The 144,179-nt window shown below is 44.1% G+C and overlaps 2 protein-coding genes across 7 annotated transcripts in view; both read right to left on the bottom strand.

Annotated features, from left to right (window-relative positions):
* Positions 1–41,785, bottom strand: part of LOC129327057 (cytochrome P450 2K6-like) — a 44,783-nt gene extending 2,998 nt beyond the window's left edge. Inside the window, exons 1-6 of the mRNA XM_054975480.1 lie at positions 41,366–41,785; positions 37,934–38,096; positions 35,150–35,299; positions 34,059–34,219; positions 31,364–31,537; positions 28,987–29,134 (exon numbers count right to left, since the gene is read on the bottom strand). Of these exons, the coding sequence (XP_054831455.1) occupies positions 28,987–29,134; positions 31,364–31,537; positions 34,059–34,219; positions 35,150–35,299; positions 37,934–38,096; positions 41,366–41,548 (979 nt within the window). The 5' untranslated portion in view covers positions 41,549–41,785. The remainder of the gene's footprint in view (positions 1–28,986; positions 29,135–31,363; positions 31,538–34,058; positions 34,220–35,149; positions 35,300–37,933; positions 38,097–41,365) is intronic.
* Positions 41,786–67,721: 25,936 nt separating this feature from the next.
* Positions 67,722–136,726, bottom strand: LOC129325865 (cytochrome P450 2K1-like). 6 transcript variants are annotated; one of them, XM_054973824.1, is made up of 10 exons: positions 111,980–112,068; positions 94,486–94,736; positions 91,435–91,597; positions 89,139–89,288; positions 88,074–88,234; positions 86,813–86,986; positions 76,164–76,311; positions 71,218–71,402; positions 70,121–70,262; positions 67,722–69,536 (listed from the first exon to the last, which is right to left on the bottom strand). In XM_054973824.1, exons 2-10 carry the CDS (start codon positions 94,666–94,668, stop codon positions 69,349–69,351), a joined length of 1,494 nt encoding a protein of 497 aa, XP_054829799.1. In that variant the 5' UTR covers positions 94,669–94,736; positions 111,980–112,068; the 3' UTR covers positions 67,722–69,348. The 6 variants fall into 6 exon arrangements, with proteins under 6 accessions (XP_054829799.1, XP_054829830.1, XP_054829838.1 ...); XM_054973855.1 differs by lacking the exon at positions 94,486–94,736 and having other exon boundaries at positions 111,980–112,089; XM_054973863.1 differs by lacking the exons at positions 67,722–69,536; positions 70,121–70,262; positions 71,218–71,402; ... (3 more) ...; positions 89,139–89,288; positions 94,486–94,736 and adding exons at positions 114,850–115,034; positions 116,875–117,022; positions 120,831–121,004; ... (2 more) ...; positions 129,169–129,331; positions 136,312–136,726 and having other exon boundaries at positions 91,520–91,597; positions 111,980–112,121.
* Between the last annotated feature and the right edge of the window lie 7,453 nt (positions 136,727–144,179).

The raw sequence follows: 144,179 nt of genomic DNA, 5'->3' as shown, positions 1-144,179 counted from the left end.
TTGCTTGTCATTGGTAACAATGCATATGTACCATCCTGAATATTGCATTCAGGCTAGTGGACTATAATGAACTATTTTTCCAGTAAAAGCCTTTTGGAAACAATGGACTGTTGTCTGATTGCAGGAGGTAGTCTGGAATAAGGACGTTATCTAGCTACAGTTCTGACATTTTGTTACTAATCACCTTCTCCAATGCCTAAGCCGGATCAGACGGACTCCAAAGCTGTCCCAGTCAGGGATCCTTTGTTTGACCCGTATGCCTCTCCCGGCTCTCAAGTTTTGGAATCCCAAGCACCTGTACCGCGAGGACACGGCTCCTCAGTTACAACGATTTATACCCTCGCTCCCAGCAGTGCAGATACTCGGCCTAGAGCCACAGCCGCGCCACTTTTCTCCGTACCCACCCCGATGCAGTGGGGTGCGAGACCAAGAGAAACGAGGGACCGGAGGGCCAGCGTGATGTCCACGCAACTACAGCTGGATAGTCGGTGCAGTTTGGAATCCATACCCGAGCAAACCAGTAGCCGACCGTGGCTGTTCTGGAACAGGGAGACCGAGCAAACGGAATGGGAAACGTCCCGCCGGGGCGCCCTGAGTTGGGACTATGCGGAAGTCACCCCGTGGTCGGGGCAGCAAGATGTAAGTGAGCACCAATGGGTGCAGCTCCAGAGCAGAACGATTGCCATTGATTCAGGAATATCAGCAATCACTGGTCTGACGAAAGGAGTTTTAGCTGCGAGATCTCAAGAGGAGCAAGGAGTAGAGGCACCCTTGCCGTGGCAACAGACGCTAACCACGGGGCCGCAGACCGAAACTATGCAGACCTCACAGACTGCCGAAGCTGTGGGATACACGGAACAGAAGGAAGAAACCACGGATAGAGTGAAACTGTTGGAGAATAGACTCATAAATATGGAAGAAAGTTTGGCAAATGCCGTCCACCTGCTTTCAGTGCTAGTGGCGGGGGATAAAGGTCGCGATCCGCCAGCTGGTCTACCAGACATCAGCCAAAGTTTGTCCAACCTGCAAAATCTTTTACCTCGGCCGGGGGGTCCTATCCAACCATGGCCACAACAGCCACCAGAAACGGGAGACGAGGATTCTGTCACCGGGGAACGACCCGGCCCAAAAGACCCATGTCCAGATGAACCCTGTCCTGAGCAACCAGTTACACCAGATGACGACGGGGCCGCTGGGGGAGGTGGAGAACCGTGTCCGGAAGACCCTCGTCCTGATCGCCCCATTACTCCCACTGGAGCAGGAGGAGGAGAACAACCGCTGGAACCGGCTTTCCCGCTAGTCCCTCCACCCACGACACAAGCGAACCAGCCTCCAAGCCTACCGGTAGGGACCACACCGCAAGGAGTGGGCAGGACTCTCCCAACGCTGTGAGGGGATACGGTCCCTCTTCAACCCATCTCTCCTCACCCATCTCCGTTGCGGCCAGCTCCCACTCCCCGTCAGCCAGTGCCCAGAGGCCCACCGCAGGGGGGGCCGGCACCTTTGCGGCCAATGCAACCAGCACCGAGAGGGACTCCCCAGCTGATTCCGAGAGCGCCTCCACCGCACCAACCTCAACCCTACCCTCAGCAACCTCCACCACAGCTACCGCCAACTCCGCAACAGCCTCCGTTGCAACTCGACCCGCTCGATGTCTACCCGATGCCAGCACCGGCTCCCAGACAAGATCTTCCCATGGGATGGGTCAAGCTGGACGCTACGTTCGATGGAGACCCCTCCAAATTGGGATTCTTTCTGGTGCAAGTAGTACAATTTTTCAATCGGTGGGGGCATCTTTTCGGGAGTGAAGCCAGTCAAATCGAGCATCTGGGATCACGTCTCCAAGGTAAAGCAGCCGACTGGTATGTGGGACTGTATAACGTGGGGGCCCTGGAGTTAGATTCACTCCAAGGGCTAGTTGATGCAATTCGAGCCCAATATGAAGACCCCCTAGAAGAAACTAGAGCCCGAACTGAATTGCAGGCTATTAGGCAAGGCAGCATGTCGGCTAGAGACTATGCCACAAAATTCCGACAACTGGCTGCCAAATGCCCAAGGTGTAAAGAGTCCACCAAAATCATTTTATTCAAACAGGGCTTAAACCCTAAATTGTTGGATAGAGCCCTCATGCAGGATAACCTTCCTACGCTGTTAGGCTGGATACAATTAACCTGCGAAGTAGAAAACCGCCTACTAGAAGTTCGTCTAGTGGAACAACACCAACAACCTCCGGGCCAAAGACGCCTCTCCACTCCGGTCCGAGGGAGCCGGGGGACTGGATATGCTACTCGTGGAGCAAGAGATGCTAGATGGCAACAAGGGCTATGTTTGCAGTGTGGCCAAGGTGGTCATTTTGCGGCGCAATGCCCATATCGGCCTGTGCAAAGACCTCTGCTCCAACTACGACGCCCAGCCCCCGCAGCCTACCCGGCGCCACCGCGCCCTACTCCAGCTCCAAGGACCGCTCCGAGAGGTAGGGGAGCGTCGAGAAGGAACCCCCCCGAAAGAGGACTAGAATTGGAAGAAGTTATGGAATACGATCCAACAGCCCTAACGGGGGGGGGGGGGGAGAATCCGGAGAGCCCAGCCTCGGGAAACGAAATGGATCTGTCGTAAAAGGACCCAAACGGCAGATCAAACCTCCGTCAGTTCCAGTTCCGAACCGACCCCATGGGTCCATACTTTTCATACCGGTAACTTTGGTGAATCCTGACAAGAGAATGCACATCCGCATACAAGCCCTTATTGACTCGGGCTGCTCCAGGGACATTATCGCACCAGCTCTAGTAAACGGACTAGTACTTCCTGTGAAAGAGTTGGAAATACCTGTAATTTTCGAGCAAATGGATGGCACTAATATGAATCCAGTCACTACCGAAACCACTCCGATCATAACAGGCATGGGGCAACATTGGGAAGTAAGATCATTCGTCATTAGTGCCACGGCGAAATACCCCTTGATCCTGGGAAGCCGGTGGTTATGTGATCATAACCCTTATATCAACTGGGCAGAGGGAAGCATCACGTTCACCCATGAATCGTGCAAAAATCATCGTTGGAATCAAAACTGGGGTAATGACCCTACTGTAACTGAGCCTGCTCTCCTCACCCAGGAAGAAATTAACCAAATACCCAAGCCATACCGAGCGTACACTCAAGCCTTCTCAGAGGAAGAAGCTAATACCTTACCTCCTCACAGGAGGACAGACTGTGCCGTGGAAATTTTACCGGGCGCCTCGCTGCCTAAGGGCCGTCTATATCCCATGAGTCCTAACGAAAGAGAAGAGCTCCGCAAGTTCATAGACCTGAATCTTCAAAGAGGTTTCATTCGCCCGGCTAATAGCCCCCACGCAGCGCCAGTACTTTTCGTCAAAAAGAAGGACGGGGGCCTAAGACTGTGCACGGACTTTCGGGGACTCAACGCGGTCTCCTCCAGCAACGCCTATCCCATCCCGCTCATCAGAGATCTACTCAACGTTGTGGCGCAAGGTAAGGTCTTTACGAAATTGGACTTAAAAAACGCTTACTTCCATGTCCGTATCCGAGAGGGGGGTGAATGGAAAACCGCTTTTAACACGCCCCTCGGCCAATATGAATATTTGGTTATGCCATTTGGCTTGGCCGGGGCACCATTGGTTTTCATGTCCATGATCAATGAAGTGCTGCACGCATTTCTATACAAAGGCGTTGTCGTGTACCTAGATGATGTGTTAATCTATTCGGAGACTGAAGAGGAACACGTGGACCTTGTAAAAAGAGTCTTAACCACGCTCATGAATAACAAACTGCCCATTAAGCTCTCCAAGTGTGAGTTCCACAAAACAGAACTCACTTACTTAGGCTACTGTATTTCCCAAGAGGGCTTGAAAATGGATCCAAGCAAAATACAAGCAGTATTAAATTGGCAAACCCCCTCGACCCGCAAAGAATTACAATCCTTCTTGGGCTTTGCCAACTTTTATAGAGAGTTCATTGCGAATTTCGCTCAAATCACACTCCCCCTAACCGAACTGTTAAAAACCAAAGACAAGGGAGACCAAGCCAAAAAGCCGAGTGCAAAATTGTCTTGGACATCAGAATGCCAAACAGCTTTCAATCACCTTAAAACGCAGTTTGTTTCCGAGCCCGTTCTACAACACCCCGATGAAAACCGCCCCTTCATAGTGCAGGTCGACGCCAGCGACACGGCAATTGGGGGCGTGTTGCTACAGCGGGGGGCGGATGAGAAACTCAAGCCTTGCGCGTTCCTTTCCAGAAAGTTTTCAGAGGCGGAAAGGAATTGGAATGTTTGGGAAAAGGAGGCCTTTGCTGTAAAAGCGGCTCTCACTACCTGGAGACATTGGTTAGAGGGAGCCCGTCATCCGTTCGAGGTCTGGACGGACCACAAAAATTTAGAGGCCCTACGCAGCCCTCGCAGGTTGAATGCCAAGCAACTGAGATGGGCAGAATACTTCTCCAAGTTCAATTTCACCTTAAACTTTCTCCCAGGCAAAACCAATTTTCTGGCCGACGCTCTATCACGCATGCCCCAGCACAAGAGTAAAAGGGAGGAGACTATCGACACAGTCTTTTCGCCTACGCAATTAGGGGGCGTGGTAACCACACGCAGCCGCACAACCCTATCCCCTCAACCCGATCAGGGGTGGAGGCAGAAATTAAAAATTGAAGTGGAAAAGGAGGGGGGGGAAGTGCCCAAAGACAAACTGCAACGTTCCGATCAAGGGGAATGGCTTTCGGGAGATCGCTTCTATGTACCCAAGAGTTTAAGGAAAGAAGTTTTACAACGCTGTCATGATGCTCCCACGGCAGGGCACTATGGGTACTTAAAGACGCTTCACTTAGTGCAACGCCAATTTTGGTGGCCGGGCATGCGCAAAGACATCTCCCAATATGTGGCGTCTTGCCCCATTTGTCTCAGCGCCAAATCCCGAAAGGGCAAGCCTCCAGGACTATTGCAGCCTTTGGAAACGCCAAATAGACCGTGGGAAATAATCTCTATGGACTTTATCACTGACTTACCCCCCTCAAAGGGGCATAACTGTATTTTAGTCATGGTTGATTTGTTTTCTAAACAAGCTCATTTTATACCTTGTACCACAATTCCCTCGGCTAGAAAACTAGCCGACATTTTTATGAAAAACATTGTAAAAATACATTCTTTTCCGTCGAAGGTGATCTCGGATCGCGGCGGACAATTCATTGCCAACTTCTGGCGGGAGCTTTTACAGTTGCTGGGCATTGAACAAGGTTTAAGTTCAAGCCATCACCCGGAAACAGACGGACAGTCGGAGAAAACCAACCAGATATTAGAACAATTCCTCCGCTGTTATATTAATTTCCAACAGGATAATTGGTTGGACTTGCTCCCCTTGGCAGAGTTTTCGTATAATAACAGCGTACACGCTTCCACCGGAGAAACTCCCTTCAAAATCGTCTATGGCTTTCACTTCAAACCATTCCCGTTTGAAGCGCTTCCCCCTCCTGCTACCGCCTCCAAAGACGTCACCGAATGGTGGGGGGAAGCAGCCCAGCAATGGACTCAAATTAGAAAGCACCTCATCAAAGCCAAACAGGATTACAAAAAGTACGCCGACCGCCACCGTGCGGCGGAATGGGAATTACAACCTGGTGATCTAGTTTATCTGTCTACCAAGAATCTGAAAGTAACTCAAACCAGCCGCAAGCTAGCGCTAAAATACCTAGGACCTTTTCCTGTTCGCAAAGTAATCAACAAAGTGACTGTTGCCTTAGACTTACCAAAGAATTTACGCCACGTACATGATACCTTCCATGTTAGCTTATTGAAAAAAGCTCCCTCTGCAGACCAGTGGCACACCCGTGCCCCTCCAATCCCAACCTTAATAGATGATCAAACCCACTATGAAGTTCAACAAATATTGGACTCTAAGATAAAAAGAAATCAGTTGTTTTACCTCATTAGATGGAAGGACTTTGATTCTGGGTTTGATGAGTGGGTGAATTCTGTACATGTTCATGCTCCTAGATTGGTTAACGCCTTCCACTCTCGCTATCCACATAAACCTGGGGGGGGGGGCTTCTTAGGGGGGGCAGAATGTCAGGTCCACACTGCTATCTAGTATGCCGTTGCTTAACCGACTCCATTTTTAATCCTTTCAGTGTTTAAGTGCTCTCTTCACAGGTGCCAAGGTTCCCAAGCAGCTATCTCACAGAAAAGGATTGTTTTGGCTATCGATGTTCCACCAAGAACCAGCCTTGGGAAACTCTCGCCTTCCCTACTTCAAAGGCGTTGTTTTGAGAACTGTGGGGGGAGGATGGGCCTGCTGTGATCTGTTACTTTGTACCTCATGCTTTGCTTGTCATTGGTAACAATGCATATGTACCATCCTGAATATTGCATTCAGGCTAGTGGACTATAATGAACTATTTTTCCAGTAAAAGCCTTTTGGAAACAATGGACTGTTGTCTGATTGCAGGAGGTAGTCTGGAATAAGGACGTTATCTAGCCACAGTTCTGACAATTACATGCACAAAGGTACTGGCTGGATATTAGGAAGAACTTTTTCACGGTCAGAGTAGTTCAAAAGTGGAATCAGCTGCCTAGGGAGGTGGTGAGCTCCCCCTCACTGGCAGTTTTCAAGAAGAGGCTGGATGAATACTTGTCAGAGATGCTTTAGGCTGATCCTGCACTGGGCAGGGGGTTGGACTAGATGGTCTGTATGGCCCCTTCCAACTCTATGATTGTATGATTCTATGAACAACGATTTCCCTATGTTCTTCCTCCACCAGGGACATCATTTTTGGGGCCCCAAAAGATTGTTTTTCTAGTCATGGGAATCCATCAAGGAATAGTCACTTGGGTGGGGGAGCTTTGTAGCTTCATGGATTACAAACTATTGTTTAGACAAAACTTGAAAACACATACTATTACTGATCTTAATATCACCATTCTTCAGCAAGCAATACATTTAAAGGGAAATTCAAGTATGAATTCAAGTATGAATATGTAGTTACTTTCCACCACAGCTTTTTTTCTGGGAAAAGAGGTGGTGGAACTCAGTGGGTTGCCCTCAGAGAAAATCGTCACATGGCTGGTGGTCCCGCCCCCTGATCTCCAAACAGAGGGGAGTTGAGATTGCCCTATGTCCTAGGAAGTACTAACAGGAAGTACTAACAGAAAGGCTGAGGGCCTTGGGAATGTTTAGTTTGGAGAAGAGGAGGTTGAGGGGGGACATGATTGCTCTCTTTAAATATTTGAAAGGCTGTCATTTGGAGGAGGGCAAGGAGCTGTTCCAGTTGGCAGCAGAGGGTAGGACGCGAAGCAATGGGCTGAAATTACATGCGCAAAGGTACCGGCTGGATATTAGGAAGAACTTTTTCACGGTCAGAGTAGTTCAAAAGTTGAATCAGCTGCCTAGGGAGGTGGTGAGCTCCCCCTCACTGGCACAGGGGGTGGGGCCACCAGCTATGTGACCATTTTCAAGAGGTTCTGGAACTCCATTCCACCACATTCCAGCTGAAAAAAAGCCCTGCTTTGCACCCTGTGCTTCTTGCATTTCATAGCCCTTTGACCGTGTTGTTTACATTTTTAAATTTATGATCTTTTATCTATCTATTAACAAAAGTTTCTGCTGGAATAAAAGATTGCTACTTTTAAGGTTCCTCTAGGCTCCAGTTTATTTAAATATTGTCTCACTATCCCCACACTTTATTTAATGAATTTAATGTATTTATTTATTTAATTAATTGATTAATTCAATTATTTCATTTCTACCCTCCTTTCTCCCCAGCATGGACCCAAAGCAGCTGACATCGCTCTCCTCTCCTCCATTTTATCTTCACAACATCCTTTTTTAAATTTTTTTTATTGGATTAGAAATCAATATCATATTCATTACAATCAATTCCCTTTAAATATTCCAGTTCTAACCCCCTCCCTTCCCCCCCTTTTGTTGACTTCCAACAGTTTTCCAACCCCTTGTCCGTTTTTTCCCTTACTCATTTCAGACTTACTTTATTCTATTAAACATATACTTTCATTCTCTTCTAAGCTTATCTATTATAACACAGTTTAACACAGTACTGTCTCTATTCCCTTTCCCACTTAACTTATCAAACTAAGTATTACATTCCTGACATATATTCTTTAATAATATAACATTTTATCTAATTTTTGTACTCTATACTCTGTCTTACTCATTCTAGTCTCGTCAATATGGGACAATCAATTTGTCCCCTAATCTGCATGGCTCTAAGTACTTCTATAAACATTGTATACATTCAATATAAGTCAATCAATTTAACTTATACTCTATATGTTGCTATTTACTTCCCTCCACCTTTCTTATATTCATTCTATTTTAATTATATAGCTTACCTATTATACATTTATCTGCCAGAAACATACTTAGTTAACTTATCCCCTTATAATTCTTAAAATAACACCTCTATAGTTTAATACCGTATATAATAATCTAATAAAACAATTGCTTAGAACTTCTTCTTTAACTTCCCTCCCCGGTAAAGTCACTTCTCTCTTCTTTTATTATATTTCAGTAATTTTCAAACTGCCACAGTTCTCCTCCCACCTCCCATTTTTTCACCAAATATTGCTTCAGCTTCTCCCAATCCATATTAAACTGTCCTGGATCAAGGTCTCTCAGTTTCCTTGTCATTTTGTCCATTTCCGCCATGTACAGCAATTTGTAAATCCAGTCCTCCATAGTTGGCACTTCTTGTACTTTCCACTTTTGCGCATACAAAAGTCTAGCCCCTGCTGTCATATAAAATAACAACGTCCTGTATTGTGCTGGAATATCCTCCATTCCCAAGTTCAGTAGTAGGAGTTCTGGGTTCTTATTAATTTGAAATTGTAAAATCTCGCTTATTGCTTCTGTTATTTCCCCCCAGTACTGCCTAGCTACCTCACAAGTCCACCACATGTGATATAACGATCCTTCGTGCTTTTTACATTTCCAGCATTTATTAGACATATTAGAATCCCCTAGCACGATTTTCTTTGGTGTCAAATACCAACGATAAATCATTTTATAAACATTTTCCTTAATATTGGTGCATGTCGTAATCTTCATCGTATTTTTCCACAAGTGTTCCCACGCCCCCATTGTTATCTCTTTGTTAAAATTTATTGCCCACTTCACCATTTGAACTTTAACTATCTCATCTTCTGTCAACCATTTTAACAACACTTTATAAGTCTTAGAGATTTCCTTTTTATCCTCTCGCAAAATTACCTCCTCTAATTCCGAATTCTCCATTCTTATCCCTCCCTTCACGCAATCCGAGTTATAAAGATCTCTGATCTGCCTATATTGAAACCAATCATAACTTGGAGACAACTCATCCTGCGTTTTAATTCTTAATTTAGAAGATTCTATTCTTGTTATCTCCTTATACGTTAAACATTGTTGTTCACTATCGACAGTTCTCGGATCTATTACTTCATATGGGACCACCCAGGCAGGTATTCCGTCTGGTAGGTAATTTCTGTACTTCTTCCAAATTGTGAAGAGGCTTCTCCGAATATAATGGTGCAAAAACATAGAGTCTGCTTTTACTTTATCATACCACAGGTATGCGTGCCATCCGAATATTTTTTGGTATCCTTCTAAGGCCAATACTTTGCGGTTTTTCAACGTCATCCAATCTTTCAACCACACCAGGCAAATTGCATCATGGTAGAGTCTTAAGTTGGGCAGCTGCATTCCACCTCTCTCTTTTGAGTCCTGCAATACTTTCATTTTCACTCGAGGCTTCTTGCCTGCCCAAACAAAATCCGATATTTTCCTCTGCCATTTTTCAAATTGCTTAGAATCCCGGATAATTGGTATTGTTTGTAACAGAGACATCACTCTCGGCAACAAGTTCAATTCCCAGATATTTCACCTGATTTGTTACTTCACAGTCCGTTATTTCCGTTAATTGCTGTTGTTTTTGTTTAGTCATATTTTTACATAATATCTTTGACTTCTTTTTATTTACATAAAATCCCGCCAAATCACCAAATTCCTTAATTTTCTCTATTACCTTTGGCATGTTCTCAATTGGGTCCTCTACAATTAACATTATGTCATCCGCAAATGCTCTGACCTTATAGGAAAAGTCTTTTATTTTTATTCCACGGATTGCATCGTCTTCTCGGATCTGTATCATCAATATTTCCAGAACCAAAATAAACAACAGTGGGGACAACGGGCAACCTTGTCTTGTACCTTTACCTATACTCAATTTCTTAGTCACCTCGTCATTCACCATTATTGCTGCACTCTGGTCTTTGTAAATTTCTTTCACTGCTCTTATAAATCTTTCCCCCATTTGTAGCTGTTCCATGGTGGCAAACATAAAGTCCCAGTTCAAATTGTCAAATGCTTTTTCAGCGTCTACGAAGAAGAAACCAACCTCCTTATCGCATCGTTTATCATAATATTCAATAGCATTTATCACTGTCCTTAAATTGTCTTTAATTTGTCTATTTGGTAAAAAACCAGCTTGTTCCTCCGCAATAACTTCGGATAACCATCCCTTTACTCTTTCCGCTAAGATCTTCGCAAAGATCTTATAGTCATTGTTAAGTAAGGAAATAGGTCTGTAATTTTTGACGTTAGTCAAGTCCTGTCCCTCTTTAGGGATCAATGATATGTTGGCCTCACTCCAAGTATCTGGAGTCCTTTGATCCTTCAATACTCCATTGATCACTTCCCTTAGAAATGGCACCAGTTCGTTGGCCATTACCTTGTAAAATTTAGCTGTAAGTCCATCTGGGCCTGGCGCCTTTCCCAAATTTGTTGACTGTATTGCATTCCTTAGCTCTTCTTCCGTTACTTCACTGTTCAATTTATTCTTCCATCTTTCCGAAATTACTGGGAGCTTCATTTTACCCAAGTAACTCGCTATTGAGTCTTTGTTCACTTCTTTTTTATTGTATAACTTTGCATAAAATTTATAGAAGGTTCTGCTAATGGCGGTCTGTTCCAGGCAAACTTTGTTGTCATCACATATTTTATTTATTGTCCGCTTCTCCTTTCTCTTCTTTAATTGCCACGCCAAATATTTCCCAGGTTTATTTGCTCCTTCAAACGACTTTTGATTCATCCTCTTAAGATTCCATTCCAATTCCTTATTGTTCATTGCCATCAACTGCTCTTGAAGGATTTTAATGTCCTGGTATATCTTCTTTTTCCCTGGTCTTTTCTTTAATTGTATCTCCTTGGCTTTTATTTTTTCCATAATCTCCTGTCTCTTCTCCTCTCTTTTCTTCCTGGCTCTTCCGTTTAAATCCATTAGAGTGCCTCTAATTACTGCCTTGTAAGTGTCCCATACCTTGTTGGTTGGTACTTCTCTATTCATATTGTACTGTATGAAGAATTTATTCTCCCTTCTTAGTGTCTCCATGTTTTCTCCCTCTTGTAACAAGTCCTCATTTATTCTCCATCCTCTCCTTTTAGTTCTTTTCCCGAACTTCCACATAATTGGATTATGATCTGAGCCTACCATAGGCATTATTTCCACCTCCTTAGTCCAAAGCACTAAGTCCTTTGAGGCCCAGATCATATCAATTCGTGACAACGTTGAATGTCTCGCCGAGAAAAACGTGTATTGTCTGCTTTTAGGATTCTGTCTTCTCCAAACATCTTCTAAAGTTTCCTGTTGCATTAATGCAAAAAAAGTCTTTGGTAGTAGTCCCCTTTTCTTTTGTACAGTTACTGATTTCTTGTCCTGCTCCAAATTTGTAACTCCATTGAAATCTCCTGCAAGAATTATCTGGTCATAAGAAAGTTCGTCTAATTGCTTCCTCAAATCCTCAAAGAAGCTTTCTTTTGCTCCATTAGGTGCATAAATTCCAATCACCAAAACTCTCTTTAAATTCCATGTACATTCCACTGCTAAAAATCTGGCTTCCATATCTCTCATCAATAATTTCGGCTGTAGCTCCTCTTTTATATACAATGCCACTCCCCTTTTTTTCTTTTTTGAGGCCGCTACAAAGTCATTACCCAATTTATTCAATTTAAGATATTTTATATCCTGCTTTCTAATATGGGTCTCTTGTAAACACACAATATCACATTTTTGTTTTAATAGCCAGTGGAAAATGTTTTTTCTCTTATTAGGTGAATTAAGTCCATTTACATTGCAAGATAAAACTTTACACTCCATATTCATAGCCTTGTTGTTGGTAAGTCCTTTTCATTGTCCCTGATGAACGTTTCCATTTCTAATTCAGATCTGATGCGCTTTTTCCCTCCCCCAAATTCAAAGGACATTCCTTCAGGCAATTCCCATCTGTACCTTATTTTCATGTCCTTCAGAATCTGGGCTAGAGCTTTGTATTTTTTCCGGTCTAGCAACACCGATCTAGGTAACTCCTTCATAATAATAACCGTCTTGCCATCGACCTCCAATGGATCTTGAAATTGCTTACTCACAATCATTTCTCTTATATTTCTGGTCGTGAACTGCACAATCACGTCTCTTGGTAGTTTCCTCTGGGTCGTGAATCTTGAATTTATTCTGTACACCACATCTAGGATAGCCACAGTTTCCTCCTCCTCCTTCCCCAGGTATTCAGCTAACACCTCAGTGATCTGTTCTTGGGCCGTTTTTCCTTCCACTTCCGGCAAGCCACGAAACCTCAGCTGCTTCTCCATATGTTTACTCTCCGCAACTGCCATTCTTCCCCTCATCACCCTCATCTCCGTTCGTTGCGTGTCTGCTAAGGTCTCCACCGCATTTTCCACTACATTGACTCTTTGCTGTGTCGCTTGCAAGTCATTTTGTATCGTTTCCATACCCTTCTTCACTTCTGCCAGTTCATTCTTAAGTGTCTCTTTAAACTCTTTTGCCAGCTCAGGTATCATAGCCTTAAGCTCCTTAATCCCTTCTGAAAGTTTTTTATCCAAGTTCTCTATCGCCGCTTGCCACTCTTTTTTCGACATCGTGGGGCTTGCTTTACCTCGCTCCCACGAGCCCGCTCGCTTCCTTAGCTCCGTGGCGCTTGGCTTAGTGTCCTTTTAATTTAAATGTCCCGGTCTTTTTCCAAAAAAGTCATTTAAAGAGTCCAAAATGTCGGGCGTCTTTTCTCTATGGTTCCTCTATGGTTTTTGTAATCCAATATGGCTTACTTCCTCTTCCGCTGAAGCCGCAGCTCTTCCCCTTTCAAAAATGGCGATTCCCTTCTTCCTATCGTCCAGAAAGGGCTGCTTCTCTCCAGCAACTCTATCGCTATTACGTACTTCCTGTTTCCTGACTTCCCACAGCAGTTCTCGCGATGGTAAAACTTTCTCACAGCCTGATATCTCCTTATAACCACAGGTATGTAAAACAACAGTCCAATTTCTTTAATAACTCCGTTTAACTTAGTCCTTTTTCTAATATAGTTCTTGCCGGATCCTCCCCTCCTTGTAATCAATCTGTTGCAGTTTAAAAGTCTGCTTTAATACTTCGTTACTTTAAGTAATCTGTCCCGTTTCGAGAGATAGTGATCTTTACCTTCTCAAACACTTTTCGCGGGTTGTAATCGCTGTTTCAATCTCGGATTACCCTCAGTTCTTTTTGTCCCTGTTGAAGCTTGAGCATGTAGGTCTTATGCCAACCGCATTGGCTCCAGGACTGCCGCAGAGATTATAGCCGACCTGTCTTCGGGTGGGACCTCAAGGGACGGGAGGGAGTCCATTGCGCAGGACCCCCCCTCACCCGAGATCAACGCGCCCTGAGGTTCTTGAGCATTCTATGCCTGTTCTCCGCCTGAGAACAGTTGGCCGCGGGCTCTTTTTGCCCCTCCGGCCGTCAAAACAGCAGCCCGGATAGCTCAGCACTTAGAGCTGCGTTAGACCTTCATGGATCCCAAACCGGAAGTCTTATCTTTGCAACATCCTTGTGGGGTAGGTTAGGCTGAGAATGTGTGACTGGCCCAAGGTCACCCAGCAAGAGTCCATGGTAGAATGGGGATTCGAACTGGGATCTCTCTTATAATCACTATGCCACCATCATGGTACCGTAAAATTCTGGGCTAATATATTTTTTTTTTTTTTTTTATAAATTTTTTTATTTTTCATAACTACAAAACACTACACCAGACTATCACAAGGAAAGGGAAGAGGGAAGGGACAAAGGGGAGTGGAAAAAGAAAAAGGGGGGGGAATGAACTACAAACACTAAACACTACACTTCAATGTTTCCCTTCATACTGTCATAATACAAAAATAGCTCCATAGAATAATGATGGAGTGGTTAATCATACAGAGAATAAACATTTCAAATTCTGATTAAACTTTCCTCCCCCTTCTGGGTCCCGGACGCAATTCTCTCTGTGCAACTGCTGTTGCAATGCTCTCCTCCTCCCCCCCCCCTCCGGCTCCTCCTTTTCTTCGTTCTTGGTGCAGCAGAGTTCTGGGTTTTTATTCTCAAAATCCTTTAGTTGATCTTCTGATAAAATTCTGGGCTAATATATTGATACCAAGAGGCGTAGAGTAGTAAGCAGCAGTACTGCAGCCCAAGCTCTGCTCATGACCTGAGTTCAATCCTGGTGGAAGCCGGGTTCAGGTAGCTGGCTCAAAGTTGACTCAGCCTTCCATCCTGGGGGTAAAGTGTAGATGACTGGGGAAGGCAATGGCAAACCACCCCGTAAAAAGTCTGCCAAGAAAATGTGATGCGACGTCCCCCCGTGGGTCAGTAATGACTCGGTGCTTGCATAGGGGACTACCTTTTCCTTTACCTATCTTGATACCATAAGTCAGCTTCCACGTTCCCATGATTTCTTAAGAATACAGCATTGAATGGAACTCTCCCATTCACCTCTAAGTTCAGGGTAGAACTCCGTGTGCACAAGGGATGTCTGCAAAAAAGCTACCTCTTCCATTAAAGTAAAGCAGGAGCTGCTTTGTTTTTTTTTTTTGAAAATTTTTTTCTTGGGTTAGGATCAATTATTTTCACATTACAATCAATTCTCCCATTTCCCAATTTCTAACCCCCTCCCTTTCCCCCCTTTTTGTTGACTTCCAACAGTTTTCCAACCCTTTGTCCCTTTTCCCTTACTCCTTTTATATTCCTCTAACAAATATATATTCTCCCTATATTCTAAGCAATAATTCTTTAACTATTTTTGATAGTCTGTAATCTAACTTTGAGTCCCTTTTTCCATGTTGGATAAACAATTTATCCCATTTTTCATAATTTCAAATATTTCTATAGATCATAAACCATATAAACCATACATTCATATAAGTCAACCAATTTAACTTATGCTCTATGTGTTACTCATTCTACATATCTTCTTCTTTCTGCTTTAGTTATATTTAATTACATTACTGTTTTTGTTCCCCTTCAATTATAAATCTATATAACTATCATCATATAATATCAATCAATTTGACTCATATATATCTTCAGATAAACTTATTCAGTTTGGTACATTATACAAATTTTACCAAAAATAATGTTAATTAGTCAGTCCTTATAATTAATCCTTATGGTTAATTATTTTCTATCAATATTCTATATATTATTCTACATATAATAATCTAATGACATAACTGCTTAGAAATTTTCATTTACCTCTTCGCCCCCCCGGTAAAGTCACCCCCCTCTGCATTTTATTGTATTTCAATAGTTCTCAAACTGCCACAGTTCTCCTCCCACCTCCCATTTCTTCACCAAATATTGTTTCAGCTTCTCCCAGTCTGTGTTGAACTGTCCTGGGTCAAGGTTTCTCAATTTTCTTGTCATTTTGTCCATTTCCGCCATATACAGCAATTTGTAAATCCAGTCTTCGATAGTTGGCACTTCTTGTACTTTCCATTTTTGCGCATACAAAAGTCTAGCTGCTGCTGTCATGTAAAATAACAATGTCCTGTGTTGAGCTGGAATGCCCTCCATTCCCAAGTTCAGTAGCAGGAGTTCTGGGTTCTTATTAATTTGAAATTGTAAAATCTCACTTATTACTCTTATTATTTCCCCCCAGTACTGCCTAGCTACCTCACACGTCCACCACATATGATACAGGGAACCCTCATGTTTTTTACATTTCCAGCATTTGTTAGAGGTGTTCAAATTCCCTAGCGCAATCTTCTTTGGTGTCATGTACCAACGATAAATCATTTTGTAAATGTTCTCTTTGATATTAGTACACGTCGTAGTCTTCATTGTAGTCTTCCACAAGTATTCCCATGCCTCCATTGTTATTTCTTTATTGAAATTTATGGCCCACTTCACCATTTGTACTTTAACTGTTTCATCTTCAGTATACCATTTCAACAGTACTTGGTATACCTTAGAAATTTCCTTCTTGTCATCTTTTAAAAGTGTCTGCTCTAGTTCCGAATTCTCTGTTCTTATGCCTCCCTTTGCAGAGTCCGAATTGTAGAGATCTCTGATCTGTCTGTACTGAAACCAGTCATAATTTGGTGATAACTCGTCCTGTGTCTTTATTTTAAGTTTAGAAGATTCTATTCGGGTTATCTCCTTGTAAGTTAAACACTGTTGCTCAGTATCGACAGCTCTCGGATCTATTACCTCATATGGAACCACCCACAGGGGGGTTCCTTCTTGTAAATAGTCTCTGTACTTCTTCCAGGTTGCATATAGGCTTCTCCGTATATAATGATGTAAGAACATCGAATTCGCTTTTACTTTGTCATACCATAGATATGCATGCCATCCAAATATTTTTTTGTATCCCTCTAGGGCCAATAATTTCTTATTCTTCAGCGTCATCCAATCTTTCAACCACACTAGGCAGATTGCGTCGTAGTAAAGTCTTAGATTGGGCAGTTGCATTCCGCCTCTTTCTTTTGCATCTTGTAAAACTTTCATTTTCACTCGAGGCTTCTTGCCTGCCCAGACAAAATCTGATATTTTCCTCTGCCATTTTTCAAACTGCTTAGAGTCCTGAATAATTGGTATTGTCTGTAGCAAAAACATTACTCTTGGTAACACATTCATCTTAACTGCTGCAATCCTTCCCAACCATGACAAATTCAATCTATTCCATTTAATCAGATCTCGCTCTATCTGAGTCCATAATTTTTCATAGTTATTTTTGAATAGATCTCTGTTCTTAGCCGTCAGTTCAATTCCCAAATATTTCACCTTACTTGTTACTTCGCAATCTGTTATTTCCATTAGCAATTGTTGTTTTTGCTTAGTCATATTTTTACATAATATCTTTGACTTCTTTTTATTAATATAAAAACCTGCTAAATCTCCAAACTCCTTGATCTTGTCTATCACTTTTGGCATATTCTCCATTGGGTCCTCTACAATTAACATTATATCGTCCGCAAATGCTCTGACCTTGTAAGAAAAGTCCTTTATTTTTATTCCCCGAATTTCTTCGTCTTGTCGTATTTGTATCATCAGGATCTCCAATACCAAAATGAATAACAGCGGAGACAGCGGGCAACCTTGTCTTGTTCCTTTGCTTATAGTCAGTTTCTTAGTCATCTCGTCATTCACTACAATTGCTGCATTCTGGTCTCTGTAAATTTCCTTAATTGCTCTTATGAATCTTTCTCCCATTTGTAGCTTTTCCATAGTGGCAAACATAAAGTCCCAGTTTAAATTGTCAAACGCTTTTTCAGCATCAACAAAGAAGAAACCAACCTCTTTATCACAACGCTTGTCGTAGTATTCAATAGCGTTAATCACTGTCCTTAAATTGTCTCTAATTTGTCTATCTGGCAAAAAGCCTGCTTGTTCCTCCTCAATAACTTCCGAAAGCCATCCCTTCACTCTCTCCGCCAGTATCTTCGCAAAAATTTTATAGTCATTATTAAGTAACGATATAGGTCGGTAGTTTTTCACATTAGTCAGATCTTGACCCTCTTTAGGGATCAATGATATGTTAGCTTCGTTCCAAGTATCTGGAGTCCGTTGATCCTTTAAAACTCCATTGATCACCTCTTTTAGGAATGGTGCCAGTTCATTGGCCATTACCTTATAGAATTTAGCTGTAAGTCCATCTGGCCCTAGCGCCTTTCCCAAATTTGTTGACTGTATTGCCTTTCTTATTTCCTCATCCGTTACTTCATTATTCAATCTATCTCTCCAAGCTTACGAAATTACTGGGAGTTTCATTTTATCCAAGTATGTCGCTATTAATTCTTTGTTCACCTCTTTCTTGTTGTACAATTTGGCATAAAATTTGTAGAAGGCTCTACTAATGCCTGTCTGTTCCAAATATGTTTTATTATCTTCACATATTTTATTTATAGTTTTCTTTTCCTTTCTTTTTTTCAGTTGCCATGCCAGGTATTTCCCAGGTTTATTTGCCCCTTCAAACGCTTTTTGATTCAGTCTTTTAAAATTCCACTCCAATTCTTTGTTATTCATTGCTGTCAGCTGTTCTTGAAGTATTTTAATGTCCTGATAAATTTTCTTTTTCCCTGGTCTCTTCTTTAACTGTGTTTCTTTGACTTTTATTTTTTCCACAATCTCCTGTCTCTTCTCTTCTTTCTTTTTCCTGGCTCTACCATTTAAGTCCATTAGTATGCCCCTAATTACCGCCTTGTAGGTATCCCAAACCTTGTTGGTTGGTACTACTTTATTCATGTTATATTGTATGAAGAATTTTGTCTCTCTTCTCAACATTTCCAAGTTCTCTCCCTCTTGTAACAAATCCTCATTTATTCTCCATCCTTTCCTTTTTCTCCTTCTCCCCAATTTCCACATGATTGGATTATGATCTGAGCCTACCATCGGCATTATTTCCACCTCCTTAGTCCATAACGCTAAGTCTTTTGAGGCCCAGATCATGTCGATTCTCGATAGTGTAGAATGCCTTGCAGAAAAGAACGTAAATTGTCTACTTTTGGGGTTTTGTCTTCTCCATACATCTTCTAAAGTCTCCTGTTGTATCAATTCAAAAAAGAGCTTTGGTAACAGTCCTCTTTTCTTTTGTGCCGTTGATAATTTTTTGTCTAGTTCCAAATTTGTCACTCCATTGAAGTCTCCAGCAAGAATTATCTGGTCATATGAAAGTTCATCTAGTTGCCTCCTCAAATCCTCAAAGAAGCTTTCTTTTGCTCCGTTAGGTGCATAAACTCCGACTACCAGCACTCTCTTTAGATTCCATATACATTCCACTGCTATACTGGCTTCCACATCTTTCATTACAAATTTTGGCTGCAGCTCCTCTTTTATATACAACACCACTCCTCTTTTTTTCTTATTAGAGGCTGCTGCAAAATCATTACCCAATTTTTTCAGTTTCAAATATTTTACATCTTGTTTTCTAATATGGGTCTCTTGCAAACCTACAATATCACATTTTTGTTTTAATAGCCAGTGGAAAATACTTTTTCTCTTGTTTGGTGAATTTAGTCCATTTACATTCCAAGATAAAACTTTACATTCCATATTCATAGTCTTGTTGCTGGTAAGTCTTTTTCATTGTCCCTTAAGAATCGCTCCATCTCTCGCTCAGATCTGATACGCTTTTTGGCCCCTCCAAATTCAAAGGACACACCTTCTGGTAATTCCCATCTATACCTGATTTTCATGTCCTTCAGAATCTGAATTAGTGCTTTGTATTTTTTCCGATCTAGTAACACCGATCTGGGTAGTTCCTTCATGATGATAATCGTCTTGCCATCAATCTCCAATGGATCTTGAAACTGTTTAGTCACAATCTTCTCTTTCATATTTCGAGTCGTGAACTGCACAATCACGTCTCTTGGTAATTTCCTCTGGGTCGCGATTCTTGAATTTACACGATATACCACATCAAGGATAGCCACAACTTCCTCCTCCTCCTTTCCCAGGTATTCAGCTAACACCTCAGTCATCTGTTCTTGCGCTGTCTTTCCTTCCACTTCCGGCAAGCCGCGAAATCTCAGCTGCTTCTCCATGTGTTTACTTTCCGCAACCGCCATTCTTCCCCTCATCAGTCTCATCTCTGTTTGTTGCGTGTCAGCTAAGTTCTCCACCGCACCTTCCACTACTTTGACTCTCTGCTGTGTCCCTTGCAATTCGTTTTGTATTATTTCCATACCTTTCTTCACTTCTGACAGCTCAGTTTTCACTGTCTGTTTAACCTCTTTAATCAGCTCCAGTTTCGTGTCCTTAAGTTCTTTAATCACTTCTAAAAGTTTTTTATCCAGGTTTTCTATTGCCGATTGCCACTCTTTTTTCGACATCGTGGGGCTTGCTTTAGCTCGCTCCCACGAGTCCGCTCTCTTCCTTAACTCCGTGGCGTAAAATTTAATGTCTTTTTAAATTCAAATGTCCCGGTCTTCTTGCAAAAAAAAAGGCTTTTAAAAAGTCCAAAATGTCGGGCGTCTTTTCTCTATGGTTTTTCTATGATTTTTGTAATCCAAAATGGCTTACTTCCTCTTCCGCTGAAGCCGCGACCCTTCCCCTTTCAAAGATGGCGATTCCCTTCTTCCTGCCCTTCGGCAAGGGCCGCTTCTCTCCAGCAACTCTATTGTTATTACGTACTTCCTGTTTCCCGACTTCCCACAGTAGCTCTCGCGATGGTAAATTTTTCTCACAGCTCCGTAACCGCAAGTATTCAAAACAATAGTCCAATTTCTTTAATAACTCCTTAAACTTAGTCTCTTTTCTTATGCAACTCTTGCCGAGTCTTCCCCTCCTTTTTACTAGCCTGTTGCAGTTTGAAAATCTACTTTAATTCCTCTTTACTTTTTACAATCTGTCCCGTATCAGAAGATAGTGATCTTTACCTTCTCATTCACTTTCCTTGGGTTGTAATCGCTGTTTCAATCTTAATTTCTCCTCTCCACTTCTTTCCCCTTTTGAAGCTTGGGTACGTAGGTCTTATGCCAACCGCATTGGCCCCGAATCTGCCGCAGAGATCTTAGCCGACCTGTCGCAGGGTGGGACCTCAAGGGTCGGGAAGGGGCCCGTTGCGCAGAGCCCCCCCTCGCCCAAGATCAACGCGCCCTGAGGTCTTGAGCGTTCTTTGCCTGCTCTCCGCCTGAGAGCAGTCGGCCGCGGGCTAAATTTCCCCCGCCGGCCGCTTAAAACGGCAGTCCAGTCAGCTCCGCGAATGGAGCTGCTTCAGACCTCCATGAATCCCAAACCGGAAGTCTCAAGCAGGAGCTGCTTTGGTGTGAGTGTACATTAAGGCATTAATACTGCCCTTCACCACTGCACAGATTTGGAAAGCAGCAACTAATGGCTGAAACTTGGAACAAAGTCCAATGCAGGGAAGAGACTATGGTTATCCCAGTTTTCAAAGATGATGGTGGCCAGCTCAGAAATGGCTAATTTGCGTGAGAATGTTTGTCGTGTGCCTTTTGAGTGTCATGAATTGGAGTAAAAAAAGTGGAAGGCAGCAAACTTTAAACGAAATGGATGTTTGAATGCTGGTTTTCCCTTCCCCCCCAGTGCAGGAGATGCTTTAGGCTGATCCTGCACTGGGCAGGGGGTTGGACTAGATGGTCTGTATGGCCCCTTCCAACTCTATGATTCTATGATTCTATGATTCTATGAATATACAGAGACAAACATAAGTTTCCTGAAATGCACAACTTCTGTTTAGGATTACCAACTCTGGGATTGGGGTAGGTGGGGTTTGAAGAGGCGAGGGACCTGTGTAGAGCATAATGCCATATGGTCCACCCTCCAAAGCAGCCAGTTTCTCCAATGAACCTGGGCCGTTTCCAGACGGCTTACCTGCCTCCGGAACGTCACGCCATGTTGCGGGGAAAACGCGAAATATCACGTTTTCTCGCACGAGTTTTGCGTGACATTGCGCGACATCGCGCAAAACTCACACGAGAAAACGCGATATTTCGCGTTTTCCCCACAACATGGTGCGACGTTCCGGAGGCAGGTACGCCATCTGGAAACAGCCCTGATCTCATCACATAGGGCCAAGCTACAGGTGACAAATGACACTGGAACGACAAGTGAACAGACTCACATGCATTCCTCCCTATTCACTTGCACTCCACTCGATCTCTCGTGATCAAGTGGAGCGCAAGTGATTAGGGAAGAATGTATGTGAGTCTGGTCACTTGCCCTTCCAGTGTCATTTGTCACGTAGCTTGGCCCATAGAGATCAGTTGTAATTCCAGAAAATTTTCAGGCCCCACCTCAAGGTTGACAACCTGTGATTTGAAAAAATGGGCCTAGAAAGGGTCACACCAGAGTACAGATGACAGGTTAGGGAATCAAGTAATTCTTGCATTGAATCTTACGCTAAAAAAATACTCTTAATACTTGATTTATATTAATGTGAGCAGTCCTCAGTGACAGTGCTAAGAATTCTTTGTCAGAGACTGGTTTTGCTCAGTTATAAAACAACCATTTACTGGCCGATTCCACACCACCTTACCTCCCGCGTTTTTTCTGATATCATGGCGTCATGTTCGAGGGCGCAATAATCACCCGCGTGTTCACATACCCTTTCTACTTCCATCTTTTTCGCGCGATGCCACGATCACATCCCCTCAGTAAAACCCGCAATGAATGCGAGCAGGCGTGGTTTTGCTCAGAAAAGTTATGTCCTTTTTAAAAAAAAAAAAAACAATTAAGGCGGTCGGTATACCGACAGGATACTATCCTTTCCTGTCGAAACCACACCCCGTTAATTGGCTGATTGGCTCTTTTTCCTCCCACCATCGATAGTCTGCAGTGATTGGCCCCCTGTTTGGGCGAGCAATTTTGAAATGTTTTTTAATACTGGGTCTGTGGAGTTTTCATCTCTGTGGGTAGTAGGTGGATTTAGTGATTGCTCATCATGGCTCCTCGTGAAACCATCCTGTTCCTTATGGCGCAGGTAGTGTTGATTATGCTGCGGTGCACCACGTCCATGATGCTATTTTACAGGCGGTACATGTCCCATCGTAGACGTGCGGCAGCAATGCTTCTTTTCTTTCGCCACCGGCGTTCAACATACCATCGCCTGGCCCGCGTTCCTCCTAGGAACAAGATACGACGCTGGTATGCTTTGGCGGAGATGGAGGAGCCAAGGGAGCATTGGGTCTGCCCAAGGAGCCTCCATTGGTGGGACAGAATAGTGATGGAACTGTGGGATGACCATGCTTGGATGATGCAATTCAGGATGACACAGGTGACCTTTCTTGAACTGGTGGAGGTTCTTTGCCATCGTCTCCAGCGCCAGACCACCACCATGCGCGTTCCTCTCTCGGTTGAGAGAAGAGTTGCGGTAGCGGTTTGGTGTCTGGCCAATGGCTGCAGCTACCAGGTGGCAAGTGACATGTTCGAGATAGGACGTTCAACAGTGGCAGCCTCCATGATGGAATTCTGTTTTGCCGTGGAGGTGGAACTGTTATCCAAAACCGTCTGTCTCGGATCCAACATTGGCTTGGTGAGTGCTTTAAATCATTGTATTCTCTGTACTGTTCTGCCGGTATACTGGCCAACGCAACGTATCGCCCGACACTTGACACTTATAATCATGCTGTTCTTTATGATGGGTGAGATATGCATGCTACAGCAAAAGGTGGCCGATGCTATGTATGCGAGTCCATGGACATCTGTTGTTTTCTGAAGTCAGTTTTGACTTGCTTCCTTTTAAATTATGGGATCCTTTTAAAATGAATGGGCTCGCCAGAGAATCTCTCAGCGCACAAAGAAGGAAGCAATGGGTTTTGATTGTTTCTCATCTATTTCTATTTCCGCGTCTGTCTGAACTGAGATTTCAACTTCATATTCTCCACTTCAGCCCACTAATCCACCGGTGGCACTACGGGATCATGGTTTTTTTCATTTCCCTGAAAATTATTGATTAAAAATTAAAAGGAGTCTATGATCATCAAGCTGGCTGTGATGTTAGAATTACTGTGAAGCATTGTCATTTGCTTACCCGTGTGTCTTCTTTTCGTTCTTTTCACAGGTAATGGAAGGATTTAGGAAGTTGGGTTTTCCACACTGCATCGGCGCCATCGATGGATCTCACATCCCTATATGTGCCCCAGGAGGTCGTTCTGATCAATATGGAAATCGCAAAAACTTTTCCTCTATTCTTCTGCAGGGGACTGTAGATGCCAGTGGACGTTTCATTGATGCAGAGGTGGGATGGAGCAGCAAAAATCATGATGCCTTCGTCTTTACTCATTCTGCCTTTTGTCTGGCCATGGACGCCGGGTCACTTGTCCCAGGAAATCCATGCCTAGAATTGGATGGTGTTGTGGTCCCACCACTGGTTATTGCCGAGAGTGCATACCCCATGCGACCTTGGCTCATGAAGCCATACGGGAGGTCCGCGGATGCAGAACATCATAGAAATTTTGATCGGCGATTGTGTCAGGCCAGGAATACGGTGGAGAGATCTTTCGGTCATCTAAAATCAAGATGGTGGTGTCTTTCCAGACGACTGCAAGTGAGAGAGCAGAACATTGTTTCCGTGGTGACTGCTTGCGTTGTACTCCACAACATCTGCAAAGAGAAGGGACATCCTGTCGTCTTCACTCCAGTTGCTAGCCGAAGTCAGGATTGAGTGTGAAGAGGAGGAGGAGGATGCCTCTAATGCCGGGCAACTTGAGGCAGGAAAGCGGGTGCGTGAAGCCTTGGCGCGTTACATGGCTTCTGGCTGCACACCACTGTAGTTCTATTTTGATAACAATATCTTTTTTAAAAAATTGATTAACTGTGTTTTATCAATGCCTTTCTTTAGATGTTTTTCTCTGTTGCTGCTTGACTGTTGCAAAACTGTACAATAAAGCATGTTATCTGTTTGAGAAATCTAAAACTTGTCCGTGTGCATTTTGGTGCCAAAGAAAGAATTTTCTATGTCGCGACAGAGAAACTTGATGCCAGTCCAGAGAATGCCACCCTTTGCTGTGAACGAGAAGGATGCGTCAGCGTTGATAATTGCGGAGAAACAAGCCGAGGGGTGCTCACTTTTGCAACAACCCACGAACTGCAGGATGTTGTCCACTGTACACGCTTGAAATGGTTGAATGCTCCCCAAAAGAAGAATCAACCTCACAGCCACATAGTTCTTCTGGAGGAGTATGAGCGGGGGGGGGGGGGGGTTGTACACCTAGCAGGGCTTGTTGGGTGGAGGAAGCAGTTCTACTTTAGTCCAGTATATATGAGATTGCAATATGTGTGTTTGTTATGGGAGGGGGACAGTGTCACGGTAATTGGAAATGGGAATGGCTTAGAATCATGGAGAATCAATTCAATTTTTTAATATATTTCCACGGGTACTCTGAAGCCTCCATTTGTATTACTACGGTCCCCTAAAGACCCTTTTTTTCACAGACCTTTATTCAACTCACAGAACATAATATTTTTCCTATTCACCCCCCCAAATTTTTTTAAAGTGTTCAGCCCTGGCCGAGAGTAGAACTGAGCCATTCTCTGGAACCGCTGACATTTGAAAGTGTCCGTGATGTGCATGAATCTGTCAAAGTGTGCTGATAACCCACTTGAAACGCACGCTTCAATTTGCAGGGGAAAGAGCAAGGTTCCCCCCCCCAAAAAAACCGATTAAGCAAAAATGCGCTTCCAAGTATCCGTAGTCTTGATTCTCCCGCCAAAAAAAAGGCCGATTTTCGAATGTATCAAAATCGCCTGCGTGTGCCCAGCCACCTTACAATACAGTCGTCATACCGACCCACTGCTATAATGGCTTCAAGTGGCAAGGGAGTTTTCTGGACGGATTCGGAGGTGGACACGCTCCTGAGAATCATTCACTGATCAGGAAAAGCGGGACAGGCGATGAAGAGCACCCACCTCCCTAACCATCATCTCTTTGGCCGTGTCTCTTCCCGCATGCGAGAGATGGGGTATCAGCGTTCCACGGAGCAATGCCGCTCAAAATTTAAAAGAGTGAAGGCGTCCTTCTATGACTCCTTGGAGGCCTGGCAAGGTATTCCCAGGCAGAGAACGAGGCCACCCCACTTCGCGGAGATGATGAGGCTTTGGGAAGCGGCTAGAAAACCCAGTTGGAGCAAACGCCATCATGCTGGTGAGTGCAGCAGAACCCGTTTTTCAAAGGGCGGCGGGTTCAATCCAATGTTGAGTCAGTAGAAAACACCTTTGAACAATCACCATTATAATACCTGCAGTGGTAATGTTAGCACATCCCATTTTCTGATAGAATCTTAATTTGGAAGACTGAATAGGACCCCGTATTGTGACTCATGTTTCGAGTGCCACCCTCAAGAAAGAGAACCCTCCAAATTCCCCTCAGAAATACTTTCCCCTCTAGTGCTGCTTATATAATTCATATAAGTGTGCTCTGGCCACTATATCTCTCATTACTGAAAAAAGGCAAGCTATAGTCTTCCCTAGAAGCAGTGGAAACCCTGTCTTTATCAAAGCTGCTGTAATGAAGTGCACGAAAAATGATTCTCTCTCTGGGATGGACCCACTTCTATGCAGGAACAAAGATCATGTCTCATGTACCAAGTTAGACCTCCATAAATCTCTGCAAGAGCTCACCAAATAGGGTGACGTTCACTCACACATTTTATTTCATAAACCAAAAGAATCTTTGTTTCATCCACTCATTGGTTGACTCCTCAACACATCATTATTACTAAAACTGTCAGTGTAACTGTTGGTTTTGAGCATGTTCTTATAACTCGCTAACACTGGATTAAAGAATCACAATGCTCTATGGTGAAATAATGTTGTGCATGACCTCATTGTGACAGGTTTGCCTTTTTTTTTTTCTGTTGCCCTCACAGGGGAGACTGAGGAAGTGCAAGAGACATCACCCTCCCCACAACCCGGCCCCTCTACTGGCACGCAGCAAACGTCACAGCAGCCAGGGTCAACACACACAATTGATGATGTCCTTAGGACTTTGGACAGTATGGACTGGCGCTTCTCTGCCTCACGTAAGTGGATTGGTGTGGAATCCCACCCTCCTCCCTATTAAAAAAAATATTATTCAAATTCATTAGATTTCTTTTTTTAAAAAAATCAATAAACAGCATCCAGAGAAGAATGCCCACCACCAAGGGACGCATGATGCGTTTCGGTAGGCGTCTGGACAATATGGAGAGGCGCCTCCGAGAAGTTGAGGAGACAAGAGTGACTGCCAGGCTTCCAGACCCTCCTCCCCATGAAATCTAAAACCTTTTTCCTGAGTACAAAAAAAAAAAAATTTTTCTCAAAGAATAAAGTTGATTTTATTTTTCAATAAAATTTATTCTGTTGATTGATACACAAAACAAGGTGCTGTGTAGCGTTTTTACTTTTGATTTTCAGTGAACTCTTCTATAACATGTGAAGTTTGTTTTACACACAAAACACCAAAAACTGAGCAACCAGAAGATTGGAGCATGCAAAGGATAAGACAGAAGGCCAAAGAGAGCATGCTGTACTGGCATGTTTATTATACACTAGAGTCAATCTTGCTCTGGCACGTCCAACACAGGCACGTTTAGACCATTGTTTTGGTCTTGGATCTGCATTCTGTCGCCGATCTCTTATGGCCCCGGGAGGACATCTGAACGGCGATGTGCTCAAAGTAATCTATATTTCTATGACTTTTCTTCAGTGCCTCCAGGATTTTCTCCTCTCCCCAGAATGAGAGTAGGTCCAAGATTTCCCTCTCCCTCCATGCCACCCCTCTAGAAACCTGTGGCCGGAGATCAGTCATTTGGACGGTTGTTCACCAGAAGCTTCCGATTCTCTCAGTTTTCCCGCTTGAAAGCAATTTTCTGATAGCTGAGCATGCGCGCTCTAGTTTTGAAGTCTGAGTTCCTGCAGCGTGCATTGGATCACGGGAGACGATGGTTAAATTTCCACGGGAATAAACGGATCCGAAAGTGCACGGGGCATGCGCGAGAATGAGGTTCATTGAGTCGTGGTGTTGGCATACCGATGAATTGCCTTTTTCCCCCCCTTTGAGTGCGGGGGCAGGGCCGTGGAGATGAGGGGTGCGGATTGATTGGGTGATGCTTTAGGGGATGGATGATTTAATGACCTAATAGCGCAATGAAATCACACCACAGCGGCACCACAGTGTTTTTTTTTTTTTAAAAGTGTGAACAGAGGAATGTGTAGCATGGCGGCAGCGAAAAACTAGCGCTAAAACTTGGTAGTGTGGAATCGGCCACTGTGAGAAAATACAAATTTTAAACTCTCATTAATTTATGATGAAGATTTGGGGACATGCAACATGGCCGTACTAACATTTGCAGTTTTTGCCTCTTTGTGAATGTGCATATAATGATCAATTCCCTCCACAGAGGACAGGATTTCATGGCAAACTCACTTCTGATTTTAATGTTGCTGATCCAGGTGAAGAGATGTTTCCTTGTTGCATACTGAGAGCCAAACTAGACATTTTGGCAGCTAGGGGTCCAACCTGTGCACTCCCCCCATTTTGGAGAATATTTTGACCATATAAAAAGTGCTACACACTGCCCCATAGCTATTTCAGTATATGAAAAGGGATGGCAGAGGAAGCATGATCACATAGCGCCCCCTTGTGCCATGAGCCTGATCAAACATAGGTCCTCTTTGCATTTTTTTAAATGGAAAAAATGTCTCCATGGTTACTGTCAGGGCTTTTTTTCAGAGGGAACGCGGGGGAACGGAGTTCTGGAACCTCTTGAAAACGGTCACATGGCTGGTTGGCCCCGCCCCCTGATCTCCAAACAGAGGGGAGTTGAGATTGCCCTCCGCGCTGCTCAGCTGCTCTAAACTCCCCTCTGTCTGGAGATCAGGGGGCGGGGCCAACCAGCCATGTGACTATTTTCTCCAAGGGCAACCCACTGAGTTCCACCACCTCTTTTTCCAGAAAAAAAGCCTTGGTTACTGTAATGTCTAGTTTGGCCCTGAGGGAGAGGGAGAGTGAACGGTCACTCTCTAAACATGTTTGGGGGATTGGAGAAGGTCACAGCAGATGCAATCTGTAGGTAACTTTATACCACCTGGAGAAAAACAGGAACTATAACTTGCTAGTACTTCCTGCTCTCCCTCATTCAGATAACAATGGAAGCAACCTAAGTTTTCTTTCTGTTCTTATTGCTATGCATAACTGGAATCAAGCTCTCCAAGAATAATGGAAGCCAATGGATAGAAAGAACTCACTCTGGATTTCTGGGTACTTCATCATCAGCAACAGAGCCCAACGCAAAGTAGTTGAAGTGGTCTCTGTGCCTGCACCGAATAAATCGTCCACAACAGCCTTTAGGTTTCCATTATGGAAAAATCCATTAATCTTGTTCTTGTTCTGCTCCTAGAGTACAGAAAGAAAGAAAGAAAGAAAGAAAGAAAGAAAGAAAGAAAGAAAGAAAGAAAGAAAGAAAGAAAGAAAGAAAGAAAGAATTAAAAGTAAATACATACAGAATACACAGCTGCATAGGAAAATGGATACCAAGGGGGATTTCATGATACTGATGCACTGACCAATCATCTTAGCATTCCCTTTATACTAGATATGAAACAGCTACACATAGATAATATCTTAGTTATCCATCAAACCTTCAGAAGAAATAAAGGAACAAGAGCAAAAAAGATGTTCTTGTTCTTTTTGCATGAGTAAAAATATTCAGGTTTCCCTCACCCCTTCACCCCGCCCCCCCTTAGCCCCTGTCCCCTCCACCTCACTTACCTGGTCGGGCGGGAAAGGCAGAGCTGTCTCCTCGTCCTCCTCCTCCGTCGCCTCCGGGCCCACAGTGGCTCGCAGGGCGGCGGGGAAGGCCAGAGTTGCCTCCTCCAGCCCTTCCTGCTGCTCAAATGGCCGTCACGGGTCCGATTCAGGTATTTTATCTGAATCGGAAACCCAAAGTGCACACCCCTAAAATGAAATACTGGAATACTCTAACTCTGGTGTTCTCAACAGTTAAGGGAATTAAAGAGCAATGTATATCTTCCATTCTCCATGCATCTTCCTAGTTCACTGTGTAGGTTTTTCATAGAGCAGAAGGCAAAGTGACCATTCTAACAATAACAGAAAGTGAAAAATCTTATGATGGGTAGGACAGAGTTCAAAGAATAATGAGAGAAAACTGCAATCTGAGCTGTCATAAGGGTTGCACTATGGGGTAACCCATTGGGTCATACTTCAGCCCTTCAGGGCATCACGTTTGTACCAGCAGTAATACACCCTCCTTTCCTCACATACATTTATTATTATTAAAAGTATTAAGTGTATTTGCCTCCAAAAGAAAAATCACAATTAACAACGTCAATGGTAGAAATATGGTGCAAGCTCACATAAAAGCAAAAAATATTACACAGTTTGGACACCAAAAGAGGCAGTCAAATAGTAATAGTACCCAAATCAGTCCCCAGGAATTCATTCCTAGACCCAGGGATTTTTTTCTGGGAAAAGAGGTGGTGGAACTCTCAAGTGGCAAGCCGCTTCAGGATTCGAATATTTAAATGTTTTGGTACGCTCCTTAAAGATTCGGGAATCTTTACAGAACATGCCGAAGCTGAAAGCAGAACTTTTCTTGCCATTTGCGATCTGTTTTTCAGCTGATGGGAGGGGAAACCTCCTGTCAGCTGAAAAAAGTTGCCGGCTTTGAAAGCAGCAACACTTGGGCTGTGCAGGGAGGAAACAGGATCAGGGGGGCAAGGCCATCAGACATGTGATTACTTTCAAGAGGTGCCAGAACTCCGTTCCACTGCATTCCCCCTGAAAAAAACCCTGCCTAGACCAGACAAAGTGACTGCGAAAAGAAAAAGATATTTACTTCACTCATAAAAAAAAATGGAGAGGGTAGGACATTCCACGGCCTTTGAGCCATCTGCCCAAAAGATGCTTTCCTATCTCAGCAGTCTTTCCACATCATCAAATACACAGGAAGCAGAATTTCAGTCTGTGCTGCAGCTGATCCTTCAGATATCAAAAGCTGTTGCCATGATTTCTTATGTCAGTAAAGTGCCATCAAGTTGCAACCAACTTTTTGTGACCTGAGGTGGAGTTTTCAAGATAAGAGACTAAGAGAGAGAGTTTACTATTGTCTACCTTTGCATAGTGACCCTGGTTTTCCTTGGTGGTCTCCCATCCAAGTACTAACAGTGTCACCCCTACATAGCTTGTCAGAACTGACAACATCAGGTTAGCATAGGCCATCCAGGTCAGGACCAAAATCTCTTAACTCTTCCAAATTCTCAGCTTTCATTTTAAACAAAAAGTCTGTAGCCTTTTTTGTTGCAGAGATATAAGGGGAAAGGCAAGGTGGAACTGGACAAAGTGGAACTATGTTTCTGCTGTATATTCAACTTGCAGATTTTCTTGTCATGGTGAATTTGCAAAATTTCTTCCTGACCTGCAGCTAAACTCTGTAACTACAGAGACAGTTCCTGTAGTACATTAACAATGGTTAAAGGTTAGAAAATCCCAGCTAATCAATTAGATTTCTTGCCAGCTGCCTGATCGTTCACATGCAAACAGACTTCAAAACTGTAATAGAGAAAAGTTCACCTCTGATTATTGGCATGTTTTATAGACTGTTACCTCTTGCTGTCGGATTAGAAAAGCATCAATAAAGCTCCTCTGATCATTCACATCCAATTCTTTGAGGTGCTCAATGAAGGTTTCTTGTATAAAGTTGTACACCTCTGTCCTGTTATTAAGGACAGTCCTACGGCCACCAAAAAGAAAGCCCAGAGCAGGAAACATGTTGTACAGCTAAAAGAGAAACAGATGAGAAAAGAAAAGATTAAGAAAGCCCCAAATCCTACTGCTGAGGCAGAAATCTCAAAGCATTTTTGCTCACATCAAAAACAACAACACAACAAAAGTCCCATATTAAGCTTGGAGCTCTGTCTGGTAAATGCTGTGTGATCTATCCAGCAGAGGTGTTGCATTGTAGCAAGTAGGAATTCCTTGGTGTTAATTCTAGAAAAAAATATGACCTGGTCTCTCAGCCAGCAATGGAAACTAAATGCACATCCTCAGGGCTTTTTTTCTGGGGAAAGAGGTAGTGGAACTCAGTGGGTTGCCCTCAGAGAAAATGGTCACATGGCTGGTGGCCCCGCCCCCTAATCTCCAGACAGAGGGCGGGGCCACCAGCCATGTGACCATTTTCAAGAGGTTCCGGAACTCCATTCCCCTGCATTCCCCCTGAAAAAAAGCCCTGCACATCCTAATCAAGGTAGTGTTCTATTTTTTAATTTAATATATACATACACACAACACTTACTAGTAGGTTTCCCAGTTCCCTGCTGGTGGCGGAGGATGCCCCAATCCCACCCTCCAGCCCCTGCCCTCGCTTACCTGGCCTGTGTGGAAAAGGTGGGGGAACACGGCTCCCAGGGTATGCTCCTGGGACGTGTCGTGCACTCCTACATGCCACAGTGGGGCAATCTGGGCCCCAAATGAATCAACTTGGGCTTGTTTGGGGCCTAAATTGGCCCGCTGTGAAGAACAGGAGCACTTCAGGGCCATTGAAATGCCCTGGCAACATTCCCACACTCTACTACAGAGTGCAGGAGCACTCTCCGGGTGGCATGTGACCTGCATGATGACATCATTCCTGCAAGTGATGTCATTGTGAAGCCCTGGAAGCATGTGCATGCAAAGTGCATGCATGAAAACTTCTAAACAGATGAGTGCCAGGTTTCCCGACTCCTGCCCAGAGGGTAAGGGGACCGGGCAACCCCACTTACTATCGAACTACCTTTTCCCTCCTATAGATTTCCATTGACCCTAGGCCTAAACAGAGGGGAAGAAAGAAAGGGGAAGGGTAGAATAAGAACAAGAGTTCATTTGTCTTCCTCTCTTCTGGACAGATTATTGCCCACCCGGAGTGGTGAACAAGTATTGTTATTATGCCTACAATGCAGCTGGGAAGCTGAGGCTGAGAGGAGTGCCTTACTGCTGAGCTCATGGCAGGAGTGAGATTCAAACCAGCGAAGTGCAGCATCACAGCCCAATAACTTGGCCACTATACTACACCAACTCTCAGAAAGAAAGATATTCAAGAAAGAAATCAGAAAAAAAAAGAATGGGGAGGTGAATCTAATTAAAATAAAATAAGCTTTAGATCAATTTTCATAACATTTCAATACATGGTAGAATTATAGCTTTCTACTATTACAGGGAAAGTTGTTTGGCAATAAGAGCAGCCCTTAAAATCCAAAACTTTGAGCCTGAGGAAAATTCCCAAGTGTAAGGCACGTGGCCTAAGAAAATGAATCCATTTCTCTTCCTCTCATCTGAATGGTGTTCATGGAGCAAGATGATCTGGCAGAGCATGGAGTCACAGAGAGGAACTCATCCATTTATCAGTGTTTATTTTAGTTTTTACTTGTTTACTTTACAGTGCAGACTGCCAGTCTAACAAAGAAAGAACTAGGGGCTGGGATGGAATAAGCAGCAACTTATTCCTCCTACCCTTTGGCCACCTGACATTCTACTAAAAGCTAGTTTATAAACCTTCAGCATTTTCAGTCTCTTCCCCCCAGAATATAAAAGGTCTAGAATCGTAGACCTCTCTGCATACAGAGCAGTTCTGTGAAAGCCACGCCGAACTGAAGGGGAGTTGAATGATGGTACAATGCTTGTGGGGCTGTCATGAACAAAGCTGGCCTAGAACCCTCCTTCTTGATTGCTGTCTTCACACTGCATGGAGTTTTATATATGAGAAAGAACGCATGGAATTAGGTTGCTAAACTGTGCCTGGGAACCACCAGGAACTTGGGAGGCAGGGATATGTGGAGATGCAAGCATTATGTGCCCAACACATCACATCCAGGAAAAACAGGAAATGATGCTACATTGATCTAGGAACAGCTGGAAACTCTATAGTAAAAACATTACCTTTCCAGTGATTCCTAGAGTGACAAAACATCACTACCACGTTTCCCCTGGAAGTAGTGTCATGGCATGTGTGACTCCATCTTTTAAATTTGTTTCTCCTGCTATTGCTCAGAGCGACAGCAGGCAAGAAGAGTTCCCTGCAGGAGATCTCCCACCACAGAAAGAGATCTGGCAACTCTCAAAGTGGCATAGGTTTCCGAGTGCTGCCCCATAAATTTCCCCAAAAGTTTTAAATTAGTTGCAAGTTTCTCAGATCAAGTTTGACATCAGCCATGAAGTGTTGAGTTGAGGTGGCAAACCCTTAAATATATGAATATACACACAACCCTGCCTGTACTCCTTGTATTGGAATTTCAACCATTTTCAAAGCAAATTTAAAGTAGTTTACTGTGACTGAGGGACTGCCGAGAAGCCGGGTGCTTTCATTGAACAAGTGCAGTAGTTTCACAAATGAGAGATCTTCATATTCATATCGCTTGCCAAGCAATACAGACACAATAATATTGGCGGCAGCAGCGTTCATGATTGCAGTATTCTCAAATGGTTTTCCTGTACAGAAGATATTAAAATAATATTAGATAAAGGAATGAGCATTATTATCACTTCTGCCTCGTGCATTAGCGTGCATATGCTTGGTTAGTATTTGCTTGGGGGCTTGTGGTGAAGTGGCCAGTTTATTATAATGGATTTCTTTCTTGGTAACATGTTCTTTGTCCTGTAAAATGCTTGTCACATCATGTAGCACCAGATATTGCAAATCTCATGTTCTATCCCAAAACTAGATGAACTATTTATCTAACTGCAGTTAGATAAACAAGTGAACTTGTAGTTCTTATCTGAGCAAAACAGATAAAGAAAAAACATATAATTTCTCACTGCCCTTACATATGATTTCTTTTGTCTGTAAAGGTATTTAACGTGTAATGAAAAAGTGTATGGCAATGACAACTCGTTGGCTTCTTTGGCTGATAGAGTTGTAAGTCCACAGCTGTGAAATTTTGGTATATGTGTGTATCTCTGTGCATCATTCTGTGTAGCTCTGTCTCTTCATGAATTTAATAACAACAACAACAACAACAATAATTCATGTATATACTACCCTTTAGGACAACTTAATGCCCACTCAGAGTGGTTTACAAAGTATGTTATTAGTATCCCAACAACAAAACACCCTGTGAGGTGGGTGGGGCTGAGAGAGCTCCTAGAAGCTGTTACTGATCCAAGGTCACCCAGCTGGCTTCAAGTGGAGGAGTGAGAATCAGACCCGGTTCTCCAAATTAGAGTCCCCATGCTCTTAACCGCTACACCAAACTGGCTTTATTCTGAGATTGTTTCTGTTCTCAAATCAAAGGTCTTTCACAGATCACTATTTTCAGGTTCCTGGGTTAAAACTGCTACTACTGCGGACTGGGCTACATCGAAGTATGTCTCAGGTCTTTTCGATGCCTCCCAAATGCAAAGATAAAAACACCAATTCACCTTTAAAAGATTCAAACTTCTGTATTAGACAATGGCACTCTTCGACAATTCGGTCCTCTATGATCCTCTTGCCCATTCCGTAGTCCCTTAATGTGGTTAGCGCAAACCGCCGCATCACTTTCCAGTTCTCACCATGAGCAAAAACGACTCCTAAAGAGGGACATTAGCATGCACGACCATTGTAATCATATAAAGGAATACCATCCATTATGGAAAGCATGTTACATGAAAAGAGGTCCAAACATGTTAAGCAACATGACTGTCATGGAGTGGTGGCAATATGATTACAGTTGTAGTGCTCCTCAGGAAAACTATTTGCTTTTACAGAAGAAATTTAAGGATGATATGAGGAAGACTGTCAAAAGTTAAAGGAAGATTGTCAGAAGCTAAGATCTGAATAATTCTCTAGATTTCAAAAAAACAAACCAGGAAACTCAAAATAACAATCAAGCTATTCAAGAATCTAAGAAACAGGTGAGGGAATTCAGAGAGATCCATGAAAAATTGAATTAGTACAAGCATTACAAGCAAACCCATTGATAAGAGAAGACTCTAGAAAGGGAATTTTGAAAATGGAATTCAGAAGCAATAATCTAGAGTTTTGCGGAGCATGAGAAATTTTGGATCATATGGACTTAGAGAGTGCATACCGAGGGTCAGTACCAGACTGTGTGAGAGTTCAAGGTGACTGACCCGGGAGGCCCTTTCTAACAAGATGATCCAATGATCAAATGGCTTTTTGGAGGCTGACCAAATTATTGGAATCAATTTAAGGCACACAACCTAGAAGAAGGCATGAAGAAAAGGAATACAAATGGAGATTGATGGGGAGACATAAATAGACTAAAAGTTAAAAACTAATAGTTAAACAAGCTAAGATACTAAATATCAGGTTGAATAAAATGTTAAAAATGAAATGTTTAAAGTTTCACCTTGTTACAAACTCTAAAAATATGTGATTAGACATCCTATTCAGAAGTATTACAGTGGTGATGGAGTCAAAAATTTATTTTGAAGCTTATATATTTTGTTGATTATAATTATTGTTGATTTATATAACTATGTCATAGAAATTATTAATTTTCTCTTTTCATCAATATTATTCTTGTTATTATGTTTTTTTGTACTATTGGATGAATTTTCTATGTATGCAATAAGTCACTATATTAAATTTAGAATGTACAATTAATATCAAAATATCTAAGCCAAGTAGTTATACTAATATATCAAATACTGTGAGGTTGAATATAATGTTGAATACAAAATGTTTAAAGTCCCACTTTGTTCTGAACCCCCCTCCCCCCAAATCCTAAAAATATGTTATTGAATACTCCATGTAGAAGTATCACAGTTTATTTTTCCTTTTTTAAATAGTGAATTAACTGAGATAGAGGAATAATAGTACGATATTCAGTTATGTTATATATCTTGCTTGTACTTCTTTTGCAGCCTAAATCTATTATAATATATTCTATATATTCTATTTATTGTAGCTTAATCTATTTTGTATAAGGTTCTATGCACTTTCTATTGTTATTTCTATGTTTTTTCTCAAAGACAGTTTAAGCCAGTCTAGTTCTATGGACTACACATATAGAAAGCCAGATCAGGTACATTTAGGGTTACCAGTCCCCCTGCTTGGGGCAGAGGATCCCCCTCTCCCACCCTCCAGCCCTGCACCTGGCTACCTGGCCAGTGGGGGAAAAGGTGGGGAATGCATCTCCCAGGGCACGCTCCTAGGCGGCACGGTGCTCTCCTGCGCTTCACAATGGGCTGATTTGGGCCCCAAATCAGCCCACTGTGGAGTGTGGGAGCACTGCTGGGAGGGCTGTTGAAAGCTCCTGCTCTTCACAGCGGGCCAATTTTGGCCTGAAACTGGCCCAATTCAGCCCCAAATGGGCAAAATTCAGCCCACTACAGTGCATGAGAGCGCTCCCAGGAGTGGCATGAGGCACTGTGCAATGATGTCACTTCTTGGAAGTGACATCATTGTGCAACCTGGGAGCACGCATGCACTTTGTGCATGTGTGAACAACACATAAATGATTTATTTATTTATTTATATTTCAATGTATATACCGCCCATCCCCAGGGGCTCTGGGCTGTGAACAGTTTAAAATCAATAAAAACAAGAAATCAACAATACTAAAATCAATATACAAAACAATAATGAAATAAATTAGCCAAGTGAAATGGTGGGGATAACCCCCCCACCCCGAAGGTGGGAGGCTGACATGGCCCCGCCCCCTTCAACCACTGAACGCCTGGTGGAACAGCTCTGTCTTACAGGCCTGGTGGAACAATATGTCCCGCTGGGCCCGGGTCTCCATTGACAGAGCATTCCACCAGGCTGGGGCCAGGACTGAAAAGGCCCTGGCCCTGGTTGAAGCAAGGTGGGCTTCCTTAGGGCTGGGGATCACCAGTAAACATTTATCCGCTGATCGAAGCAGTCTCTGGGGAACGTACAGGGAGAGACAGTCCCGAAGATATGCTGGTCCCAACCCGCTTAGGGCTTTAAAGGTAAGAACCAATACCTTGAACCTGATTCAGAATTCAACCGGAAGCCAGTGCAGCTGGCGCAGGACAGGTGTGATATATGACTGGTAAGATATACCAGTCAGGACCCGCGCTGCCACATTCTGGACCAGTTGTAGTTTCCGGATCAGGCCCAGGGGTAGCCCAGAGTAGAGTGAGTTAAATGATGAGTGCCAGGTCGCCTGCCTCCCACCCAGAGGGTGAGGGGATCTGGCAACACTAGCTACATTTCAGAAGCAATGTCCTCACCATTGCCTTTTTGATAGTCTTCAAATATTGGGATCATGGGCCTCTCCGCAAATGCATCTGCCTGGTTCACCAAAGCCTCCTTTACAGTTTCGTAGCCCGTCAGAACTACCATTTTCTGGAATCCCGTTTGTAGGGTGAATACAGGGCCATACTGTTTAGAAAGCTGAAATGTAATCAAAGGACAATGAGAAACAGTTCCAATCATCCAACCCAAATCTTCACCCAAAGGATATGCTAAACATTGTAGAAAATGATATTGCCTATGTATAAAAACAAAGTAGCTAAAGCAAGATAAATACATATAGCAAACTGTAGTATAGTTTATGGCTACATTCACTTTATTGATAATATGTGATCTGCCTTTATTGTCATATAACAAAGAAAACAGGATGGTACAGAGAAAAAAGAACAAAATATAATATAAAACAATGGTTGTTGTGGATTTTCCGGGCTGTATAGCCGGCCAGCTACAGCTGCTGGTGAAATGTCAGGAACTACAATGCTAAGACCACGGCTATACAGCCCGGAAAATCCACAACAACCATTGTTCTCCAGCCGTGAAAGCCTTCGACAATATATTGAACACCTCTATGGGGAGGAAACATTTCAACACTGTGACACTGAGAGATCTCTGTCTTTTGGTGCTACACCTCTGAAGATGCCAGCCACAGCTGCTGGCGAAACGTCAGGAACTACAATGCCAAGACCACGGCTATACAGCCCAGAAAATCCACAACAACCATCGTTCTCTGGCCGTGAAAGCCTTCGACAATAATATAAAACAGTTGAGTGATATCAACAGTTATTTCTGAAACTTCTCCTGGTGCAGTTTTATAGCAAGTTGTAAAAAGTTTGCTACCTTCTTAGTTATATTGGAGGAGAAATCATTTAAAAGACAGTAAATCTTGTGATAATCTGAAGAATCGGTCATATTAGCTAAAATGGAGCTTAAATATTTAAAATGAATTATCGGCATAAAAAGGACAATAGAAAATAACGTGGAATTGTTTCGATACAGCTGGTTTTCTAAAGACGTTCCCTTTATTAAAGCACTCTCTTGAACCACTCTGATATAATATAGCCCTACTATCTTTATTAAAAATACCCTCCTGAACAAATCAGGTATACATAGTTCGCAGACTGATAGAAGCATAATATATCCAGATAAAACTTCATTATTTTTAACTGTCTTTTTAAGATTCTCCTGGACTCCAGACCCCTAAAAATCTTCTTTTAATAATAATTCTTCCTTTAATAATTATAATAATAAGGGGGAGCCATGTTAGTCTGTTGTAGCAAAGTTAGATGAGAGTCCACTAGCACCTTCAAGCCAAAATTTATTTCAGCATGAGCTTTTTACTTCCTCAGTTGCATAGAAATGTACATCCACCAAGCTGGGTCATATACTCAGAAGCGTGTATGTGTGTCCACATGTTTGTGAATATGCTATGGACTTCATAGGGACCTTGGATTCCTAACTCAATTTCACTGCTAACCAGTTGTATGCCCATCTCTTACAGTGTAACTTGTGTCTATTAAAAAATCGCTGCAGTCTTTCCCCTTGGAATTTCTTATGACCCTGCACTGGAAATCCATCAGATTGGGTGGTTTGCTTAAATCAGTATTTGCAATCACTCTCTGCACTTCCTCCATGCTAACAGGCCTATTAACTCTTCATATATCATGATAGTTGTGAAATACCCAGTTCACCAAAGAATTTCCTTATCAATTCTTCAGCAGTATATTCTCTGGGTTTTTTAAAATGATATATGAGTTGATTCACAGTTTTCTCAGAACTATGTGCTGGTTTCCCAGAATATTGATAGAATCAATTCCTTCTTATAATTTTGAGAAATTTTTGCTAATAATTTGCCAGGTTCATTATCCAATTCAAAGAACTTCTGCTTTGTACAATTAACTGCTTCTGCCAATGTTTTGCTCTCAACATTTCTATATCTTGCGATACTACTTCACATATACCCCTGAGCTCAATTTAACTTATATTGTGTTTCTACTTATCTTGTTAATATCTCCACTTCTGAGGCTCCCAGGTCCCTATATCCTCCTGACGGAAGGTGGAGGATCCGGGACTTACCTGTTGTACTCTCCTCACTGTGTCCCAGAGAGACATGATGATGTCACTTCTTGGAAGTGATGTCATCAAGCAAGCCATGGCTGTGCTTCTGCGTTTTGCATGGGCAAATCCAGTCCATTTGGGGCCAAAATTTGCCCAGTGAAGCATGGGAGAACGCCCATGGCTGGCATGATGACGTTACTTCAGGAAGTGTGTGCTTTCTTGGGTTGTCTGCTGGTGGCACGTGATCACCAGGGAGCAATGGGGCAAATGCCAGGGAGATCGCCTGGCACTTGTGGACAACTGGGAAGCCAACCTATTCCTTCTTCCTTTTTACTTGACTTGTAGAAATTTGTTGGCATAACAAACAAAACTTCTTTCCCTGGATCGCAAATTTACACCTCAAGGCATTTCTGGGGTGGTGTTAATGCAGATCTAATTTCAGTCATAACCAAAGCAATCCTAAGGACGCTGTCCTTGCAGTAAGCCCCACTGAATAAGATTCTGAGTCAACCTGCTTTGGATTGCACCCTAATTCTTCATGTTGTAGTAATAAAGAGTTAAATATTCAAGATCTTGGCTGATCCACTGGAGCATGAGCTACCTCAGACATAACTCTTATTCCAGCTGTCTACATTTTCATTATTATTAGTGCCTCCCCCAATTTGCTCTTCAATATGTTCCATGAGAACAGCCATTAAAGGTGAAGCCCTTTTCAACTAGATTACAGATTCTCCGGGAATCTCTCCGATTTTTAACTTCCAGGATCCGGGAGGAAAAAGATTTTTGAAGAATGTTTAATTTGGTTGGAGTTGATAGAGGTCTATAATTTTGTTGGCAGGTACAGCAATGGTTTAGTTAACTGAGTTAAGTTCTGGCATGTTTTTCACATCAAGAGATGAATAGAGATCATTGCCTACCTCTGCATAGTGACCCTGGATTAACTTAGTAACCTCCCAGCCAAGTGCTAACCAGAGCCAACCCTGCTTAGCATCCATCCATGACCTGGCAAGATCAGTCTAGCCTGGGGCATCAAGCTCAGGACAATACATCAAGTACATTTTATTAATGCATAGACAAATTATGCGACATATATTTGTCTGCACATTAATGCTTGCCTTTGTGATGGAGAAGCTGATAGTCTCTCTGCCTTGTAAGACCAGCACAAACGAATTCCAAATGTACTGTTTACATAAGTTTGTATAAGTCTCAATTCAATTTCAAATGTACTGTTTGTATAATATTTTACTATGCACTTCCTATTTTCATATTTTTTGTTTTTAAATAAAATTTGTCCAAAATACCCAAAACTAAACTAAAAACCAAAGGATCTGGAACAAAAAGCACAAGAAGCTCACCTTTAACATGGTTCTGTAAGGCCTCTTCAGATCCAATTGGTGGAGGTTTCCTATTAGTGGCAATGGCTTTGGTCCCGGTGGAAGATTTTGGCTGCTGCTGTTCCAGAAATTGCTCATTTTCCAAAGGAATGCCATTGCCAGGGGAAATAGGAACAACACAGAAAGAGGATCCATCCAAGCCATTTCCTATTAATGAAAAGTTGCCTGCGGTGGTTGCAGCAAACTTTGCAATAGATTTTGGTCAAGGACAGTGTCTGTCAACTGAGATGAACAGCACAAAAAGTTCATATAGATGCAGCCTCATATAAGTTCTCTATCCAGTTTATGAAAACTAGTTCCAATTTTGTGTGTATGTACTCCAGCTCTAAAAACCCTGTATTTGACTGGCTGGGCGGTATCTAATTCATCAAATGAACAGAACTAATCTAAACTCTCTTGACACCTGACTGATGGTTCAGCACAATATTATCTGGAAGGTTAGTCTAGTTAATTATATACCAAATCCAAAGAGTAGTATTGCCAAGAAGTAGCTGGATTGCCTTTTGAATTTGTACTTAGTGAGAATTTTTGAAAAGTTGAACATGCCTTTCTGAACTGTTGTCCCGTTGAACACAAGGCAAATATCTTAAAAGAAACGGAAGGGACTGCCCCCATTTCATCCTCTCTAGATACCAGGGATGCAGACGGAGGGAGATCTGCTTTGGTCTGTAGTGCAACTGGAGTCATCACTGGAGTTGTGTGATGTGCCCAAAAGGGGGAGAAACAAGAGCCACATCCACCTAGGGGGGCGGGGATGGGGTGGAGGTAAAACTACAGATGAAAGGGAGGAAGCACTTCTTATTAAAAACCATTGGGAGGCCCAAAGTTGCACAAGACTGGATGTGCTTCCTTTACCAAATCCCCCAAGCTGAAGTTCTCCTTTCTCCCCCTATGATCTTGATTCCTTGTGGAATCATTACAAATCATTCATTTCAGCTTGGATCCAGAATAGGGATGTGCGTTTCGGCATTCAGAATGCCGAAAGAATGCCGAAATAAAAGTGTTTCGGCTTCTTTCGGGGAATGCCGAAACGTTTCGGGGAATGCCGAAACGTTTCGGGTAGCCGAAAGAAAAAAGCCGAAACGTTTCGGGATTCTTTCGGCTTTCTTTCGGCTTTTCAATGGGAAAATGCCTCCGTCTTCCCGGACGTCTGGGGGAGGCATTTTCCCACCGAATAAGCCCAAAATTGGTGGGGACCTTCCTCTAACCCTTCTCTAACAACCACCCAAGTTTCAGACAGATTGGACTTTGGGGGGCCATGTTATGGCCCCCCAAAGCAGGTCCCCCCATCCTCCCATAAGAAAGCGAAGGAGCAGCATATTGTTAGCATGCTGCTGCTAATCTTCTTCATTATTTCCTATGGGGAAAAATGAAGAAGCAGGCTTCCTTTGCCAGGGGTGGCATTTTGCATGCAAAATGCCCCCAAGCCCTCAGGGGCCCTTCTCCCACCCCTCCTCCCACCCCCCACCAAGGCTCAGCCTGCTCCCACTTGGGGGGGCCATTTCATGGCCTCCCCAAGTAGGTGCTCTAATCTCTACCACTGACAGCTGGGGGAGGCTTGTGTTGCCAGGGGTGGCATTTTGCATGCAAAATGCCCCCAAGCCCTCAGGGGCCCTTCTCCCACCCTTCCCCCCACCCCCCACCCAGGCTCAGACTGCTCCCACTTGGGGGGGGGCATTTCATGGCCTCCCCAAGTAGGTGCTCTTTTCTCTACCACTGACAGCTGGGGAAGGCTTGTCTTGCCAGGGGTGGCATTTTGCATGCAAAATGCCCCCCAGCCCTCTGGGGCCCTTCTCTCACCCTTCCTCCCACCCCCCACCAAGGCTCAGACTGCTCCTACTTGGGGGGGGCATTTCATGGCCTCCCCAAGTAGGTCCTCTCAGCCCCTAAAGTCCACCCCTTACAGCCCCACACAAACCCAATTCCCCCCCAGCTGCCACACACAGACCCAAATCCCCACATTAGCCCCTCACAGACCCAAATCCACCCCCACCTGCCCCACACCCATAACCCCAGGAACAGGCTGGCAAAGGCCAGCCCTCTCCCTTTGTTCCCTATGCTGGGAACTTCTAAACTCTCTTTCCCTGGGCAATTCTGCACAGCCCAGGGGTGCCACAATGGTGGGCACACTTCTGAGTGCCAGCTGGTCCCTGTGAAAGAGCACCTGAACCACAGACACCCTCCCTCAAATTCCCCCACCACCTACAGAGATGGCTGGCCAGCCAGCCCCATTGTTCCCTATGATGGGAACCAACTGCACAACAAAGAATAAAACAAGAACAACACAAAATAAAGTTTTTAAAAAATTATTTTCTCCCTTCCAAAGTACAAGTAGGCAAAGCATTATGACACATTACACCAGCAGTCCCCCACACAGAAAAATAACACAACTCACTTAACATCAGAGAATCACAAAGTACGATTCCTGTCAAAAACACTTTATTTCTTGAACAGCTTTAGGTTACACAGCAGGGGGGAACACCAAAGGGCATGGCAGCACTATCTTACACAAAAATAACACAACTCACTTAACATCAGAGAATCACAAAAACACAATTCCTGGCAAAAACACTTTATTTCTTGAACAGCTTTAGGTTACACAGCAGGGGGGAACACCAAAGGGCATGGAAGCAGTATCTTACACAAAAATAACACAACTCACTTCACATTAAAGAATCACCCCAAAAAATTGCTGTCAAAAGAACTTTATTTCTGTAACTGCTTTAGGTCACACAGTAGGAAGGCACAACAGAGCAGGAAAGCAGTGTACTACACAAAAATAACACAACTCACTCCACATCAGAGAATCACACAAACACAATTGCTGCCAAAAACGGTGAAGTGGGTTGTATTATTTTTTGTAGTACGTTGCTATCATGCCCTGTTGTGCCCTCCTACTGTGTAACCTAAAGCTGTTCAAGAAATAAAGTGTTTTTGCCAGGAATTGTGTTTTTGTGATTCTCTGATGTTAAGTGAGTTGTGTTATTTTTGTGTAAGATAGTGCTGCCATGCCCTTTGGTGTTCCCCCCTGCTGTGTAACCTAAAGCTGTTCAAGAAATAAAGTGTTTTTGACAGGAATCGTGTTTTGTGATTCTCTGATGTTAAGTGAGTTGTGTTATTTTTGTGTAAGATACTGCTGCCATGCCCTTTGGTGTGCCCCCCTTCTGTGTAACCTAAAGCTGTTCAAGAAATAAAGTGTTTTTGACAGGAATCGTGTTTTGTGATTCTCTGATGTTAAGTGAGTTGTGTTAATTTTCTGTGTGGGGGACTGCTGGTGTAATGTGTCATAATGCTTTGCCTACTTGTACTTTGGAAGGGAGAAAATAATTTTTTAAAAACTTTATTTTGTGTTGTTCTTGTTTTATTCTTTGTTGTGCAGTTGGTTCCCATCATAGGGAACAATGGGGCTGGCTGGCCAGCCATCTCTGTAGGTGGTGGGGGAATTTGAGGGAGGGTGTCTGTGGTTCAGGTGCTCTTTCACAGGGACCAGCTGGCACTCAGAAGTGTGCCCACCATTGTGGCACCCCTGGGCTGTGCAGAATTGCCCAGGGAAAGAGAGTTTAGAAGTTCCCAGCATAGGGAACAAAGGGAGAGGGCTGGCCTTTGCCAGCCTGTTCCTGGGGTTATGGGTGTGGGGCAGGTGGGGGTGGATTTGGGTCTGTGAGGGGCTAATGTGGGGATTTGGGTCTGTGTGTGGCAGCTGGGGGGGAATTGGGTTTGTGTGGGGCTGTAAGGGGTGGACTTTAGGGGCTGAGAGGACCTACTTGGGGAGGCCATGAAATGCCCCCCCCAAGTGGGAGCAGTCTGAGCCTTGGTGGGGGGTGGGAGGAAGGGTGGGAGAAGGGCCCCAGAGGGCTGGGGGGCATTTTGCATGCAAAATGCCACCCCTGGCAAGACAAGCCTCTCCCAGCTGTCAGTGGTAGAGATGAGAGCAGAGCACCTACTTGGGAAGGCCATGAAATGCCCCCCCCAAGTGGGAGCAGGCTGAGCCTTGGTGGGGGGTGGGAGGAGGGGTGGGAGAAGGGCCCCAGAGGGTTGGGGGGCATTTTGCATGCAAAATGCCACCCCTGGCAACACAAGCCTCCCCCAGCTGTCAGTGGTAGAGATTAGAGCACCTACTTGGGGAGGCCATGAAATGGCCCCCCCAAGTGGGAGCAGGCTGAGCCTTGGTGGGGGGTGGGAGGAGGGGTGGGAGAAGGGCCCCTGAGGGCTTGGGGGCATTTTGCATGCAAAATGCCACCCCTGGCAAAGGAAGCCTGCCTCTTCATTTTTTCCCCATAGGAAATAATGAAGAAAGATTAGCAGCAGCATGCTAACAATATGCTGCTCCTTCGCTTTCTTATGGGAGGATGGGGGGACCTGCTTTGGGGGGCCATAACATGGCCCCCCAAAGTTCAATCTGTCTGAAACTTGGGTGGTTGTTAGAGAAGGGTTAGAGGAAGGTCCCCACCAATTTTGGGCTTATTCGGTGGGAAAATGCCTCCTCCAGGCGTCCTGGAAGACGGAGGCATTTTCCCTTAGAAAAAAGCCGAAAGAATGCCGAAATAATGCCGAAAGAATCCCGAAAGCCGAAAGCCGAAAGAGATTCTTGTTTCGGCTTTCGGCTTTAACGATAGAGAATCTTCTTTCGGCTTTCTACTTTCGGCTATAGCCGAAAATTTTTGGCTTGCACACCCCTAATCCAGAAGCACCTTGCAGAAGAGCTTGTATTAAGAGGCCCAGATTCATAAATTCGTGTGTAAGCCATGCTAAACAGACCATAAACAAAAGCCATGAGCCCCTTTTAGAGGCCCCCTAACCTCTCCTTCACTGATCGAAGACTGTAGGAAAACATATGGCTCAAGGTGAGCCACTCCAGTTTCCTTTCTATTAGTCCATGTGGAGAAACACCATCTTGTGTGTGTGTAACTTTCTGTGGGCTGGATGGGTGAAGACTATCAAAATTTAGGTAGGCTGTGGCCTAATCTCCTCCTCAACCCCCCTCCTGTTCCTAACCAGTAATCTGAGGGCAAGATAGTGACAGTGGTGGCAGCAATACCCTGAGGCAGTGGAGTGGACCACTGTAGTGGTCTTTTGGCGTGTCCTTAGTGTGCCTTTGCTTTGGAGTTTGGGACCGTTCCCCCTGTCCTTTGCCTTGTGGTGTTAAGGTTGCCAGCCTCCAGGTGGTACTACTAAAAGGAGGGATGCCGCAGAGTACCAACCAGGATGATAAGAACAGAAAACTCCTGCGGTAAAAATTAAGGAGCACCGTGCAAATAAGCTTACCAGGACTCAAGAGGTGAGAGACTCTTAGGGAGAACCCATCTCTCATTTCCACCATTTTCAAATTGAGTGGTAATTAATTGAGAGTCAGGCAGGGGTCATATAAGTAAATGCCTTTATTTAAAAAATGTATTTTTAATACATTAAAAAAATGTATTAGTGTCTCTTGAACACTCTCTCTCTCTCTCTCTCTCTCTCTCTCTCTCTCTCTCTCTCTCTGGTTCTCTGCTAAGTCACTTCCTGTAGCAGTTCCCTCACACTCTTATCTTCCTCTGTGTCTTGTCTGCTTTCCTAACTCACCCTCACGTACATTGATGCACCCATTCGATCACGTGCCATTCATATTCATGAATGGCCCTTACAGGGTAGGGGCAACACCAGGCACAACGACGGAGGTCTGCTTTCTCCTCACTGTCCCTGAGAAGATCTAGTTTGCTTTTTCTGTCTGCCACTGAAGTTGAGTGTCCTTCTGAGGTACCAAATGAAACTTCCTGGGTGAAGTAAAATAATGTTTGTGTGTTCATTACTTGGTTGTTTGTCATTGTGCTAGCAGTGTGTACGTGGTTTATCTTGATCTCATTGGAAGGCTGCAAAGAGCATGACGCTCAATAAATTACATGCTGGAAAGGAGAGCCAAACAGCATGGTGGAGGATCAGTGGGTCTCACTTATAATTCCCTGGTTGCTCAGAATTTGGCCTCACCCCTGATAACTAGGAGAGTGTAAGAGAGAGAGGGAGGGAGGGAGACACTTGGAATTGGTTCAGAATTCCAGTAATCATGGCAAATACTTGAGTTTAATATCAGAACAAAAGCTAATGTTGAGAAATCAGTTCAATGGTTGTTTCCATTGATTTCAGTGAGAAATACATTTCTGGATTAGAAACATGAGTTGGAAGATACACCAGTGGGGTCATCTAGTCCAACCCCCTGCACAATGCAGGAAATTCACAACTAACTCCCCCTCCCTGTTACCAGAACTGCTCTATTTGATTGGGGAATTAGCTCGCAGTCTGGATTTAATGCGGATCTTAACCAATTTATACCAGGGTCCCTCTCCAGACGCTCATGTAAAAAAGAGGCAGACTAGTTAACAACAAAACATGTATTTACTATATAGTGTTGTGTATGCCTAAGTTAGCATACACATACAAGAAACATACAAGATCTAGGAAATACAGAGTAGGAAAAGTAGAGACGGTTGCATTAGCAGGGTAGCCCACTTGAGAACGACGGAACTGGGTATACTCACCAAGTCACAGTGTGGAGCAAAGATGTAGCAGTGAGATGGGTTGGTCTAATGCCTGCACTAGATCCACAGAGAGAGTGACAGCAAGGAATCTGGATAGGAATGGGACGCGCACCACATGGCTGGGGAGGCTGGCTTAAATACCCCAAAACGTACCCTGGTGCTGGTGCTGTATCCTGTGGTTCTCATGGGTGAAACAAAGGTTTTAATGGCTCTATAACTACCCTAGATGGGCCACTTTAGAATCTGATTGTTATTGTGACACCTATGGGGAGAGGGGACAAAGGAAGGAGGGGGAATGCCAGGCGGGTTCAATGGATGTTCCAAGACACTGGGCTTGGTCGCGATGTCATCATCTCTGGAATGCGGAGGCTGCTTTGAGATGCATCCATTAAGTGCTTAGGATGGCCGGCACTCAGCTTCCATTCCGGGGTGGCTATCAAGATATGCAGAGCAGGGTGAGGTTGGCCGCTGTGGACATGGTCTGCTCGCTTCTCCAAAATGGCTTCTCTAAGCAGGCTGTTCAGGCTGATCTTCTGGCTGCCTGGGAACATGGCTGCCACCTGGGCATGACTGGGGCTGGCTAGCAGGCTGCCCAGTAGCGAGGGCAAGCTCAGTGATCGGCCCGCAGGAGGCTCCCGGAACTGACCAGGGGGTGCCTGGCCAGGCTCGCTGAGGGTCTCCTCGGCTGGCACCTGGCTGCCAACAGCATGGCTCTGGGTTCAGGTGAGGCAAACGTCCATGGAGGCAGTGAACAGTAGGCAACACAGTCCATAGGAGCAGCCCAGTGTAGGTAATCCATAGTAAAGAGTGTAGGCTGTCAGACTGTGGCTAAATAATGTCCTTCTCACAGGTTCCCCTTTGCACGCAAACAAGAGACCATTGTTTGAATAAGGAAACTTTACTGTAGAAATGGTTCATTATAGTCCACTGTCCTGAATAGGAGACTCAGGATGGTACAAGATCATTGTTACCAATGAAGGGCAAAGCATGAGGTACAAAGTAACAGTTCCCAGCTGCACCAGCCTCCCCCCATAGTTCTCAAAACAACATCTTTCAGTCTTGGGAAGTTGCTCCCTCTCAAGGCCAATCCTTGGTGGAACGGTGTTAGACAAAACAATCTCATCCGGTGAGGAATCTGCTTGGGAACTGGTGCACCTGTGGGGAAAGCACTTAAACACTAGAAGCATTAGAAAATGGAGTCAGTACAGTTTATATATACACTGGACCTGACATTCTGCCCCCCTTAAAACAAATTCCCCCCTGGTTTGTATGGGTAGCGAGTATGAAAAGCTTCAGTTAATCTAGGAGCATGAACATGTACAGAGTTCACCCACTCATCATAACCAGAATCAAAGTCTTTCCACCTAATGAGGTAAAAAAGTTGGTTACGTTTGAATTTAGAGTCCAGAATTTGTTGTACTTCATAGTGTATTTGGTCATCTATTAGAGTTGGAATGGGTGGAGCTTTGACGTGCCATTTGTCATCGGTTGGGGCTCTTTTTAAGAGACTGACATGGAATGTATCATGAACATGGCGCAAATTTTTTGGTAAATTTACGGCAACAGTCACTTTGTTGATTACTTTGCGCACAGGAAAAGGTCCGAGGAACTTTAATGCTAGTTTGCGGCTGGTTTGGGCCAGTTTTAAATTCTTGGTAGAAATGTAGACATGATCTCCAGGATGTAAATCCCAATCGGCCGCACGATGGTGATCTGCGTATTTTTTGTAATCCTGCTTGGCTTTCTCGAGGTGTTGTTTTATAAGAGTCCATTGGTGAGCGGCCTCCCCCCACCATGAGGATACATCCGGCGAACTAGGGGAATGAAGAGGTGGAGTGTCCAACGGGAAAGGGTTGAAGTGAACTCCATATACAACCTTGAACGGAGTCTCCCCAGTGGAAGCATGTACACTGTTGTTGTATGAGAACTCAGCTAGAGGGAGAAGGTCCACCCAATTATCTTGCTGGAAATTAATGTAGCAACGAAGGAACTGCTCTAAAATCTGATTAGTTTTTTCGGATTGTCCGTCGGTTTGTGGGTGGTGGCTTGAACTGATTCCTTGTTCAATATTCAACATTTGTAAAAGCTCCCGCCAGAAGTTGGCAACGAACTGTCCGCCGCGATCCGAAATCACCTTGGACGGAAAAGAATGTAATTTTACAATGTGTTTCAAGAATAAATCCGCCAATTTTCGAGCGGTGGGTACAGCCTTACATGGAATAAAATGTGCTTGTTTGGAGAACAGATCTACCACTACTAAAATGCAATTATGTCCTTTTGAATTGGGCAAATCAGTGATAAAGTCCATGGATATTATTTCCCAAGGTCGGTTAGGTGTTTCTAACGGTTGTAGGAGACCTGGAGGTTTCCCTTTCCTAGTTTTGGCGCTGAGGCAAATGGGGCAGGAACCAACATATTGAGAAATGTCCTTGCGCATGCCCGGCCACCAGAATTGCCGTTGTATTAAATGTAACGTTTTTAGGTATCCATAATGACCGGCCGTGGGGGCATCGTGACATCGCTGTAGGACCTCCCGTCGGAGGCTGTCCGGGACATAAAGTTTGGTTCCGGCTAGCCAATCCCCCTGTGGGGATTGAATCAGTTTGGTTTTGGGTGCTTTACCCCCCTCCTTCTCCACTTCAGCTTTAAGTTTCGTTTTCCACTCTTGGCTGTGCGGGAGGGGCTGGCTTGCTCGGCTGCGGGTAGTCACCACGCCTCCTAATTGCGTAGGTGAGAAGACTGTGTCTATAGTCTCCTCCCTTTTGCTTTTGTGTTGGGGCATGCGCGATAGGGCGTCGGCAAGAAAGTTAGTTTTGCCCGGGAGGTAATTTAAAGTGAAATTGAATTTGGAAAAGAATTCTGCCCATCGTAATTGTTTGGCGTTTAGTCTGCGAGGGCTTCGAAGGGCCTCCAGATTTTTATGATCAGTCCAAACCTCGAAAGGGTGCCTCGCCCCTTCTAGCCAATGCCGCCAGTTAGTGAGGGCCGCTTTGACAGTGAAGGCTTCCTTCTCCCATACATTCCAATTCCTCTCAGCCTCCGAGAATTTCCTTGAAAGGAATGCACAAGGCCGCAGCCTTTCATCCTCCCCCTTCTGCAATAATACCGCTCCAATGGCCGTATCGCTGGCGTCGACCTGCACTACGAAAGGACAGTTTTCGTTGGGGTGGGAGAGGACGGGTTCTGTAACGAACTGCCCTTTTAGGCATTCAAAGGCTGTTTGGCAATCGGATGTCCAATGTATTCTGGAGGAGGGTTTCTTTGCCTGGTCCCCTTTATCTTTGGTTTTTAATAGTTCTGTTAGGGGGAGTGTGATTTGCGCGAAATTTGCAATAAAGTCTCTGTAAAAGTTGGCAAAACCCAGGAAGGACTGTAGTTCTTTACGGGTGGTGGGAGTTTGCCATTCTTGGATCGCTTGTATTTTAGATGGATCCATCTTCAAACCCTCTGAAGAAATACAGTAACCAAGGTAAGTGAGCTCGGTTTTATGGAATTCACATTTGGATAACTTGATGGGCAGTTTATTTTTCATTAACGTAGCCAGAACTTTTTGGACTAGTTGAATGTGGTCCTCCTTGGTGTCTGAGTAAATTAACACATCATCAAGGTACACCACAACTCCTTTATAGAGGAATTCATGTAAGACTTCATTTATCATGGACATGAAAACGGACGGGGCTCCCGCCAAACCAAACGGCATAACTAAGTACTCAAACTGTCCGAGGGGCGTATTAAACGCTGTCTTCCATTCATCCCCTGCCTTAATACGAACGTGGAAGTAAGCATCTTTCAAATCTAATTTCGTGAAGATCTTACCTTGGGCCACGACGTTGAGGAGGTCTCGGATGAGTGGGATGGGATAGGCGTTGTTGGTTGACACCGCATTAAGTCCTCTAAAATCCGTGCATAGCCGGAGTCCCCCATCTTTTTTCTTTACGAAGAGGACCGGAGCCGCATGGGGACTATTGGCTGGGCGGATGAATCCCCTTTGGAGATTGGTGTCGATGAATTTTCTGAGCTCTTCCCGTTCACGGGGATTCATAGGGTAGAGTCGGCCTTTGGGCAGTGAGGCCCCGGGTAATATCTCTACTGCGCAGTCGGTTCTCCTGTGCGGGGGCAAAGTATTGGCTTCTTCTTCGGAGAAAGCGTTCAAGAAAGGCCAATAATATTCGGGTATTTGTTTTATGTCCTCCCGGGTGAGAAGAGCCTTTTCGGTGTGGGAGGGATCACTGCCCCAATTTTGGTCCCATCGATGGGTTTTACAGTTGGCGTGATTGAAGGTGACGCACCCTTCTGCCCAATTTATGTGGGGTTGTGATCACAAAGCCATTTGCTGCCTAGAATTAATGGGTATTTGGCAGTAGAGCTGATGACGAAAGATCTTTTCTCCCAGTGTTGGCCCATGCCTGTGACCACTGGAATTGTTTCTGTGGTAACAGGGTTCATGTTGGTGCCATCCATTTGTTCAAAAATCACCGGGTTTTGCAATTCGCGGACTGGTAGGACCAGTCCGTTGACCAGGGCTGGGGCGATGATGTCTCTTGAACAGCCCGAGTCGATGAGAGCTTGTACACGGATGTGCATCTTCCTCTCCGGGTTAAGCAAAGTCACAGGCATGAATAATATGGACCCAGGCGGCCGGTCCCGTGTAGGGACGGGCTTGGGGTGGATCTGTCGTTTGGGCCCTTTTACGACAGATCCATTTCGTTTCCCGACTGAGGGCTTTCTGGATTCCCCTCTACATTTGGGGAAGCGGGGTCGTATTCCATGATTTCTTCCGCCTCTAACCCCCTGTCTGAGGCAGGTCGCAGGGGAGCGCCGTGACCTCTGCCCGTTCTGGGAGCCGGTGTTGGGCGTTGGAATGGAGGAAATGGGGTAGGGGTTGGACGCCGTAGTTGGAGTGGAGGTCTTTGCACAGGCCGGTAGGGGCATTGTGCTGCAAAGTGACCGGCTTGTCCACATTGCAAACACAACCCTTGCTGCCATCTAGCATCTCTCGCTCCGCAAGTTGCGTATCCAGCACCCCGTCCTCCCTTCTGTAAAGTCAGAGGGCGTCTTTGTCCCGTTTGTTGTTGTTGTTCAACCAAGCGGACTTCCAAAATGCGATTTTCAACTTCGCACGCGAGTTGGATCCAGCCCAATAGAGTAGGTGGGTTGTCCTGCATAAGGGCTCTATCTAGAAGCCTCGGGTTCAGCCCTTGTTTGAACAGGATAATTTTGGTGGATTCCTCACACCTAGGGCATTTAGCAGCTAGTTGTCGGAATTTCGTAACATAGTCTCTTGCCGACATGCTGCCTTGTCTAATGGCTTGCAATTCTGTTCGGGCCCTAGTTTCCTCTAAGGGGTCTTCGTATTGTGCTCGAATAGCATCCACCAACCCCTGGAGAGTATTGAGTTCCGGGGCCCCAATATTGTATAGTCCTACATACCAGTCTGCTGCTTTGCCTTGTAAACGAGAACCGAGATGCTCGATTTGGCTGGCCTCGCTACCAAAGAGGTGTCCCCACCGGTTGAAGAATTGTACTACCTGCACTAGGAAAAATCCGAGTTTGGAGGGATCCCCGTCAAAAGTAGCTTCCAGTTTCACCCAGCCCATGGGAAGGTCTTGTCTCGGAGCTGGTGCTGGGTAAAAGTCCATCGGAACCATCAAGGGCCCTTGCGGCACGGGGAGGGGTTGTTGGGGCCATGGTTGTGGCAGCGGCGCTGGCTGTGTTGGCGGCGGTAGCCCCGGCTGGGCTGGTGGCGGCGGCACCGGCTGGGCTGGCGGCGGTAACACCGGCTGGGCTGGCGGTGGTGGTCTTGGTTGGGTTGGAGGCGGCAACCGCGGCCGGGCTGGCGGTGGCACCACCGGAGGCGTCGGCTGTAGCGGTTGAGGTGGAGGTGGCCGTAGCGGTTGGGCCATGATCGGCCGCTGTGGGGCGGGTCGGCGGGGTCGTAGTGGTATAGGCCCCACCGGTTGATTAGGAGGTGGTAATATTGGTTGGTCTGGAGGCAAACGTATCGGTTGTTGAAGAGGTATTAGTTGCGGTCGAAGCGGGAGGGGCCGCAGCGGCGAAGGCCTGATGGGTGCTGGGCTGCGCGGGCTTGCCCCTCCTGGCGTCGTTACTCTGGGAAGCAGAGGCTGTTCCCGTGGCACTGGTAGAACTTCCCTTGGGATTTGCTGAATGGGAATAACTTCTGGCGGTTGGTGTGGCGACCCCTCCCTTGGAGGAGCCGGAGGCTCTTCTGACTGAGCCGGTCGGACCGTTATTGGGGAAGCTGGAGGGGGTATCACCGGCGACGTGGTCGGACGGGTTGGCCCTTCTTCACCGTCTCTAGGCACCTCAGCTGGAGTATCTCCGGGAGGTGGATCCCCGTCCGGTCTAGGGGGTTCCGTCGGAGCTTCTCCAGGCACCTCAACTGGAGTATCCCCGGGAGGCGGAACTTCTTCCAGTCTAGGGAGTTCCGAGGGAGTTTTTCCCGGTTCCCCAGGACAGGTTTCCTCCTCTCCTTCCAATCTGGGAGGGTCGATAGGGCCCTCGCCCGTGAGGCGGGATCCTTCTTCCCCCTCAGCAGGGTAACTTGAGTGCGGCGGCTGCCACGGGACGATATCCCTCATATGGGGAATAACGCTTTGTAGTGTTGCTATTTGTACGGCCATCTCTTCAGGTGATGGTCTCTCGCCTGCTACCATCACCGAGAGCAGATGTATGGCATGAGCTAGGCTGTCCTCCATGTCGATCAATCTAGCTTCCAGCTGTTGGATTCGACTTGGACCTGGTTGTCCCATTGTAGAACCTCCTGCGGCGGCGGCTACCGGGGAAAACGGCCCCCAGGGTGGAGGGTCTCCCTGATCGTCTTGCGATCTCGCTGCTAGAATTCCTTTGGCTAGGCCCGTCACTGCCGAAATGCCGGAATCTACAGCAAGGGTGCGATTTTGCATCTGCGCCCAACTTGATTCGGGAACCTCCTGTGGCTCCTTCCACTGGGCCAGTTCCGAATAATCCAAACTTAGGACGCCGCGGCGGGACGTGTCCCATTCCGTGTGCTCGGTCGTCCTATTCCAAAACAGCCACGGTTGGCTGCTGTCAATTTCAGGGACTGTCTCTAGGCTCCGGCGCCCGTCCATGGATAATTGTCGGTGCACCCCACTGGCCCTGCGCTCCCTCGTTTCTCGGGGTCTGGGTCCCCACTCCGACGGGGTGGGTAACGAGAACAAGGGGAGGGCGGTGGCTGTCGGCCTTTCCCCTCCACTGCCGAGATCGATGAGAGGCGGGGTAGTATTCGAAGCTCCGTTCCCCGTTGGTACAGGCTCCTGGGGTTGCACTGGTTGTTCGTCGGGAGTCGCATACGGATCAAACAAAGGATCCCTGTCCGGGACTGCCTTGGATTCCGCTGGGCCCGACTCAGGCATGATTGGTAACAAAATGTCAGACTGTGGCTAAATAATGTCCTTCTCACAGGTTCCCCTTTGCACGCAAACAAGAGACCATTGTTTGAATAAGGAAACTTTACTGTAGAAATGGTTCATTATAGTCCACTGTCCTGAATAGGAGACTCAGGATGGTACAAGATCATTGTTACCAATGAAGGGCAAAGCATGAGGTACAAAGTAACAGTTCCCAGCTGCACCAGCCTCCCCCCATAGTTCTCAAAACAACATCTTTCAGTCTTGGGAAGTTGCTCCCTCTCAAGGCCAATCCTTGGTGGAACGGTGTTAGACAAAACAATCTCATCCGGTGAGGAATCTGCTTGGGAACTGGTGCACCTGTGGGGAAAGCACTTAAACACTAGAAGCATTAGAAAATGGAGTCAGTACAGTTTATATATACACTGGACCTGACATAGGCAAGAAACAGACATGTGTAATAGAGTCCAGACACGCAGGAAAGTCAGGATACAGGCATGGGCAATGCTGCCCAGAAAGAAAGTCTTTAGTGTAGCTTTAAACTGCAACGCAGGAAACAGACACAGTTCACAGCTAACTCCCCCCTCCACTTCACCAGCGACCCCTGCTCTATGCCCAGAGGAAGGCAAAAAACCTCTGAGATCCTTGGCCAATCTAGCCTGGGGGAAATTCCTTCATGACCCCAAAGTAGCAATTGGCATTACCCTTGGAATATAAGAAAGGGCCACAAGAGCCTTGCCCTGGCTCATCCTTCCCTGCCTTCCCTCTTACAATCTGCCTAAATTCATACTAAATCATAGAATCAGCATTGCAGTCAGATGGACATCTAGCTTTTAAAACCTCCAAAGAAGGAGGTTTTACCACCACCTCGGGAAGCCTGTTCCACTGAGGAACTGCTAACTTGTCTACACAGCTCTATTCTGGGTTCTATTTCTTGGTCGCACTGATCTGTGACAGAATGTTGGGAAAAGACTTCTAAGGCTTGAAACATGCTTGAGTGGAAAAGCAATTGGAACCAATGGTTTCTGCCTGTAGAGTATACCTTCCTTGACTCCCAGTGCTGCCCAAGTTGTGCCTTGTGGATTGTTATTTATTTATAGTCCACATTTCTTAATGAGATTTATTACGTTCTGGGGTAGGCCCCACAAGTGATCCAGCCAGACAGTGACTTCAGCTCATAGCATCGTTTATTGGTACAAGAGAAGAACAACAGGCCCCCGAGGGGGCTACAATATATACACTCCCAACTCCACCCCCTATCCGTAACTGCCCAATAAGAACACGGACCCTAGGATCCTTCATTTGCACGCACTAGACAAAAGGCAACATGTTTACTGGATTGCAATTGGCTGCCCTAGGATGCTTCATTTGCATGCACTAGACAAAGGGCAACATGTTTACTTGATTGAAATTGGCTCACATCCAAGGGATTGACAATTGGTTGCTGATATCCCAATTCCTAATAGGATTGGCTAACTGAGGAGCCTTGTTTCCCTTGAAGCTAGGCCAATACATAACAGATTCAAGATAGATTACATAAGCCGAGTGAATACAATAGAATCAATAGCTAGGACATTCACTGAAAAATACAACATGATCAGCAGTTGGGGACATTCAATGAAAACAGATACAGTAGGGAATGGTAGCTGCAAATTTGAAAACTAGCATAAAGCCAAACAAAGAGATGAGACCTTTCTGAATTAAAGTAATTGACATGACATCTTTAACAATGTCAAAGTATGCAGGAGGAGCATATCTACATCAGCAGACAATATCCAATAGCAGAGTTAACACCCTCTATCCCTTACCAGGGTATCTCTTTGAGCTATTTCTTATGATACAGCCCTATAATCTGAGTAGAAGGCTCTCCTGAATAATTCCGTGTTGTGTAGTTCGTGGAAAGCCAGAAGAATGCGAGCTTTCCTGACCTCAGGCAGGCTATTCATTCCACAAGGTGGGGCCACCACAAAGAAAGGCTGTGTATGGGCAGTTGCTGATTTAGCCCAACTGCAGGGTGGTATCTGCAGAAGGTCCTGTTCAGATGAACGAATTATAATTCATATCAGCAATGGCAGAATCTTTGATCTGTGAAATCCTTCTGCTTGGAGAAACAGCCCACTGGATCCAAGCCAGTACCTACAATTCTCAACATCTCTTTCTCTGCCAACAAAACAGTTTCACAAATAAGGCATCTCGTTTTGCTTACTCATTCAATGAACTGCAGTTGTTGTTTTCTAAATCCTTTTCAGACTTAAGGCAGCATAATTGCTCAAAATAGTTCCAGATTTAATGGGGTGGGTAAGCACATCCAGTGGCCTTATGTATTTGTAAAGCTAATCTGAGGTCCAAAACACAGCACTAATGAAATAAATTTGTTTTATCTACATAGCTAGTATTATTGGATGAATATCACTTGGGAGCAGATACAACGGTAGCTCAACTTCATTGTTTTGGTGATTCAAAGACATCTCTAAGGGGTGAATACAAGAAACCAGCAGACATAAAAACAATGGATACAGCAAATGACTCAAGAAGACAGACCCACGTTTTGAACTACGTTCTAGTCTACCTTGGTTGGGATTGACAGTCATATGAAGCACCAAGGTTTGTGACAAAGCACAGTCTAGTTCCATTGAGTCTGATACATCTTTGGAAGGCAAGAAGGTATAGAAAAGTAGGGCAGTGTGCACATGGGAGATAAACATGACTGGATGTTAAGAACGTGACAAAGCACATAGCCGGTAGGGCATTGGACATGCAGTAAACCCAACTGCAGGGGTCAGGTCCAGGTCTTCTTTAGACACTCCAGGTGCTGGCTGTAAAGTGAATCTCTGCAGGAGACGTGCAAAGAACAGGAAGAGCTCCGTTTTGGCAAGGGTCTCACCAGCACACATTCGCCGACCTGTAACAGTGCAGATGTGATAGGGAAGCCCTGTTTATTTAACTTCATTATAATACAGTGATATCATTTTCCCCATGGAATGATGCCTCGTAATAATTTATCATAAAACATCAAACACCAAATATGAAAGCAGAGTAAAATACATAATAACACAAAGCTTAAGTGTACTGAGGAATAATGCTAATCTTTCCTGAAAGAACAAGTGGAAAATCACCATCTAGGATATAATTCTTTCAAGTGAACGGACTTGTATACCCGATCTATTAATTAACTCCACAAAATAACCAGAAAAGAAGTTACCTGCAGAAAAAAGGCATGAAGGCATCTCTCTTTACGAACTTTCATATAGCACAGAATACACTAATAGAACAATATGAGTTCCCTGCAAAGTCAAAGCAACGTGTTATTAGGACAGTCATCAAGGACATAGTTATGGTCACATCAATCTTTCAATCAAATTTTTAAAAAATGCCTTCCCGCATAGTGAATTAGGTAAGAATTCAAGTGCAAGGGAGTCAAGTCAGAAATTTGACTTTAATGGAAAATGTTTAAAAGAATGAAAATTTAAAGATTCTGAAGAGAAACGGAACACGATCCAGCCAAGTCAGTTATGTTTCATCCCACTTTATTTCCATCTGAAAGTTAAGATAGAACTTAGGGTCTGATTGCGCATTACAAAAACCCCACGAGTTCTATTTTAACTTTGTATCTTTCCACAGGTGCGATTAGATAACATTTTGACAAACTTAAAGTGAAGCGTTTCCTTGTGTCAGTGAGAGACGCCTCATTGGTAAACCTTACTGTTGGGAGGAAAAAAAGAATATTTGAACACGTTTCTCCTTCTTTAAAACAATTTTCCAGTACACCTGATTTCTCTTTATCTGCTTCTTCATTAAAATGGAATACTGTGTTTTAAAAGAAAAACATATGACTGGAAAACAGAGAAATGTTTATTGAAGTGGAAATTAAAGGCAAACTTGTCTGCCTAGGAGATTGTGGCTCTTTGTTTACGAGGAGGTGTGAATTCTCTTCCCGTATCTTACAAGTAAACATGAGTTTGTGAAAAACACCCAGATGACACCTCGGGGGAAGCTGCTCGGGAAGGTGCCCAGCCCAGGGGCCATCATCCACTCCGAGGTGGCAGGGCAACTGCATACTTATATAATATCACTTGCCATCTCGTACTTTGCTCCCAGTGAGTGGGCTGGGAAGCAGTGCCATTGGACAGCAGACTGATGATTTGATCCATGCCCTATGCCGTGCCAGTGGATGTAATCAATAAAGGTGTGGCCATGTTTTCTCCAGCCTTGTTTGTTTTCCTTCACCTTCTGCCTCCACCCTTTGCCCTGGGACCACAACCCCTCCCAGCCTAAAGCATACTGCTCTCAGACTCCCAGGACATGTCACCTCTTGCCTTTTTATCACCACCCTCTCAAGGAGAGGTTTTAGTTACAAATGCGATGATCCTTGCAATGCAAATAAGTACAGACTTTAAGGCTAAATCCTGCACCAAGACTGGCTTCTCTTGATGTGTCCCATGCCAGCCTGCTGAATGAGACCTGGTCCCGTGGAGGCAGTGAAAAGTGCTGGAAGTACCTGGTCAACCAGGTTTGCTGCTTCCCTAGTGTCTATGACCTGGATGAAAATGGAAGTCCTGTTTCCTGGGGTCTGACAGATCAATTTGCTACTATGATCCATGTCTGGAAGACAATTTACTATCAATAAGACTGCTGAAAAGCATGAATGCTCAGTTCCTACTAGAGATGGGCACAAACCGCATTACGAACGTCAAAAACTGATGAAATTGGCGATTGTGTGATCGCGATCCGGCAGTTCGTTGTCCTCAGCAAATGAACCAGTGTTCGGAAGAAGCCTGGTTCGGTGCGTTCGGCTGCAGTTTGGGAAGCCAGACAGTCAGGCACCATCAATCAACTCCCCCAGAAACAGAGCCGGGGGAATGCCTGAACTCTGCGCTCCTTCTGCTGGCCTTGAAACCCAAATGGAAGTCCAGCTTACTTTGATCGGCAGGTCTTCCTTCCAACACAGAGCTGCAACGCGGTTACAAGTTGGGAAAAGACACCCAAGGGAGGGAGGGGAAAGGGGGTGTTCTGTAGCTATGGGCACTCCAATCTCATCCCTGCAAACCATGATAGGCAGCTCTGATGGCTTAACACAGATCTCCCGCGTTGCTCAATGGGACCCGTGCTTATAAATAGCCATGGGCTTCCCAGCAGGGTTTCACTTTAAGCGAGCAGTGGAGTGGGACAGAGCTGCTGCTTGCTACTTGCTAGCCTTTGGGGAGAGAGACAGAGTATAATTGAGCTTGGATTTGGGGGATAGGGATCTATCTCCTCTGGTTCCAGGGCTGCTGCCAGGCCCTGGGGCCAAGCTCAGTGGGCACCTTGGCTGAGGGCTCACATTAGTGCCTGATCTGTTCAGGTCTGTGTGAGTGGTGGGCTAGGGCTCTAGTCCCTCCCTCCCTCTGGTGCCAGGGTTGCTGCCAGGCCTTGGGGCCAAGCTCAGTGGGCCCCTGGGCTGAGGGCTCACCAAATGATGATGATGATAATCAAAATCATTATCATTTTAATTCTTATTCATATTCTTACTATTATTATTGAAAGTAATATTAGAGACTAATTATAAACATGGTAGATATAGATATGTTATACTATATATTATAATTAATTAGAAATTAATATTATAGGAGATAGTGATGTAATGTAGATGAAGGGAATGAAAAACTGTTGGAAGTCAACTGAAAAGGGGGGGAATGGGTGGGAGTGATATAATGTGATGGATATTGATATTGAATATTATGATTTGTGTATACTGACCCATCCAATAAAATTTTTTGATCATATTCTTACTATTATTAGTCCCTGTGCCTGTTTTGTCCAGGCATCTTGGTGTGCTGGGCTACAGCTGTAGCCCCAGCCTCTGGTTCCAGTGCTGCTGCCAGGCCCTGGGGCCAAGCTCAGTGGGCACCTCGGCTGAGGGCTCACGCAGTATTATTAGTGCCTGATCTGTTCAGGTCTGTGGGAGTGGTGGGCTAGGGCTCTAGTCCCTCCCTCCCTCTGGTGCTAGTGCTGCTGTCTGGCTCTGGGACCAAGCTCAGTGGGCACCTGGGCTGAGGGCTCACAGTATTATTTCCAGTGCCTGATCTGGTGGTCAGGCATATTGGTGTGCTGGACTAGGGCTCTAGCCTCAGCCTCTGGTTCCAGGGCTTCTGCCAGGCCCTGGGGCCAAGCTCAGTGGGCACTGCGGCGGAGGGCACACAGAGTCATCTGCTTTCCTGTCCTTCTTAATTCTAGTTTGGTGGCACAACGAGTCTTCCTCTTGTGTTTGCCGCCAAGGGTGGTTGTGGGGTGAAGTGCAATGGCAGTCCTCCTGGTTCAGTTGTGGAAAGCAGTATTGGGTGTGGCTTGGGGGCTGCAGAGAGTCCTCCCGCTCCCCCCAATTCATCTGTGTGGGCTGTGGAGGAGGCCAAAGAGGTCTTTCTGCTGGGGAGAGAAAATCTCTCTCAACATTTTGAGGAGGGGTGGGTGGGTGATGGATCCCTGGAGGAATGGTATGTGTGTTATGAAATATACCTCCTGTCCCCATCCCAAACTCTCAGTGTTGTCCCCGCCTGCAGTCCATCCCTTACCTCGTCGTCCGTGGCCAGCCCTGCAGCGCAGCCTGTAACCGTTCATCCTCCTTCCCCTGGGACAGTTGATGTTTCAACACCTCCATATGGAGGCAATTTTGGGCCCTTCCTGGTGACCCCCATGTGATGCCCCCCGGTGCCATGCCTATGATGTCCTGGTGTGCAGGGGCAAAACCCTGAAGCACCTGTCTTCGACGGCTCTGACTCGGCACCTGAAGAAGCATCACCCAAGCTTGTCTCCCTCCTCACCCAGTGAAATATCCATTGGGGGGGAGAAAGGGAGCGACCAGCGGTCAGTGGGAGGGTCACTTTGCCCTGAGGGTGACGCTGGTGGGAGCAGAGTGCTCTGGCAGGCCACGGTCACGGAGGTTGTCCCCTCGGGGTCTGGGACAGTGCTGCTTAGAACCTCGAGGCTGATGGCTCAGGAGGCGAGCCTTCATGTCTTAGCAGAGACGATTGCACTACATGGCTTGCGTGGGCTTCCGCAGGCTCCTAAAACATTTCACCCCTTGGTTCTCCATGCTGTTACCACGCACCCTTGCACGTCAAGTCCTGTGGGGATCTCGAATGAGGGCTGACACGTTTGGGTCAGGTTTAGCCAGGTCCGGTCCCACTGCTAACAGGCTTTTGAGACCTTGATAGGCCTTCCTGGCACAGCCAGATCCTCATGATACCTCTTTTCTGCAAAGGCAGGAAATTGCGTGATGCTGGAGGCAGCCTCCTTTGGGCACTTGCGCAACAGCTCAGGAGCTGTTGCACATACAGTTGAGCAGCACGGTGCCCCTATCCATCGCAAACGCTGAGCCTTCCGAGCAGGAAGGAATGGGTCCCTCGACTCATGTCCTTCCTGCAAAGGCAGGAAGGTGGCCGATGTCAGCTGCTGCTGCTGCTGTCCCGTTTCTGTCTCCCCCTTCAGGAACCACTCTGACCCATCCAAGCAATGTCTCCTGTCCTGCCCATCCCCTACTTTCCGCAAAGGCAGGATGGTGGGTCATGTCAGCCCCTGCTTCATGAGGGACTGTCCTGCTGCTGCTCCCTTCTTGGTCACGAGGGACAGCTTGGCTGCAATTGCGCAGCCAATTGTATCATATATGGATACAGTTGGTTGCACAGCGTGGCAGCTCCCCTGTCAACAGGACTGACGGGACCCCTTTCAGCTGGGTGGGAATGTGTCTTGCAATTTCCCGTCCTTTCCGTCAAGGCAGGAAGTTGGGTACTGTTGGCTGCCGCCGTATAACTCCTCAGTGGGACCCTTGGGTGAGGACCCATGACTGTTGGGGGATATTCCTCCCCCCCTCCTCATGTCAGACAGAACAAGACAGAGAGACAGATAGAAAGATGTATTGAAAAACAAAAACAAAATCATTGGAAAAAGATGGACACACGAGCCTACATATGGATGATAATAGAGAAAGGAATGTAGAAAACAATATAGTTATAGAAAGAGAAAAAAAGACAGCTAGAGATGGAAAGAAATAATAAAGGGCAGAAAAACATAGAAAGAGATAGATTCAGATAAATAGTGGTGGAATCACATAGGAAGAGACAGAGAGAGATAGAAAGTTGCAAATAGACAGTGAGAGGGATAAAAGAGAAACAGAGAGAATGGGGCACACAGATATCAACCATTCTAGAAGTAGAAATAGAATGTGAATGCATCAAGGATATATAGAATTGAACAGAACACACCACGTTCATGGAGAAAAGGATTGAAAATCAAAAACAGAGAAAGAGACACAGTACAGAATGTATCAGTATAATGAAAAAGACGCTAGAATGTATGCACAAACATTAGAGAATGTATGTTAACAGTTAGAGAATGGTATATGGTTGGAGAACTGTATGTAGAAACAGATAGAGATTGAAATAGAAAGAGAGGGGATATCACCTGCCCTTTGGCCCTCACTGGGAATAGCAGCGTGCTCCACTTTGGGCTGGTGGTTGCAGGGGGATCTTCCCAATCACCTCCTACATGACAGGTCCCTCCCATCCTTTCCAGCAAGGCAGGAAGGTGAGTAGTGTCATCTGCCACCACCACACTGTTCCTCAGTGGGACCCTCAGGTGAGGACCTGCGATCGCTTGGGGATCAGGCCCCCGCCCGAATGTCATATCTTCTCCCACCCACGCTGCGCACTCCACTTTGGCCTGGTGGGCAGGCACATGAGGGGTGCCGCCGGCAAGCAGCCAGACCCCCGCCCCTGAGAGGAGGTGGCTCATTGCCGTCTCCCTGTGCCCATCAGACCCGGCGGGCACCGGCATCAACCATGTTCCTCCCCTCGCTGGGAATACCAGCGCTCTCCTCTTTGGCCTGGTGGGCGGGCACATGGGGGATGCCACCAGTGAGTGGCCAGATCCCCCACCCCCTAAAGTGGAGGCGGCGCATCACTGCCTCACTGTGCCCGCCAGGCCCGGCGGCTGCTGGCATTACCCACCATTCCTACATTGGCAAATACCAGCACGCTCCTCTTTGGCCTGGTGGGCGGGCACATGGGGGGTGCTGGTGAGCAGCCAGACCCCCCTGCCAGGCTCGGTGGCCAACGGCAGCACCCACTGTTCCTACATTGGCAGGGAATACAAGCGCGCCCCTGTTTGGCATAGCGGGCGGGCACATGGGGGGTGCCGCCAGTGAGCGGCCAGATCCCTGCCCCCTGAGGGGAGGTGGCTTGCCACTGCCTCCCCGTGCCTGCCAGGCTCGGTTGCCACTGGCAGTACCCACTGTTCCTACATTGCTGGGAATACCAGTGCGCTCCTCTTTGGCCTGGAGGTCGGGCACATGGGGGTGCCGCTGGCAAGTGACCAGACCCCCCCGCTACTCCCTGAGGGGAGGTCGTTCACCACTGCCTCCCTGTGCCCGCTAGGCCTGGCGGCCACTGGCACTAACCCACTATTCCAACATTGCTGGGAATACCAGCGCTCTCCACTTTGGCCTGGTGGGCGGGCACATGGGGGGTGCCACCGGCGAGTGGCCAGACCCCCCACCCCCTGAGGGGAGGCAGCTCACCACCGCCTCCCCGTGCCCGCCAGGCTTGGTGGCCACTGGCATATCCCACCGTTCCTACATTGGTGAGGAATATCAGCGCGCTCCTTTTTGGCCTGGCAGGCAGGCACATGGGGGGTGCTGCCAGTGAGCGGCCAGACCCCCGCCCCCTGAGGGGAGGTGACTCGTCGGTGCCTCCCTGTACCCGCCGGGCCCGGTGGCCGCCTTCAGCACCCACCTTCTGTACACTGGGCCAATGTCAACTGGTGGCTCTAATTGTATCAAGTGGGAGCTTCCTGGGGGCCCTGGATTGGAGAAGGTATAATTCCAAGATCCCGTTTGGAATCTTGTCCAAACTTGGGTGATGGTTGTAGGAGAGCCTGCAAAACACTCCCCAGGGATATGGGCTCTCCAAGTGCCACGGGGCCATTTTGTGCCCCACAAAACCACGAGCCATAAACTGTTTCGGCAATGGGAAATTTCATTGCAGTTCGCAACCTCGGAATTATTGTCGGCACCAAACCACAAACCGCAGAATCGTTAAATATTTTTGGTTTGTGCCCATGTCTAGTTCCTACCCTGCCAGTTTATGAGACTGACCCATACCCCATTCCAGTATTTAGCTGCCTCTAACTTGTAGCTTTTGTGATTGTGGTGGCATTTCCTGGCTGTGGATGGAGGGTCACATGCAGCACCCATTTCTGGGTAGAAATCCCACTCCTGTTTTTAGCCAGACAATTAGAAAACATTAGGGCACTGTTGCCTCTTGTCCTGGAAATGCCTGGGCCAAAACTGCCCTTTCTGTAGTCAACAACAAAATTCCTGTTGATTTGATTAAAGTTCTGACTTGGATCCCTGCTAGTCTATAGCTCATCGGATCCATGAGCCTTGCAGATGTCAAGGTACGGCTGAAAACATATCCCTATTTGGATGCATTATTAAGCCCCATTAAATTGATGGATATATCTTAGGATGGAAATGGGTTGGGCATCTCATTGGAGTAGAGGATGTGAACAGCTACCCTATCCCATCAAGCCCGGTGAGTTCACTTGACCACCCAACTGGACAGACCCAAAAGATAAGGAACGCCCTTTAGGCTTTAAGTACCCATCTGAAATGTGAGGGGAAAGGAAAGGGCTTTGCATCTTTAAAACCTCAGGAATGCAGGTTTATGCTGCTTGCCTTAATGATCACCAAATGTATATGTAAATTTAATGATCAACAAGTATATATTTATTTCAAGTGTTTCCAATACAGCTCTATGTGGCTCTACACTCACTTTGCTCAAAACATGTACCTTCAGGTATTTTCTTAAACAATTTGTCATATTTAGTTGAGTGTTTACATTTGTATTCAAAATAAAAAAGAGTCCAGTAGCACCTTTAAGACTAACCAATTTTATTGTAGCATAAGCTTTCGAGAATCAAGTTCTCTTCGTCATCTGACAAAGAGAACTTGATTCTTGAAAGCTTATGCTACAATAAAATTGGTTAGTCTTAAAGGTGCTACTGGACTCTTTTTGATTTTGCTACTACAGACTAACACGGCTAACTCCTCTGGATCTACATTTGTATTCAGTCTTTCTGCTCCAGCCAATACCACAGCTGGCTTACAAGTTTAAAATATACTAATACTCTAAAAAATCAATATAGGACAATTAAAATAAAATAGAAATCAGTGCTGAAAAACAAATTTCTAACATGTAAAACAGCAATTTAAAAGTAAAAAATTTGCCCTCTAAAGCCTTCGTGAAATAAAGCATATTTTGACTTTTCCCCCCCAAATGCCAATTGTTTTTTTTGCCCCATCGGGATCTCCAATATTCAGCTAACAATGTCAGCCTCAAAGTCATAGGGTCAATTGCCCTGAAAAATCAGAATGCACATTGGTAAGGCATCTTTCCACACCCTTATCTTTATACATTTCCCTTTTTAGCACTATCAGCTTTGTAATATTCTGTGCTTATTCCCGAAAGGTTCCTTGCTGGAACTGAAAATACATTACAATGTCTTCTCAGGAAGGGTGATTGCCTTGCCATTCACTGGATTTGGGCACCCACAGAACATTCCTGTGCTACAGTCAGCTAAATCTCAGCACTGTTTTTGTCATTTGTCAGTGGAGTAGTATCTATTAGGTATAGAGATGGGCACGAACTGAAATGCGAACCAAAATTAAGCTTGAACCAGGCAGTTCATGGTTCGCGAACCAGCGGTTCATCAGATCCCATTTCTGACAAACCGCCATGAACTTTAAGCTGGTTCGTTTGGTTTATTTTTTGGTTCTTCACTGCAGACAGACTGGTGCCAATCAATCAGTTTCCTAGGTAACAGGGGATGGACTTCCTGCAAACCTTCTGCTGACCCAGAAGAGATGATTTTCTGACCTGGATGTGACATTTTCATGAACCAAATGAACTGGTTTGCGAACCAGGGGCAGGTTTGTGAAAGTTCCTAGTTTGTGGTTTGTGAAATTTGACAAACCACGAACCGCATGGTTTTCTGTTTCGTACCCATCTCTAATTAGGTATACTCCTTTCTAGCCACCCCTCTCTTTTCTCCTTCTACCCAGGCACAAAGCACCTGACCTGCCTGTAAATGATTCTAAATCATTCTCATTTTCTTTTTTTATATGAGTCTGTTGTAAGAGGATGAAATCATCCAGGTTTTTCCCCCAATGTATTCCTCCTTTTAAAAATGAGAAAATCTTTATAAAATCCATTATTCATAAAATGAGAAGGAGCAGAAAGAGGGTAAGCTCTATTTTATCATAATCATAGTAGAATGACAAGTTTAATTTATGCGCTGGATGTTTCCTGGTTCTAAGTTAAACAAGTCCCACAAAATGGAAAAAAAATTAACTTCCTTCAGAAAGGAAGAAACTAAGGTTTCTGAATGAATATCATTATAAAATAAGCAAGTGAAAATTTCTTGCACCAAGACTGAACAACTCTATTTGCACACTTACAGTGAAATCCTAAGAAGAGTTACACCAGTCTAAGCCCAATGAAATCTACTTTCACTGTTAGTATGTTGTGTGCAGCTCTTTGATTCCAAAAATTGTCAGTTTGAATATAAGTATTCCAAGATAAATTGTTGCGTGATTTTTCTTGTAAAATCTTCTTGTAAAATCTTTCAATTGTTGCATTTTTAATGTTATTACAATGGTTTGTTGTATAAGTTTGCTATAGGGGTGTAACCTATAAATCATACATTTGCATTGATGGTTCACAAGTTCCAACCTAACAGCAAACTTATTCCCCCCCACCATTCCTTTCTCCCAGTATTACCCTAAAGGGGTTCTCCTTGGGAGTTGGTGGAAATAGCATCCAAGAAGATGCTGAGAGAGAGGGTAACTGCGAGATCTTCCACCAATGGATACAAGGATCGTTCCCTTAGATGATACTCTATTAAACGGATGTTTAATGGGAAAAGTTTATTAACAGAGAAATAAAAGGCAAGCATACAGAAAATGCACACAGCATACACACAGGATTAACTAAGAAAACAGTGAGGACCCGGGAAAGCAGTTTCAGAAGTTACCAGTCTTGAAGAGGAAGATTCCATGGAGGCAGCAGAAAAGATGGCCAGTGCTTCATGGAGAGAAGAGGCGAGAGCTCAGACGTATCTGAGGATGCACTCATCATGGGTTCAGAACACATGCACACAGTGAGCACGTGGCAGCACAGCCACATTATGAGGCTAAACTTGTCATGGAGCAGAACTGGCATCTCTGCCTCAGAGACAACAGCTTAATGGCTGTCTCCAGAAGTGAGACAATAAAATGGGGAAGGCTTGATTAAACCTTTCTGTGTGATACTAAAAGTAAGAAAAGTGACCGATGACCCATGATAGGAAGGGCTATCAGATCCCTGAGTAATCTGATTAGGAAAGTGGACAAGGGAATATCAGAAGGGTATGGAGGAGATTAACTCCGAAATTCCAGGAAGACCTCTTTTGTCTTAAGTTTTTGCACATCTCCGGGGTGTGGGGTAGCTAGCCAGTCTTGCCTATGACTTACATTCCAGTGATTTTCCAGCCAGATTGGGAACTGTTTTGCCTAGCCAGGCAACAGGCCACATGTTTGAAACACATGAGGGGAGGGAGGTATGATACAGCCGTATATCAAAAGATGCAGATTTACCCCTTTTACAAGTAGATAAAGAAGAAATATAGAGATTAAAGTGTAATAATAAGGCAATACTGTAAGAAATAGAATTTACAGTCAAAGTTGTATTAGGGGAAAATATAGGATTTGGAGAATTAGAATGTTGATATAAGCAAGTCTAATAAAAAGCTGTATAATTCTTTGTCTCCCTTTTTACCCTTCATTCTTCCTTTCTATCTCTCTGGAAATAACAATAAAATATATATATTAAAAAAAAGTTGCAGATTTGTGACAAAGCATAGAATGATTCTGTCAGGAGTCTACTGCTCTAAAATAGCAGGCAGCAAAGGGTGGTGATGTGCTACACAACACAAGGGGCAGTTGAGGCATCAGAGAAAGATGAGAAAATCAGCCTTATGCACGTGGCAAAGCACAGATATGGTAGGGCATCGGAGGTGTAGTAAACCCAACTGCAGGGGTCAGGTCCAGGTCTTCTTTAGACGTCCCAGGGGCTGGCTGGAAAGTGAATCTCTGCAGGAGACTTGCAAAGAACAGGAAGAGCTCCATTTTGGCAAGGGTCTCACCAGCACACATTCGCCGACCTGTGATAATGCAGACGCAGGAGGGAAACCTGGTTTATTTAATTTTTACATATTTTCATATGGCTGTCTCATGGAATGATATCCATACCCAACATAATTTGCCATAATCCCCTGGAAGTAAACACAAGACTAAAATCCACTGACATGATAAATATTATTTGGAAGAATACCAATAATAATGAAAACATGAAGTGCTTCCAGCACAAATTATGCAATGATGATAAACAAGGACATATAACAACAACAACAACAACAACATTCGATTTATATACCGCCCTTCAGGATGACTTAACATCTACTCAGAGCAGTTTACAAAGTATGTTATTATTATCCCCAAAACAAACACTCTGTGAAGTGGGTGGGGCTGAGAGAGGTCCGAGAAGCTGTGACTGACCCAAGGTCACCCAGCTGGCTTCAAGCGGAGAAGTGAGGAGGAATCAAACCCAGTTCTCCAGATTAGAGTACTAAGCTCTTAACCACTACACCAAACTGGCTCTTAACCACTACACCAAACAATAAAAAACTAAATGTAAATAAGAAAATAGACTACAATAATGAAAAATGATAATTATAAAAGGAGTTACCTGCAGAGAAAGGCATGAAGGCATCTCTCTTTACAAAATTTCCTTCAGAATCAAGGAAGTGCTCAGGGTAGAATTTAAGGGGCTTTTCCCATTGAGTTTCATCATAAAGCACGGAGTACAGTAATGGAACAATGTGTGTTCCCTGCAAAGTCAAAAAATGAGTTATTCAAGAAAATGAAGATAGTATATCAAGCAACAGTCATTCTTCATCCACATCAAGACTAAGAAAATGCCATCCCAGAAACTGAATCACGTGGGAAAGCAACCAGAAGGAAAGCAAGATAAAAAAATAAACTGGATGCCTGTGTTTTCAAAAGTTTGAAGTTTTTGGCACAATCCAAGTAACGTTAGACATGTTCAGTAAGAGTAATCAATGAGCCGTACATGCATTTCATTAACTGGATCTGATCTTCCATGGAGGTTTTATATACGACCCTTCAGGACAACTCCCACTCAGAGCAGTTTACAAAGTATGTTATTATTAAAGTCAAAGTCAAAAGAGTTTATTGTCTATAGCCACAGGACGTCACAATTCACCAAACACTGACTAATAAACAATTAAGTCCCTTATCACAGTTTATATAGGTTACTAAAATTAATTAAAACAATACAGTATGCCAAACTATCCCAGGAGTCACAAAACAGCCATATTCAGTACCACCTTAGATCTTATCTTTTGGGCTGCGAGTGCAAACTGAGAGACTATAGGGCACATGATTATCAATGTCAGATAACAAAAACACAGTCTTCTCTATTTCAGAGTATGTGTTTGTCACTGATAGGATTCTAGCCAAAAATTTAGCTCTGGGTACACTATATAATGGACAATAAAGTAGGTTATTATTACCCTCATGGCAATCACCCTGTGAGATGGGTGGGGCTGAGAGAGCTCTGAGAAGCTGTGACTGACTCAAGGTTACCCCACTAGTTTCAAGCAGAGGAGTGGGGAATCAAACCTGGTTCTCCAGATTAGAGTCCCACAGCTCTTAAACACTACACCAAACTGGCTCTCTCTGGAGTTATAGTGTTGGTTGCAACAAATGCACAGATATTGCTATATTCAACTGAGCAATGTATGTAAATCTAAATATGTTCACCTTTGGAATGAAGCAGCCTCCAAGAGTGACATCCGCTGTGGTGGCATGGGACAAGCTTGTAGGGAGAATATTAGCAAACCTCTGAACTTCATGAACCACTGCATCGGTGTACGGCAGTTTGGCTCGGTGTTCAATCCGTGGCTCAGCAGACCCGATGACCTTTGTTATCTCTTTTTGCACTCTCTCTGAGAAAATAGAACAGTTTTTCCTCACTAAAGAAATATTCTGTTTCAGATATCCAATTATTCTCTAAATATCTTGGGGCCATCTTAATTATTATGGATGCATCTGGCCTTCTGGTCTTGAAAAACTGTTGTCAGACAGCACTCAGGAATGCCGTGTTGAAGACTGCCTCCATCTTCAGCCTAGGAAGATGATTCCCAATAGAGTTCGAGAAAACGAGAGAAACAGTGTGAAACCCACTTGGCAGTTTTTAATTTGGGAAAGGAGGACATTGAGCAGAAGGCTTTAAGGAGCGGAGGGATTTTTTCCTGGGATTCTGATGTGGGATTAATAGAGATCTTGATTCTGGCCACTTGGAGAGAATTGTTTGGTTTGGCAATCAAAATAATTATCCATTTTTAGTCTATGTTGGGCTCTCACCTATAGCAAAACCAAATTACACAATCTGGTTTATGTCCTAGGAAGTACTAACAGGAAGTACTAACAGAAAGGCTGAGGGCCTTGGGAAAGTTTAGTTTGGAGAAGAGGAGATTGAGGGGGGACATGATTGCGCTCTTTAAATATTTGAAAGGCTGTTATTTGGAGGAGGGCAAGGAGCCGTTCCAGTTGGCAGCAGAGGGTACGACCCGAAGCAACGGGCTTAAATTAAATGCAGAAGGGTACCAGCTGGATAACAGGAAGAACTTTTTCATGGTCAGAGTAGTTCAAAAGTGGAATCAGCTGCCTAGAGAAGTGGTGAGCTCCCCTTCACTGACAGTTTTCAAGAAGAGGCTGGATGAATACTTGTCAGAGATGCTTTAGGCTGATCCTGCACTGGGCAGGGGGTTGGACCAGATGGTCTGTATGGCCCCTTCCAACTCTATGATTCTATGATTCTATGAACAGTGATTTCCCTATGTTCTTCCTCCACCAGGGACATCAGTTTTGGGGCCCCAAAAGATTGTTTTTCTGGTCATGGGAATCTATCAAGGAATAGTCATTTGGGTGGGGGAGCTTTGTAGCCTCATAGAGTACAAACGACTGTTTAGACAAAACTTGAAAACACATACAATTACTGATCTTAATATTGTCATTCTTCAGCAAACAATACATTTAAAGGAAAATTCAAGTATGAACCTACAAGAAGTCTGATATCAAAGATTTGAGATTCCCCAGTCATTATTTGCTGTCAGTCAATTGATCAAAATGGAGCCTGTGTTGTTCCCAGTTAGTGCTATTGTGCTATTGTGAATCATCCGTGTACTTTTCTTAATTACATTTACATTTTGTAGTTACTTTGCACCACAGCTTTTTTTCTCGGAAAAGAGGTGGTAGAACTCAGTGGGTTGCCCTCGGAGAAAATGGTCATGTGGCTGGTGGCCCCGCCCCCTGATCTCCAGACAGAGGGGAGTTTAGATTCCCCTCTAATCTAAACTCCCCTCTGTCTGGAGATCAGGGGGCGGGGCCACCAGCCATGTGACCATTTTCAAGAGGTTCTGGAACTCCATTCCACCACGTTCCAGCTGAAAAAAAGCCCTGCTTTGCACCCTGTGCTTCTTGCATTTCATAGCCCTTTGACTGTGTTGTTTACATTTTTAAATTTATGATCTTTTATCTATTAACAAAAGTTTCTGCTGGAATAAAAGATTGCTACTTTTAAGGTTCCTCTAGGCTCCAGTTTATTTAAACATTGTCTCACTATCCCCACACTTTATTTAATCAATTTAATGTATTTATTTATTTAATTAATTGATTAAATTATTTCATTTACACCCTCCTTTCTCTCCAGCATGGACCCAAAGCAGCTTACATCATTCTCCTCTCCTCCATTTTATCTTTGCAACAACCTTGTGAGGTAGGTTAGGCTGAGAATGTGTGACTGGCCCAAGGTCACCCAGGAAGAGTCCATGGTAGAATGGGGATTCAAACTGGGATCTCTCTTATAATCACTACGCCACCATCATGGTACCGTAAAATTCTGGGCTAATATATTGATACCAAGAGGCGTAGAGTGGTAAGCGGCAGTACTGCAGCCCAAGCTCTGCTCATGACCTGAGTTCAATCCTGGTGGAAGCTGGATTCAGGTAGCTGGCTCAAAGTTGACTCAGCCTTCCATCCTTCCAAGGTCAGTAAAACAAGTACCCAGGTTCCTGGGGGTAAAGTGTAGATGACTGGGGAAGGCAATGGCAAACCACCCCGTAAAAAGTCTGCCAAGAAAATGTGATGCGACGTCCCCCCATGGGTCAGTAATGACTCGGTGCTTGCATAGGGGACTACCTTTTCCTTTACCTATCTTGATACCATAAGTCAGCTTCCACGTTCCCAGGATTTCTTAAGAATACAGCATTGAATGGAACTCTCCCATTCACCTCTAAGTTCAGGGTAGAACTCCGTGTGCACAAGGGATGTCTGCAAAAAAGCTACCTCTTCCATTAAAGTAAAGCAGGAGCTGCTTTGGTGTGAGTGTACATCAGGGCATTCATACTGTCCTTCACCACTGCACAGATTTGGAAGCAGCACCTAATGGCTGAAACTTGGAACAAAGTGCAATGCAGGGGAGAGACTATGGTTATCCCAATTTTCAAAGATGACGGTGGCCAGCTCAGAAATGGCTAATTTGCGTGAGAATGTTTGTAGTGTGCCTTTTGAGTGTCATGAATTGGAGTAAAAAAGTGGAAGGCAGCAAACTTTAAACGGAATGGATGTTTGAATGCCTGTTTCCCCTCCCCCCCGTTTAATATACAGAGACAAACATAAGTTTCCTGAAATGCACAACTTCTATTTAGGAGTACCAACTCTGGGTTCGGGGTAGGTGGGGTTTGAAGAGAGGAAGGACCTCTGTAGAGCATAATGCCATATGGTCCACCCTCCAAAGCAGCCATTTTCTCCAATGAACCTGATCTCATCACATAGGGCCAAGCTACAAATGACAAATGACACTGGAATGACAAGTGAACAGACTCACATGCATTCTTGCACTCCACTTGCACTCCACTATTCACCTGCTCTCCACTCGATCTCTCGTGACCAAGTGGAGCGCAAGGGAATAGGGAGGAATGCATGTGAGTCTGTTCACTTGCCATTCCAGTGTCATTTGTCACTTGTAGGTTGGCCCATAGAGATCAGTTGTAATTCCAGAACATTTGCAGGCCCCACCTCAAGGTTGGCAACCTGTGATTTGAAAAAATGGGCCTAGAAAGGGCCACACCAGAGTACAGATGACAGGTTAGGGAATCAAGTAATTCTTGCATTGAATCTTGCACTAAAAAAATACTCTTAATACTTGATTTATATTAATGTGTGCAGTCCTCAGTGGCAGTGCTAAGAATTCTTTGTCAGAGATTGGTTTTGCTCAGTTATAAAACAACCATTTACTGTGAGAAAATATAAATTTTAAACTTGTTAATTTATTATGAAGATTTGGGGAAACACAACATGGCCATCCTAACATTTGCATTTTTTGCTTCTTTGTGAATGTGCATAATGATCCGTTCTCTCCACAGAGGACAGGACTTCATGGCAAACTCACTTCTGATTTTAATTTTCCTGATCCAGGCGAAGAGATGTTTCCTTGTTGCATACTGAGAGCCAGACTGGACATTCTGGCAGCTAGGGGTTTTGATCATATAAAATGTGGCAAACAGTGCCCCGATAGCTATTTCAGTATATGAAAAGGGATGGCAGAGGAAGCATGACCACATAGTGACCCCCTGTGCTATGAGCCTGATCAAACATAGGTCCTCTTCACATTTTTTCAAAGGGAAAAATCTTCTCCATGGTTGCCGTGAATTAGACATGGGCATGAACCCAAAAAATCTAACGAACCCATGGTTTGTGGTTCAGTGCTGCTGATGAACCCAAACCAACGAACCAAAATGAACTTTTCCCGCTGATGAACCAGTTCGAGGTTCATGGTTCGTGAGTGTCAGAATGGCCCCCGTTGGACTTAGAGAGCCTATATTCGCAGGGAGTGTTTAACAGGCTCTCCCCCAGCCAGTACCCAAGTTTGGTCAAGATTGCAATAGGGATCCTGGAGTTATACCCTCTCCAATCCAAGGCCCTCAGGAAACTTCCATTCGATACAATTAGAGCCACTAGTTGATGGTGGCCCAGTATATAAGGGGTTGGCCATCAGAACTGCCTATCAGGGTTTGCAGGGATGAGAATGGAGTGCCCATGGCTACAGAACATCCCCCTTCCCCCTCCCTCCCCCGGGTGTCTTCTCCCATGTAACCAATGGTAACCAATTTGCAGCTCCATGGTTGGAAGGAAGACCTGCTGATCAAGGTAAGCTGGGCTTTGATTTGGGTTTCCAGGGTGACAGAAGGAGTGCAGACAGAGTTCAGGCATTCCCCCAGCTCCGTTTCCAAGGGAATTGATTGATGGCACCTGACTGACTGGCTTCACGAACCACAGAAGAATGCAACGAACTGGGCTTCCAACGAACTCTGGTTCATTGGCCATGGACTCTCACGAACTGCCGGTTTGCGAACTGCCAATCAGGCAGTTCGTGGGTTTTTTTATTCGTAATGCAGTTCGTGCCCATGTCTAGCCGTGCTGTCTAGTTCGGCCCTAAGTGAGGAGAGTGAACAGTCACTCTTTAGACATGTTTGGGGGATTGGGGAAGGTCACGGCAGATGCAGTCTGTAGATAACTGAATACCAGCTGAGGAAAAACAGGAACTATAACTCACTTGTGCTTCCTGTTCTCCCACCTTGTTGCTATGCACAACTGGAATCAAGCTCTCCAAGAATAATGGAAGCCAATGAATAGAAAGAACTCACTCTGGATTTCTGGGTACTTCATCATCAGCAACAGACCCCAACGCAAAGTAGTCGCAGTGGTCTCTGTGCCTGCAGCAAATAAGTCGTTCACAACAGCCTTTAGGTTTCCATTATGGAAAAATCCATTAATCTTGTTCTTGTTCTGCTCCTAGAGGAAGGAAGGAAGGAAGGAAGGAAGGAAGGAAGGAAGGAAGGAAGGAAGGAAGGAAGGAAGGAAGGAAGGAAGGAAGGAAGGAAGGAAGGAAGGAAGGAAGGAAGGAAGGAAGGAAAGAAAGAAAGAAAGGATTAAAAGTAAATGCATATATAAAAAGCGATATTGTGGAAGTCCGTTGGACATCTTCAAAATATGCAACGAAGCGTCAGTTGCCCCGCAAGATTTTTATCGACTTTGCATCTAAGAAGATTCGGGACACCATTTTATACAATTCGACTAATGAGGATTTGGACTTTCTTGGCAACAAGGTTAAGATACTGAAGGACGTTCCATTTTTAGCTCGGAAAAGAAGATTCAAATATAAAAAGTTTGCAGCTCTTTTGCGAAAGCGTGATATAAAATACAAATGGTTATTTCCGGAAGGCATCTGGTTTAGATATAAAGACCAATCCTACAAGATAATATTGGAAATGCAGCTGAAAGACTTTGTGCTTAATCATCAGGAGTTCAAGCAAGAAGAAGATCCAGAATCTGACGGGGGGAGTGGGGAGGAGGGAGTGAGCGCAGCTACTGTAGCTGTTCAAAGAGAACTGAGACCGAGACGCAGGGGGGGGGGGGGGAGAAGACCTGATCCTGACTGTAGTTTGTATTTTATAAGCTTTACCAATCTAGTTGCATATTAGAAAGTTTAACTTTAAATAACTGTATTATGAAGGGAATTCAATACTTGTAGTTGTAGTTTATGTTCTTATGTTGTTTTTTCCCTCCCTCTTTGTTTTTTCTTTCCTTTTTCCTTTTGTAGTTGATGTAGTGAAATAAAAAAAAAAGTAAATGCATATAGAATACATAGCTGCATAGGAAAATGGATACCATGAGAATTTCGTGACACTGATGCACTGACCAATGATCTTAGCATTCCCTTTATACTAGATATGAAACAGCTACAGATAGACGATATCTTAGTTATCCATCAAACCTTGAGAAGAAATAAAGGAACAAGAGCAAAGAAGATGTTCTTGTTCTTTTTGCATGAGTAAAAATATTCAGGTTTCCCTCACCCCTTCACCCCCCCCCCCACTTAGCCCCTGTCCCCTCCACCTCACTTACCTAACCGGGCGAGAAAGGCCAGAGTCATCTCCTCCTCCTCCGTCGCCTCCAGGCCCACAGTGGCTCGCAGGGTGGCGGGGAAGGCCAGAGTTGCCTCCTCCAGCCCTTCCTGCTGCTCAAATGGCTGCCATGGGTCCAATTCGGGTATTTTATCTGAATCGGAAACCCAAAGTGCACACCCCTAAAATGAAATACTGGAATATTCTAACTCTGGTGTTCTCAACAGTTAAGGGAGTTAAAGAGAAATGTATATTGTAGGCCGGAGTAGGCATGCCACACAGCCTCCATTAATTGCTCTTCTACATTCCTGATCTCCTGGTTAGTTGGCATGCCACACGGGAAGACTCAGGGAGTATCTCTCACCATTCACAGAGCACAATATTCCCGTACGCTCTAAGTAACATTCTACTATGCTCAGAAGATCACGATGTACCTTTCATTCCGTCATGCTTTCTAGATAAGACAAAAGTCTGAGCACAGCATAAATTGCTTAGTTGGCTGAGAATGGAATGTGTAACTTGTAACTGTTGTAATAGCCATATTTGGGCATCCGGGAGTTAATGAATACAAGTTAACAAAACTCTCGCCTCCATGTTTGGAGGGACAGACTTTGCATCCAGATCCTGTCTCGTGTCGTTACTACATCTGGCGCCCGAACAGCCAGGGACCCTCCCCCATCTACCAGCGCCTGGAATAGGCCCCATATCGAGTGCACTCCCCTTCTTCAACTGGTAAGCATGGGTACATCCTTGACGCATCCTCAGCGAAGGCATGCGGATGAATTATGTTTTTTAGTCAAAAAGTCAGGAGGGTCTAGCACATTTGGAGAGATTGCATGTCTCCTGCGCCACCTAGCTAAATATTGTCCAGCTTACCTGGAGGCTGGATCTTTAAAAATCAAGGACTGGGAAAAGGTGGGCAGAATTCTACATACAGAGCCTAGGGCACCTGTTCAATTGCTACACACTTGGCACCAATGTCGCCATGCTGTGGACCGTCATGGCCCACTTTCACACCCGGGAGCTTCTCTTTCTTTTACTCCTCAGTACTCTTCACGTCTTGTCTCCGTCTCCCCCTCACATCTTACCTTCTTCTGTATCTGTTCCTTCGGCGCCTAAAGCCGAGGATTCTAAATCTGAAACATCTGCAGCTGGAATTTTAAGCAGGGAGTTCCCTGAAAAAGTAGCTCGGGTTGTTCAACCTAAGGGAGGTTATCTCAGAGAAAGGTTGCAATCAGCTCTGGAGGACGCTCCAGAAGAGCATACTAGGGAACTCACAGAAATGTTGGCTATCTGCCCAGTACACTTTACCGGGAACAGAGACGCTGCTGGAAATGAATTTGTAGAGTACAGACCAGTTCAGTATAAGGTTCTTCTTCAGTTAAAAAATGCTATACGAGATACAGGCTTAAACTCTCCTTTCACTCATGGATTTCTAGAAGCTATGATCAGAAACAATCGTATGGTTCCAGAGGATTGGAAGCATCTTTTCCGGATGCTTCTGACCCCTGCTCAATATGTAGTCTGGGAGAGTGAGTTCAGGCAGGAATGCGCTCTTCGCGGAGCTAATTCAGGTGGAGCTTACACAGCAGCTCAACTTTATGGATGTGAGGCTTTTGCTCAGCCTGATGCGCAAATAGCTTTGCCTGTAGGGACGCTGGAGCAGTCAGCTCAGGCTGCGTTCCATGCTATGAAGCGAGTTCCAACATCAGGGAAATCTCAGCCTTCTTTTTCCACAGTCAGACAGCGACCAAATGAATCTTACTCTGACTTTGTTGATCGCCTCCAAGAGTCAATCAAAAGGCAACTTAAAAATGATGTGGCACAGACTGAACTATTGCTTAAGTTAGCTAAGGAAAATGCTCTTCCTGAATGTAGACGAGCAATTCAAGGTTTAGGATACAATCCTGAACTGGCTGAGATGATTCGAGCTTGTCAGGATATTGGCTCTGCTTCTCATAATGCGACCTTGCTGGCAGCAGCACTTCGTCAAGCTAATAAACCAGCAGGAAGGTGTTTTAATTGTGGTAAACCTGGTCATTTTAAGGCAGAGTGCAGAGCCAAAGGAGGGGGAGCAATTCAGCCCCGTCCTCATGGAAGTCATCCACGATTCAATCAGTCTTTTCCAAAGCCAAAAACTAAATGCAGAAGATGTGGAAAAGGTTTTCACTGGAATAGTGATTGCAGGTCTGTCCCGCAGTCGGGAAACTCAAGACCGGGCCTTTGGTCTCTGGCTCCGGTCCAAACGGAGACAGCACTGGATCAGGCAGTGCAAAATCTGACCCTAGGTTAATTCCATCCCATCTTTCTACAACAAAGTCAGCAACCAGGGGAAGTGCAGGTCTGGATCTTTTCTTACAGACTGCTCTAACTTTCAAATTCCCAGGAGAAGTCTTGGTTACTCCTTCTCAACTAAAAGGACCTCTTCCGTCAGGGACTGTGGGTCTAGTTCTTCCTAGGTCCTCTAGTTCTAAACGGGGTATTTTTGTAGTCCCAGGGGTCATTGATGGTGATTATCAAGGAGTTATTCAGATTCAGCTCTGGACTAACTTGCCACAGTCTTTAGCAGCTGGTGATTCTGTGGCACAGCTGATTCTCCTTCCCTATTTTCTCCCCGCAGGGGGACAAGATCGTGATCGTGGGGAGGGAGGCTTTGGGTCCACGGACCAGGCTCAAGCAACGCTGGTGGGTCTTATTGCATCCATTTCCAAAGCTTGCCCACAACAGCGCTTCTTTCTTAACGGCCGCTCCTTCTCAGGTGTACTTGACACTGGAGCTGATGTTACTGTAATTTGTGCACAACAGTGGCCCCCAGAGTGGCCTCTTGAAGACTGTCCAACTGTTTGGGGGGTTGGAGGACAGCAGAAAGCACGGCAGAGTGTTAATTTTGTCCAAATTTCTCTACCTGGTTCAACACAGACTGTGCCTCTCCGTCCTTTTGTTCTTCTAGTCCATGTGAACTTGTGGGGCAGGGATTTGTTATCCCAGCTACAAGCTTCTCTCTCTTTTGCAGAATAGGGTTCTATGGCCATTCCACTTACTTGGTTAACTGATGAACCTGTTTGGATTGATCAATGGTCCCTTCCTCAGGACAAACTTACTGCTTTACATGATTTAGTTAAAGAACAATTACAAGCTCAGCATGTGGAGCCCTCCACTAGCCCATGGAATACTCCTGTTTTTGTTATTAAGAAAAAGAGTGGTAAATGGCGAATGCTTCATGATTTAAGAGCAGTAAATGCTTGCATTCAGCCTATGGGTGCTCTGCAATGTGGCACCCCAAATCCAAATCTTATTCCAAGAGATTATCAACTGCTTGTGGTAGATTTAAAGGATTGTTTCTTTTCAATTTCTCCTTGTGCAAGGGATAGGCAACGGTTTGCATTCACCGTTCCTGTCATAAATCATCAAAAACGTACTCAAAGACTTCAATGGAAAGTCCTCCCACAAGGCATGTCCTGCTCTCCCGTGATCTGCCAGCTTTTTGTAGATAAAGCCCTTCAGGGCTTCCGTAAACAGCACCCCAATGCATTGATTTATCACTACATGGATGACATCCTATTGGGAGCCCCCCAAATTCCCCCCTCATGGGTGGGGGAACTAACTCAAAGCTTAAAGTGTTTTGGACTCACTGTGGCTCCAGAGAAAATTCAATCTCATCATCCTTATACTTACTTGGGGCATCGGATGCTGCTTACATATGCAGCCCCTGTTGTCCCTTCTCTGTGTTTTCCTCAACCATGTACATTAGTAGCTCTTCAGCAACTTTTGGGCACTCTTAATTGGGCTCGTCCTTTTATCTCTTTACCTACTCATCTATTAAGTCCGCTCTTTCAACTGCTTGCTCTGGGAAAATCCCCAGCTGACATTATTCATCCTTCTGATTCTGCTAAAGCTGCCCTGCAACAAGTTAACAGCCTGCTAGCAACTCAGTGTGTGGATCGTTTGCCTGAAATCTTCCCTCAACTACAATTGTTCATTATTCCAACACCCATGACACCAACAGGAGTTTTGGGTGTCTTAAAGACTCTAAGCTCTATTTGTGTGAATGGCTGTATCTTTCACATGGCAGTCACAAGAATATTTTCCCTTATTCCGAGGCTGTAGCTGAATTATGTGCCATAGCCCGGGAGAGAGCATTACTTCGTACACGTTATGATTTGTCTGAGATCATAAGCCCTTTTCCAAAAAGAGAATTTGAGTTCCTTTATCAAACAGCTCCATTTTTTCAAATAGCTCTAGCTGATTTTGTAGGGAAAATTTCTTTCCATCTTCCTCAAGATAAACGCCTTGCTTTGTTTAGAACAGTCTCTTTCAGTTTGCTTAATCTGCATAGCGCTCAGCCTCTGGCTGCAGCTCCCACAGTCTTCAGCGACGGGGGCCGCACCCGAGGTGCTATAGTTTATCAGTTTACTCCTCACAGCCCTTGGATCACTAAGTACACAATGCCACAAGCTTCTCCACAGCGCTCAGAACTTGCTGCAGCAATTTTAGCTTTTCAAACTTTTAAATCAACTTCTTTCAATTTGATAACTGATTCTCATTATGTCTCTCATGTGATCACTTCATTGCCTGGAGCATATTTGGCTCCACATATAGACTGCAATCTTATGGCTCTGTTTCTCACCTTACAACAATGCATTCATGAACGTTGTCACATGTATTACACGGCACATATTAGAAGTCATTCTTTTCTGCCAGGACCTCTGACCGAAGGGAATTCCTTGGCAGATCAAGCAGTTCATTCTCTATTTAGTGACCCATTTTCAAGCCATCAATTTTTTCATCAGAATGCTAAAGGTCTAGCTGCACAATTTCATCTTCCTCTGTCTCAAGCACAAAGTATTGTTTCTGCTTGCCCACATTGCTCTGGTTTTTCTTCTGCCCCAGAGCGGGAAGGAGTTAATCCTCGTGGTCTGGGCCCCTGCCAACTTTGGCAAATGGATGTTACACATGTCCCTCACCTTTCTCCTTGGAAATATTTGCATGTCTCTGTTGATACTTATTCTGGAGTTTTATGGGCTACCCCCCTTCGGGGAGAGACAGCCTCTCATGCCATTTCTCATTTACTAGCAGCTATGGCTGTTTTAGGGAAGCCTGCCAAGCTGAAAACAGACAACGCTCCCGCCTACACTTCTCAGACATTTACCTCCTTTTGTACTCAATGGGACATTGTTCTCACTCATGGGATACCTTACAATTCCACAGGTCAAGCGATTGTAGAATGTGCCAATCGCTCCTTTAAAACCCTTCTCTCTAAACAATTACAACAAGGGGGGAGGAGGGCCCCCACGATGGGATTAACTATGCAACAAATTCATAAATGTTTATTCACTTACAATCAGCTCAATTTTGCGCAGCCACAAGCTGCTGCCTCTTCACCTACTTCTGCCTTTGATAGACATTTCAGGCAGAAACCACAGCTACCTACCCCTCAGGTGTACTATCGTAGCCTGCCAGATAAAACCTGGATAGGGCCAGTTCCCCTGTTAACATGGGGGAGAGGGTATGCTTCTGTTCTGTCATCTACAGGTCCTTTGTGGGTTCCTACCAGGTGCATTCGACCGTGCATTCGACCAGCTCATGGCGTGGCATCAAGCAGCAGCCAATCCTCTGCCAGAGGTGGAGACAGTGACCCTCGAGGCTGTGCGCCCATCACTGACCATACGCCCATCACCTCACCGGGACGTTGTAGACCAACGACGTGCCCCTCTGATAACATGGGGAGCAGTCAAGAGGACCACTACCAAAGCCCGACAAATTCTGAGGACCACTGGCAAGGAGGAGACCCCCGAGAACCTATGTGCTGCTATCTTTGCGGTTATCACTGCAAATTCTACACTCATTCTGTGTGTGCTCCTTTGTTTTCTGCCAACAACAGTACAAGCTGAAGCCCAGCCTTTGCAAGACCGTCTTCAGTACAATCTGTGGGAACGGCTGGCTGCACAAGTAAACAGTTCCAACTTTTGTTTAAAGCAGACAAATGACATGAACTTATTATTAGCTTCTTGCCTTATTCCTGTGTATACCCCTCTTGCCTTATTTTTGAATGATACATCTTTAAGCATGTTTATGAAACGTAGTAACATAAAATATACTCAAATGTATGATTGGGGTCCAACAATGCCCCGACTTCCATTGTTTGCAATGTCTCTTTACACTCCTTATGTAGCTTCCAATTCATCAGCAAATCAAACTGTCTGTGCTCAAATAGTAAACTGCACCAAGCACAAATCCAAACCTCACTGTCTTTCTGTAGGACCAAAAGTTCTTAATTGTTCAAAAACAGAAAATGTTTCTTTTGCCTTTGCATATACTCAGTTACCTCCAGGTTGGTTCTTTACCTGTGGCTCAAGAACTTTTAATTACATACCTGCTAATTTGTCTGACTCTCTCTGCTGTTTAAGTCGTTTAACTATTGCTTTACCTTCAAAAGCCATGTTTACTGCTTCTCGTGAGCATCGTTCAGTTAACCTTGATGCTACATGCTCTGAAGAAACTGCTCTTGTTAATAAAGCTGAAGCTGTTTCTTTAGGGGCCTTGCTTATAGGGGTTCCAGCTCTTGCTATACTTAATGCTAACAATTTAAGACACTTAGCTTGCAATTTAGCAAAAACTATTAATGCCACTTCTATAGCCTTAGCAGCATTGAATTCTGAGCAACAAGAACTTCGCAATGCTGTTTTAGATAACAGAGCGGCAATAGATTATCTCCTCTTGCTAAATCATCATGGGTGTGAATCTGTAAAAAATATGTGTTGTTTTAATTTGTCTGATAATTCAAAAACTGTAAGCAAGCAACTGCAACAACTATCTCACTTACAAACTTCCATAAAAGAAGATGTTTTACCTTCCTGGTGGAAAGCTTTATGGAGCTGGCTCCCAAACGGCTTATTGGGAATCATAGTACAATATGGTGCATATGCTCTGATAGTGCTTATAGTAAGTTGTTGTTGTCTTCAATGCATCCCTTCCCTTATTGCTTTAATAATTCCAAAACCACATCCTGCTGCATATTCAGTTACCACTTCAATATCTAGTTACCCAGCCTCTTGGTTTACATCCTCTGATGAGGATGAGGATGAGGATGAGGAAGAATGCTCTTGGAATGATGCAGAGAATGGCCCTTTGTTGCCACTTTAATTAAATAAATAAAAAAGAGTGAAAATGTAGGCCGGAGTAGGCATGCCACACAGCCTCCATTAATTGCTCTTCTACATTCCTGATCTCCTGGTTAGTTGGCATGCCACACGGGAAGACTCAGGGAGTATCTCTCACCATTCACAGAGCACAATATTCCCGTACACTCTAAGTAACATTCTACTATGCTCAGAAGATCACGATGTACCTTTCATTCCGTCTGAGCACAGCATAAATTGCTTAGTTGGCTGAGAATGGAATGTGTAACTTGTAACTGTTGTAATAGCCATATTTGGGCATCCGGGAGTTAATGAATACAAGTTAACAAAACTCTCGCCTCCATGTTTGGAGGGACAGACTTTGCATCCAGATCCTGTCTCGTGTCGTTACTACAGTATATCTTCCATCCTTCATGCATCTTCCTAGTTCACTGTGCTGGTTTTGCATACAGCAGAAGGCAAAGTGACCATTCTAACAGAAAGTGAAAAATCTTATGATGGGTAGGACAGAGTTCAAAGAATAATGAGAGAAAACTGCAATCGGAGCTGTCATAAGGGTCATACTTCAGCTCTTTAGGGCATCAAGTTTGCGCCAGCAGTAATACACCCTCCTTTCCTCACATACATTTATTATTATTAAAAGTATTAAGTGTATTTGCCTCCAAAAGAAAAATCGCAATTAACAACTCCAATGGTAGAAATATGGTGCAAGCTCACATAAAAGCAAAAAATGTTACACAGTTTGGACACCAAAAGAGGCAGTCAAATAGTAATAGTACCCAAATCAGTCCCCAGGAATTCATTCCTAGACCCAGGGATTTTTTTCTGGGAAATAGGTGGTGGAACTCTCAAGTGGCAAGCCGCTTCAGGATTCGAATATTTAAATGTTTTGGTATGCTCCTTAAAGATTCGGGAATCTTTACGGAGCATGCCGAAGCTGAAAGCAGAACTTTTCTTGCCATTTGCTATCTGTTTTTCAGCTGGTGAGAGGGGAAACCTCCTGTCAGCTGAAAAAAGTTGCTGGCTTTGAAAGCAGAAACACTTGGGCTGTGCGGGGAGGAAACAGGATCAGGGGGGCAAGGCCATCAGACATGTGATTACTTTCAACAGGTGCCAGAACTCCGTTCCACTGCATTCCCCCTGAAAAAAACCCTGCCTAGACCAGACCAAGTGACTGCAAAAAGAAAAAGATATTTACTTCACTCATAAAAAGAAAATGGAGAGGGTAGGACATTCCATGGCCTTTGAGCCATCTGCCCAAAAGTTGCTTTCCTATCTCACCAGTCTTTCCACATCATCAAATACAGTAGCACAGGAAACAGAATTTCAGTCTGTGATGAAGGAGCTGATCCTTCAGATATCCAGGGCTTTTTTTCTGGGAAAAGAGGTGGTGGAACTCAGTGGGTTGCCCTCAGAGAAAATGGTCCCATGGCTGGTGGCCCCGCCCCCTGATCTCCAGACAGAGGGGAGTTTAGATTGCCCTCCGCACCGCTGAGCGGCACGGAGGGCAATCTAAAGTCCCCTCTGTCTGGAGATCAGGGGGTGAGGCCACCAGCCATGGGACCATTTTCAAGAGGTTCTGGAACTCCGTTCCACCGTGTTCCAACTGAAAAAATGCCCTGCATATATCAAAAGCTGTTGCCATGATTTCTTATGTGAGTAAAGTGCTGTCAAGTTGCAACCAACTTTTTGTGACCTGAGGTGGAGTTTTCAAGATAAGATACTAAGAGAGGCAGTTTGCCATTGTCTACCTCTGCATAGTGACCCTGGTTTTCCTTGGTGGTCTCCCATCCAAGTATTAACCATTGTCACCCTCACATAGCTTGTCAGAACTGACAACATCAGGCTAGCATAGGCCATCCAGGTCAGGGCCAAAATCTCTTAACAGATCCAAATTCTCAGCTTTCATTTTTTTAAAAAAAGTAAGTCTTATAGCCTTTTTTGTTGCAGAGATATAAGGGGAAAGGCAAGGTGGAACTGGACAAAGTGGAACTATGTTTCTGCTGTATATTCAACTTGCAGATTTTCTTGTCATGGTGAATTTGCAAAATTTCTTCCTGACCTGCAGGTAATCTCTGTATCTACAGAGACAGTTTCTGTAGTACATTAACAATGGTTACAGATTAGAAAATCCCAGCTAATCAATTCGATTCCTTGCCAGCTGCCTGATCGTCCTCATGCAAACAGACTTCAAAACTGGGCTAGAGAAAAGTTCACCTCTGATTATTGGCATGTTTTATAGATTGTTACCTCTTGCTGTCGGGTTAGAAAAGCATCAATAAAGCTCCTCTGATCATTCACATCCAGTTCCTTGAGGTGCTCAATGAAGGTGTCTTGTATAAAGTTGTTCACCTCTGTCCTGTTATTAAGGACAGTCCTACGGCCACCAAAAAGAAAGCCCAGAGCAGGAAACATATTGTACAGCTAAAAGAGTAACAGATGAGAAAAGAAAAGATTAAGAAAGCCCCAAATCCTACTGCTGAGGCAGAAATCTCAAAGCATTTTTGCTCACATCAAAAACAACGACACAGCAAAAGTCTCATATTAAGCTTGGAGCTCTCATCCAGTTATCAGTGTTTGTTTTAGTTTTTACTTGTTTACTTTGCAGTGCAGACTGTCAGTCTAACAAAGAAAGAACTAGGGGCAGGGATGGAATAAGCAGCACCTGAAGGCCTACCTTTTGGCCAGCTGAAATTCCACTAAAAGCTAGCTTATAAACCTTCAGCATTTTCAGTCTTTCCCCCCCAGAATATAAAAGGTCTAGAATCTTAGAGCTCTCTGCATACAAAGCAATTCTGTGAAAGCCACACTGAACTGAAGGGAAGCTGAACAATAGTACAAAGATTATGAGGCTGTCATGAAGAAACCTGGCCTAGAACCCTCCTTGATTGCTGTCTTTACACTGCATGGAGTTTTACATATGAGAAAGAACACATGGAATCATCTTCTTTTGTTTCAAAGTGGATTAGGTTGCTAAACTGTGCCTGGGAACCACCAGGCACTTGGGAGGTTGGGATGTGTGAGGATGCAAGTATTACATGACCAACACATCACATCCAGGAAAAACAGGAAATGATGTTACATTGATCTAGGAACTGTTGGAAACTCTATGGTAAAAACATTGCCTTTCCAGCAATTTCTAGAGTAACGTAACCTCACTATCAGGTTTCCCCTGGAAGTAATGGCATGGCATGGGTGACTCCATCTTTTTAATTTTTTTCTCCCATTGCTCAGAGCAACACTAGGCAACAACAGTTCCCTGCAGGAGGTCTCTCACTTCAAAAAGAAACCTGGCAACTCTCAAAGTGGCATAGGTTTCCGAGTGCTGCCCCATAAATGTTCCTCAAAGTTTCAAATTAGTTCCAAGTTTCTTAGATCAAGTTTGACATCAGCCATGAAGTGTTGAGTTGAGACGGCAAACCCTTAAATATATGAATATACACACAACTCTGCCTGTACTCCTTTGTATTGGAATTTCAGCCATTTTCAAACCAAATTTAAGGTAGTTTACCATGACTGAGGGACTTCCAGCAAGGCGGGTGCTTTCATTGAACAAGTGCAGTAGTTTCACAAATGAGGGATCTTCATATTCATATCGCTTGCCAAGCAATATTGACACAATAATATTGGCAACAGCAGCGTTCATGATTGCAGTATTCTCAACTGGTTTTCCTGTACAGAAGATATTAAAATAATATTATTAGATAAAGGAATGAGCATCATTATCGCTTCTGCCTCGTGTGTTAGCTTGCATATGCTTGGTTAGTATTTGCTTGGGGGCTTGTGGTGAAGTGGCCAGTTTATTGTAATGGATTTCTTTCTTGGTAACATGTTCTTTGTCCTGTAAAATGCTTGTCACATATGGCACCAGAGATTGCAAATCTCATGTTCTGTCCCAAAACAAGAGATAAGACAGTGCAGTTAGATAAACAGGTGAACTTGTAGTTCTTATCTGAGCAAAACAGATAAAGAAAAAACATATGATTTCTCACTGCCCTTACATATGATTTCTTTTGTCTGTAAAGGTATTTAATGTGTAATGAAAAAGTGTATGGCACTGACAACTTGTTGGCTTCTTTGGCTGATAGAGTTGTAAGTCCACAGCTGTGAAATTTTGGTATATGTGTGTATCTCTGTGTATCATTCTGTGTGGCTCTGTCTCTTTGTGAATTCAATCATCATCATCATCATTCATTTATATACCACCCTTTAGGACTACTTAATGCCCACTCAGAGCAGTTTACAAAGTATGTTATTAGTATCCCAACAACAAAACACCCTGTGAGTTGGGTGGGGCTGAGAGAACTGTGACTAGCCCAAGGTCAGCCAGCTGGCTTCAAGTGGAGGAGTGAGAATCAGACCCGGTTCTCCAGATTAGAGTCCCCATGCTCTTAACTGCTACACCAAACTGGCTTTATTCTGAGCTTGTTCCTGTTTTCAAATCAAAGGTCTTTCACAGATCACCATTTTCAGGTTCCTGGGTTAAAACTGCTACTACTGCGGACTGGGCTACATTGAAGTATGTCTCAGGTCTTTTTGATGCCTTCCAAATGTAAAGATAAAAACACCAATTCACCTTTAAAAGATTCAAACTTCTGTATTAGACAATGGCACTCTTCGACAATTCGGTCCTCTATGGTCCTCCTGCCCATTCCATAGTCCCTTAATGTGGTTAGCGCAAACCGCCGCATCACTTTCCAGTTCTCACCATGAGCAAAAACGACTCCTAAAGAGGGACATTAGCATGCATGACCATTGTAATCATATAAAGGAATACCCTCCATTATGAAAAGAGGTCCAAACATGTTAAGCAACATGACTGCCATGGAGTGGTGGCAATATGGTTACAGTTGTAGTGCTCCTCAAGAAAACTATTTGCTTTCACAGAAGAAATTTAAGGATGATATAAGGAATACTGTCAAAAGTTAAAGGAAGGTTGTCAGAAGCTAAGATCTGAATAATTTTCTGGATTTCAAAAAAACAAACCAGGAGACTCAAGAAAACAATCAAGCTATTCAAGAATCTAAGAAACAGGTGAAGGAATTCAGAGAGATACCGTGAAAAATTGAATTAGTACAAGCATTACAAGCAAACCCAGTGATAAGAACTTTGAAAATGGAATTCAGAAGCAATAATCTGGGGTTTTGCGGAGCGTGAGAAATTTTGGATCATATGGACTTAGAGAGTGCATACCGAGGGTCAGTACCAGACTGTGTGATGGTTCAAGGTGACTGACCCAGGAGGCCCTTGCTAACAAGATGATCCAATGATCCAATGGCTTTTTGGAGGCTGACCAAATTATTGGAATCAATTTAAGGCACACAACTTAGAAGAAGGCATGAAGAAAAGGAATACAAATGGAGATTGATGGGGATACTTATTTTGAAGCTTATACATTTTGTTATTTACAATTATTGTTGACTTATATAACTATATTATAGAATTTTCTCTGTCTCTTCTTCAATACCATTCTTATTTGTGTGTGGGGGGTGGTGGTGGTGGTTGTATGATTGGATGAACTTTTAAAATGTATAATAGGCAAATTTATTAAATTTGGAACATATTAATATTAAAATAGACTAAAAGTTAAACAAAACTTATAGTTAAACAAGCTAAGATACTAAATATCAGGTTGAATAAAATGTCAAAAATGAAATGTTTAAAGTTTCACATTGTTATGAACTCTAAAAATATGTGATTAGACATCCTATTCAGAAGCATTACAGTGGTGATGGAGGCAAAAATTTATTTTGAAGCTTATATATTTTGTTGTATTTAATGATTGTTGATTTATATAACTAGGTCATAGAAATTATTAATTTTCTCTTTTCATCAATATTATTCTTCTTATTATGTTTTTGTACTATTGGATGAATTTTCTATATATACAATAAGTCACTATATTAAATTTAGAATGTACAATTAATATCAAAATATCTAAGCCAAGTAGTTAAATTAATAAGCTAATATATCAAATACTGTGAGGTTGAATATAAAGTTGAATACAAAATGTTTAAAGCCCCACTTTGTTCTGAATCCCCCCCCACCAAAATCCTAAAAATATGTTATTGGATACTCCATCTAGAAGTATCACAGTTTATTTTTCTTTTTTTAAATAGGGAATTAACTGAGATAGAGGAACAATAGTACGATATTCAGTTATGTTATTTATCTTGCTTATACTTCTTATACAGCCTAAATCTATTATAATATATTCTATATATTCTATTTATTGTAGCTTAATCTATTTTGTATAAGGTTCTATGCACTTTCTATTGTTATTTCTATGTTTTTCTCAAAGACACTTTAAGCCAGTCTAGTTCTATGGACTGGACATATACAAAGCCAGATCAGGTACATTTAGGGTTACCAGTCCCCGTGCTTGGGGCGGAGGATCCCCCTCTCCCACCCTCCAGCCCTGCACCTGGCTACCTGGCCAGTGGGGGAAAAGGTGGGGAATGCATCTCCCAGGGCACGCTCCTAGGCGGCACGGTGCTCTCCTGCGCTTCACAATGGGCTGATTTGGGCCCCAAATCAGCCCACTGTGGAGTGTGGGAGCACTGCTGGGAGGGCTGTTGAAAGCTCCTGCTCTTCACAGCAGGCTAATTTCGGCCTGAAATTGGCCCAATTCAGCCCCAAATGGGCAAAAATCAGTCCACTGCAGTGCATGAGAGCGCTCCCAGGAGTGGCATGAGGCACTGTGCAATGATGTCACTTCTTGGAAGTGACATCATTGTGCAACCTGGGAGCACGCATGCACTTTGCGCATGTGTGAACAACACATAAATGATGAGTGCCAGGTCTCTTGCCTCCCACACAGCGGGTGAGAGGATCTGGCAACCCTAGCTACATTTCAGAAGCAACGTCCTCACCATTGCCTTTTTGATAGTCTTCAAATATTGGGATCATGGGCCTCTCCGCAAATGCATCTGCCTGGTTCACCAAAGCCTCTTTTACAGTCTCGTAGCCCGCCAGAACGACCATTTTCTGGAATCCCGTTTGTAGGGTAAATACAGGGCCATACTGTTTAGAAAGCTGAAATGTAATCAAAGGAAAATGAGGAAAAGTTCCAATCATCCAACCCAAACCTTCACCCAAAGGATATGCTAAACATTGTAGAAAATGATACTGCCTAAGTATAAAAACATAGAGCAAACAGTAGTATAGTTTATGGTTACATTCCCTTTGTTGATAATATGTGATCTGCCTTTATTGTCATATAACAAAGAAAACAGTATGGTACAGAGAAAAAAGAACAAAATATAATATAAAACAGTTGAGTGATATCAACTGTTATTTTTGAAACTTCTCCTGGCACAGACTTCTGGCAAGTTGTAAAAACTTTGTTACCTTCTCAGTTATACTGGAGGAGAAATCATTTAAAAGACAGTAAATATTGTGATAATCAGAAGAATCGGTCATATTAGCTAAAATAGAGCTTAAATATTTAAAATGAATATCGGCATAAAAAGGACAATAGAAAATAATGTGGAATTGTTTCGATACAACTGGTTTTCTAAAGACGTTCCCTTTATTAAAGCACCCTCTTGAACCATTCTGTAATAATATAGCCCTGCTATCTTTATAAAAATACCTTCCTGAACAAATCAGGTTTACATAGTTCGCAGAATGATAGAAGCATAATATATCCAGATAAAACTTCATTATTTTTTTAACTGTCTTTTTAAGATTCTCCTGGACTCCAGACCCCTAAAAATCTTCTTTTAATAATAATTCTTCCTTTAATAATTATAACAATAAGGGGGAAAGCCATGTTAGTCTCTTGTAGCAAAGTTAGATGGGAGTCCACTAGCACCTTCAAGCCAAAATGTATTTATGAGTCAGAGTTTACTTCCTCAGTTGCATAGAAATGTACATCCACCAAGCTGGGTCATATACTCAGAAGTGTGTATGTGTGTCCACATGTTTGTGAACATGCTGTGGACTTTATAGGGACCTTGGCTTCCTAACTCAATTTCACTGCTAACCAGCTGTACGCCCATCTCTTACAGTGTAACTTGTTTCTATTAAAAAATTGCTGCAGTCTTTCCCCTTTGAATTTCTTATGCTCCTGCACTGGAAATCCATCACGGTGGGTGGTTTGCTTAAACCAGCATTCCCAATCATTCTCTGCACTTTCTTCATGCTAAGAGGCCCATTTAACTCTTCATATATCATGATAGTTGTGAAATACCCAGTTCTCCTCAGAATTTCCTTATCAATGCTTCAGCAGTGTTCTCTGTTTTTTAAAAAAATGGTACAGGAGTTGATTCACAGTTTTCTCAGAACTATGTGCTGGTTTCCCAGAATATTGATAGAATCAATTCCTTCTTATAATTTCTAGAAATTTTTGCTAATAATTTGCCAGGTTCATTATCCAATTCAAAGAACTTCTGCTTTGTACAATTAACAGCTTCTGCCAATGTTTTGCTCTCAACATTTCTATCTCTTGCGATACTACTTCACATATACCCCTGAGCTCAATGTAACTTATATTGTGTTTCGACTTTTCTTGTTAATATCTCCACTTCTGAGGCTCCCAGGTCCCTATATCCTCCTGGTGGAAGGTGGAGGATCTGGGACTTACCTGTTCTATTCTCATTGTGTCCCGGAAAGACATGATGATGTCACTTCCGGGAAGTGATGTCATCATGCAAGCCATGGCCGTGCTCCTGCACTTTGCATGGGCAAATCCTGTCCATTTGGGGTCAAAATTTGCCCAGTGAAGCATGGGAGAACGCCCATGGCTGGCACAATGACGTTACTTCAGGAAGTGATGTCATCACACCCCACTGGAACCGTGCCTGGTGCGTGCTTTCTTGGGTTGCCTGCTAGTGGCATGTGATCGCCAGGGAGCAACGGGGCAAATGCCAGGGAGATTGCCTGGCACTTGTGGACAACTGGGAAGCCAACCTATTCCTTCTCCCTTTTTACTTAACTTGTAGAAATTTGTTGGCATAACAAACAAAACTTCTTTCCCTGGATCGCAAATTACACCTCAAGGCCTTTCTTGGGTGGTGTTAGTGCAGATCTAATATCAGTCATAACCAAAGCAATCCTAAGGACGCTGTCCTTGCAGTAAGCCCCACTGAATAAGATTCTGAGTCAACCTGCTTTGGATTGCACCCTAATTCTTCATGTTGTAGTAATAAAGAGTTAAATATTCAAGATCTTGGCTGATCCACTGGAGCATGATCTACCTCAGATATAACTTTTATTCCAGCTGTCTACATTTTCAGTATTATTAGTGCCTCCTCAAATTTGCTCTTCAATATGTTCCATGAGAACAGCCATTAAAGGTGAAGCCCCTTTTAACTAGATTACAGATTCTCCAGCAATCTCTCAGATTTTTTACTTCCAGGCTCCAGGAGGAAAAAGATTTTTGAAGAACGTTTCGTTTGGTTGAAGTTGATAGAGGTCTATAATGTTGTTGGCAGGTACAGCAATGGTTTAGTTAACTGAATTAAGTTATGACAGGTTTTTCACGTCAAGAGATGAATAGAGATCATTGCCTACCTCTGCATAGTGACCCTGGATTTCCTTAGTAACCTCCCAGCCAAGTGATAACCAGAGCCAACCCTGCTTAGCATCCATCCATGATCTGGCAAGATCAGTCTAGCCTGGGGCATCAAGCTCAGGACAATACATTACATACATTTTATTAATGCATAGACAAATTATGCAACATATATTGTTTGCCTTTGTGATGGAGAAGCTGATAGTCTCTCTGCCTTGTAAGACCAGCACAAACGAATTCCAAATGTACTGTTTACATAAGTTTGTATACGTCTCAATTCAATTTCAAATGTACTGTTTGTATAATCTATTTTCTTATTTTATCTTTTTAAATAAAATTTCTATCCAAAAAACAAAACTAAACTAAAAACCAAAGCATCTGGAAGAGAAAAGAGCAAGAAGCTTACCTTTAACATGGTTCTGTAAGGCCTCTTCAGATCCAATTGGTGGAGGTTTCCTATTAGTGGCAATGGCTTTGGTCCCGGTGGAAGATTTTGGCTGCTGCTGTTCCAGAAACTACTCATTTTCCAAAGGAATGCAATTGCCAGGGGAAATAGGAACAACACAGAAAGAGGATCCATCCAAGCCATTTCCTATTAATGAAAAGTTGCCTGCAGTGGTTGCAGCAAACTTTGCAGATTTTGGTCAAGGACAGTGTCTGCCAAATGAGATGAACAGCGCAAAAGGTTCATATAAGTTCTCTGTCTAGTTTATGAAAACTAGTTCCAATTTTGTGTGTGTACTCCAGCTATAAAAACCCTATATTTGACTTAGGGGTGGTGGTGTCTAATTCAGCAAATGACCAGAATAAATCTAAATTCTCTTGACACCTGACTGATGGTTCAGCACAATATTATCTGGAAGGTTAGTCTAGTTAATTATATACCAAGTCCAAAGAGTAGAATTGCCAAGAAGTAGCTGGATTGCCTTTTGAATTTGTAGTTAGTGAGAATTTTTCAAAAGTTGATCATGCCTTTCTGAACTGTTGTCCCATTGAATACAAGGCAAATATGGATTCGGTTTCGTTTTCTCGGCCATGTCAGGCGCTCCTCTCCACAGGTCCGGGAGGAAACGCCCGAGCAGCCTGACCGGGTGGCTGATCTGCGAAGATTAGCCCCAAGGACTCCCAGTGAGGGAGGCAGGGTCCAGAACGCGGCGGGAAGAGCCCCCTGAAACCGATGCAGGGGGTAAATTGCCCGTTTGTTCCTATGGAGGCCGGCAGACATGCGCGGTACCTTGAGTGCTGCCGGGCCATGGAAAACGGCAAAGAGCAGAACTAGGCGGAAGCCTGTAAGTAAGCGAATCCCTTCTGTTATTACAAGCGCACGCGAAGGAGTGGTGGGATCTGAAGTTAAGAAGACTCGGGTTTCTTCCCCCTCGCTGAGTTTCAGAAGGTCGGCGGTCCCCCCCCCTAAAATGGCGGCAAAAAAGCAGAGTCCCGCTTTGGGCAAGTCAATTTCGGCTGCCCTGCAGGGAAAAGGGGAGTCGCTCGAGGATTTGGTGAAAAGGTCGGTTACCGAAGCCATAAAACCCTTTGTTGACAAGCTGAATGAAACAGATCAAAGGGTGGGCTTAATTGAGAGCGAAGTGAAAGCCATTAAGGAAGTAGCGGGGGGGGCAGAGAAGTCTGCTCGGGAAAATGCGTCACTCGTGAGAGCAACGAACAAAGAGTTAAAGCTGGTGGAGAACCCGCTGATCGGGCTGCAAGTGGAACGAACACAGACTATTTTGTGCCTCCAGAATGTGAAAGAGGAAGAAAATGAGGATTTAGGGGATCTTGCCTCGGAATTATTGGCGGCACCCGCGAGGGCAACTAAAGAAGAGGTAAAAAGCACCATTTTGGAAGTCCGTCGGGCTTCTTCAAAATATGCAACGAAGCGTCAGCTGCCTCGCGAGATCTTCATCGACTTTTCATCTAGGAGGATCCGAGACACTATCCTATATAACTCATACAATGCAGACTTGGACTTTCTGGGAAATAAGGTTAAGATACTGAAGGACGTTCCATTTCTAGTTCGGAAAAGGAGATTTAAGTATAAAAGGTTCGCAGCTCTCCTGAGGGAACGCGAGATAAAGTACAAATGGCTATTTCCGGAAGGTATCTGGTTTAGTTACAAAGATCAAGCTTACAAGTTAATATCAGAAGATCAGCTAAGTAAGAACTTGCTAGCTTTACATTGGAAATCAAAGACGGTTCCCACAGCAGAAAAATGGTTAGAAAAAATATGGGACCACTATATACAAGAAAAAATACATGACGAATTATACCAGAGTGAACACTATTTGAAAGAAACTGATTTTATTGCAAAATGGTTACCATTCATTGAATTCATTTCCAATACAAATCACTCTCCACCTAAGCATTTACTTTTTGTTACTCAGATTTGAAGCAACGACTATCAAATAATTGAAAAAAAATGCTAGTTGTCTTTGTTTTAACTATATTGGCATGACATTTATTGTATATAGTTCACTAAGACTTTGTTGTTGTTCTATTTTACTTCTGTACATTGTTTTTGTTTGTTTGTTTGGTTTAAAAAAATAAATTAAAAAAAAAGTAAAAAAAAAAAAAAGAAGAAGATCAGCTAAGGGATTTTGAGGACAAAAACCAAGAATTTGGGCAAGACACCAAACAAAAAGAAGAAGATCCGAAGTCTGAAGGGGGGGGAGGCAACGAGCACTGCGGTTGCAGCTGCTCAGAGAGAACTGCGTCCGAGGCCCGGGGGGGGGGGGAAGGAAGACTTAATTTCGATTGTAATTTGTATTTTGCAAGGTCAACCACTCCATCAATACTTTACAAAGGTTTAATTTTTAATTATGGCAGTATGAAGGGAAAGCATTATTTGTAGTGTAGTGTTGTCTTATGTTGTTGTTCCTTTTTCTTGCCTTTCCCTACCCCCTTCTTTCCCTTTGTATTGGTAATCAATGTTAGTATCAAAAAAATAAAAATTTTCAAAAAAAAAAAGAATACAAGGCAAATATATTAAAAGAAACGGAAGGGACTGTCCCCATTTCAACCTCTCTAGATAGCAGGGATGCAGACGGAGGGAGATCTGCTTTTGTCTGCAGTGCAACCGGAGTCATCATCACTGGAGTTGTGTGATGTGTGCAAAACGGGGAAGAACAAGAGCCACATCCACATAGGGAGTGGATGTAATACTACAGATGAAAGGGCAGAAGTCCTTATTAAAAACCATTGGGAGGCCCAAAGGGGCCCAAGACTGGATGCGCTTCCTTTACCAAATCCCCCAAGCTGAAGTTCTCCTTTCTCCCCCTATGATCTTGATTCCTTGCAGAATCATTACAAAGCGTCAGATTATTCGTTCCTGCTTGGATCCAGAAGCACCCTGCAGAAGAACTTGTAGTAAGATGTCCAGATTCATACTGTGTGTAAGCCATGATAAATAGACCGTAAGCAAAAGCCATGAGCCCCTTTTGGAGGCCCCCTAACCTCTCCTTCACTGATCAAAGACTGTAGGAAAACATATGGTTCAAGGTGAGGCACTCCAGTTTCCTCTTTCTATTAGTCCATGTGGAGAAACACCATCTTGTGTGTGTGTAACTTTCTCTGGGCTGGACTATCAAAATTTAGGTAGGTTGTGGCCTAATCTCCTTCTCAACCCCCTTCCTGTTCCTAACCAGTAATCTGAGGGCAAGACAGTGGTGGCAGCAATACCCTGAGGCAGTGGAGTGAGACGGCCCCTTCAGGTGCCAGGATAGGCAATGGAGGGGTAGGCAGAGCGGGGTCTGCCAGTTGTCAGAGACCCGATCCGCCACAGTCCAAAATAAATTCCTCCCAGCAAAATAATGAGTAAGAAGCCTTGTCTGGCTGTCCAAGATTAGTCTCTTGAAAAAAACTGGCTCATTTTTGGTTCATTTTAATGTTAACATTCTGTATTTTTATCTGTTATAGATAGTGCACATATTTTTTTTAAAATGTATTATTTATATGCTTCAATTGGTTTCAGATTTTGGGAGATATGTAATCATCACACACACACACCCCGACAGTCGGACCCTATCATTCCCGTTCAGGTATGATGTTAAGGTTGCGAGCCTCCAGGTGGTACTACTAAAAGGAGGGATGCCGCGGAGTACCAACCAGGATGATAAGAACACAAAACTCCTGCGTTAAGAATTAAGGTATTTAAAGTGCACCGTGCAAATAAGCAATTTCAATGTATGATGTAAACACTACTTACAGCTCAATCCAGTACAAAATAAACAATGCAATAAATCTTACATAAAGGGCAAATGCAAGATGCATATACAATTCTTACAAAGTGCAACCATACAATGAAAAGTTCCTTCCACAATATTGCAATCCCAAAATATATATAAGGTACACTTAAAAGAGTAGGGAGTGCCCTTCCACTACCCTACTGGGGTGTGGCACAGTCCTCAGAGCCTCTGCAGAATGGTTTTTAATCCTCTGTTCTTCTCAATAAGAATTGATGAGGCAACGCTGTAGGGGAGGGTCACCAACGTAGGTGTAGACAGGGTCCAAAAGCTGCTGAGAACCACTCAACAGGCACTAGCAATTCTCCTGTTTCGCAGGGCTTTATCAAGAGAGTTCAAATTGAGCCAATTTACCACATCTTGTCTTCCAGTGTATTCCTTTCTCCACAATCAACATCCACAATGGGTTCCCAGATACAACATCAGTAGTGAGGGATGTTGATCGGATGTTGATTGTGGAGAAAGGAATACACTGGAAGGCAAGACGTGTGAGTATTTAATATCAGAGCATTAATTGGCAGTATGATAATCATAAGAAAAAGCCCCGTGGTGCAGACTGGTAAGTGGCAGTACTGCAGCCCAAGCTCTGCTCGCGACCTGAGTTTGATTCTGGTGGAAGCCGGGATCAGGTAGCCGGCTCAAGGTTGACTCAGCCTTCCATCCTTCTGAGATCAGTAAAATGAGTGCCCAGTTTCCTGGGGGTAAAGTGTAGATGACTGGGGAAGGCAATGGCAAACCACCCTGTAAAAAGTCTGCCAAGAAAACATCGTGATGCAACATCCCCCCATGGGTCAGTAATGACTCGGAGCTTGCGCAGGGGACTACCTTTACCTTTACCTAATCATAATACTTATGGGGATCGTATATTTAAGGGCATTTGCACTTTATGTAAGATTTATTGCATTTTTTATTTTTTACTGGATTGAGTTGTGTTTACATCATACACTGAAATTGCTTACTTGCATAGTGCACTTTAAATACCTTAATTCTTACTGCAGGAGTTTTGTGTTCTTATCAGCCTCCAGGTGGTAGCTGGAGATCTCCTGGAATCACAAATGATCTCCAGGCCAATGAGATCAGTTCCCCTGGAGAAAATGGCTGCTTTGAAGAATGAACTCTATGGCATTATATCCCACTGAGGCCTATCCCCTCCACAAAGCACACCCTCTCTAGGCTCCACTCCCCAAGTCTCCAGGAATTTCCCAGCCCGGACCTGGTAACCCTATATGGTGTATTGCTTTGAATCAAGGGAAGAGGGACATAAGCTGCCCTCCCCGTGCTGAAAGGCTTCAGCCATACTTCCATATTGGCCTTCCATCTGGCCTCCTCAGTTCTAAAAATCTGAAGGCTCCACTCCAGATTCTCCTTTGAAAGAATCTCATTTCTACAACTGCCCCATCCAGGCACATTTCACCATCCTTTTACATCCCCCAATGTGGCACATTTGGTGTGAACACAAAAATGGTTGGAAAGATATCAAAATACTTAGTCTGTGTAACTCAAGTCATTCATTGGCTGCTTCCACATACGTTGGGTAATGCACTTTCAATGCTCTTTGGTGTTAATTTGGAACTGAGTTTTCATGTTTGAAACAAAAAATTCACTTCCAAAGGATTGCTAAAGTGCATTGAAAGCGCATTATTCAACGTGTGTGGAAACAGCCCTTGTTGATTTTTTAAAATTAATTTCCTGTATAGTACAGATTGTCATGATGGAATTTGCAGGCTTTGTAACATTAGAGCATTGAAACCCAGCCATCTTAAGCAAGTATCCTCCTTTGTGGCTGTGTAACCCTGTCCTCAATTTTTGCAGGCGGGATGGATGAATTTGCTGCTCAGTTGCACCAACTATAGTTGTCAGGGTTCTGATAAAGGAAGTTTGCGGGCTAAGAAGAGAACCCCTTTGGAGCAAGAAACATTAAGCAATTTGTAGCTAAACATGCCAGAACTTTGTTCTGTTGTGATTTCTCTGTCTGAACTATCTGTCCGGGGTCCAAGACTCAGCCCCTGGAGTTGCCGGGAGGAACAGGCAGGGGACAGCCAGGCGGCAACTACTCAGCCGCCCCAACAGACCAGGTCCCAAACTTGCCAGCAACAGAAAGAGGCAAAGAGACACTCAAGCCTCAGAGAGTCAAACAGGGCAGGTGGAGGCCAGCCAGCCCCACCTTCCAGTGGGAGGCTAGGAGCCCAGGCAGAGAGAATGAGGGTAACCAGGAGGGGACTAGCCCAGAGGGAGAAGGCACAAGAGGCAGGGACAGCCAGCCAGCAGCAAGCCAGCCAACACTGGCAGTGGAGGAAAGGCAACCAAGGCAGCACTGGGTCACGCCCCAACTGGCAGGCAGGCTAGAAGGGATTAGCAAGGACCAAGAGAGGCTGGGAGCAAAGCAACCCCAGGTGGGGCTGCCTTAGGCAACCAGCAAAGAAGGCACTGTAGCCAGCAAAGGCACAGGTGTGGCTGCCCAGAGCAGCCAGCGCAGCAACCCCAGGTGTGGCTGCCTGGGCCAGCCAGGGCCCTGGCTAGAGGGTTGGGGGCGTGGCTGGCAGGTGGAGCTGGGAATGGAGGAAAGGATATAAGGGAAGTCCAGCCATAGGGCATGGTGGGTTGTGTAGGAGTGTGGTAGAGAGATGTGTGAGAGAGAGATGGAGGAGTTGGTACAAGCATGTGAAGGAGAGGAGGGGGAGAAGGAGTATGACAGACGAGGAAGGGAGTTGGAGGGTCAGCCACAGGCAGGCAGGCCAGAGCAGTGGATGAGAGGGAGCAAGGGTGATGTATACTCACCCTCCAGCCATAAACCCAATGCCAGAATGGGGTCTGCAGGCCTCCCATAAGCCTTTGACAACTGGTGGGACAGCAGGAGCTGAGAGGCCTCAGCCTAATTGGGGCAAAGGCACAACCCGAAGACCCACAACAGGTGCTTGTACATCAGGTGCAGCCACAGCTGGACGTGGACCTGACACTCTTGAAATGCTATGAAAACATTGCTCAATCCAATAAATAACTGCTGGTTAAGCAACATATACATGGCAAGGAGCTTTCTGAGAAGTAATGTCGGAGCTGACTAGGACAGCTAAATCTTGGTGTGTCCACATGAAAAAGATCGTATCTTGAGCAGATGTTGCTGATTCATGTGCAGAAGAAGTGTCTGTCACAAAGAGGTCTGTCACAAAGAGGAGTCATATAAGTAAATGCCTTAATTAAAAAAAATTATTAGTGTCTCTTGAACACACACTCTCTCTCTCTCTCTGGTTCTCTGCTAAGTCACTTCCTGTAGCAGTTCCCTCACACTCTTATCTTCCTCTGTGTCCTGTCTACTTTCCTACTCACCCTCACATACATTGATACACCCATTAGATCACATGCCATTCATATTCATGAATGGCCCTTACACATTAGGGCCAACACCAGGCACAACGACGAATGTCTGCTTTCTCCTCACTGGATGAATCAAACAACCAAGGAAAAACAGTCTCCTACAGGAAAAGTGTTTTTGCCATATATCAAAGGAATTACTGATCAGATGGGAAAGCTTATGAAAAAGCATAACCTCCAAGCAGTATTCAGACCCACCCGAAAAATACAACAGATGCTACGATCAGCAAAAGACAGTAGAGACCCCCTCACCTCTGCAGGAGTATACCGTATACCCTGCAGCTGTGGACAAGTTTACATCGGGACCACAAAGCGTAGCATCCAGACAAGAATAAAAGAACATGAAAGACACTGCAGACTTGGACAACCGGAAAAATCAGCAGTGGCTGAACATAGCCTAACTCAAACAGGGCACAGTATCTTATTCCAGGACACCAAAATACTGGACAACACTTCCAACTACTTTGTCAGACTGCACAGGGAAGCCATTGAAATTCACAAGCATAAGCAAAACTTCAACAGGAAAGAAGAAACCTTAAGAATGAATAGAGCATGGTTTCCAGTTCTGAAAAACACCAGGCTAACAAAACACTCTACACCCGACAATAGCCCTGCAGAGAAGATTAGCACATCAAGCACCAATCCATATGCAAAAGAACCTCCTCAGGATACAGTGAAGCCTCCCGCCATTAGCATTCCACACCCTGGGAAACTCTTACAGGATGACTCAGCTCAACCCCACCCCTCCTGAGTAGATATAAATGACCTGCCACATCTTTTCCACACTGTGACACTGAGAGATCTCTATCTTTTGGTGCTACACCTCTGAAGATGCCAGCCACAGCTGCTGGCGAAACGTCAGGAACTACAATGCCAAGACCACGGCAATACAGCCCGGAAAACCCACAACAACCATCGTTCTCCGGCCGTGAAAGCCTTCGACAATACAGTGTGTATGTGGTTTATCTTGATCTCATTGGAAGGCTGCAAAGAGCATGGCGCTCAATGAATTACATGCTGGAAAGGAGAGCCATACAACATGGTGGAGGATCAGTGGGTTTCAGTCATAGTTCTATGGTTGCTCAGAATTTGGCATCACCCCTGATAACTAGGAGAGTGAAAGAGAGAGAGGGAGAGAGAGAGACACTTGCAATTGGTTCAGAATTCCAGTAATCATAGCAAATACTTGAGTTTAATATCAGAATATAAAGTTTAATATCAGAACAAAAGCTAATGTTAAGAAATCAGTTCAATGGTTGTTTCCATTGATTTCAATGAGAAATACATTTCTGGATTAGAAACATAAGAGTTGGAAGATACACCAGTGGGGTCATCTAGTCCAACCCTCTGCACAATGCAGGAAATTCACAGCTAACTCCCCCCTCCACTTCACCAATGACCCCTGCTCTATGCCCAGAGGAAGGCAAAAAACCTCTGGGATCCCTGGCCAATCTTGCCTGGGGAAAATTCCTTCATGACCCCAAAGTAGCAATTGGCATTACCCTCGGAATATAAGAAAGGGCCACGAGAGCCTTGCACTGGCTCATCCTCTCCTGCCTTCCCTCTCACAATCTGCCTAAATTCATACTAAATCATAGAATCAGCACTGCAGTCAGATGGACATCTGGCTTTTAAAACCTCCAAAGAAGGAGGTTCTACCACCACCTCGGGAAGCCTGTTCCACTGAGGAACTGCTAACTTGTCTACACAGCTGTATTCTGGGTTCTATTTCTTGGTCGCACTGATCTGTGACAGAATGTTGGGAAATCTTCGAAGGCTTGAAAAATGCTTGAGTGGAAAAGCAGAAGCCAGTGGCTGGGATCCAATGGGAGCCAATGTTTTCTGCCTGTAGAGTATACCTTTCTTGACTCCCAGTGCTGCCCAAGTTGTGCCTTGTGGATTGTTGTTGTTTATTTATAGTCCACATTTCTTAATGAGATTCAAGGAAGATTACATAAGACAAGTGAATACAATAGAATCAATAGCTAGGACATTCACTGAAAAATGCAATATGATCAACAGTTGGGGACATTCAATGAAAACAGAAACAGTAGGGGATGGTAGCCGCAAATTCGAAAACTAGCATAAAGCCAAACAAAGAGAAGAGACCTTTCTGGATTAAAGTAATTGACATGACATCTTTAACAATGTCAAAGTATGCAGGAGGAGCATATCTATATCAGCAGACAGTACCCAATAGCCTAGTTAACACCTCCTATCCCTTACCAAAGTATCTCTTTGAGCTATTTCTTACGATACATCTGAGTAGAAAGCTCTCCTGAATAATTCCATTTTGTATAGTTTGTGAAAAGCCAGAAGTGTGAGAACTTCTTCCGCATTCATTCTCTTTGAGCTATTCATTCCACAAGGTGGGGCCACCACAAAGAAAGGCTGTGTATGGGCAGTTGCTGATTTAGGCTAATTGCAGGGTGGTATCTGCAGAAGGTCCTGTTCAGATGAACGAATTATAATTCATATCAGCAATGGCGGAATCCTTGATCTGTGAAATCCTTCTGCTTGGAGAAACAGCCCACTGGATCCAAGCCAGTACCTCCAATTCTCAACATCTCTTTCTCTGCCAACAAAACGGTTCCACAAATAAGGCAGCTGGCTTTGTTTACTCATTCAATGAACTGCAGTCATTGTTTTCTATATCCTTCTCAGACATAAGGCAGTATAATTGCTCAAAATAGTTCCAGATTTAATGGGGTGGGTAACACATCCAGTGACCTTATGTATTTGTAAAGCTAATCTGAGGTCCAAAACACAGCACTAATGAAATAAATTTGTTTTATCTACATAGCTAGTAGAAGAGCCCCGTAGCACAGAGTGGTAAGCTGCAGTACTGCAATCCAAGCTCTGCTCATAACCTGAGTTTGATTCTAGCTGAAGCCGGGATCAGGTAGCCAGCTTAAGGTTGACTCAGCCTTCCATCCTTCCGAGGTCAGTAAAATGATTACCCAGTTTCCTGGGGGTAAAGTGTAGATGACTGTGGAAGGCAATGGCAAACCACCCTTTAAAAAATCTGCCAAGAAAACGTCGTGATGCAACATCCCCCTGACGCAAAGCTTTCTAGCGGCTTACTGGCTAGCAATACTAAGCAGGTTAGATGCAGCAGAGACCACACCAAGTAAGGTGAACTATATATAGATTTATTTACAGATATATATATATATACACAGTCCAATAGCCTTTACAACTCAGAGCAGCAAAGTGCTTCGCCAGACTCTGAAACCTTTGCAGGCACCCAATACACAGTACACAGAGTACATTTATATAACTTACATCCAATCAGCATTTACCTTTGCACTCAGCACATCTGGCTGATGCAACCTTGCAACCTTGGACGATCATATGACTTAACTGTCACTTAGATGAGAATGATCTGACAATGCCTGAATCTTGCCAGAGTTACTTTCACACTCTGACACCCCCATGGATCAGTAATGACTCGGTGCCTGCACAGGGGACTATCTTTACCTTTTATTTTTTTTTTTAAAGAATTTTATTGGTGAGCATAGTTTCATATAAAATTACATTTCAGTCTTATCCAATTTAGCCTAATCTAATCCCCACCCTTTCCCCCCCTCCTTCTTGACTTCCGACAGCTTTCCAACCCTTTACCCCCTTTATTACTTAACAAATTCTATATTAAACACTACTAAAACTTCCCAATATAACATTCCTTACTCTAAGCCTTATATTTACTCTATACATACTATGTTAATTATACTGATAATACTTCAAAAAATTAACAACATACTTATCCTACCATATGCTTAACTGTAACTTTAATCTTATAACTATTAACCTAACTTGATAACCTTTACTACTCTAAACAGTTCCATATTTCTCTTACATAAACTATATATATGCTGTATTTCTTATTCTAATATCTCAATTCTACTTTCCAATAATCAGTTATAAATTCTAACCCCCCATAGTTAACTGTAATCCTAGCTTAGATTAAAATAGATAATATTTCCTTTTATGGTAAAGTCACTTCTCTCTTCCAATTGTAACATCTTGGTTCAAAAGTTTTCAAACTGCCGCAATTCTCCTTTTACATCCCGTTTTTTTTCTAGAAATTGTTTCAGATTCGCCCAGTCTGTCATGTATTGTTCTGGATCCAGGTCTTTGAATTTTCTTGTAATTTTATCCATCTCTGCCATGTACAGCAATTTGTAAATCCAATCCTCTACAGTTGGTACTTCTTGCACTTTCCATTTCTGCGCATATAATAGTCTTGCTGCTGAAGTCATATAAAATAACAATGTTCTATACTGCGCTGGAATTTTCTCCATTCCCAAGTTCAGTAGCAGCAATTCTGGGTTCTTATTTATTTGGGTTTGTAACACTTCATTAATTACTTCTATTATATCTCCCCAGTATTGCTTGGCTACTTCACAGGTCCACCACATATGATACAATGATCCTTCATGTTTTTTGCATTTCCAGCACTTATCTGACATGCTGGCATTACCCAGCGCAATTTTCTTCGGTGTTAAGTACCATCTGTATATCATTTTATATACATTTTCTTTAGTATTCATGCAAGTTGTAATTTTGATTATATTCTTCCACAGATGTTCCCAAGTCTCCATTGCTATTTCTTTATGAAAATTTATTGCCCACTTCACCATCTGTACTTTCACTGTTTCATCTGCGGTGTACCATTTTAGAAGAATTTTATAAATCTTTGAAATTTGTTTCTTGCCTTCTTGTAACATTACTTCTTCCGATTCTGAATTTTCCATTCTTATTCCTCCCTTTGAGCAGTCCGATTTGTAAAGATCTCTGATCTGTCTATATTGAAACCATCCATAACAAGGAGACAACTCTTCTTCTGTTTTTATTCTTAATTTTGAATGTTGTATTTGTGTTATCTCCTTGTAAGTTAAACATTGCTGTTCATTGTCGACAGTTCTCGGGTCAATTACTTCATACGGGACCACCCATGCAGGAATTCCTTCTCCCATATAAATTTTATATTTCTTCCAGATTGCGAAGAGGCTTCTTCAAATAAAATGATGCAAAAACATAGAGTCCGCTTTTGTTTTGTCATACCACAGGTACGCATGCCATCCAAATATTTTTTGTAACCTTCCAAGGCCAGTAGTTTGCGATTTTTCAACGTTATCCAATCTTTTATCCATGTCAAACATATTGCTTCGTAATATAATCTTAAATTGGGCAGTTGCAATCCACCTCTCTCTTTCGCATCCTGTAGTACTTTCATTTTCACACGTGGCTTCTTGCCTGCCCACACAAAGTTTGAAATTTTCCTTTGCCATTTTTCAAATTGTTTAGAGTCTCGGATAATCGTTATCGTTTGCAACAGAAACATCACTCATGGTAAAACATTCATTTTTATTGCCGCAATTCTTCCCAGCCATGATAGATTCAACTTATTCCATTTTATCAAGTCTCTTTCTATTTGTATCCACAATTTCTCATAGTTGTTCTTAAATAAATCTATATTTTTCGCAGTTAATTCAATTCCAAGATACTTTACTTTGTTCGTTACTTCACAATCCGTTAGCTCCTCCAGTTCTTGTTGCTTCTGTTTGGTCATATTTTTGCATAGTATCTTCGACTTTTTTATTTACATAAAAGCCAGCCAAATCTCCAAATTCTTTTATTTTCCTTATTACCTTTGGCATATTATCGATTGGATCCGCTACTATTAACATTATATCATCTGCAAATGCTCTGACCTTGTAGGTGAACTCTTTTATTTTTATACCTCGAATTGTATCATCTTCTCGAATTTGAATCAACAGTATTTCCAAAATCAGTATGAACAACAATGGAGACAAAGGGCAGCCCTGTCTTGTGCCTTTGCTTATTTTCAATTTTTTTGTCAAATCGTCATTCACTACAATTGCTGCACTTTGGTCTTTATAAATTTCTTTGACTGCATGTATGAACTTTTCTCCCATTTGCAGCTTTTCCATAGTGGCAAACATAAAGTCCCATTTCAGATTGTCAAATGCTTTTTCCGCGTCCACGAAAAAGAAACCAACTTCTCTATCACAATGCTTGTCATAATATTCAATCGCATTTATTACTGTTCTCAAATTGTCTTTGATTTGTCTGTTAGGTAAGGACCCAGCTTGTTCTTCTGCAATAAATTCTGACATCCATCCTTTGATTCTTTCCGCCAATACTTTTGCAAATATTTTATAATCATTATTCAACAGTGAAATTGGTCTGTAATTTTTAACATTAGTCAAATCTTGTCCCTCTTTTGGAATCAATGATATGTTAGCTTCATTCCATGACTCAGGGATCCCTTGGTTATATATAACTCCATTCATTACCTCCTTCAGGAATGGTGCCAGTTCATTCGTCATTGTTTTGTAAAATTTTGCCATTAATCCATCCGGTCCTGGTGCCTTTCCCAATTTCGTTGATTCAATAGCTTCTTTTATTTCTTCTTCCGTCACATCCTTATTCAATTTTTCCTTCCATTCTTCAGAGATTGTCGGAAGTTTCATCTTAACTAAATAATCCGCTATTAAGTCTTTATTCACCTCTTTTTTTTGGTATAGTTTGGCATAAAACTTGAAAAAGGCTCTACTAATGGCAGCTTGATCACTTAATATCTTGTCTTCTTCTCGTATCATACTAATAGTTTTCTTCTCCTTTCTCTTTTTTAATTGCCATGCCAAATATTTCCCAGGTTTGTTTGCACCTTCAAACGACCTCTGATTCATCCTTTTTAAGTTCCACTCCAGTTCTTTATTATTCATTGCCAATAACTGTTCTTATAATATTCTAATATCCTGATATATTTTCTTTTTCCCTGGTCTCTTTTTAAGTTGAATCTCTTTGGCTTTAATTTTTTCCATAATTTCCAATCTTTTTTTCTCCTTTTTCCTCCTATCTCTTGCATTCAAGTCCATTAGTATCCCTCTGATCACAGCTGTATACATATCCCAAACCTTATTAGTCGATACTTCTTTGTTCAAATTGTATTGTATAAAGAACTTGGTCTCCCTTCCCAGCAACGCAATATTGTCTTCCATCTGTAGCAAGTCCTCATTTATTCTCCATCCCCGTCTTTTATTGTTTTTGCCAAATCTCCACATAATTGGATTATGATCTGAGCCTACCTTTGGCATTATTTCCACATCTTTGGTCCATAATAACAGTTCTTTGGAGGCCCAGATCATATTGATTCTTGATAACGTAGAATGTCTTGCAGAGTAAAATGTATACTGTCTTTTCTTGGGATATTGTCTCCTCCATACATCATCTAGACTTTCCTGTTGCATAATCGCAAAAAATGACTTTGGCAATAGTTCTCTTTTTTTTTGTATAAGTCTTAGATTTCTTATCTTCCTCCAAATTTGTAACTCCATTGAAATCGCCTGCCAAAATTATTTGATCATAGGACAACTCATCTAGTTGCTTTTGCAAGTCCACAAAAAAGTTTTCTTTTGCACCATTAGGTGCATATACTCCAATCACCAACATCTTCTTTGAATTCCAAATTATTTCCACTGCTAAATATCGAGCTTCTGCATCACTTAACACTAATTTAGGCTGTAGCTCCTCTTTTATATACAATACACCCCCCCTCTTCTTCTGTTTGGAGGCAGCTACAAATTCTTTTCCAAGCTTTACCATTTTCAAATATTTTACATCTTGCTTTTTAATATGTGTCTCTTGTAGACACACAATTTTACATTTCTGTTTTACAAGCCAGTGGAAAATAGCCTTACGTTTACAAGGTGAATTTAGTCCATTAACATTCCAAGATATGACTTTGCAATCCATGATCAGGCTCTTGAACTTTTTGGTAAATCTTTTTCATTTTTCATAATAAAAATTTCCATCTCATGACCAGATCTGATGCTCTTTCTTGCTCCTCCAAATTCAAATGCCAGTCCCTCTGGTATTTCCCATCTATATTTAATTTTCATTTCCTTTAACATCTGAACCAGCTCTTTGTATTTTTTCCGCTCCAACAGCACCGATCTGGGCAACTCCTTCATAATTCTCACCGCTTTACCGTCGACTTCTAATGGATCCTGAAACTGTTTACTCACAATTAGTTCTCTTGTATTTCTTGTCGTAAATTGCACAATCATGTCCCTTGGTAACTTCTTCTGAAGCGCAAATTTTGAATTGATTCTGTACACCACATCTAGGAGAGCTGCAATTTCCTCTTCTTCCTTCCCCAGATATCCTCCCAAAATTTCTGTAATCTGCTCTCAGGCTGTTTTTTCCTCCGTCTCAGGGATAGAACGAAATCTTAATTGTTTCTCCATTTGTTTACATTCCGCAACGGCCACTCTTCCTTTTAATCCTCTCATTTCTGCACATCCAGCGTGTTTTCAACAACATTAACTCTCTGCTGCGTTTCAAGCACATCTTTTGTCAGTTCTGCCATTTCCGTTTTAAGTGTCTCTTTAAAGTCTCTAAAATCCTTCGCCATCTCCTGTACCATACCTTAAAGCTCCTTGTTGCCTTCTGAAACTTCTGAAACTTTTTTATCAAGATTCTCCATCGCAGCTTGCCACTCCTTCTTCGACATCGTGGGGCTTGATTTACTACACTCCCACGAGTCTGCCCTTTTCCTTAGATCTGTGGCACTGATTTATTACTTCCTGATGTTTAAAAAAGTCCAAATTCGCTTTATTTTTATTAAAAGTTGTTATATGTAGTCCAAAATGTCGGGCGTTTTTTCTCTATGGTTTTAAACTGAAGTAAACGCCCTTACCTTCTTTAAAGATGGCCTACTTCCTTTTTCATTGAAGCCACAACCTTTCCCTTTTCCAAAATGGCGTTCTTCCGCTTCCGGTATTAAAACAAGCCGCTTCTTGCCAGCCTCTTTATAGTCCTGACATACTTCCTGTTCCTTTTCTTTTCGCAGCAGTTCTCGCGATATTAGCACTTTCCCACAGTCCAGTATCTCTTCCCACCGCAGGTATGTAAACAATATTTGACTTTCCGCCTTAATTTCACTTTGCAATGTCACTTTTTAAAAAAATTTCTTGCCGGAATCTTCCCCTTCCCTTAATCAGTCTGTTGCAGTTTTTAAGTCCGCTTTTATATTTTATCTCTTACTTTAATTAGTCCCGAATTGAGAGATAGCAATCTTTACCTTCTTAAACGTTTTTTCTTGGGTTGTAATCGCTGTTTCTGTTATCCAATCAAATCTGTTCCCCTTGCTGCTCATCGAGGCTTGGGCATGTAGGTCTTATGCCAAAATTTGACTCCAGAGCCGCTGCAGAGATCTTAGCAAAACCTTTCTCTGGGTGGGACCTCAAAGGCGGGTGGGAGTTCGTTGCGTAGAACCCCCCCTTGCCTGAGATTGACGCGCCCTCAGGTTCTTGAGCGTTCTTGCCTGTTCTCCACCTGGGGCAGTTTGCGCCCCTCCAGCCTTCCAAAACAGCAGCACGGACAGCTCAGTGTTTTGAGCTGCGTTAGACCTTCAGGGATCCCCAGCCGGAAGTCGGGACTATCTTTACCTTTTACATAGCTAGTATCATTGGATGAATATCACTTGGGAGCAGATACAGCGGGAGCTCAGCTTCATTGTTTTGGTGATTCAAAGACATCTCTAAGGGGTGAATACAAGAAATCAGCAGACATAAAAACAATGGATACAGCAAATGACGTTATGTCTCTAGTCTACCTTGGTTGGGATTGACAGATAGTCATATGAAGCACCAAGGTTAGTGACAAAGCACAGTCCAGTTCCATTGAGTCTGATACGTCTTTGGAAGGCAAGAAGGTACAGAAAAGTAGGGCAGTGTGCACATGAGAGATAAGCATGACTGGATGTTAAGAACGTGGCAAAGCACATAACCGGTAGGGCATTGGAGATGTAGCAGGGGAAAGGTCCAGGTCTTCTTTAGACATCCCAGGGGCTGGCTGGAAAGTGAATCTCTGCAGGAGACGTGCAAAGAACAGGAAGAGCTCCATTTTGGCAAGGGTCTCACCAGCACACATTCGCCGACCTGTAACAGTACAGATGTGGCAGAGAAGCCCTGTTTATTTAACTTCATTATAAGACATTTATACTATTTCCCCCATGGAATGATACCTCGTAATAATTTATTATAAAACAGCAAATAATTTATCATAAAACACCAAACACCAAATATGAAAGAGGACTAAAATACATAATAACACAAAGATTAAGTGTACTGAGGAATAATGCTAATCTTGAGAGAACAAGTGGGAAATGACCATCTAGGATGTCATTCTTCCAAGTGAATGGACTTGGGTACTTGATCTATTAATTAACCCCACAGTGATAAGTATAAAAGGAGTTACCTGCAGAGAAAGGCATGAAGGCATCTCTCTTTACAAACTTTCCTTCAGAATCAAGGAAGTGCTCAGGGTAGAATTTAAGTGGTTTTTCCCACTGAGATTCATCATAAAGCACAGAGTACAGTAACGGAACAATACAAGTTCCCTGCAAAGTCAAAGTGATGTGTTATTATAGAAAAGGAGGACAGCCATCAAGGACATAGTTATGGTCACAACAATCTTTCAATCAAATTTTTAAAAATGCCATCCCGCATAGTGAATTAGGTGAGAATTCATGTGCAAGGAAGTCAAAACAGAAATTTAACTTTAATGGAGAATGTTTAAAAGGATGAAAGTTTAAAGATCCTGAAGAGAAATGGAACACGATCCAGTCTAAGTCAGTTATGTTTCATCCCACATTATTTCCATCCGAAAGTTAAGCTAGCACTTAGGGTCTGATTGCACTTTACAAAAAACCCAGAAGTTCTATTTTATCTTCATAACTTTTCACAGGTATGATTAGAGAATATTTTGACAAAGTTAAAGTGAAGGGTTTCCTCATGTCAAAGTTAGAGTGAAGTGTTTCCTTGTGAGACTGCCTGCCTCGTTTGAAAACCTTACTGTTGGGGGAAAATATTTGAACCCATTTATTCTTCTTCTTTTTTTAAAAAAAAAACCTTCAATACACCTGATTTCTCTTAATCTGCATGTTCATTAAAAGGTAATACTGCATTTAAAAAGAGAAATCTATGCCTATTGCTTTAATATTATCATAAGTAATCAGTTGAAATTCAGGGAAGCGCCTTCTTGAAAAAAAAAATCAGAGAATTTTTTTTACATTATTTTTATTAATTTTTCATAAACAAACAACATATTAAATGGTGAATGTAGTAAAAATAACAGATTATTAATTTTGTGATAGTACAATATTAGTGATCAGTTCCTATTAAACTTGATAGATTAGTTATACTAGCAGTATAACGATTGCTTAATTTTTCAAAAGATACTAGAAGCCAGATTAAATAACTGAGTAATACAATTAGCAACAGTGCAACATTTAGTAGGGCTTATAAATTTGTGACTATCTCTAGTCCTATGAAAAAGGAATTTCTACATTCTTACAAAAACCCTCAAAAAAGAAATCTATCTATAAAATAACAGTGAAAATTTTACCCCCTACCCACCACCCATCTAAAAGGCTATATATTATTAATAATATGTTTATACCTCCCTCCCCCCTTTTCACCCCACAGAAACTATTGAACTCAAATTAACAACAAATTGCAAGCGATTTACATACCAAATGCTAAACCTAAAAATATGATATATGTACAGCCTCTAAGAGACCCTATGGGAAAGAAAAATGTTTTTTGAAGTAGAAATGAGAGGCAAACTTGGCTGCCTAGAAGTTTGTGGTTCTTTGTTTACAGGGAGTGTGCATTCTCTTCCCTGAATCTTACAAGTAAACACGAGTTTGTGAAAAACACCCAGAAGACACCTGCTTTTTTGTAAAGTGTAATCGGGCCCAAAGGGTTCTGACACCCTAGTCAAATGATATCTTTGATCCCCACAGATCTGCCCTCTTCCTCACTCTGCCCTGCATGGAAACTGCTGCTACTGTCCTCCTCCCCTCTGCACTCTGGGGAACCTGCCCCCACTCACAGTGCCCTCACTGGGCACCAGGCTGTGGCTTGCATGGTGCCACCCCCCTCAACATAGGTGGATTGGGAGGCAAAAATAATCCTGGAAAAGGGCCCTTCCCCAGCCTGCCCATGGCCCCACAATGGAGGGGAAGGGAAGGAGCAGGGTCTCTGTGGGATACTGGGGCCTAGGGCACTGCCTGGGGCTACTTCTTGCCATGGCAGACCCTGATGTTGAGGTCGGGCAGGAAGGGAGCTGACAGGGCTGGGTTAGGTGCTTCTCCACCTTTAGTGCCCTTGGTGTGCTTTATGGATGGGCCAGAGCAGCGCTAAGATCTCTCCCATTTAAATTAATGGCTTAGAAATGGCTTCACTGGCTGGCTCTAAAGTTCAGGTGACCAAAGAGATTGGACTAGAAAAAGAGGAATATATCACCAAATATAAGTAAAACACTGGTGTATAATTTAATTCAGCAAAACAAGAGCGCAATAGTATGATTAGAAACAGCAACCATGTGGTTCACCATTTAAGTACCATACCCTTGTATATACACGTAGTGTGGTAGTAGAGAGTGCCCTCAAGTCATAGCTGACTTATGGCAACCCCTGGTGGAACTTTCATGGCAAGAAACTCATAGAGGTGTTTATTGCCTGCCTTTGCATAGCAACCTTGATCTTCGTTGGAGGACTCTCACTTAATTACTAACCAAGGCTGACCCTGCTTAGCTTCTGAGATCTGACAAGATCAGGCTCACCTGGGCTATCCAGGTCAGGGCATATATGCATAGTAAACTTACAAATATACAGGCCTATTAGTATCTTTTATCTCCATATAGAACCAGAATCTGATGTTTCAGCTCAGTAATATATATTCATACAAAACACTCTATAGTACCAATATACCTAATAAATCCAAAAAGCCTGACCCTGCACAAAATTACACAAATACGTTATATGAAACAATCATGGAGTCAATACATTCCAATCCTCCCATAAAAAAGCTTAAAATGCAGTGTGGGCAACACAGCAAAATGCAAGTTTTTTCTTTTGTGCATAGATCTCCTTTGGGCAGGTCAGAAGTATTCAAACCAAATATGGAGTACTAAGTCACAACCACCAATGAAGACTCTGAAAACCTCTGAAGTTCCTCAGCATCTGAAAAACAGGCTCTCTATAAAGGGTTGTATGGAACAAATGAAGAACTATCAAATGAGCTAAGGCTGTAAAGTTAATATAGTTGAGTGAGACTAATCACCTTTGGAATGAAATATCCTTTAAGAGTGACATCCATAGTGGTGGCATGTGGCAAGTTCATAGGGACAATATTAGCAAACCTCTGCACTTCATGGATTACTGCATCTGTATAAGGAAGTTTTGATCGGTGTTCAGTCTGAGGCTGAGCAGACCCAATCACCATTGCAATCTCTTCTTGGACCTTATCTGTGAATAAAAAAGATTTCTTTCCATTAACATAAATTTCATTGTTTCTGATTTAATCCTTCAATGAAGGAGGCTAAGTCTTTTAATAAATTAAAAATAAGTATGATGAATTAGACATTACTCCCATCAAATATTGGGGTGGAGCCAACTATCCTCCTAGGAGCTTCCCTCATCCTATGAAACTTTTTCTCCAATTTAACTGGCTCTTCCAATGGAACAGTAACTGAAATTGGACAAAATCAAAAAGAGTCCAGTAGCACCTTTAAGACTAACCAATTTTATTGTAGCATAAGCTTTCGAGAATCAAGTTCTCTTCGGACTAACACGGCTAACTCCTCTGAAATTGGACAAAAGCTCCTTAGTCTGAAAGAAACATAAACCAAAAGGAAAAGTGGGTATGACAGACAGGTCTGGTTCCAGCTCTCTCCTGAGAAACAGCCAATGAGAGCTGGTGGAATGCTGGGCCAGTGACAGTAGGAGTCCATTGGAAGGCAGTTGCTGGGAAGAGGCTTGGAGATTGCTAAGGAAATGCAGCCGAGATATAGCTAGCTGTTAATCTGTTCTGTTACATAATAATCATTCCCTGCTTAACCACAATTTATCTTTGTATTTTGAAATAATTCATTACAGCATTCTATGTTGTAAACAAAAGTTATTCTTCATTTTGTTTTAACCCTGGCTGTTGTGAGTTGTTGGCCAGAAGGATCTCTCTCTCTCTCTCTCTCTCTCTCTGTCACACACACACACACACACACACACACACAAACCTCAACCACTCTGGTCACGACAAATGGGCCACATTTAATAAGCCCAGCCCCAGACTTACACAATGATTATACAATTATTACAAATAGGTTTGTGTTACTTTCTCACCCACAGGATAGAGCAATCCCTGAGCTTCTCACCAAATGGGTAATTGGGGAATGTGTGACATTATTTAATTCTATAGCATGCAGTTTTTTTAAACCGTAGAAAGATGAACCTCATTTCATGTTGAATGAGAGGGAGATTGAACAATGAAATTCTAGTCATCGTTATCCTACCCTTATCCAAGTTCTTCATGCTCCAAGCATCTTCACTTACTTACATACCTACTTATTTATTTATTATTTTATTTATAGTCTGCCTTCCTCAGTAAGACTCAAGGCATATTACACTGTGTAAACCAATGCAATCAATATAGGATTACAGAAACCTGGACCACAGCATAAAGTATAAAACATGATTTTATTTATATACTTGATTTAGACACTGCCTTTGTGCCAATGGAGGTGAAATTGGTTTACATTATTCTTTTCTCCATTTTATCCACACAACAACCCTGTCAAGTAAATTATGCTGAGAATGTGTGACTGGCCCAAGTTCATCCAGCAAGCTCCTATTGCAGAGCGGGGATTCAAATCTCAGTCTCCCAGATCCTACTCTGTTACTTTAACCACTACACCAAACTGATAGGGTTAAACAATTCCGAAAATGGTATTATATGTATAAAAACAACACAGTCCTTCGTTCTTTACTGATGTGGGGATGCACTCTTCATTTCCATTGAGTAACAAACTGGGAAAGCTTGTTGAAGTCATGAAAACCACACTAAGGAAAGTAAATGTAGTGAGGGAGGCTTGTGAACTCTAGAGGCTGAAAGCACGAAGTCTTCAAGCAGTATTCAACCCATTTTCAATATTATACTAGCTGGGGAAAACAGGAAGTATATCTCCCTGGTGCTTCCTGTTCTCCCTCCCTCCCAACGGCAACCTATTATTTCTTTCCATTCTTATCACTATGCATAACTGGAATCCAGATACCATAGAATAATGGAAACCAACCAATGGAAAGAACTCACTTTGGATTTCAGGGTACTTCATCATCAGCAACAGAGCCCAACGCAAGGTAGTTGAAGTGGTCTCTGTGCCTGCACCAAATAAGTTAGCCACAGTAGCTGTTAGGTTTTCATTATGAAAAAAATCATTAATCTTGTTCTTGTTCTTCTCCTAGGAGATAAGAAAAAACAAAGGACTAAGTTCCATCTCATTCCAATTCCATCCCATTCCCAAAAAAGCCAGAGCCATAGTCTGATTGTGCCCAGGTTACTGCAATAAGATCGAGGTGGGGACAAAGAGAGTCCCCGTATCAGTTGGGTCAGAACGCAGCTGCCAGATTATTGGCTGATACAAATGATAAGGGAAATAGGGAATCTTCTTGTTTTCTATTTGTTTCTATGCATGTCAAAGGGCTGGTTCTTATTTTCAAAACCCTAAATGATCTGGACTGGGATATCTGAAGATCACCAGCTCTAATGTAAGGCTGTTGTCACACGGGCTCTTATTTCGTCAGTTTTGCACTAGAAATTGTTTCTTCTGTTATCGTTATTAGAATGGATTCTCCCATCTTGACGACTGCTTGCGCTTCCAGTCAGTCACATTAAAAGGGAAAAGCTCAATTCGACAGTCTGTCAAAGTGCCTCTGGAAATGGGGCCCTAAAAATCCCACCCCCTTAAAAAAAAAAATTCACATATTTGCTCTATATCACTCTTCTATTATACCAATGTTGTGCTGGGCGAACCCAGCACAAGCCAACCGTGAGAGGTAGCAGAGCTTTCCCGCCCATGGCAGAATAGCGCTATAGCGCCATAAGGCTGACGGTTTTTTTTTAAAAATTACTTTGAGGCTTAATTGCGGGTCGCGCTGGGGCTTGTGGGAGTGTAGGGCAGGAGAATCAGTGTTAGGTGAGACAGATGATCGGGGAGAGTGAGCGTTTTGGTGTTGCAAAGTGTTCATAGTCGATCCAGGGCATTCACATGGAAGTGGATAAACACAACATAAAGAGTCACAAAATGTGAATTGGGGAGAATGACGAAATCGCAACAGAACCGGAATAAGGTGAGCATTCAGCGGAAGATGGCACTAGTTTGGCGCTAAATTTATGGCCGTGTGATGACGGCGTAAGCCTGTCTGATTCCTCTTCACCAAAGGCTTTATTATTTTGATCTTGACAAGGACAGGACCTTTTTGTTCATGGCACCTTGCTTATGGAATTCCTTCCCTGAATTCATTTATTCGGCTCCTGTTATTCTGAGTGTCAGATAAAAATGTTATTTCCCCATAATTTTAGTTGTTAATTAGTTAGTTAGTTAGTTATTATTACAGTCACAGACCAGCATAACACAGAAACAGGAAAGTGCATTACCCAAAATTATGATTTAAAAGTTGAAATTGCTGCTACTACTTGTATTGCCTTTAATGCTTTATTGCTATATTGATAATTACTTTTATTTATATGATTGTATTTACTGTTAGTGCTGTTTGGTTACTTGTTAATTTTTTTATGTTATGGTCCTTATAACATGAGACTGGACCTGCAACATGTGATCTATCCCAAAATGAACAACCACGAGGGACAATATGGATTCTGAGGAAGGCCTAATGCCAATAAAGGTGATTGGTTGATTGATTGATTGATTGATTGATTGATTGATTGATTGAGTGAGTGAGTGAGTGAGTGAGTGAGTGAGTGAGTGAGGCTGAGGAAAGAAGATATAACTATTTGATCCCTATATAATTTTCCTGATTGAGATTGTTCCTTTTAGGCTACTTTGAGCCACAAAAGAGAAAAAAGACATATATAGAATAGGACCTGTCTTTGTCCCTATCAGGCTTACAGGAGCTTGTGGAGCTGTTTTGCTCAAGGAAATGGTGCAGGGCAAACAGTTAACCACTCCCTTCATAGCATCATGGCCCCAATAATTTAATCCCCACGAAGCTGCTTTTTTTAAAACTAAAATGGGCCCCAAGGAATTGCTATTTGGCCTATTAGAACACACACAGTACCTGCGTTAATACCCCATGTTGCTCCAAATAGTAGCCTCCCAGGACTGTTGGGAAGACCAGAATGGGCAAATTATCAGAGCAGGAAGGCTTAAATCCCCCTTCCCTTTCACCCACAGTCAGAATCAGCTACCCACAATGCCTGGTAATTACATTTTAAAATGCTAAGTGCTAGTCATGAAATTCCCAGCATCATGGCTGGTTTGGCCTGAATCTCTGACCTAAATGCACCTAACATTTATGCCAAGAAGGCTGTATGGAGCAAGCAAGGGAGAAGGACACACCCCATAGAGTCCAGCAGAGAGCTACCATGGGGGTTGCTGGTAGGGTTGCCAGGCCCCCTCAACTTCCTGATGGGGGATTGGGGCCTGGCACTTACTTTGGGGGAGAGGGGGGATGCATACACGCGAAGCGCACGCACGTGCACCCCCACAAGCACAGTGACGTCACTTCAGGAGTGATGTCATAGTGCAGCCCCTGGGAGCATGGCCAGACTCTGCAGGGGCTGAAAACGGGCCCGATCTGCACCGAAATGGGCCCATTTTGAGGTGCTGTGGAGAGCAGGAGTGCTCCTGTGCTTCTCAGTGCCTGAAAATGGGCCCGTTTTGCCACAGATTGGGTCTGTTTTGAGGCGCTGTAGAGCGCAGGAGCGCTCCTGCGCTCCACAGTGCCCTAAAACGGGCCTGTTTTGCCGTGGATTTGGCCCAAAGGAACAAAAGTTAAAGAAAAGACCAGGGAAGAAAAAAATAACTCAAGAAATTAGGATACTACAGGAGCAGCTGAGGGCTTTTGCGAACAAAGAGGTAGAATTGAATTTAAAGACTTTACAGCAAAAATCTTTTGAAGGGGCAAATAAGCCAGGGAAGTATTTAGCTTGGCAACCGAAATGGGCCCATTTTGAGGTGCTGCGGAGAGCAGGAGTGCTCCTGTGCTCCTCAGTGCCCGAAAATGGGCCCGTTTTGCTGCAGATCAGGTCTGTTTTGAGGTGCTGTGGAGCACAGGAGAACTCCTGAGCTCCCCAGTGCCCTAAAACGGGCCTGTTTTGCTGTGGATTGGGCCCATTTTGAGGTGCTGCAGAGTGCAGGAGCACCCGAAAATGGGCCCGTTTTGCCACAGATTGGGCCCGTTTTGAAGCGCTGTGGAGCACAAGAGCGCTCCTGCACTCTGCAGCACCTCAAAATGGGTCCGATCCACTGCAAAAAGGGCCTGAAACGAGCTCGATTTTGCCCAAAATGGGTCCATTTTGAGGGACTGCAGAGCAGTCCACAGCGGCTCTGATCTGGGCCATAGGGGAGTGCGCACAGAAGATATGCACTCCCCGCTGGTTAGGTAAGTGGGGGCAGGCTGTGGGGAGCGGGGACGGGGGACCCCCCGCCCCCACCGGGGGTCTGGCATCCCTAGTTGCTGGTCCAGCTGAAAGGGAGGCAGAGAGTAGGTTTGCCAACTCAGGGTTAAGAAATTTGGGGGTGGAGCCTGGGAAGGGTGGGACTGGAGAGTGGAGGCACCTCGGCAGGGTATGCCACAGAGCCCCACCCCCTCCAAAGCATCCATTTTCTCCAGGGAAACTGATCTCTGTAGTCTGGAGATCAGATGTAATTCCAGAATATTTCCGGGCACCCCCTGGAGATTGGCAAACCTAGCAGAGAGAGAAGGAAGAAAATAAACATGTCAAAGGATAGAAGTAAGGAAGAAGGAGCAGGAACACAGGATACATGATGGGTGTTTGGGGATCTTTCCTCCCCAAACACCCACCAGGCCTGTCAAATGTTGTTTTTTGTCCATTATCAATGTGCATCTCTACCAAGACAGTTCCAATAACATATTGTTCCAGGTTAGGAAATCTCAGCTGGTTTGACATGCTGTTCTCTTGTTAAACTGAACTCCTTGTTGTGCATTCACACGCAACTGTATTTTTAAAACATAGGTTTGAAAGGTCCACTTGCTGTTACTTGGCATTTTTAAAAACTCTGTTACCTCTTGTTGTCGGATTAGAAAAGCATCAATAAAGCTCCTCTGGTCATTGACATCCAGTTCCTTGAGGTGTTTTATGAAGGCGTCTTGTATGAAGCTGAACAATTCATCCCTGTTATTAAGGACAGTCTTGCGACTGCTGAAGAGAAAGCCCAGTGCGGGAAACATGTTGTACAGCTAAAAGAATAACAGACGAGAAAGGGAAAGATTAGGCAAGCCCCAAATCCTACTGCTGGGGCAGAAATCTCAAACCTCTTTCTATTAAACTATCTTTGTTCCTTTTGTTCAGATAATTGGCCTGGAAGGATCCCATCTTCAGTTTGGTGCTGTGTTCTGTGATCCAGCAGAGTTGATCTACACACTCTGTGGGACTTCTTTGGTTCTGCTCTAGGAACAAATGCTACCCGTGAACACACAATCTTATCGTCTCTCAGCCAGTAATAAAAAAGTTGCATTTCAGTACTGATTGCTCACATTCAGTAAATAAGACAATAAGAAATTATTTTTAAAGGTTAACATAACCAGCCACAAAGTTTTAAATGTCGGGTGTTCAAGACATGCAAGCTGGCTGGGCAGGCAAGAAAAGAGCAGTGGCAAGACAGGGCCAAGGTAGCTAGACAGTAGCTAGGGGTATGCTACAGGTCTGCGGGGCACAGCATGGTCAGAATCTGGGGGCAAGAACTGAGGTTAGGCAGAACTGCAGGAAGCTTCAGAATTTGCAAGGCGCTCCAAGGCCAAGGCGAGAGGCCAGGCCCAGCAGGCAGAAGTCAAGAGTCAAGAAGATCAAGTCAGTCTTCAGAACACAAGATGAGTCTCATCCTCAAGGGGAAGCAGCTTCATACCTCCAGCCTAGGTCTTACTGGGCCCTTTAGTCAGCTGATGCTAGCAACTCTCATGGGATTCCTCCAGCCAAGGTGTGCTTCCTCAGCTGTTGTGGAGGGGAGACTCAGCTAGAAACTCTTTCAGCTGTACAGAACAAAGTTTGACGCTGCTGAAACCATGTTCTGGGCCTGAGTTGGGTTTGCCAGGTTTCCTGCTTTATCGGGACACTTCTCATTGGCAGTCCCTGCTCCCACCACCACTTGGTGAACCATTGGGGGGGGGGATAATGCAAAATAGCTGTTGTGTCAGTGGTGCAATATAGTTTCTCAGGGGAACTGGGAAATGACATCACTCTTTAGGATTCAGCAGCAAATCTTTGGCACAACCATAGAGTTTCTGTTGAATCCTAGAGGGGTATGGGTTTGCCGCAGCAATGATAACATGCTGCCAGTGTGCTGATGCCTCCCCTTGTTCCTCTGTGATATCATAACTGCTATTATATTTGCTCTCTTATGATTGCAAGTACAAAGGACATTTTTAATATTTGCATCCCTAGGTGGCATACTCAAGGGGATAGTTTAGTCAAATGCAGTTGCAAGGGAGAAGGGAAATTAGGTCATGTTTGCAACACACACACACCCCACTCACACAGAATGGACCGTGAAGATCCATGACGGAAGTTCAATGCAAGAGGCAGCTGAAGAGAAAGGAGAACCATTTCAATCCTTGCCTGTTTGTAAGCAAGCAAGGAAAGAAGTCTGTGTACAGCAACACAGCCATAAATGTCACACCCCCCCCCCACCAGCACTTCATTAAAGCATATTGTACATATAAGCACAAAGATTAATTTGGCCATCTACTTGGCGAAAAAATGGGAGGTGGGAGGTGGCAGTTTGAGAACTATTGAAACATAATAAAAGAAGAGAGAAGTGACTTTACCGGGGGGAGAAAAGTTAAAAGGGGAATTCTAAGCAACTATTATATTGGATTATTATATACAGTATTAAGTAATAGAGTTGTTATTATAAGTACTATAAGGATAGAAACTAATCAGTTTTATTTTTGGCGTGTAATTAGGTAATGGAGAATTTATGATAATTAAAATAGAATGAATATAAGATTTAAGGATAAGTTAATAGACGGATATATATTGAATGAATAGGTAAGATAGAGTATAGAGTATAAAATCAGATAAATGATTATTATTATTAAAGAGTATATGCCAAGAATGAAATATTTAATTGATAAGTTAAGTGGGGAAGAGAATGGGGATAGTATTGTGTTATAATAGATATGCTTAGAAGAGAGTGAAAGTATGTGTTTAATAGAATAAATAAGTCTGAAATGAGTAGGGGAAAATGGATATGGGGTTGGAAAACTGTTGGAAGTCAATAAAAGGGGGGGAAGGGAGGGGGTTAGAATTGGCAAATTAAAGGAAATTGATTGTAATGAATATAATATTGATTTCTAATCCAATAAAAATTTTTTTTAAAAAAAGATTAATTTGGCCATCTTAAGATAGTTGGCTGTCTTGTTTTTATAATTAAAAAGGGGTTTCATGATCCTGCATGTAAGATGGAACTGGGAAGTCTATTTTCTTTTGTTTTAAAGATCAAAGTTCATCACACTTGGTCACTATTGTTGATTTAAAAGGTTAATAAAGCCCGCATGGCCAGCAGTCTCTGATGCTTAAGACTGGGGGCCATACTTTGCGTCCCTGGAAGGAGGAGGAGGCAGCACCGTTTCCCAGGCATCTGGGTATCTGGCCAAGGGGCAGAGCAAGGAACCTAATAAGGTGGCTCCACCCAGCCAGCTGGCAGTCACTCTGTGTGCTTGGCCCACCCACCTCACCATGTAGCAAGGCAGGATTAGCTGACTGCTGTTTACAGAACCAGTTAGGAATTTTTTCCCCTTTCCCCAAAAGGGCATCGGGGAAAGGGGTTTTTTTGCCTACCTTCCACTGTTTGCAGACGTGTTGGGTAATTACAAATGGTGGAGCCATTGTAGCATGGTTACTGGCAGGATAGAGTTTGGGGATAGGAAGTGGGCTGGTGAGTACCAATGGCCCTTCCCCATTGGTGGGGAAATGGGGTCTGCCAAGAGCAGCTGGTATGTTTGTGATGGCTACTAGCTGCATGGGAAGACTTCCTGGGGGGACTCCCATAAGCATGTCCTTCCCTCATGCTGCATGACTGAGGCCTTAGGAGGTTGAAGGGGGAACCATTTTTGCCTGGCTGGCCGGGTCCCAGCCATGCACATGGATGGCTTGCAACTGGTGCAATAGGGCTTGCCCAGAAAGTAGGGTTCCCAGGTGTCCACTGGTGGTGGGCAAACTCCTGGGGATTTGTCCCCTTGTCCACCAATCGCTCAGTGGCAGGCACCTGAGGAGTGCGCGCCATGCACGCGCTCCCAACCAGTGCGGTGATGTCACTTCTGGAAGTGATATCATTGCACTGCCTGCAGGAGCCTTCCCATGCTTCATTTGGGGCCAATTTGGGCCCCAAACGGGCTGAATCAACCTTGTGTGGAGTGTGGGAGCACTTGCGTGGCTGGTACAGTGATGTCACTACCAGAAGTGACATCATCACGCTGGCTCCGGGGCATGCACCCGCTTTGTGCGCATGAGAAAGAAGACCTCATGCCTGGCACAAGGTGAATGCCAGGTACTCCATCCTCCTGATGGGAGGTGAAGGGGACCTGGCAACTCTACCAGACAGGTCAAGGCAGAGGTCCAGGGGTGACCCCAGGACTTGGCCTGTACCGCTAGTTGACCCTTGCTGTATTTAATGGTTGATGTTATATTTAATAAAGTGGCCCTTTAGTTCCAAGCCTCATGTCTACCTCTTCGTTCCAACTAGGGGGGCAATTACTTTTCCTGAATCCTACCAAAAGGAAAAGCCCCCAGAAACAGCTACTATTCCGTCTTTTGCACATCAAACTATAGGAACCACCTTAAGTATCATCACAAAAGATATTGATGTATGCATATTGTGAGTTTAATCCTTCTTGCTCTTCCCAGAGAAATCAGGAGGTAGAGCTTGCATTTAAATGTGTTTTTTTAAGTACTTTCATTTTTTCAACACCACACTGCTTTTAGATAAGATATTACAAATAAGTGTCTTCAAAAACGTTCACATTAACAGACTGAATTCTTGTCTCCAGAAAAATAGTTGGTGTCATAACTCAATCTCTGAAATTTTTCCACTACAAATTGCAACTTGGAAGAGTTATGAGTAGAGGGGGGCACGAACAGAAAAAAAACCCGAACATGATGTTCATTGTTTGTTGCCATCCATGAACAGGGGCTCATGAACAACCACGAACATGGCCCTGTTCACGAACATGTTCGTGGTTGGCTGTTTGTGGGAGCCAGCAGGCTCTCCTCCAACCATCATCCAAGTCAAGATCCCTACTGCACCACTCCCAGAAACCTGACCTCAGCAGGCAGCAGGAAAGGTACCAATAATAAATAATAGCTTAGCCCCAGAGCCTGGCAGGAGCCCTGGAACTTGAAGGGGTAGATCCCTATCCCACCACACACAAAGAAAATTCAAGCTCCAATGCACTCTCTCTAGGGGCAGAGTGAACTGCAGTTTTTAATTACTGTGTGGAGAGAGAAAAGATTCATTTGACTTTCTGGTTTAGACAGGCAAGCTGTGTGCAGCCTGAGGGTGTCTATGCATTTCTGAGAGAAATATTGATTCTGGTTTAGACAGCCAAACTGTGTGTGCGCCTGAGAGAGAAAGCTTAGGTATATCTGTGTGACTGAGCCTATGTACTTTAAGAACTGAGAACTATCTTTGAAACCATCAAGCTTAAGTATATTAGTATGAAACCGATATGTTTCTTGTAAAAATAAAAGTTTATTTTGGGGTTTTTTTTTTCATCCCAGAGTATTTGTCATTCCTATATATCCCATTCCTATCCTCAGGGCCACAAAGTCCCACAAAGGAGCCGACGCTTGGGCACATTATTAAAAGGGAAATTTAAGTTAACTATTTTGGAATATAATTCCTGGTGGCAGCAATCTACCCAGAGGGGGCTAGAAGAAAAGTGTAAAAGGCAAAATCTAACTGAGAAAGAAAGGAGGTCATAACAGATACTCTCAGAGGGATGTCTCTAGAGACCAGGGAACAAATGTGGGTACCACCTGCCCCCAGACTCCCGCCAGGTGCCAGCTGCTGGCTGGCAACCCTACCCCAAGCCCCATGGCTGCCATGAATCTCACATGCAACCTCTACCTTCTGCACTGCAGTGGAATAATTCTGAGAGGCCTGTACCATGTATTTTTTCCCTAATATTTTTGAATCAGTTTCTCAGGACAACAAATTACCATCAGACAATCTCTTGATGTGGTGCGGCCTCAAATGCGAGGCAGACTCACATAGACCCTGCCACAATATATGGAGCAAAATTTCAAAAATTCATTTAACTAATTCAAATGGGTAGATTACCGTGACAGAGGGACTTCCAACAAGCCGGGCATTTTCATTGATCAAGTTCAGTAGTCTTTCGAATGTGGGATCTTCATATTCAAATCGCTTGCCAAGCAATATGGACATGATAATATTGGCAACAGCAGTGTTCATGATTATGGTGTTCTCAAATGGTTTTCCTATTTAAAAAAATTGCTTTTACTTTGGAAAAAGCCTCACTATTGTTCTTCTCTGACAAAAGCTGACTCAGTTCACGTTGTGAAGAAGACAGAAATACTTCTTCCCAGAAGAGGAGGAGTTTTTTTTTTTTTACTTTGTGGTAGTTCTGCTTCAACCTGCCTTTCCTCTTCTACTAACATACATTTGTAGCTTTCACTGTACCTTGGATTTTCATGCCTTCCATTTTTTGAAAAAGTGTTGGACTGATTAGAAACCCCATGCAAGTTCCTGGCCTGTCCAAACAATCTAAATACTCATTCTGAATCCTTCTTTTAAGATACTTCATTTTTTTAAAAAAACTTAGAATGTTGCCCAGGGTGAGCTAGGGGAGGGAATACCTTTGTAACTGTCTTGTGGTCTAGTCAATCAGTCCTCTGCAAAACCAGAAGGGATGATGGTTTAGGTGACTGGACCAGTCAATCAGCATTCTGTACAGCCAATATCTAGGAAACTGGGAGAGCCAATTGTCCTGGGACTCAATTCATTTCTGAAATGTGTACCTCTGTCTAAAGCGGGGGGGGGGGGGGAATCCACAATGGATGTGCCTTCTCATGCTATGTACTATGTAAAAACTGATGTGCAGCATTATATTTGGGGAGGTTTTGACTAAGACATGCTAATAAGGCATGGAACAGTATAAGAACTCTTGCTGGAGTTCTACACTCTACAGGCTTAAACAAGTTTCATAATGTTAATTTTGTCTCTCCCCCAGGAATTCTGAGAACTATAGTTCTAGGATAGTAACAAATAATTGTCAGTATCCTCAAATTACAATTCCTAGTATTTTGGGGGGGAAAGATACAAGATCAAGGCATTACAAAAATCAATTTATCCTGTGCTTGTAGGTATGCTCTTGGACTGCAGAATATAATACCAACCAACCTTGGTAAGATTCAAACTTCTGTATTAGGAAATGGCATTCTTCAACAATTCTGTCCTCTATGGTCCTCTTGCCCATCCCATAGTCACGCAAAGTGGTTAAGGTAAACCGCCGCATCACTTTCCAGTTCTCACCATGAGCAAATACAACTCCTGAATGGAAGCAAAAGACTGGTTTCAAGAGCTGGTGTGATGGACTCAGCTTCAAATGCTGACATTGCCAGACAGTAAAGAGAATGATTGACATATTCCCCCCCTTTGGGGCTAGCCTGAAATGGCAGTTGGTGATAGAACGTTGAGGGTTTGACATTTGGAGTAAACAAACGAGTGAGGAGAGTTGGGATCTGAACAGAGGGGGTCAGCCAGTGAGTCCTCTATGTGAGGCAGAAAGGGAAGGAGTTCCCTTAAATCAGTACGTTCCTGAAGCACTTTTAGTCCTTGGACTAAAGTGGGAAAGACAGCACTAACTCCTGCATAGACTCAAGAGATCTGGGAATTATAGTGGGCCAAGGAAGTGTGTAGAAAGGAGTCTCCCCTTCGGCACCAGGAACAGGGTTATAGCTCATAACTATAACACCTGCCAGTATCTTGTAAGGGTTTGACTCAGTGGAGTACCCTAAGGTCTGTGAAGAGGAGGAGAAGTCATGCTCAGTGTGTGTGTGTTAAAAGTGGAGCATTTGTGAAGCAGTGCCAAGTACCTCTGAAAGAACTCACTTTAACATCTTTAAGTCTAATAACATCAACATCTCTCAAAGAAGCCAGCAACTTAGAATCATACCAAGTGTTTTATGCCTCACACCAGTGAAGTTTCTGTACAAAAACCTTTCTGTTACTTCAATTCAAACACCTGCCTACCTGCCTTCTTACGTTAACTATCTGTAAATAAACCTTCTGTTACACTTTGAATCTCCCCAAGAATTGTGTGCCAGTTTCTGTTTATGGGAAGCGCAAACCCCTGATCTTTCCCCTACTTGGACTTGGTAACCATTCCACTTACGTATTCCTAAGGGTGGGACAAGAAAGGAAGTTGAAGCTAAACATCCACCACACTACTAAAGGCTTCCCAGACCAGTATACAGCTTCATAGGTTTGGAGAGGAGAAATTTTACCTCAGGGTAGGGAAAGGTCAGCCCAAGCCTGAGGCAAGGGTTTGTGACACTGGCATGACCCTTAGGGTTGTGTTCACAAAACCTAGGTGTATAGAAAGAGGTCCTGCACATTAATGAAGGGGTGCAATGTGGTTTCCATGTGCTCTTTGTACAGATGCACATGGGCACTCCTTTGCGTACCCACAGTGAAGGCTGGGCTGGATCCAGCCATCATCAAAGGAGCTTTCAACCAATGTATAAAGCCTTCATCCACCTTAAGTCATTCTTCCCCCAGAGGAAGAGTCAGTTAAGTTGAAAAAGATTCCTCAGGCTGGAAAAAGGTCCAAACTGTGCTCAGTGGAGAGAGAGGACAAGGGTAGGAAATCAGCAACCAGAATGGGCAAACTTTTCCACACTGCAACACTTAGTTCCATATGTACTATTTAATTTTTTCCCCTATGGCATTTCCTTGAATAAAACTAAGGGCTGAGGATCAAGATTTCCCCCTCAACTGATACTGTTAGAAGGCCACCCTGAACTCTGTCCCTGGTTACTATTACCAAAATGGCTACCCAAGTTTGTCCCTGACTTCTAGAGGTTTCTCTCGGAACAAGCTCAAAGTGTAAATCAACACAACACAAGACCAATGGGTAAACTTTAATTCCAGAACCTCTCCTATATATACCGTGTTGGGTGGCAGGACTGTTCCCAGGCTGTGTGGCGCTTGCTGCTGGGCTGCGGAAGTGGTCTGCCACACCAGAGGCCAGGGTGTTGCTGCCACTTTGCAGTCTAGTTCTATAGTTTAGAAAACTCTGCTTTTCATATCTCCCAGCATAATTTGCTACAGTGAGACATAAGTAAGCAAGACTGCCTGTTCTTCCAAAGCAATGTTCTCACCATAGTTTCCTGTAGCCTCGTCAAAGATCGGGAAGTTGCCCCGCTCCGCAAATGCATCTGCCTGGTTCACCAAAGCCTCCTTTACAGTCTCGTAGCCCACCAGAACTACCATTTTCTGGGATCCCATTTGGAAGCTGAAGACCGGACCATACTGCTTGGATAACTGAAATGAAATTTTAAGCAATGAAAAAGATCACACAGTGGCAGCTTACTCAGAAAGACCAGTTAAGTACCAATTTAAACACCAAATCTCTGGGTGAATAGATATACTTAAAACTGGAACCTAAATGTCGTACAACTCCTGTTCCAGGCCTTTCTATCGTTGCCTTATTTTATACCACTTCACCAATAACAAGTCCCTCACCCTCCTTTTTTTTTTTTAAGTATACCAGGTTCACTGACAACTTGGGAGTGTGTAAGATAAAGTAGATTTAATTGATTACTGTGTTTTTTACACACACGCATGATTTCTTAATCCTGTACCACATTCTGTGGTTTTCCTGTTGCTTGTGCAGCTGCAGATCAAACGCAGCAGTGACACAGCCTCCATACAGCAGGTTTCCCACAGTTTCCCTGCCAAATCTCTCAGAAGTTGACACTCCAGGGCTTTGCAATTAAGAAAAACATCACTAAAGAATATCGATACGCCATTGTAACCACGGCTTTTTTTCTGGGAAAAGAGGTGGCGGAATTCAGTGGGTTGCCCTCAGAGAAAATGGTCACATGGCTGGTGGCCCCGCCCCCTGATCTCCAGACAGAGGGGAGTTGAGATTGCAGCGGCGCGGAGGGCAATCTCAACTCCCCTCTGTCTGGAGATCAGGGGGGGGGCACCAGCCATGTGACTATTTTCAAGAGGTTCCAGAACTCCGTTCCCCCACGTTCCTGCTGAAAAAAAGCCCTGATTGTAACTATAGATGTAGCAGGTTCTTGGGGTCCCCAGGTTTCATTTTAGACAAAGCACGTCTCTAGCCCAGTGTTTCCCAACCAGGGTTCCATGGGATGACATCAGGAATTCTATGGGAAATCGTGGAAAAAAATTAAAAAATTGAAATACTGCAAAAAAAAAAATCCCATGCATACAAGCCCAAATACCACAGTGCAAGTAAACATTATATTTACTTTGGATGTAAACTTTTATTTTGATGTTTAAGACAACTTATTTTGATTTGATGTAGGAAAAAGGATTAGATAATACAAAAAGACAGATGGGCAGTGCAATCCTAAGGGGTGCAGGGAAAGTGAATAGGAACCGAACTAAGGCTCGCGACGGCGGAACTGGCTCCTACGTGCGTGTAAATGGCCTTCCATCGGTGGTGGCACAAGGCGCAGCACCGCTGGCAGGCTGGCGCCGCCGCAAGCGAGAGGTGGCTGGGGGGCAGAGAAGCGGCATAGAGCCCCGCGTCGGCACAGGAGGGGGTGGGGAGGAGGGTGAGGCCAGAGTTAGTTTGCTCCCTAAGCCCTTCCAGAAGCAGGAACGCCCACAGCGGTGCAAAAGAGCTATACCACGAAAGAACAAGGCATAGCCCATAGGTGCCCACTGAACGGCGAAAACTCGGCCCCCTCTCCAAGCGCCACGCCCCCGTGGCCTGAAGGAGCATAGGATGGGAACTATCATGGGGACCAATCAGCGTGCGCTCCCAGCGTGGACGAGCCCTCCTCCCCGCACTCAATCACCCACAGCTGCACCCTATAAAACATCTGGCCAGCACAGCCCGCGCTCTCAGGTAAGTGAGCACATGGCTGGAAGCTCTGCCCGTTTGCTGTGTGCCGTGGGCAGTTTAAACACGAGGAGGGAGAGAGGGTGCCCACGGTGGCAGGCACTGAGTGCACTTTGGGGACTTTGCAAGAAAAGTGGGAGAAGTGGGCACTCGCTGAAGGGAAGAAGGGAAAACTCCAGAATGTCTGGCTAACTAACAACAGCCACTCCTGTTTCCTTGCAGGTGTCCTGACTCTGAAGTTCCAGCTCAGTAAGGAGCAAGGAAGCACTGACAGGTAAGGAGGAGATGGGGCAACAGCTGACCTGTCTCGCTGATTAGTGCTACCTGCCCCATCACCTGAACTCACCTGACCACTAGCCCCTTCAGGTGAGGCTCTGCAGGGGAGGGGGCGATGGCGGTAGCCCCTGCCTGCCCCAGAGGCAGTTGCCCAGAAAACTACCCTTGACCAGGTGTTTGTGACTACCTGCCCGTTTCCTCCCTTAAAGGTAAAAGCACCTCAAGGCAGAGTGCATCCTCGCCAGACGGTCTTGCATCAGCTGGTCACTGCTGCAGCCGCTGCTGCTTTCTACTATGTGCATCTTCTCAGACGTTGGAGTGTGGGCTTTGCCCAGGCCGTGGATTGAGGCAAAGCCCACATATGTGTCTTTCTCTTGCAGGCACGTCCCGAGCATGTCCGCCTCTCCCCGCCCTGCCCTGCCCTAATCCTCTGCGAGTAACATTTGGATTCAGCCCAGGAAGCAATATCTCACAGCAGTCCGCATCTCAGCCTTGCCTCTAGGAGCAAGACGGAGGGCTGTGCGAAATGCCTTGGCTCCCTTTCCAGCCTAGGAACAATGGCACTCTTTCCAGTTTAATAAAACGAGTTGAAAAACAACAAACTTCTGTATTTGCATGCCTGACTTTGTCAGCCCCTCCCCCAACACCCCATCACACATTTCCACTCACACATCCCCACAGATGTATCAAGCAGACCCCGTTCAGCCTCCCTGCCCCCTTCCTCCCCCCAATGTAACGTCAAGCAGAGGGGTGGAAATTGAACCGTGGCCCATGAATGTCTGCGGGGAGAGGGGAGGCACCGAGGACTTTCATTCCCTGATAGGCTGAGCTGCTGGCCTCTGGTAAGCCAGGAAGAGGGTCGCCGCAGGTGGAAAGCCGCTGCCAGGGGGTGAGAGATGGGAGGGAATAGGGTCTGCTCACATGAACCCCGACCCCATCATCGAAGAAATGAGGGTGGCGGTAAATGGTTGCCACATCCCGGGCAGGCACATCCCGCCAAGGCGTCACTTGGTGACTGAGCCCTGCTGCCGAGAATGACTGCTGCTCGGTTCAGGGCTCCCTGGGCTCCTCATGGCAGGGTGCCTGACCGTCTCATGCCAACATCTCTGGACACGGCCGCCTTGGACTTGATACTGCATTGGGCAAATGGGGAAGCGACTCCTCAGACCATGCCCACCCCTCCCCGATTGCAAGCTCCACCCAACGCATGGGCCGGGGCGGTCTGCCGGCATGGGCGTGGTCTGCCTGTTGCTCTGGAGGCTGCCCAGGATCATGAGCTGCTCACTGGCTGCACCTTTTCTGGCCCGTCCCCCAGCCATTTGCCAGGAACAGCACCCTTTGGCAGCGTCCAGTGGCGCCCGCGCCTCCGCCCTGCCCACAACGCTTTCTGGCTCTTCTGATTTGCATCTCTGCGCCACTGCCACCGCTGCTGCACATGCACTTTGCTGGCACGGGATCCGGCCCAGTGGCACTGCAGCTCCGCCTGTGCTGCCATGCCGGCGTTACGGGCGGCCATAGGATTGCGCAGTAAATGCTTTACTCTTTCTCACAATGTAAGTTGATCCACTAATCCCAGCTCTTTACAAATAAATGTTCTTGACAATAATTTAATAGTAATTGAATTGAGCTCCTTGCCATCCATTTTTTCTGGCCTATGGGATTCCTCTGGATATGAAAAGTTAATTTAGGGGTTCCTCCATGGAAAACAGTTCGGGAAATATTCCCTTGCCTTCTGAAGATATCCTTTTCCAATACATCTAGAGACATACTTCTTTAAAAAATGAAAGCTGGGGATTCAAAGAAACTGTTACACCTATTGTTATAGGGATATATTGATATAACAGTACTCTAATGCCGATTTTTTAAAAAACAGAAAGCCCCTCATGGAGGAAGAAGGAATTCAATCCAGGCTTTACTAGATCTTTCCCAAAACTTTGGAGCAAAGGAGGTGTGAGGAAAATTGGAGAAAAGCCAAGGAAACCTCCAGAGATACACAAATATACCATGTGTATGAAAAGCTGCTTCCCAAAAACCCATGTGAAAGATACCCTTGTTATCTGGTAATAATCCTGGTTATTTAACTGTCCTGAGAGAATAACAAATATCCTATTTACCTGAAAGGAAGAATATGCACCATCAAGAAAAAGAGGGGGCTGTCTAAAATTCACGTACAAGTTAAAGTGATGTACAGTAATTTTTTTAAAAAAAATCCCTTTTGGATATTTATGATACATTACAGATAACAATGGGGAGACTGCTTGAATTCATCCGACAGTTTCCTCTTAAATTACCTCTTCTCAGCATAGTGCTGTGTCATGCCCTGGGGCGCCCCCTGGCGGTGTAGGCGGCGGCGTGGGGTGGGGCCCCCTCGGCGGATCCGTCCTGCGAGCGTCGGGCCGCCGTCGCTAGGCCCAGGGCGCGAGGGTCTCTTCCCAGGTGGCCTCAGAAATGGGCGGCCCTTGTCTGCACCGGGAGTCCAGGCAGCACGTGGCTCCACCCAGCCGACTGCGCCTTAACGTCAGGGCAGCCGGCTTCCTTCTCCTCCCTGACCAACCTGTGGAGCCCTCCTAAATACCCTCTTCCCCCTTTAGCTCCACCCCCTGTCCCATGCACCCCCACCCAGGGCCATCCCTACCACCTGAGCCAGGTGTGGCCACGCCCGTCGGCCCCACCCGGCCCCAGCCCGTTGGTGGGCTTCGTGGGGTTTTCCCGCCCCCTTGCCTCTGCTGCCCTCCCCCTCCCTGATGGGCAGCGGGCGGGGCCTTTCCCGGCCCGGCCCGGCCGGGCCCGCCTCCGCCCCAGCATCCAGGTCGGCCCGGCTGGCTCCCTCCCTTCCCCCGCCCCATTGCGGTGGGGAAGCGCCTGGGCCGGCCGAGAGCGCCTGCGCCGGCGTCCGCCCGCTCGGCCCGGCTGGGAGCGGCTCGCCCCCGGCCCTTTCCTTGTGCTGGCGCGCTGCCTGCCGCCGGAGCCGCCGCGGAGCCGCGGGGGCCAGCGGGGGCCGGCCCGGGGCGGCGGCCGGCTGCGCGGCGGCGGCCGGCGCCCCGGGAGAGCAAGGGCCGTGCCGCGCGCCACCCCATGGGGCCTTCTCGGCGGCCCCTCCGCTGCCCTCCCCTCGCCCCCCAGGTAGGTGGCAGGGGGGGGTGGTTGCTGCCGCGGGGGGGTGGGGGTACTCGGAGTCTGAGGCCCCCGAGTCGGGCCTCGGACATGCTGAGATATCCATTCTACTTGGTCAAATGTACTTCTTTATCCTCCATCCCCCCAAAGACCACCAGTGCATATCGCTCATTTTTCATTTTAGTTCTATGAACTGCATTAATTATCTGCTCAGTACTGAATACCATTTCCCCCTTAGTGTAAAATCCATTTGATTTTTATCTATATTCTACTATTCACTACCTGACTGTCTACCAGAGACCACTCTAAAAATGATAACATTTTAATGTAATTGGTCTATAGGATGCTAATAATAATCAAGACATTTCCTACTTTTGGGATAAGTGCCAATAATGTGTTTCCAGGAGTCAGGAATATCAGATCTCACCTTTGACAGTGCAATCTTTCTGCTTGGAATTTCTTATCATCCTGCACTGGAAATCCATCATATAGGTGCTTTCTCTAAATTAGCATTCACAATCACTCTCTGGATTTCTTCCATGCTAACAGGCATATTTAACTCTTCACATCATCTCATGAAATTTGTGAAATATCCAGTTCTCCTAAGAATTTTCTTACCAGTTCTTCAGCAGTATTCTTTGATTTATTTTTTTTTACACAGCACATGAGTCGTCTTGCAGTTTTCTCAGGACTATGTGTTGGTTTTCCAGTATATTTTATGGATGGAATCAATTTCTTATAATTTCTTGCAATTTTTGCAAGAAATTACCCAATTTACCCAATTACCCAATTTAAAGAACATCTGCTTCATACAATCCACAGCTTCTGCCAATGTTTTGCTCTCTCAACCTTTCTACTCACTGGTACACTACTAATAATTTCTTATAAACCCTTAGCTAAGTGTAACTTACATTGTGCTTCTACATGTTTTATGAATACTTCCTCTTCTTTCCTTTCCTTCGACTTAGATTGTAGGAATTTGTTGGCATAATAAACGTGACAACTTTTCTGACTTCCTGGATTATGCTCAAGGCATGCCTGGGTTGTTGTCCATACAATTCCAATCAGTACTGGCAGTAAGGTTCACTGAGTAGATCTGAGTAAGATTCTGAATCAACCTGCTTTGAATTGCACCTTAATGCTTCATGTTGTAGCAGAGAAGTATTGGATTTTCAAGGTCTTGACTGATTTACCAGAGCATGCTATACCTCAGACATAACTTTTGTTCCAACTTTCTACATTTCCATTATTATTAATGGGGACACCTCTCCTCACTAAATTTTGAATACGTTCCATGAAAAGTTCTTTTCAACTGGGTTAAAGATTCTCCAGGAATCTATCCGATTGATACGATCTAAATTCTGGAAAAAATAGTTTTTGAGGAATGCTTTCTTCAATTTAAGTTGAAAGAGGTCTTTGATTTTGTCATTGGCACTGCAAGGGTTGAGTTAATGGAGTTCAGTTATGACCACAACCAGTACTTGTTTGTTATTTTAATGGGTTCTGGTACTCATTTAGACTGATATACATCAATTCCTCCCTCAGGAGTTGGGAGAACCCACAAAAGATACGCAGCACAAATGAGTACTGCCACAAAAAAGTCCTGACAATTATTACCGCTTATGTACTAATACGTTAAGTGGTGGTAGTGGAAAGTGCTTTCAATTTGTATGTGCCTTATGGTGACCCTGTAGGTTTTTCAAGGCAAGATACAAATAGAGACCATTGCCTACCTCTGCATAGTGACTCTGGACTTCCTTGGTGGCCTCTTATCTAAGTACTAACCAGGGCCAACCCGGCTTAGCTTCCAAGGTCTGACAAGATCAGTCTAGCATGGGCCATTAAGGTCAGGACAATATATCAAGTATGTTTTATTAATGCATAGACAAGTTGTGTGACATATATATTTGCACATATGTGACATATATATTTGCACATTAATGCATCCCTTTTGGATGGAGAAACTTGAAGTCTCTCTGCTCTACAAGACCAGCACAACACAAGGATCTGGAAGAGACAAGAACAAAAAGCTTACCTTTAACAGGGTTCTGTAACGCCTCTTCAGGTCCATTAGGTGGAGGTTTCCAATTAGTGGTAATGGTTGTGGTCCTGGTGGAAGATTATGGCTACTGCTGTTCCAGAAATGGCTCATTTTCCAAAGGAATGCAATTGCCAGGGGAAATAGGAACAACACAGAAAGAGGATCCATCCAAGCCATTTCCTGATAATGAAATTTGCCTGCAGTGGTTATAGCAAAATTTGCAATAGAATTTGATCAAGGACAGTGTCTGCCAACTGAAATGCACAGCATAAATTGTTCATATAGACGCAGCCCTATATAGATTCTAACAAATAATTCAACCCATCCATCTTATGGGAACTATTTTTTCTGTGTACTTCAGCTATAAAAACCCTGATTGTGATTCAGTGGGTGGTGTCTGATTTATCAAATGAACAGAACAGGTCTAAACTCTCTTGACTCCTGACTGAAGGCTCAGCACAATCTTATCTGGAAGGTTATTTTAGTTAATTATATACCAGGTCCACCCCTAACCTGGATAGCCCAGGTGAGCCTGATCTCGTCAGATCTCAGACGATAAGCAGGGTCAGCCTTAGTTAGTAATTGGATGGGATACCTCCAATGAAGACCCATGTTGCAGAGGCAGGCAATGGCAAACCACCTCTCTTAGTCTCTTGCCATGAAAACCCCAGCAGGGGGTGCCAGAAGTCAGCTATGACTTGAGGGCACCAAACACACACACATATACCAGGTCCAAAGAATAGCATTGCTAGTGAGTTGTTGGGTTAATTGAACTTGTTGCTAGAGAGAAATTTCGAAAACCTGAAAATGACTTTCTGAACTGTTGTCTCATTGAGCACATGGCAAATATTTTGAAAGAAAGAAATGGAGGCGACTTTCCTCATTTCAGCTTTTCTAGATAATAGGGATATGTGTGTGTGTGAATCTGCATTTTTCTGTAGAGTGACTAGTATGATGTGCACAAAAGAAAAAAAACACTGGCCCACATTTTATTCATTTTAATATTAGCATTGTCCATTGTTTATCTTTGTGTAACCCCCAGAGTCCCAAGGACCAGGTTCAATGTCCAGAGGTATGTTTACCAATTCAAAATATAACTGTAATTTATTTACACACAACTATGAAAACATTCCCAAAGTTCTCAGTACTGGATCAATAACCAGTGACCCCAGTGCAAAGTCCTACTCACAATCCCTTGGTAAAGTATGCAGACAGTTCTGGGGATTTGGCCAGAGGCTATGCCTGGAAGAGCGTCCCAAATATTCAGAAGGCCTTGCCACAGCAGGACTCTTCTTGTGAAGTTGCTGGCTGAATCCTGGGGCTTGCTTGTTGCCCAAGGAGCAGTTCCCCTATTCTCCTAACAAGACAAAGGGGGGCAGGTCTGTACTACAGTGCTGGTCTCAAGCAGTCAATGAGTTCAGCAGCCAGCAATTCCTGCTCTTGCTTCTTCAGCTCTTCCCAGCTACTGCAGCTCTTCCAGCCAGTAGTTTTGAAGCAGACCCCTGCCCCAGAGAAACAGTTGACCTCTGCCCTAGAAAAGGAGAGTGCAAATTTATCAGAAGACAGTCAGTCTGAGAGAGTACGCAACTCTCTCCGGGAACAATGAGGAACTAACAGGCACGTAACCTTATGTGGAGCAATAGGCACATACACGTGTTCAAGCCATGAGGACAGCAGTATGTGAATTTGTAACTGTAACTTGTGTTGTAACTATGCATTTTGCCTATATAAGACAAGTCTGTTCTTCTGCTCAATGGGCTCAGTCTTCAGTGGCATTAGTCACACTGGGACCCCGCCGGCTAATAAAATGCCTGTCCTTCCTGAATAACTGTCTGGTCTCAATCCTTGGTACCCCTGGTTCTGCTACATAATTGGGGGCTCTCCGGGATTTGAGGGGACACTTGGGGTCCCTCTTGACCCCCAGTCCGGTGCTGCCCAGTTCCAGACCAGGTAGACCTGTGGGCGCCCCCTGTTTTCAGGAACAGGTTCTACTCTCCTCGGGAGTTGGGCGGCACTGTCTGAGGCGTCAACGGCCGCTACGCAGATCAGGAACAACTGAGCTAAAGCAGCCCCAGGTACGTGAGTATGGAATAAGTTGGGGTACCGTTCTTTTTTAGGAACGAAGAGGGGCCTGATCACCCCCTAGCACAGCCCAAGTAGGAGAGTCGGTGGGACTCATCCGAACCCGCTGTTGCTGTAGGTTTTTGGGTTGGAAATTCATTGAATGTGTGAAGTAAGTGGCATGCCACAGGGCGATCGGTGTGTGAATCTTGTCTGGTCTTTGTGTAATAATGGGAGGATCAAAGTCTGCACTCACTCAGCCAGAGTTAGTGATACAACATTTTGATGAGGTATATGGGGATTGGAAAAACAACCAGGCAACCCTGTGCGTACAGACCCAGATAAGGTTTATTTGGTTTATTATGGTATATACCTGGGTGGTTAGAGGGGGAGAACAAGGACAATGAATAAGAGTCCAAGAAAAGGCTCTACAGATAAAAGTTCTCTCAGGGCGTTGGCCGGCGAGTCGACAGGTTCTCTAAATGTTCCTCCGGACAGTCCCTTGAGACTATTGTCAAAGTGCTGAGCTAGTACTATGGGAACACAGGGTTTAAGGGGAAAGGTAATGGTTAAATACTGTGTGGAGGAATGGCCAAAGTATAAGGTGGCAACAGGTCTCATTTGGCCAAGGTATGGAAGTTAATTCAGATGGTAGATAACTTTAAAGTTATATGGAAAGGATAAAGAAAATTCTCTCACACAGGAGAGCGATTATGCAGTTGTGTGGATATGGTTGTTGTAATGCTGAAATATGTCTTTTTGAGGATGCAACCAAGGAAGGGTCCCAAAAATCTATCAACCATCGGCATCTCCCTTGCCGAAATGGGAATGCTTGGGTAATTTGCCTCCTCCTTGTCATCATGTCCAACCTGATGATGATGAGGAAAAGGGAGAGGGACAAGAGCCCTCCCCCCAGAAGCCAATAGGGTAGACCCATATCAGGGTCTAAGGAAAAAGTTGAGACAACTCCAGAAGGATTTGGTGAATTTACCCTTGGAACACAAGAAAGGGCAAATTTTAAAAGAAACCAAAGAAACAACAATACTGGCACCACTCAGACAGGTGCCCTTGGAAGCACAGAATGGAGGATTTGGTTATGGAGAATCACTAATTACAGGAACAGAAATAAGAGTATTAAGGAAAGAACTACTCTTATTGGTAGAAGACCCCAAGGGGCGGCAAAACAGCTGGGTCAGTTTTTGGGGCCAGGTATCAATACTTGGCCTAAAGTGTAAAGTATGTTCTGACCCTCTTCACAGGACAGGAGTGAAAAACAAATTAAGGTGGCAGCTATGCTAGAGTGGGAAAAAGACCACCCACCTAGAGATGGTGGCCACCGATGTTAAATTACCTATAAGTAATCCAAATTGGGATCCAAATACAGCAGCACAGAGTTTTTCAGGGGCATTTCAGGATCCATAGGGAAGAGATGAAACTTCAAATGAGTATGTAAAAAGGTTAACAGGGAATATGAGGAAACACACAAACATGGACCCAGATGGCCAGGAAAGCACAAATGCTTCTAAAGGTCCAATTTGTCAGACAAGGTATGGACAGACATTAAGAGGAGTGAGAAAAGGAAGATTGGACAGAATCCAATCTAGGGGACTTGGTGAAGGAAGCATAAGAAAGTTATGTGAGGCAAGAAGAAGAGAAGATGAAGAGTAAAGTCAGAATGATGGCCCAAATAACTCAGCCTGTGTGAAGGGGAAGCAGGTTGAGGGGAAGAGGACACGGCCGTGAATTAAAAGGCAGAAGGCTGGGAAGCCAGATGGAAAAGGTAGGGGTAAACAAGGCCCGAGATAAGTACAACCTGGAATTTGTCTAGGAAAAAGAAGGTGTTTTAGTCGGGGAAAGAAAAGGTATTGGAAGGTAGAGTGTTTTCTTAACAGAAGAAACACAATGAAATCATAAACTTGATGGAGTTGGAGGATTAAGAAAGTCAAGGGGTTATTTGCTCAGGCCCTTTGTTAGCAAAGCTCTTAATAAAGTTAAAGGTAGGGCCTGAGGAAGAAAAATTACCTTCCTAGTGAACACTGGGATTGCCCAGTCTACACTGGGAAAGAATCTGAAAGAAAAGATTATCATCAGCCTCTTTATTTCTTAAAGAAATCAAGGGAGGTGACGTTGTCAGGAAGGGATATTCTAGAAAAATTGGGTATTCAAGTTAACCTGGATTCTTCTTCCACCAGGGTGACCATGTGTTCACTCAGAAAAAAGAAGAAAAAACCTGGAGAGGGCTACAAGTAGAGCCCCTTCTCATACAGTGGTGGCTCAAGCAACCATTCAGCTGTTAAACTATTTAAAGGAAAAGGACAAAAGGGCGCTTTGCTCCCTTTTGGGTCTGATGGGATACTGTAAAGTGTGAATAGAAGGGTATGCCAGCAAAACAAAGCCTTGTTTAAGAAGTCAGTCATGTCAGAACCAGAGGTTTTGGTTTGGACACTTGAAGAAAAAAACTGCCTTGAACAAGTGAAACAGGCATTAACAAGAGCCCCGCCCTGGCCTTGCTAACCACGGAAAAGCCTTTCCACGTGTTTGCGGATACTAGAAATGACACAGCATTTCACTTTGGATGGAGCTCTAAGAGTAATTGCCCCCCCCATACCCAAGTGAAAGCAATTTTAGCTCAGAGGGCAGTGGCCAATGGAATAACTAACTATGTAAGGTATAAAATATTTGTGGGTAACGGGAGATGTAAAAGGACAGACCGGTAGGCGGATCAGGAAGGCTGTACCTACTGTATTCCGGTAATGGGAGACAGGAGAAGGGCATGTGAGAATGGGGACCCTTGTCAGCTAGGAAACCAGGTTACAACATTAGGTAAATCGTTGCAGGCTGCAGCAGATTCAAAGTATGTAGGGAACAGCAAACCCTCCTTGTGTCTAACCCAGTCCACAAGTATCAGCCAGGGGATGAGGTCTGAGTGAAAGAATGGCGTGTGACTCCTCTGGGACCCAAATAGAAGGGTCCATATTATGTTTTATTAGCCACCCCCACGGTGGTGAAGGTAGAGGGGATTGCTTCCTGGGTTTTGCAAAGAACAGCCATTTGACTAGAGAGATTCTCTCTTTCAAAAATCCAGTCGGCTAGTTTTCCTTCAGGAGCTCAGAGACGGGGCGGCGGGGGGATGTAACAGGACCCTGCCAGGACAAGAACAACGGGAGGTCTGGGTTTCTCTTGCTCGCTCACAAAACACCTCGGCTTTCCCCCTATCTCTTGTTACGTCATTCTCAACCTCCCCCCACCCCCATCCTGAGCTGCTGGAGGATTTTTGAAAGAGAGAGAGAGAGTGTGTGTGTGAGAGAAAGTTCCTCCAGTTGTGATGTGAGCTGAGATTCACATCGAGCGGCTGGTTTTTTTAACTACAATTTCCAGGGATCCTTGCAGGATCTGGCACTCACCCGTGCGTCTCGTGGGTTTTGACCCTGAGTAACTTTGTCACCTTTTGCTCCCAGCTACATCTGCTGCCTAGAGCTGCTTGCAAAGGGCTTATGGGTGGAGCTCAAAGCGCCAGCATTCCTGGTGACCATGGCAGTGGCTCTCTTAGATGCACCCACTACCCAGCACCAGTGGGGAAAAGGTGTGCAAGCAGTGTCAGCAGCTCTGACTGTAGGTGGTGGGAGCACTTGTGAATGGGCAAAAGAAGAATGCATAGGCAAGTGGAGGCATATGGGTGGGAGGGCAAGAAGGGGAGCCTTGTAGTGGGCATGAGGGGGCAGGTGAGCACTCTCTGCCCAGGGAACCCTAAAACCTGGAACTGGCACTGGTGGCGACACACTCTTTTTTCCACTGAGCAGCAGTAATGGGAGAAAGTAAAGTTAGTGCGGAAACTATGCAAGCTCTAGAGGTCAAAACATGAAGAGTTCAAGCAGTTCACAATCCCATCTATTTTCGACATTATAGCAGCTGGGTGGGGGGAACCGGAAGTATAAGTTACTCATTTCTTTCCATTCTTATCACTATGTGCAACTGGAATCTAGATATCCTAGAATAATGTTAGTTTTAGGTGGGTAGCCATGTTGATCTGCAGTAGGCCAGCAGGATTTGAGTCCAGTGGAATCTTAAGAGACCAACCAGATTTTCAGGGTCTAAACTTTTGAGAGTCAGAGTCATAGTATCTGAAGAAGGGAGCCCTGACTCTCAAAAACTTATACCCTGAAAATCCTGTTGGTCTCTAAGGTGCCATTGGACGCCAATCCTGCTGTCCTAGAATAATGGAAACCAACCAATGGAAAGCACTCACTCTGGATTTCAGGCTACTTCATCATCAGCAACAAGCCCCAATGCAAGGTAGTCCAAGTGGTCTCCGTGCCTGCACCGAATAAATCGCAGACAATAGCCTTTAGGTTTTTATTATGGAAAAATTCATTAATCTTGTTTTTGTTCTTTTCCTAGGAGACAAGAAGAAAGGATTTAAATTAAAAGAGCAGTTTGAATAAAATACATGTGTGCATATCAACATGAGACTTCTCTATTCCGTCTGTATAAACAGAAGAGTTCCAGATTGTTTCATCAAATTTGTGTTTCTCTCCTTATGATCCTCCCACAAATAAATACAAAGAGTGCTCCATGAATTTTACCACACTGAAAGGGTCAGAAAACATGGAGAGGTTCGTTTCATATGGGCTGTTTAACTCCATTAGGCTTTTGAAGAAAGCAGAGTTTTTAAAACATATTTCACAAACCTTTAAGTTAGGAAGTAAAGTATTCTGTGACTGAGAGGGAAGAAGTTCAACAAACAAGTGTGAACTGAACTGGAGTGAACTGAAACCTATAGCAGCAGCCATTTTGTACAGCATTAAGCAAAATTTGTTTGTTCTATAGGTCAATCTACTGTGACATCATTTTATAAAACTCAAAGATGTAGATATTATACACATTCTTCATCTCCTCTATTAATCTCTTTGAACTTTAAGTAGGTTGTATCAACTCAAGGGGCATATAATAATATATATAACATTAATGAAGAAGTTTGACTTACCGAGCCCTAAGGCGAACACTTGTTTTTTATTAAAAATAAATGTTCTTTATTTATTTCAAATACTCACAGAAGGAATACACCACATCCTCAAAAGGCAAAGTAAAATCTAATATCTTATGAGACGGGTATACTAAAGTCCATGAGTCATTTTCTTACAGCATCATAACATGCGTCTTTGTTTGGAGCTCTTCAGGTGATAACCTTACTGAGACCTCATGGCCTCGAAAAGGTGCTTGGTGAATGGAGGCTTACAACTCTATACTCAACCAATGCCTGTTCTGGAATATTGGTATACCCTCAAGTCACAGCTGACTTATGGTGACCCCTGGTGGGGGTTTCATGGCAAGAGACTAACAGAGGTGGTTGGCCATTACCTGCCTCTGCCACCCCAGTCTTTGTTGGAGGCTTCCTATCCAATTACTAACCAAGGCCGACCCTGCTTAGCTTCTGAGATCTGACAAGATCACGCTCACCTGGGCTAGGGCTCTGGCATATTCCTTCAGGTGGTCTCGCTTGCCTACTGCCTCTCCAAACAGTGACAGGAGAAAAAAAAATTACACAGGTATGAAAGGTTCACTTGTAGTTACATAGCATGTTTAAAGATTCTGTTACCTCTTGCTGTCAGATTAGAAAAGCATCAATAAAGCTTCTCTGGTCAATGACATCCAATTCCTTGAGGCTTTCTATGAAAGTGTCCTCTATGAAGTTGTCCAATTCCTCCTTGTTATTAAGGACAGTCTTGCGGCTGCCAAAAATAAAGCCCAGAGCAGGAAACAGGTTGTACAGCTAAACAAATAACAGATAAGAAAGGAAAAGA

This window comes from Eublepharis macularius, chromosome 1 (genome assembly GCF_028583425.1).
Source record: "Eublepharis macularius isolate TG4126 chromosome 1, MPM_Emac_v1.0, whole genome shotgun sequence".
Lineage (NCBI taxonomy): Eukaryota > Metazoa > Chordata > Lepidosauria > Squamata > Eublepharidae > Eublepharis > Eublepharis macularius.
The sequence above is the reverse complement of the archived record's forward strand: the minus strand, read 5'-3'. Positions and strand labels throughout refer to the sequence as shown.

Excerpts from the sequence above, each read along its gene's own strand:
- LOC129325865 (XM_054973824.1), bottom strand. The coding sequence starts at position 94,668 with ATGGCTTGGATGGATCCTCTTTCTGTGTTGTTCCTATTTCCCCTGGCA. Across the intron at positions 91,598-94,485 it reads CTTACAGAACCATGTTAAAG|CTTTCTAAACAGTATGGCCC; the intron begins GTAAGCTTCTTG and ends ATTACATTTCAG. Across the intron at positions 71,403-76,163 it reads GAAGTACCCAGAAATCCAGA|AGAGAGTGCAAAAAGAGATA; the intron begins GTGAGTTCTTTC and ends CTATTTTCTCAG.